The sequence below is a fragment of the Cavia porcellus genome, unplaced genomic scaffold, assembly GCF_034190915.1.
Source record: "Cavia porcellus strain 051 isolate PalLab524CR breed Dunkin Hartley unplaced genomic scaffold, mCavPor4.1 scaffold_13, whole genome shotgun sequence".
Classification (NCBI taxonomy): Eukaryota; Metazoa; Chordata; class Mammalia; order Rodentia; family Caviidae; genus Cavia; species Cavia porcellus.
This window is the reverse complement of record NW_026947496.1, coordinates 72,003,492-72,146,725: the sequence shown is the minus strand read 5'-3', so window position 1 is coordinate 72,146,725 and position 143,234 is coordinate 72,003,492. Positions and strand designations below refer to the sequence as shown.

At 42.4% G+C, this 143,234-nt stretch overlaps 2 protein-coding genes and 1 non-coding gene across 7 annotated transcripts; 2 read left to right on the top strand and 1 right to left on the bottom strand.

The window, feature by feature from the left end:
• Window positions 1-28,837: 28,837 nt before the first annotated feature.
• Window positions 28,838-97,774, top strand: Trim71 (tripartite motif containing 71). The gene is made up of 4 exons (XM_003473483.5): window positions 28,838-31,158; window positions 79,281-79,448; window positions 90,360-90,494; window positions 95,989-97,774. The coding sequence occupies exons 1-4, from the start codon at window positions 30,313-30,315 to the stop codon at window positions 97,438-97,440; spliced, it is 2,601 nt and encodes an 866-aa protein (XP_003473531.1). The 5' UTR covers window positions 28,838-30,312; the 3' UTR covers window positions 97,441-97,774.
• Window positions 97,775-122,313: 24,539 nt separating this feature from the next.
• On the top strand, window positions 122,314-136,009 carry Ccr4 (C-C motif chemokine receptor 4). Of its 5 annotated transcripts, none has more exons than XM_063259682.1 (2): window positions 122,314-122,946; window positions 133,103-136,009. In XM_063259682.1, the coding sequence occupies exon 2, from the start codon at window positions 133,132-133,134 to the stop codon at window positions 134,236-134,238; it is 1,107 nt and encodes a 368-aa protein (XP_063115752.1). In that variant the 5' UTR covers window positions 122,314-122,946; window positions 133,103-133,131; the 3' UTR covers window positions 134,239-136,009.
• On the bottom strand, window positions 131,994-132,100 carry LOC111757906 (U6 spliceosomal RNA). Its single transcript, XR_002792157.1, has one exon. It is a non-coding gene; the product is annotated as a U6 spliceosomal RNA (small nuclear RNA).
• Window positions 136,010-143,234: the final 7,225 nt, after the last annotated feature.

The following is a 143,234-nucleotide window of genomic DNA, read 5'->3' as shown; positions in this document are numbered from 1 at the left end:
CTGTAGTTTGAGGCCAGCCTAACCACATAGTGAAACCATGTCTCAAAATTAGCTGGGTGTGGTGGTTCATGCCTTAAACCCAGCATTCAGGAAGCTAAGGCAGGAGGATCATTGGGAGTTCAAGACCAGCCTGGGCTACAAAGTGAGCTTAGGGTCAGCCTGAACCACAGATTGAGACCCTATCTCAAAAAGACCAAAAAACCAGAAGTTGGTGCTGGGGATTTAGCTCAGCGGCATAAGCACCTGCCTTGCAAGCAGGCGGTCGTGAGTTCAATCCCCGGTACTGGGAAAAAAAAAAACAGAAGTTCCACGCAGACAAGGTGTGCTGCATTGGTCTGGTTCAGCTTATGTACCCCAAAGAGCACTGGCGTTAGAGTCTAGTAGTAGGCAGTTCTGGCTTCAGAGTTGACACTTTGAAAATCCAACCAACTTAAAAGATGCTTACCAGCATATGTGTATGGGAATGACATGGTCAAAACCTGCCACTCATGTGCTAATTTGAAATAGGAAAATGATACAGACTTGCTTTAGAAAAACAAAATGACACCCCCTCCCTACTGCAAGTTAAATGGCATCTGGGATATTCATCAGATCTCCCCATTGCAGAAGATCCTTTACTGTCCCACTCCACAAGCTCGAGACAGCTTCACTTGGGGATGTGCAATACACCAGAATCTACATTGGTGGCCAAAGATACAGTTTAGTGGCACAGTGCCTGGCAAGCGCAAGGTCCTGAGTTCAATTCCTGCTACCAAAAAAAAGGTAATCTACATTTTGTTCCTGCCTTACAAGAGAAGCAAGTTTGGATAGCATGTGATTCATTTGGAACTTCATCTGAACTATTCTGTTACTAACAGACAATTCAGGGAGCTGGGCATGGTGGCACATACTTGTGATCCCAGCTCTTGAGAGGCTGAGGCAAGAGGATCTCTTCAAATTTAAGACAGCTTAAACTACATTGTTGAGACCCTGTGTCAAAAATCAAAAAAAAGTAACGGTGAGTTCGATCCTCAGTACCAAAAAAAAACCCAAGGATACACTGAATATTTTACTTAACTAGGTATCATCCACAAAAAGAGGAATTTCTCCTTTTGGGGGGTGTAGGTATTGTTTTTTGTAGGTTTTGGGGGCTTACTGGTTTTTTGTTCTGAGATAACTGCCCATGCAGTTCAGGATGGCTTTGAACTGGCAGCAGTCCTGCCTCAGCCTCCTGATTATAGGTGGGCACCACGATGCCTGGTGAATTTGTCCTTTTAAACATGGGTGAAAAAAAGAAGAAACATGGATGAATGTACTTAGTGTCCATTGCTCTGTAATACAGTTGTGAGTATCCATTTTTGCAGTACTAGGGATTTTGTTTTTGTTTTTTGTTTTTTGTCTTTTTCGTTTTTATCGGTAGCAGAGATCGAACTCAGGACTGCCTGCTTGCAAGGCGGGCGCTTATGCCACTGAGCTAAATCCCCAGCCCCAGTACTAGGGATTTAACACAGGGCATTTGCACTGAACTATGTCCCTAGCCACTACCACCACCACCCCCTTTTTTTGAGGATCTTAACTCACTGAGCTGCCCAGGCTGAGTTCACAGTTTGTGCCTCAGCCTCTCAGAGTGTTGGAATTATAGGTGTTGGCCACCATGCCCAATACAAATGCTCTGTCCACAGGGCAGGTTCTTTCCAAGTGGATTAGGAAAGCAGAGATGGCGAGCATTCTTTCACCACAGTGAGATGAGGATCACAGACTTGCAGTGGTTTGATTACCTAGTGTTCCCCAGAGGTGAGGTGCTGTTGGGAGGTGCCTCTTGGGAGTCCTATAGAGGAGTTCTTTAGGTCATTGGTGGGCTGCCCTCCAAGAGGACTATGGCACTGATTGCTCTCGGCTCCTGTTTTTTGGGGGTTTTTTTTTGTTTTTTTTTTCCCCCGTTTTCGTTTTTATCGGTACCAGGGATCGAATTCATGACTGCCTGCTTGTAAGGCCAGCGCTTATGCTGCTGAGCTAAATCCCCAGCCCCTCGGCTCCTGTTTCTAACCTCGGGAGCTGTAAGCAGTTTACTCTGCTCTTTTTTTTTTTTTTTCCTAAAGCCATTTTCTTTCTTTTTCTTTTTTTTTTTTTTAATTGGTACCGGAGATTGAACTCACGACCGCCTGCTTGCAAGGCAGGTGCTTATGCCACTGAGCTAAATCCTCAGTCCCGCCATTTAATTTCAAAGAGAATAAATTTTTTTCAAAACTCACCAATCAGGGCAACAACAATACATACATTGTACATTGTTGTCCTCAAATCATTGACCCAGAGCACAAGATATCAGCATTCAATTGTCCAAAGAATATCAACACAAATCTTTTCAGTAGTGTAACTATCTTAACTATCTTTTTTATATACACATACACATCTGTTGTTTCTTTCAGCTTCTCACACTATTGAAACAATACAATGTTTGCCCATGTGCATGTGATTTATTTCATTTACAAGTATAGTCTTAAGTTGCATCCATTTACCTATAAAAGTCTCTAATTTGAGCTGATTGTGGTAGTGCATGCCTATAATCTCAGCTCTTGGAAGGCTGAGGCAAAAGAATCATTAGGAGTTCAAAACCAACTTGGGCTACCAAAGTGAGCTCAAGGCTAGCCTCAACTGCATAGTGAGACCCTGTCTCAAAAAAAAAAGTCTCCAGTTTATCCTTCTTTATGGCCAAGTAGTACACCACTGTATAAAAATACCACATCTTTTTTATCCATTTCTCAGTTAATGGGCATTTAGGTTTTCAGGATCTGGCTATTACAAATTGTGCTGCTGTAAATATGGGTGCACAACACATTGCTGTCTACCATGGGCTCTTGATACCTTTGCAGCCTTTTCCAGGGGCTGAAGCCATGAGCTGTCCAATCTTGGATAAGGACCTCCAAAACTGTAGGCCAAAATAAACCTCTCTTCAGATGCTAATTGCTCTGGGCATTTCATTATAAAAGCACAACGCTGCCAGGCTTTCTTTGGTTTTTGAGACAGGTTCTCACCATGTCAATCTCAAGATCATCCTCCTGCTTCAGCCTTGCAAGTGCTGGGTTTACAGATACGTACAACCATACCTGCCCACCCCCCTGCTTTTTTTTTTAGTACCAGAGATCAAACTCCCAACCTTGCCAAGCAAGTGCTTATGCTACTGAGCTAAAACCCAGACCCTCATTTTTTATTTACAAGGCCTTGCTGAGTTGCCCAGGAAGGGCTCAAACTTGGATTCTTCATGCCTCAGCCTCTCACAGTGTTAGAATTAGAGGCATTTATCACCACACCCAGCTTCTATAACATTTCTTTCCTCTCTTTCTCTCCTCCCTCTCCTCCTTTCTTTGTTTCTTCTTTTCTAGAAACTGGGTCTCATTGTGTTGTATAGGCTGCCCCTCTGAACTTCCTGCCTCAGCCTCCCAAGTAACTAAAACCACAAATGTGTACAACACCATACTAGCATATACACTTTTTTGTGGTATAGATATGCTGCCCAATACAATAGGATTATATCCAAATAAACATCAGAAATTAAAAATACCGGAAGTTAGCCAGGTGAGATGGCATATCCCTATAACCTCAGCACTTTGAGAGGCTAAAGCAAGAGGTTTGCAAGTTCAAGTGCAGAACAGCAACTGAGAAATTTAGTGAAACCCTGTCTCAAAGGTAAAAAGGGCTAGAGAAGTAGCTTAGTGCAAAGGCTGTAGGTTCAATCCCTAGTACCAGAAGAAAAAGAAGCATATAAATTTGAAGTATACCAGGCATTGTGGCTTAACTCCAGTGCTTGGGAGGCTGAAGCAGGAGGCTTGCCATGAGTTCAAGGCCAGCCTGAGTTATATAGTGAAACCCTGTCTTGAAAACCCAAACAACAAAGCTAAACTGACCATTTTAGAGATGAGCTGTATATGGTATTCTGTAACTAATAAATATGGTTGCTGTAAGTATCAGCCTTGTTTATGACGAGCCCTATTGGCTCTGACCACACCCCAGCTTTTTGGCTGTAGCCTCTCACAATGGGGACAGACATACCCCATGGGTCCCTTTATGGACCCAGTGAGGACATTCCTGCCAGCATCTCCAAACCTGTGGAACCCTCAGCATGGCTGGGTGTTTTTTTGTTTTTTTGTCTTTTTTTCGTTTTTATCGGTACCAGGGATCGAACTCACAACTGCCTGCTTGCAAGGCAGGCGCTTATGCCGCTGAACTAAATCCCCAGCCCCCTTATATCAAAGATTTTTTTTTTTTTTTCCTTTTTATGGGTACCGGGGATCGAACTCATGACTGCCTGCTTGCAAGGCAGGCGCTTATGCCACTGAGCTAAATCCCCAGCCTCTGGCTGGGTGGTCTTAACACTATGTTACCCATTCTTCACCTGGCGGGATACCACTTGCCATACCACTTCCTTTCGCGTGTGGAAGGATGCCACCTGGTTTGTTTCATAACATAGCAGACCCTGGTGTGGCTGCTACTGTGACTTTAGACCTTTCTCTGACCAGTTAGTTGGGAGATCTTACCCTTCTGAGAGCAAGGGACTTTCTCAAATTTTCTCACCAAGTCATAAGAGAGCCCCTTTCCTTGGGCCCAGTGTGAGCACCAGAACTCAATGAAGGATGCAGAATGATGCTCATAGAAACACGAGAGGAGGGGCTGGGGATTTAGCTCAGCGGCATAAGTACCTGCCTTGCATGCAGGTGGTCGTGAGTTCGATCCTCAGTACCGATAAAAATGAAAAAGACAAAAAAAAAAAGAAACACGAGAGGATCGTGGAAGCCTCCTGCTGTCCATAGGACCTGTCCAGCTCAGTCACCACACACATCCATCTCAACACCACTCACCTCAGTGTCTCATCCTTTCCTGTCTTTGGAAGCCATCAGGAGAAAAGTGACAGATGACACTTGGCACTTTTTTACTTTTTAAAACTTTTTTATTTTAACATGTTTTTTATTATAAAGAGGGTAAAATTAAATGAAACAGAACAAAACATCATAAGGAAACAATTTTAAGAAACATGGATTTCAAAGCAAGTCCACTGGAGATCTTCACTGTCTATCTTACTGTCCCTAGTTTTCTTCCAAATACTTGTCCCCATCTTCACACACACTGAATACATACCGAACATTATAGAGCTAATCTGATCATACAGGATGATGAAGGCTTTTTAGGTCTTCGAGACCTGATTTTGGGGAAGTCAATAAATGACTGCCATAATGTCTCTCATTCTCTTCGTACCTTTACGTATGCTGAAATTGAACATAAGGGACTAGACTAATATCACTCTGAACAGTGAATAATAGTATTGCTAGATTTTATGTCAAATGCTATAGAATTAGCACTGGGTTTCTTAGTATCTCTTCTTCAGAGTATCTGTTCATTACATCGTGCATTATATAATCTGTTCTTGTAAACTGTTTAGAAATTCTCCCCATGTGTGAATCTCTACATGTATATCTATCTTTTCTGTATTACAGAGAAAAACAGATTATAACAAGACAACAAATTCTTTTTTTTTTTTTTTTTTTTTTTATCAGTACCCGGGATCGAACTCACGACCTCCTACTTGCAAGACAGGTTCTTATGCCACTGAGCTAAATCCCCAGCCCCAAGACAACAAATTCTTAGAAAAGCATGAAATGAAAAAGACATAAAACCACAATATTAGGTGATTTACAGTAGTTACTATGCTTTCTCTTGTTATTTTCAATAGAATTGTCTACATCATCACACATAGTATAATTGAACAAAGTATTACATAGTTATTTTAATAAAAACACAACTTTAGAGACATTGTACGACTTCAAAAGCAGTTAATAATCAAACCGGAATGGGTATCTTATTACATCTTGTCATCTTCAGAGTAGTTGCCTCTACTCTTAGACTTGATACTATCAAGCACCAAATTCAAATAAAATCAGTCAAGGTAAAACAGCGGCCTAAAAAAAAAAAAAAAAACAACAGCGGTCTAACAAACCAGCTTCAGATAAGATCAGTCATAGTAAGACAATGTTAGTAACATAGAGCCTTGGGCTGGGGATTTAGCTCAGCATCATAAGCACCTGCCTTGCAAGTGCATGTTTGTGAGTTCGATCCCCGGTACCAAAAAAACAAAAATTTAAAAATTTAAAAAAAAAAAAAAAAGTAATACAGGGCTTAAGTTTAAGTTAATAGGAAATTAAGGATAGTTACCATGATATAGCCTGCCATTTTTGGGATAGCTGTCTGTGCCCTCAAATCTAGTATGAGTAGACAGACCAGAACAAAATAAAATCAAACTAAACAGAGCAATAAGACTACTGTGGCTTTTAAACCCTGATACACTAAAACAATGCCCTCTGCCTTCTATTTTTAGGCTATTCCTCACCTTTCCCTTTCTAAGGATGCTTTGTATATTTTGGGTCCCACTAGCTCCGTTAGTTTTTAGATTAGGGGGTCAATCCATTATCTATCTGAGTGGTGCTGAACCTTTTTACCTGAGCTTGATCTTGAGCTGTACTCCTTTACTTACTAAAGCCACGGGGGCTGGGGATTTAGTTCAGCGGCATAAGTGCCTGCCTTGCAAGCAGGCAGTTGTTAGTTCGATCCCTGGTACCGATAAAAAGGAAAAAGACAAAAAAAAAAAAATAAATAAAAATAAAAATAAAAAAAATAAAGCCACGAGGTTTTCCTTCCTTCTAGCTGTGTAGTTCTACACTGCACAAAAGTGTCATAACTTTGCAACCTATCTGCAGCTGCTGGACAAGTTGTCCCTATTTCTCTCTGGTTCCCTGTCACATACAGCATTATTTTCTCATCTTTGACTTTCAATTTATTAACTCTCTTTCAGGTTGAGTATATTTCCTATTCAGAGCATCTCGATGGATCCTGCCTCCTAATCTACTCTGCCTGTGTTTCTTTTTGTTAGTGTATCAGGGCTATTTATATTAGAGATTATAGTCTACCTTCTCTGCCTCATCTCTGCTATTCTGTTTTTCTGCTATTATTTGTCCACTTTTCTCCTGCATTCCAGTGTCTGCCCCGTTCAATGAGGCCTCTCTGCCACTGTTGCTGGAATCCTGGTATTTTTTCTCTCTCTCTGTCTAGAATGTCCTTCAGTATTTTTTGTAAGGTTGGATTGGCTATGAATTCCCACAGATCCTCCTTGCTTGGAAACATCTAATTTCTCCATTAATTTTTTTTTTTTTTTTTTTTTTTTTTTTTACTGAAGTGCTCAGATATTTAAATTTTTCTCCATTAATTTTGAGAGAGAGTTTTTCAGGGTACATCAATCTGGGTTGGAAGTTATTTTCTTTCAGGGCTTGGACTATTTCTCCCCAGGCTCTTCTCGATTTGAGAGTTTGTTCTGATAAGTCTGTTGTTATTTTGATGATTTTTTCTTTGTAGGTGATCTGCTTCTTTTCTCTGGCTACTTTTAATATTCTGTTCTTGTGATGGATTTCTGGGATCTTGATTATTATATGTCTAGGTGTAGATCTGTTTTGGTTGTAGTTGGTTGGAGTTCTGTATGCCTTCTTTATCTGGATGTCATTTCTTTTTTATCAGTACCGGGAATTGAACTCACAACTGCATGCTTGCAAGGCAGGTGCTTATGCCACTGAGCTAAATCACCAGGCCCTGGATGTCATTTCTTATTTCTATGCTTGGGAAGTTTTCCTTAATTATTTCATTTTTGGGATAGCTGTCTGTGCCCTCAGAGGGCACAGACAGCTATCCCAAAAATGAATTGTAATTCATTTGGGGTTACTCCTGCTTCTTCTGTCATATTTTTTATTCTTAAGTTATAGATCCTCTTGTCCTCTTCTAGCCTTTGAATTGTTACTTCCTGGTTCCTTGGGGGGGGTTTTTGTTTGTTTGTTTGTTTGTTTGTTTTTATCAGTACCAGGGATCGAACTCACAACTGCCTGCTTGCAAGGCAGGCACTTATGCCACTAAGCTAAATTCCCAGCCCCTTCCTTGTTATTTTTAATAGGTCTTTTCTTTCACGATCACACATTGTAAATTTCTCTTCAAGTTTTGAAAGGCTAGCTTTAGTTTCTGTCAAGGCATTTTGCCAGTTTTCAATGGAGTTTTTAGTATTCTTTTTTTTTTTTTTTTTGTCTTTTTCCTTTTTATCGGTAGCAGGAATCGAACTCACAACTGCCTGCTTGCAAGGCAGGCGCTTATGCCACTGAGCTAGATTCCCAGCCCTAGCATCTCTTTAATTAATTTTTTTATATCTTGCCTAACTTGTATTAGAATTTCAGTTTTAAGTTCGTCTCTGAGGTCACGAAGGTATTTCTTTATGTCTGCTGATGTTGTGGCCAATATTGCATGATTGCTGCACTGCTTCTTTTCTGTATGTACCTCTCCTGGGCTTATTTTCCCAGGGTCAGTGGCTGGAGGTTTTCTCTTATTTTTTCCTCTTGTCATGTTTCTGGTTTCTTTCAGACAGGTGTGTGGTGCCGGTCTCAGGCCCTTTCCATATTGCTTACAGTTTTTCCAAAGCGTGCTGGCTGGGGTTTTGCTGTTTGCTGTTATCTGAGGTGCATGAAGGGACTGAGGGCTAACGACTCTTCTCTGAGCCAGTCAGCCAACAAGTGCCTTCAGCAACTTAGACTGTGCTATGGCAGACATCACAGGGTCAAGACAGTTTCATCCCTGGCTACTGGGTCCCGAGCAGAGGCGTGACTCAGCCCAAGCTGATCCCACCAGTCCTTTCTGGCCAGGGGTGGCTGACTGATGCCACCTGGGCGCCGGGCTCTGCCCCACTCCAAGATGTCTTCCAGCCAACCACACCTGCCATGGGACCCAATTTCCAACACTCACTAAGAATTAATGCAGCTCCCCACCTTGGCTCCACTCCACGCTGTGCCACGTTCTCCCACGAAAGGCCCAGGACTCACCAACTCCCGTTATCAGCAGCTGCAGCTTCACCATGACTGTGGATCATGCTACTCCATGGGGTTCCCATTACAATGCAGGATGGGGCGCAGTGAGCATGTCTGGCTCTAGCCCTCCACCCTCATTTTTCCTTCCTCTTCCTCTTTTTCTTTTCCCTTCAGTTTCCTCCTGGGGTCGTGAGAATCTCTCTCCACTCGTCCGTCCAGCCCCCTCCATGTTGTTAAATTGCAGCATCTTGAGTTGTTTTTCCCAGAGAGGCTCTCTACCCAGCTACCTAGCAAGCCGCCATCTTCAGGATCCCCATCAAAATTTTTTATTTTAAAGACAGGCTGACCTCAAAGTTCTGGACTTAAGCCATCCTCCTGCCTCAGCCTCTCAAGTAGCTGGGACAATAGGCATTTGCCTGGCGGCATGGTGGCAAACATCTGCAATCCCAGGACTCACGAGGGTGAAGCAGGAGGATCAATGCCAATTGGAGGCCAGCCTGGGCTACAAAATAGGTTCAAGGCTAACCTGAGCTGCATTGCGAAACTGTCTCAAAAAGGCAAAAAGTCATTTGCCATTATATCCAGGCAGCTTATCTTCAGATCTTGATGCTCTCATTGAGGCAAGTTTGATCTAGAGCAGTTGTTTTGCTTTTCTGTGCTTGTTGTATTTCTTCACCTGAAAGATGAGGATACTAAGAGCACCTACCTCATAGGTTTGGACTGAGGTCTAAAGGCTTGGCCATTGAAATGTGCGTGGTGATAAAATTTTGGCACAGCTGAAAAGATAAGAAATATGAAATGTAAATGACATTTATTTTAAGAATGTGGGGAGAGACCCCCTGGCCCTCCAGGGTCTGGCATTGTCTCTGGGAGCTGGCATTCTCTCCAGCAGACACATGGTGTGGGGGCATACATGTAGCTTAGGTTTGGGGTGGTGCCTAAGGGGCATTAGTGTTGCACAGGTAGCCTATTGGTATTCATTTCGTGCCACAGGTGAATTCCTAGGGGCTGGGAAGATAGACCTCAAGACAGAGCCTCTTGGTTCTGTCTCCAAGGCTTTACCAGCTACAGTGTCCGGCCTAGGGCAAGATTCTTTCAGCTGGAACCTCAAATCTTGAAAGAGGACTCCAGCTGGTCATCATGACCACACCTATAAGCCTAAGTATTCTGGGAAGTTGAGGCAGGAAGATCCCAAGCACAAACCCAACCTGGTGAGATTCTGTTTCAGATTTTAAAGCGGGGGATGGGAGTATGAGGATGTCTGTTCTCGTCCACTCTTGCCCTCTTTGCCCAGTTGCCAGATTGGCTGCCTCTCCACCCATCTGTTGCTTGTACAGCACAGCTGCCTGGACTCCTGCAGGGAGACATTCTGATTCTTTTCCTGGTAACTGCTCTGCTCCACTCTCCCTGCTCAGCTTCTGTTCACCCCTCTGATACTTACACCCACGTGTTTACCAAACTGGGTTCTCTGCCACTTCCAAAGGGAGTTTCCCACCATCAGGATTTTCCCTCAGTCTGCCCTGCTGCCTACAAGTTTCTCCCTCAAAAGTCTCAATGTGTCAGTATCTGGCATCTAGCCCTACATTCCAAGGAGTCCCCTTTTGCCCCAACTCCACCTTTCACAGGGCTCACTGAGGGCAGATTCTGGGCTAGTAAGGATGTCTCAAGCCCTGTAGTAAGTGGTCAAATCTGCAAGCCAGGCCACATTCTGTCTCCATGGTGTTCTTTGTCAACTGTTTTCTTTCCCCTCCTGCATCCTGAGTGCCTTTGAAGACGGCCTCGTTTTACACAGGCTGTGGATTGTTCTGGAGGAACACACAGTCTGCTGACTGGATGCTGGGGTTTCCTCCCTAGTCCTGGTTGTATTAGTTCCCCAGGGCCTACGGTGGAGATGCCCCAGGACTCCTGGGGCTCTGCATCCTTGACCCTCGGAGCCTTTACTGGCCCTGGCCTGCAGTATCCCGGTCACTATGGTGCTGGACGCTGAGCTGAACCCCTCCCCACATCCTGCTCAGATTCTTTACTTACTATGTAACATTCTACTGCAGGAATTGTTATACTAGATGTCTTTTTGGCTGTAGAGTGAGAGTTCGTGGCTCGGGATGAGTGGGTTGCTTACTGGTTAAACTCAATCATCCAAGTTAGCTGGCCGGGCTGAAAGTAAACAAACGCTTGCACAAAGCCGCGATTTACACATTCATCTCCCCCTGCTCCCTGGGAAGGCCAGGGTAGAAACGCAGGCTGAGGTGGGGGTGGGGTGGCCCTGGGAGGAGGCCGCGAGTTCATTAGCCCCCCTCATTTGGGCAAAAGGAATCCGTGTGGTGACAAACAATTGTCCTAGAGGATTTAGGGGGATTTGGCCAAGTGTCCCTGTGCGCCCCCAGCCTCCTCCTAATCCCGTCCACATTTCAGACTACTTAGGATCGCATTAAATGTCAAAGCCGGCGTTTAGGGAAATATCTACATTTCGTATGCATCGCCCGGGTCAAAAGAAAAGCTGAATCTAAGCTTCGAGCATTTGGCGCGAGAGGCGCTCTGTGTGGTCGGAGCGTGAAAGGGAAGAGGGGGGCGGCGGCCTCGGGGCCTCCAAGCCTAGGAATGCGGCCCTTTCACATGGAGAAAATGCGCAGGCTTTGTTCAGGCCTCGGCCTCCCGGAGGCGCAGGGGCGCCCGGCCCGATCGGCACAGCTGCATTTGCAGCGAGCCGCGCGTCCACTTCCCGCCCCCTCGCGGACTGCAGAGCCGGGACTCCGGGGAGGCCGCCGCGCGTGTCCCTGGCCCCGTCTGACCCTGGGGCTCCTCCGGACGCCGCCTCGCTCGCGGCGCAGCACACGGGGATCCTTGCTCCGCGCTTCACGCGTTGACAGCCGTATCTGAGACAGCTCGGGGCTGTCCCCCGAGGAGAGAGTCGGGTGTGAGACGAGCCACCTCCCGCCCCCGTCCCCTCCGTCAGCTGCGACACCAGCACTTCCAACTAACCAGCACCCGGCTGGGCCTCTGCGCGGGCCTGGGGCGGCACAGGCGGCGGACAGAGGCAAAGGTGTTCCCCGGCTGGTTCCGGCCTGGCCCCGGGACCCCGGACCTTTGCGCTCAGCATTTTTTGTTGTTACTCTTTTTGGTAGACATGCCCCCACCAATGGCTAAATCGTCTAGGCTGGGCACTCCTGGGTCAGCCTCGCAGAACGCTGGCATCACAGGCGTCACCACCATGCCCAGCTTCGCGCACATTTTTATCGACTCCCCGAGGATTAAGAAGCCGCGCCGGTTCCTCCGCCCCGACTTAGGAGCGCCAAAGCCCGGGGGCGCACGGCGCCACCTACCGACGGCACAGGCAGCGCGGCGGCGGGCCCGCCGTACTCGCCGCGAACGCGCCTTCTCCGCGCCCGCCCGGCCTGCAGCTCAGTCTGCTGCGCGCGCGGGCGCGAGACGCGGGGCTCAGAAGCGGAGCCGTGCCAGCAGAGACACTGAGCTTCCGGGATTCCGGTGCTTGTCTTATTACTTTGATAGCATTCATTTTCTTCTATTTTTTTCGCTTTTTTACTTTTTGTTTGTATTGATTTCATCTCTTTGCTTATTTTAGTTGGTTTATTATTTCACTTTATTAGGTTTAGTTTCATTTATTTTTCAGTTACTTCTTAATTTTATACTACCATTTAATTTCATTTGGTAGTTTTTGTATTTATTTGTTGTCTTTTTCGAGACAGTGTTTCACTATGAATCCCTGTTTTTTTTTTTTTTTTTTTTTAATGCGAGACTGGCCTTGAATTCATTTGGTAGCCCAACCTATGATCATCCTGTCTCCAGAAAGCTGAGATTACAGGCTGTGCCACTATCCTCAGCTTATTTGTTTAAAGTAATGTACCTTACTTTATTTATGGGTGAAGGTAAAATTGAGCAGTGCTTTCGTCTACTTTGGGGTTTGTATGTTTTTCTGCCCCAGGTGTTATTTTTTTCCCCTCTTATCGGGACTTGAACTCAGGACCTGTGGTCACTTGCCAAATAGGCACTGTGACACTAAGCTGTACATTCCCGGCCGTCCCTGGTTTTAAAGAATGGTACAAGCAAATACTGTCTTAGTCGTTGTCTCAGCTCCACAACTAGATATAAAGCGTTACAAAGGCACTGGGCCAGGAAAATGTGTTAGTTGACTGAATTATCATTAATACATTTTCTCCGGTTGACACAGTGTAGAAAAAAATGCTGCAGGTAAAGATTACTAGGTGAGGTCAAATTTTGTAAACTGTAGGAGGAGGCAGGGTCAGGGTCTCCCTAAATTGCCCAGGCTAATCTTGAACTCCTGATCATCCTCCCTCAGCTGGAGGCTGGCATTTGTGTGCCTCACATGAACGGATTTTTAAAATGTATCAGCACATGCCCTGAGCAAATCTGCAGGACACAGAGTCCTCGCCCCCAGAGCGCCAGGCTAATGAATGTTGACTGCAGGATCTGAGCAAAACTCCTTGGAGGAGGTGCCCCTTCAGGGCAGCTAGAGGGATGACAGGCGCCTGTGTGTGACTTGCCGGTAGGTGGCGTGTTCCCTACTCAAAACCAGGAAGGCTTTGTTCTCACACCGTGACCTCGACTGCTTGGAGGGGTCCACAATTTGAGGTAGACAAGGGAGTCAACTCAGGACTTCATGTATGCCAAGAAAGTGCTCTTTATTTTATCTTTTTTTGGGTACTGGGGATTGAGCTGTACCCCAACACTTTTTTTTTTTTACTTTTTAGAATAAGTTTAGGACACCAAGACTTGCACTAAATGCTTCAGCCTGTATCCCTAAAAAGCAAGACCATTTTCTATCTTAACCATAGCGAAATTAAAATTTAACTAATAATATACAGTCTGCATTTCAAATTTCCCCAACAATTCTCAACATATCTCTATTGTTATGGTATTAGAGTCCATTTCAAAATCTCATAATGGGCCCAGGATATAACTCAGTGGTACAGAGCCAAATAAATAAATAAATTAATTAATTAATTTAAAAATTCCCATATTAGTTTTTTTTGTTGTTGTTTTTTTGTCTTTTTCTTTTTTATCGGTACCGGGGATTGAACTCACTATTGCCTGCTTGCAAGGCAGGTGCTTATGCTGCTGAGCTAAATCTCCAACCCTTAGTTTTAGTTATTTTAAGGGTTTATTTCTGTATCTTCTTCTTTCTTTCTTCTTTTTTTTTTTTTTTTTTTTTTTGACACAGTGTCTCTCTCTCTCTCTCTATGCAGTTCAGGCTAGCCTTGAGCTCACATTGTAGTCCAGACTGATCTCAAACTCACAAGATCCTCTTGCCTCATCCTCCTGAGTGCTGGGATTACAGGCATGCACCACCACCATGTCTGGCTAAGGGGGCTTATTTCATCTTTAAAGAAAAACACTTTCCTCAGGGGCTGGGGATTTAGCTCAGTGGCATAAGTGCCTGCCTTGCAAGCAGGCAGTCGTGAGTTCAATCCCTGGTATGGATAAAAAAGGAAAAGACAAAAAAAAAAATTTTTTTCCTCAGCCTTTCAGGTCTCTCAGTTTTGCAATGTTTAGGGCTGTGGTTTGCTGAGCTAAATCCTCAGCTCCAACACAGATATTTTATTTTATTTTATCTTTTTTTGGGTACTGGGGATTGAACTCACGACCTCGCGCTTGCAAGGCAAGCGCTTATGCTGCTGGGCTAAATCCTCAACCTCCAACATAGATATTTTAAAACACTTGTTTAGCTGAGACTGGTGATGCATGCCTATAATCTAGCATTTGGGAGGCTGAGGCAGGAAGACACCAACCTAGGCTGCATGGAGTTCAAGGACAATCTGAACTACATAGGGAGGCCCTGTGCCAAAAAAAAAAAAAGCAGTGTGAAAAGCCTGGAAGTTAAGTGCAGTCCTGCAGTCCCTCTTTGCCCTCCCAACCCCTCTTGGGCCACAAAAGTGGAGAGGCCTATATGAACCAGTATTTCTAGAATAACTTCCCTTTCATTGAAGTCTGATGCCTTTGTCCTTCCTTTTTTCTTTTCTTGTTTTTTTGAGACAGTCTCATTATATCACCTAGACTGGCCTCAAACACGGCAATCCTCCTGCCTCAGCCTCCCAAGTGTTGGAATTACAGATGTACGTCACTAGGCCCATCTTTTTTTTTTTATTTATTTAAAGGAAAAAAAAAAAACAGTATAAGGCACAAGTAATATAGAATTACAAAAAAAGGTAAGAAATCACTAGTTAATAGATTACATATTGTCATCTTAGAAATAGTTGTTCAAGTTACAGAATTAAAGCATATAAAGTGGACATTAAAACAGTGAGACTGCAAACAGTTGTGTTCAATGATCCAACAAAAACTTTAGTAATATGGTCATCTATCTTAACACCCCTAAACACAGTTGGCAGTTATATCCTTTAGAGAACTTTTTTTTCCTCTCTTTTTTACAAGAAAATTTACACATTTTGCGTTTATTACTCCCATAGTTCTTATTACTTTTTTTTGGAAGAGAATAAAACCAAATATGACAAAACAAAAGATAGACATAGCGCATGATGTAAAAACAGAATACAAGGTTATCAATAATGGTTACCATAATGCTTCTTGCTTCCTTAAAAAGAATTAACCAGGCCTATCTTAGGTGATGCTATCTATGACTCTTGAGTATGAGTTGGTTTTTTCTGGTTGTTTTTGTCTTTTTCATTTTTTATCGGTACTAGGGATCGAACTCACGACTTCCTGCTTGCAAGGAAGGTGCTTATGCTGCTAAGCTAAATCCCCAGCCCCAAGTATGAGTTGTTTTACAGGAATATATTTTTTCTTTTTTGGAAGTGGAGATGGAACCCAGAGATTGGCTACTACCGATTGATGCACATAGATTCCACCCTGCCTCTCTCTCTTTTTTTTTTTTTTTTCTGTTATTGGTACATTTAGAAATACATAGTGATCACTGTCATCAAAGCAAATCTGTGCCTGAACATGGTATATCATAATTCTTCTTTTTCTCCCTTCTCCTTCCCTCCCTTCATTCCCTCTTCCTCTCTTTATTTATAATCTTCCTTTTTTTAGACAGGATCTTGCTAAATTAATCAACTTGGCTTCCAATTTAATATCCTCTTGCCTCAACCTCCTGAGTGCTAGATTACAGACAGGTGACATTATGCTAGGCTAGAAATTTTTCAGTCCGAGAGGTAAGCCAATCATCCAGGGGAAGCGGAAGTGGTGAGTTCTTGGGCCACCAAGCCAAGGGGCTGTTTGGGTTTGCTACAAAACCCAGGTGAGCGGAGGATGTGCAACTTCATTTGGACAGGCCTCAGGGAGCTCCAGCCCCAGTGCTATTAGTGGGGCCAGTGGCCCTGTTTCAGAGAGTGAGCCTGCTGAATTAAACTCCAATGAGTCACACTTTAAGGGTAAGAAAAACTATTTGTGAAAAATCATTAAACAGCACATAAACCCCTTTAAGGAAGAGCATCCACTAGCAGGACAGTCCGCTGTCCTTTTGTTAAGGTACTTTGGGCCTAGTGAGTTAACTTTTTGAGGAATTTTAACAAGATAGTGTTCAAGGTGGAATTTGTTAGTGTCATTTACTTAAGGTTTTACAAGAGTTCCTCCCCTAAGTCTGGAGAAGCCAGGTCAGGTTCGCAACCATGTAGTGAAAAGTCGCATAATTGGGGTCATTTTTAACCCTGTGAGGAAGCAAAACAGTTGGTCTGGAGGCTGCACAAATAGCAGGGTCCTGAGACAAAGGAGGGCCAAGGATGGAGGGACAGGAGGCCTGGCAGCTGAAGGCGTGCGGCCCTGGGCTGGATCCCCAGCAGGAGGATCAAATCAAATCAGCCCAAGAAGGACATGATTGGGACAGCTATTGAAATGTGCAGGCAATGTGCTGATTAGATAGCAGCTCTGAATCAACAGTAAAGTTCCTCATTCTGATACCCTGCTTGGGTTGTATAAGATAATGCTCCTGGCCTTAAAAAACACACAAGAACCTGGTTAGAAACAAAGGGGCATCGGATCCACAGTTTTACTCCCAATTGGTTCAGAAAAACGATAAGGGGGTGTGTATGTGTGCATCTATATATCTAATGCATAATACTGTGGACAGGTGACATAAGTATATAACATTTATGTACATATAATAATAAGTACATAAATAAGTGAAGGAAGGAGCTGCACACGGTGACCTACACTTATAATTACAGCACTCAGGAGGCTGAGGCAGGATCGCAAGTTTGAGGTTAGGCTGGGTCACATAACCAGCTTCTGTCTTAATAAAACACACACACATGCAAAGGCTAGGGACTGGAGTACTCTGGTTGAGTACAATATTTGATTAAAATAGGTGAGCCCTTGGGTTCAATCAGAGGCACCAAGCAAATAAATAGGACAAGGAGAGAGTAATAATGTAAATTGGACAAAACGTTAATGTTTGCATATTATAGCTGAAAGTTACATGGAAGTTTTTGTACTATTATTGCAAATATTCTCTCAGTTTGAAGTTGTTTCTTTTCTTTTTCTTTCTTTTTTTTTTTTTTAATCGGTATCGGGGATGGAACACACAACCGCACGCTTGCAAGGTGCTTATGCCGCTGAGCTAAATCCCCAGCCCCAAAGTTTGAAGTTATTTCAAAATACAAAGTGAACAAAAACCAAATAAATTTAAGGAGCAATAGAAGCTTAAAAAAAAAAAAAAAAAGCTGTGGTGGCACAGGCCTGTGATCCAGCACTTGGGAGACTGAGATGGGAGGGAGGATTCCTGTAATTTTTTTTTTTTTGATTCCTGTAATCTGAGGCTAGCCTTGCTATATAATGAATTCAAGTCCAGGCTGAATTAGATAGCAAGACCCTTTCTCAAAAATAAATAAAATAAAAATAAAAAATAAATAAATAGAATAAAAAGGAATGATAGGAAGGAAGTAAAGGAGAGAGTGAGAAAGCTAGAGAAAGAAAGAAGGCTGGGAATCTGAGTATAGTGGTACACACCTATAATCCTAGCATTCAGGGAGGCTGGAGGCAGGAAAATCCAAAATGCAAGTCCAGGCTAGGTAATTTTATTGTTTTTGTTTTTTGAGGGTCTCACTATATAGTGGCAGGCTGTCCTTAAAGTCACTACAGAACCCTGGAATTTATGGCAATATTCCAGCCTCAGCCTTCCAAATTCTGGGGTTACAAGTGTGCAGCACCATACCCAGCTCAGGCTAGAAAATTTAGTGACACAGTGAAATCCTGTCTTAAACTATGAAAGGATTTAAAAATGAATAAATAAATAAACAAACAAAAGGGCTTGTAGTGTGGCTGAGTGTAAAGGCCCTGAGTTCAAGCGCCAACTCTGTGAAACAACCAAAAAATAAATAGGTACATAAATAAGATTAAAAATAAAAGCTTTGGGAGTGTAGCTTAGTGGTAGAGTCCATTCCTGGTTTGATCCCTAGCGTTGGAAAAATAATTTTCTTGTAAAAGAAAGGAAGGAAGGAAAGAATCGCAAAGTATGGTAAGTGGGGACGTGGACAAAGCACCTCTGTCTGATGGCAGCACACGCTGCCTTCCTGCTGCCCGGTGACACATGAAGAGAGGAGCCAGTAGCCATACAGGGTCAGGCCTGACCAGGAGAGGCTGGGAACCAAAAGAGGGGACCCAAGAGATTTCCCCGCAAGACCTGGAAACCTCGGTCCATCCATGCATCTGGGGGCAGCAGTCTTATTCCTGCAGGCCTCTGGCAGCCAAAGTATTTAATATAGACCCTGCCTCCAAGAAGCTAGAGTTTTATATGGACAAAGTGACTCCAGAGAAGTGGCTACAGGCCACGTAGTGAGTTCATGGCTAGCCCTGACTGCTTAGTGAGGCCCTGTTTTAAACGAACAGTAAATAAATAGGGCTGAGGGTGAAGTTTCATGCAAAGACCCCAGGGAATCTCAAGTGCGGCCCTCAACCCTGCTCCAGTTCCCAGAAGATATGAAGATGTGACAGCTGAAATGAGGTTTGATGTTCTGTTTTCTCCGGTGCTGAGGACTGAACCCAGGCCTTTCAATATGCTAGGCAGCTGCTCGCCCAGTGAGCAGTGATCCCAGCCTTGAGGTAGGTTGGGAAGCTGAGTAGAAGTCAGCATAGGATGTTGAATTAAAGAGGCTGGGGATTTAGCTCAGTGGCATAAGTGCCTGCCTTGAATGCAGGCAGTGGTGAGTTCGATTCCCGGTGCCGATAAAAAGGAAAAAGACAAAAAAAAAAAAAAAAAAAAGGAAGACTGCATTCAGTAAATACAAAATAAAATATCTAAAGAATATTTTAAAAAATAAAAAGAAGGGGGGCTGGGGATTTAGCTCAGCTGCATAAGCAGCAAGGTGGTCGTGAGTTCGATCCCCAGTACCGGAAAAAAGAAAAAATAAATAAAATAAAATAAAAAATAAAAAGAAGGGAGTTGTGAGCAGTGGTGGAGGAGATGGTATGGAATCACTGTGGGAGGAGTGAGTGGTGCCAGCAGTGGGATCGGCCAGGGTGGTGGTGAACAGGTGAGCCTGGGAGGACGAGGTTCCGGAGCTGGGCTTTGCAGATGAGGCCTGCGAAGGATGGAATCATGGATAGAAAGAGGAAAACGGAGCACAAAGGTCAGGAATGAGCAAAGCTCAAGGTGAGGGGCCAGTAAACATCCTGAAGCCCAAGAGTACATGAGGTGAAATTGTGTAAAGTGTTTGTCTCTCACTTGAGCCCACCAGCATTCACGTAAGGATCTAGAGTCCCATGGTCAGGGTCAGCCCTGGAAAACATCCCAGGATGTACAGAGCAGGGACCCTTCTACACTGTTGGAGGGGAGAATAGAAATCGGTGTAGTCATTATGGAAAGAAAACATCACAGCTCCTTGAAAAATAAGAGCTAGCATATGGTCTAGCAGTTCTACTTGGTAGACATCTAAAGGGTATAAAATCAGTATACTAAACAGATTGCTACATTTCTGCGTTCATTACAGCACTACTTATACTAGTCAAAATACAGAACTGACCCAAGTATTTACTGACAGATGAATGGCTAAAGAAAATATAATATATATAAATATATAATATATAATAAAATATTATTCAGCCCTCAAAAGGAAGGACACACAGTAATTTGTGACAATGTGGATGAAACTAAGGACTTTTTTTTTAGAACTTTCTTTTTTTGTTTTGTTTTGGTATCAGGGATTGAACTCAGGACCCAGTGCTTGCCAGATAGGCATTTATGTGCCTTATCTGCAAGTCCCTTTTAGGACTTTCTGATAAGTGAAATAAGCCAGGGACAGCAAGACAAGTATTACACTGTCTCATTATGTGCAATCTAAAAAAGTTGAATTCAGAAGCAGAGTGTAGAATTATTTGCCAGGGACTGTGGGACAGAGAAACATGACAGTTATTACTGCATAGCTGTTTCAGTGCTGCATAGTAAGTTCTGGTGATGTATAACTCTGTGATAATAGGCAAGTGCTCTACACCCCCCCCAATTAATTAGTACTGTATACTCAAAATGTGCCCAGCTTTTATTAAATGGTCTCATTTTTTTTTTTTTTTTTTTTTTTTTTTTTTGTCTTTTTCCTTTTTATCGGTACCAGGGATCGAACTCACGACTGCCTGCTTGCAAGGCAGGCGCTTATGCCGCTGAGCTAAATCCCCAGCCGCTAAATGGTCTCATTTTTTAAAAGTAGCTCTGGCTGGGAATTTAGCTCAGCAGCATAAGCACCTGCCTGGCAAGAGCTAGGTCCTGAGTTCAATCCCTGGTCCCTAAAAATAAATAAATAAATAAATAAAGTAAATAAAAAGTAACTCTGGGATGTGTCCGTGATTATTTAGCTTGATTTAGTAATCACTTCACAATGTAAAGATATATCAAAATGCCAAATTGTAGCCAGGGGTGGTGGTATATGTGTGTAGAACCAGCTGAGGCAGGAGAATCTCATGTTTGAGCCCAATCTGGGTGATTTAAATCTCTCAGTGAGATCCTGTCTCTAAAATAAAAATAGAAAAGAAAAAAAACATAAAATAAAATAAAATAAAAATTGAGGGCTGGGCATTTAGCTCAGTGCCTGCCTGGCAAGCATGAGGTCATGAGTTCAATCCTCAGTACCAAAAACAAAACAAAAAAAAAATTGAAAAAAGGGGCCATAGCTTAGTGCAGAGGTCCTGGGTTCATTCTCAGTTGAATTTATTTGCATAAGTAAATAAAAAAGATAAAAACAGGATTAGACTAAAATAAAGACGAGTAAATGAACATATGGAACAAAAGAATTTTTTTTTTTTTTTTTTTTTTTTTTGGCAGTATTGAGGAACAAACCCAGAGCTTTCACACTGAGCCACGTTCTCAGCCCTTTCTTCATTATTTATTTATTTATGTGACAGGGTCTCATTAGGTACTTCAGGCTGGACTTTAACTGATCATGTAGCCCAGGCTGGCCTCAAACTCACAGTGATCCTCCAACCTCAGCCTCCTGAGTACTGGTTTTACAGGTATTGGCTACCATGTCCAGCCCAAGGCCTTTTTAAAAAAAACTGAAAAAAAATTTTTTTTGTGTTTTTGTGAAAATTTTGACACAGGGTCTTTTTTTTTTTTTTTTTGTACCAGAGATTGAACTCACAACCACACACTTGCAAGGCAGGTACTTATGCCACTGAGCTATATCCCCACTCTGACACAGGGTCTTGTTAAGTCACTAAATAGATCAAGCTCAAACTGGGCTCAAATTTGCTATTCTCTCTCTCTTTTTTTTTTTTTTTTTTTTTTGTCTATTTCCTTTTTATCGGTACCAGGGATCGAGCTCACGATTGCCTGCTTGCAAGGCAGGCGCTTATGCCTGCTGAGCTAAATCCCCAGCCCCTACTACATTTATTTTTTAAAACAACTTTTAAGTTTCAGGTCCTCCATTTTACGAAGGAACAATAGTCATGCCAAAAAGTGCTGTGGTCACGTGCATCCTATTTGCTGCATGAATTATGCCCAGTGCGTACCAAAGAATAAGGATAGTGGGCCAGAGATTTAGCTCAGTGGCTCAAGCACTTGTCTGAAGGTCTTAAGTACCCCAGTACAAAAAAAAAAAGAAATTCGTCATTTGAAACATTGTAGAGGCTGCCGCCCTCAGGGACATTTCTGAAGCAAGTGTCTTCTACAATTATATGCTTCCCAAACTCTATGTAAAGCTGCTTTACAGCAGTTGGGTCATTCACAGCGAAGTGTTCAGGAATCCATCTCGTGAAGCCAGGAAGGACCGAACACTGCCACCCTGATTTAAACCTGCTGGTGCTGCCTCAATGACCTGCATCAAAGCCCATGGAAGGAACTGCGTCTTTGTTTTTTTGTTTTTTTTTGTATTGGTACCGGGAATCGAACTCACAACCACCTGCTTGCAAGGCAGGTACTTATGCCGCTGAGCTAAATCCCCAGCCAAGGAACTGGGTCTTAATGGATTGAAGAGAGCCAGCTTCAGCAGCACATATGTTAATGGACTGAAGAAAACTGTGTCTTAGGAAAAAAATAATAAAGTGGATGTTATACTCTAAAATTTTTTTATAGTTTTATCTTATTGTTTTTTTCTGTTTTGTTTTGTTTTGTTTTTTGAGACAGGATAGCCTTGAACTATGTAGGCCAAGCTGCCCTTGAACTTGCACCAATCCTCCTTCCTCAGCTTCCTGAGTGCTGAGATTGCAGGTATATGCCACCACCCGTAGCCTCTATTTTTAATTGTTGTTATTACTGGTATTTTTCTCCTGAGACAGGGTCTCCCATATACCCCAGGCTGGCTTGAATTCACAATGCTCCTGCTTAGTCACCTGAATGCTGGGAGTACAGCTGCGCACCACTTATTTATTTATTTAGTCTCTTTGAGACAGGGTCTCGCTAGCTATGCAGTTCAGGCTGGCCTTGGGCTCACTTGTAGCCCAAGCTGGTCCCAAACTTGTAAAGATCCTTCTACCTCAGCCTCCTGAGTGAGGGATTACAGAAGTGCACCACCATTCCCGGCTTTTTTGTCTTTTTGAGACAGTCTCGGTATGCAGTTCAGGCTGGCCTTGAACTCTGTCGCCAAGGCTGGTCTGGCATTTGCAACAATCCTCCTGCCTCAGCCTCCAGAGCACTGGAATTACAGGCATGTGCATCATGCCCAGCTTGATTCTCTCTTCATTTTTTGGTGCTTTTTGTGTGTTTGTTTCTTTTTTTGTCTTTTTGAGATAGGATTTCACTATGCAGTTTATACTGGTCTTTTTTAAAAATACTGGTCTTTTTTTTTTAATATTGCTTTTAGCTGGGCATGGTAGTTTACCCCTGAAATCCCAGCATTTGGGAGGCTGAGGCAGGAGAATCATTGCAAATTGGAGATCAGCCTGGGTTACAAAGTGATCTCAAGGCCAGCCGGAAAGGCACAGTGATATCCTGTCTCAAAAAGACCAAAGGGAAAAAAAAAAAAAAAAAAAAGAACTGGTATTGAATTCATTTGTAGCCCAGACTGGCCTCTATCTCACAGATCTTCCTGCCTCAGTCTTTCTAAGTGCTGGGATCATAGGCATGGGATACCATACCTCTTCCTCTTCCTCCTCCTCCTCCTCCTCCTTTTTTTTTTTTTTTTTTGGTACCAGGGATCAAACTCACAACCTTGCACTTGCCAAGCAGGTGCTTACGCCACTGAGCTAAATCCCTGCCATTCTTATTCTTCCTCTTCCTCTTTTTCTTCCTCTTCTTCCTCTTCCTTTTCTCCTCCTTCTCCTTCTCCTCCTTGTCTTCTTGAGAAAGGTTCTCATTATGCAGTTCAGGCAGGCATTATGCTTGCTTTGTAGCCCAGGCTGGTCTCAAATTTGTAATGATCCCCCTGCCTCAGCCTCCAAAGTGTCAGGATTGCAGGCATGCGTCCTCTTCTTATGGAAGATACAAATTATATTTTTAAAAATCCTTACTGAGAGTTGATCTTCAGTAAATTGAGCAACAGATCTTGGGGTCTTGGGGCCAGGATTGACAGGAGGTAGGAGGTGAGATTAATTTGTTGAAGAAAAGGAGGATGGGATTGGTGATATAAGCTACAGAGGGAGACAGAGATCCATTGAGCACAGTGATTAGGCAACAACAGATTTAAGTATAGGCACAACAGTTTACAAGTTCCTCCATTGTATCCAGATGATCCTGTGTGTGTGTATTTTGAACCCAGGCTCCACACTGAGCTATATTTCCAGCTCCTTCTTTATTTTGAGACGGGATCCTTGGCAAGCACGAGGTTGTGAGTCCGATCCCTGGTACCAAAGAGAGAGAGAGAGAGAGAGAGACAGCATGAGAGAGACAGCATCTTGTTAAATCACTAAACTACCCAGGCTAGGCTCAAACTTGGGACCCTTCTGCCTCAATCTCCCAAAGTACTGAGATTACAGGTATGTACCATCACATCAAGCTCTATATGATTCTTGTTTCTTTTTTGAGACAAGGTCTCACTGTGTAGTTGAATTTGATGTGTGTGGCACCACACCACATGATGATTCTTTTCTTGTACTGCAATCAAACCCATGACTTACCTTGTTTTGTTTTGTTTTTTTGTCTTTTTCCTTTTTATCGGTACCGGGGATCGAACTCACGACTACCTGTTTGCAAGGCAGGCGCTTATGCCGCTAAGCTAAATCCCCAGCCCCGACCTACCTTGTGCGTGTCAGGCAGGTGCTGTTCCACTGAGCTATCTCCCCAGCCCAATGATTCTTTTTTAAAAAGTGACTATTAAGCACTTACATGTATGTACATGGTACTATAATAGTAAGCATTATACATTTAGGAACTCAGTTCACTTGATAGGTTAGACACTTACTGATATTATGTGAATGGGAAAACTAAGGCATCCAGAGAGTCAATAAATTGCTCAAAATTACATAGTAAAGAGTAGTAGAAGGGTTAGGGATTTAGTTCAGCAGTATAAGCGCCTGCCTGGTAAGCACAAGATCGTAAGTTCGATCCCCGGTACCAAAAAAAAAAAAAAAGAGAGAGAGAGTAGTAAAGCTGGAGTTGGTGGTGTAGGCCTGTAATCCCAGCACTCTGGAGAGCTGAGGCAGGAGGATCACTAATTGGAGCTCAGCCTGGAGACTTTAGCAAGACGTTGTCTCAGTGTTAAAAATAAAGGCTGGGGGCTGGGGATTTAGCTCAGCAGCATAAGCGCCTTCTTTGCAAGCTCATAATTATGAGTTCAATCCCCGTGCAAAAAATAAAAAGGGCTGGGGATATGGTTCAGGGCAAATGTTCTAGATCCAGTCTTCAAAGTAGGGGAAAAAAAAGAGTAGTAGAGCTAGATGTCAGTTAACTTGATTTCTGGACAACTTTTAACTAGCAATGCTGGGTATTAACTTTTACCTTTGATAGGCACAATTCAAGTTTCCCTAGTGTAGTTTGTATAAAGTTCTAGGTAACTAGAGTTTTTGTTTTATCCTCTAGTATGTTGCTGTTATAAATTTAGGGTTGAAAGCAGCTGACACATTTCTCTCAAGGGCTCTGAGGCCAGTGTCTGAGTACAGTGCCGAGTTGACACAGACTGTGGCTGCTAGTGCTTTCCTTAATCTCTCCCTGTGGGAGGCTGAGACAGGATGACTGGAAGTTTGAGCCCAGTGTGGGCAATTTAGTGAGTTAGCAAGACCCTGTCCCAAAATTTTAAGAAACAAAAGAAAAGAAACAAGAAAGAAAAAGAAAAGAAAAGAAAGATGGGTTAGTAATATATGCTTTTAGTGGAAAAGTCCTGGATTACTGAATTCTCAGTCTTGGAAAAGAAAAAGTGGATGCAGTATGCAGAGCTGTGTCTCCCCTCAATTGGCAGGATACTGGTCAGGATTCAGTAGATGTCCGTTAAGCTAATACACCAACCTCCAAGCTTCTAAATAGCAATTATGATATGTTTGTTTAATGTTTTTCTAAAAAGCATGTATGTTAGTGATTTATGTACTTAAAAATTATGTGAATTCACCTCGAGAATGATGGTGAAAGATGCAATTTTGACATTAAAACAAGTGAATGCATCAAATATTTAATTACAGGATCAGATGGAAAAAGCAGATTCAAAGCATCTCAGATGGAAATGTGGCCAAACTCCCAAACCAAGGTTGGAGAGAGTGGCAGGGCTGGCGTCGTCTTGGAAAACAAAACATGGTGCTAGGTGCACTGGAGAAAGAATGCAAATTTACTGCCCACATAATTTCAGGGCTGGTTTCCTTTAAAAGTGGTTACTTATTAGAAGACAAATGATTTATCTTCAGAATTCAGGAAGGCACACACACACTCCGAATCTAACATGAACTAGTGAAGGAAAAGCTGGAGGCTGCAGGCTCTCTTGCTAAGAAAGGATGTTTACTCCCTAGGATGGCAATGAAAATTTTAACACAACACAGTTTACAGCAGGGGACTGTGACTTTTGCCCTTCATCTGGGGAACAGACCTGCCTTGTCTCATTATTAGGCCCCAATTTTCTAATTTATTATTTATTCATCACTCTATCACAAAAAACACAATAACCGCATCTCTAAACAAATAGGATTCACTTGGACCCTTGAAAGATTTCCCTCTTTCTAATCTGTGGTAAAGTCTTAATTGAATTTAGGAATGTGCTAATTTAACAATTTACATTGCATGCTGGCTTTCTGGAAAAGTGCTGTCAATTCAAGAGGCAAGAAGTGAAGCTACATTACCTCCCCCATTTTCTTTTTGGTTTGTTCTGAGCAATTGTCCCCAGAAAACCAACCCACCAACTGCTGTCAGGTCCGATTCCTCTTTCTGGACTTACAGCCTTCCTGCTCCTCCACGATGGCTCTGTTGACTCTTTACCTCACCGATCAAGATGTACTGAGTGTTAGTGTCAGGAGGACTGCTGGGTTTGTTTCTGTTGCTTTTCTCTCTTTTTCAGTGGTGATGGATGCAGTCAAACCAAGAGGGAGGCATCAGGTCAGAACCTTCTTCTGGGGCTGTCTTCCTTCTGGCGATTTTTTTTCCTCCCATTTGTTTTCCTTTTTAACAAGAAATTAAAAACCACCAAGGAAAAGGAAAAAATACCAAAACTAAAGGTACACGAAATATCTCCAGAATAGGGCTGGTGTGGCAGAAAGTTATAGGCATGCAAAGAGTTGCGTGTAGCTGTTCATATGCAGGTCACAAATTATGGAAATAATGTGTCTTGGGAATAAATGCTGGTACAAGAAGCTTCTGGTTTTTATTTATTTATAAATTTTTGTGCTAGGGAATTGAACCTAGAGCCTCATGGAGGCACACACTTTACCACTAGCTAAACCTCCATCCTGGTTTCATGTTTGGAGACAAGGTCTTCCTATGTATTCCAGGTTGGCCTTGAGCTTGTAATACTCCTGCCTCAGCCGCCCAAGTGCTAGTACTACTACATGAGGACGAACACTACAGCTTACAGCCCCTGATTATTATTTTTTTTTTGTCTTTTTCCTTTTTATCGGTACAGGGGATTGAACTCACGACTGCCTGCTTGCAAGGCATGCGCTTATGCTGCTGAGCTGAATCCCCAGCCCCCAGCCCCTGATTTTTAAATTATAAAAAGTTCATTTGGCGGAAGAGGAAGAGCTTTGTTTTGCTTTTATTGATTCCCTAGTCTTTACATACTTCAGATGATGCCTGATAGTTAACTTTGTATGGGTGGTGAAGAGAGGGCTCTGGAAGGGAGCTGAGGTGCAGACCTTTTTTCTGGGACCCCATGCTGTCATGGGCCTGAGCAGCTCTTGTGCTCTTAGGAGGCACCTGGCCCGAAGGCAGCACTGTCTCTTTAGCACATTGGTCCATTTGGATTGATTTAAGAGCTCTTTCCAGGTTGGTCCTGTCCTGGAATTGTTTTTTTTTTTTTGTACTGGAGATGGAACTCACGACCTCACACCTACACCGCTGAGCTAAACCCCCGGGGCTCCTGTCCTGGATTCTGATGAGCAAAATCAGAGGTGCATATGCACTCTTTCCCCATCACTGTGATCCAAGTATCTTTACACGGGCTAGTAACCAAGCTTTTACATTATTTCTTCTTCACTGATGTAATCTACAGTGAACCTCCGCACAGATCTTAAGTGGCAATTATAAATTTTGACAAATGCATACACAAATGTATTATTTCATTAACTCTCATACCCTTTCCCGTCAATATTCCTTTTCCCCAAGGGTACTTTTCTTATCCCAACAGTAGTTTTGCCTGTTAAAATTTTCTTTATGAAACTGGAATCCTGCAGCAGGAACTTTTGTATTTGGTTTCTTTCGGGGTGAGGTTTTGAGAATTTATACAGGTTGTTGCCTGTATCCGTTTTAAATAGGACCAAGATATGCCTGTAGCTAAAAAGTGTTAAGTCCAGGACAGCTGTTCTGCCTGTTAGCCTCCAGGCCAGATTCTCCCTAAATCCTGGTAAGTGGCCCTATTGGCCCTTCAGGGTCAGCTTCTTTCTGAGGTCACGCAAGTTCCTCTCCCAGAACTGTCCAACAGCCTCAGGCACCACCCAGATGTCTGTGGGGCCTTCGCCCAGTCGTCTCCTTTGAACAGCTGTCTCTTGCCCCCTCCTCCCGCGTTAAAACTCAAAAAGGAACTGGCCCCTCCATCGAGCAGAATTCAGATTCGTTTAATTCTAGGATTCCGAATTCGTCAAGTGTGTGTTTTGGTATTGAGCACACACATATTCAGAGCCTTAACAAAACGTAGAAAAGATAGGAAAAAATAAATTGAAAGGTGGGGAGAAAACTCAAAGTGCAGGGCAGCGGATGTCAGCCTCCGTGGAGACAGGGGTTGAAAACGAAGTCTTTTCTTTTTTAAATAAACGGAAGAGTCGCTCTCCCCTCCTAGCTGTAAGGTTTCAAAGGTCGTCACACTGAAGCCCGGGGGCGTTCATCTCCCCAGTGGCCAGGAGAAGGGAGGAGGTTGGTGGGAGGAGGGAGGGAGCACACAAAAGCAGGCCGAGCAGAGAGGGCTAATGTTTCCTGTTTGCCTGGAACCCCCTCCCCTGCCTCCCCTCCCCTCCCCCAGCCCCCTCCCAACACTCCGGCGGAAGTGAGTTTGCTCCTTTGGAGATTAAAAGGATTCCGAATTCCGATCAGTCCCAATAACCGGCGTACTGCGAGGAGGAGCAGGAGGAAGAGGCGGCAAGGCAGAGAAAGGGGTCGTGCGCGCGCACGCACGCATCCTGAGCTGGGGGAGTTGTGCGACGCCCCAGGAGGCCAGGGCACCGCGAGAGCAAAGCCCGGCAGGCGCAGCGCACCCTGGGCCACCCGCGTCCCGCCCGGCGACTGGTTTTAGAAAGAAGATGACGCAGGCAGGAGCCGGCAGCATTAGCTACGCGGCTCTAAAACGCGCCGCGCGGGGCCGTTGCCGGTTCCACTGATTCCAGCACGCCTGGGAGGAGGCTCGTCCCGAGGCTCGGGATCGGAGTGGGGGGGACCAACGCGAGGGCGAAATGGCCCGATGACAAAGGAAATGTGATCCCCCTCCGCTGCCAAGGTTTCAGAGAGGACGGACGTGAGGAGGAGGAGGGGCGCAGAGCGCGCGCGGAGCTCGGATAGCATTGCACGACGGCCCGCGTGTAACGGACAGCGAGTACATCTAATATCTTCCTGCCGATAAATAATTAACGGCGGCCAGCGGAGACCTGCGGCCCCGTGCTGTTTGGCGGCTAAGCGGGAGACTAAGCAGTGCGCGGGAGGCTCCCAGGCCCGGCCAGGCCGGGGCACGAGGGCCCCGGGCGCCGCGTGGGGCGCGCGTGCGTGTTAGCGCGGGCAGCCGCAGTCCGGCTGGGCGGGCGCGCGGGAGACTCGAAGCGCGTGGAACGCGCGTGCGTATTGCACGCGTGCGGCTGCTGCTCGGCCCGCACGAGGTACAGCTGCGTCGGCCCCACCGCCTTGCAGGAGAGGCAGCGCCTGACCGTGCGCAAGCCCCGAGCGCTGCAGGCCGGGCCACCCAGGAGCCCTTGGCTGCCGCGTCATGCTTTGGGGCGGCCGGCGTCGCGCGGGGGGTCACGGGCTTGGCAACTTACTGCTCCCGCCTTTAACGAGTTTGGGGATCCTTCCCTTCTCAAGAGACTAAATTTATTTAAAGGAAAGCAACACACCAAATACTCGTTGAACCAAATTCTGTTCTCGCCAGGACTGGGGCTTCACAGCGGACTCTCCATTTGGGGACTCCTCGGTTAGCGCGAAGCGAAGCCCTAGCTGCTCCAGGGTGCACGCTGACCTCCCAAGCCCCAGCTTGCCCCTCGCTTGTCGGGGCTTGTTCCGCGTTCCGCTTCGAAAAGTACTCGGTCCCCCGTGTCCTCCGGGAGGAATCTTGTCACCCCTGGAGGGTGGCATTTAGTTCCCGTAGTGTTGGGGCTGGCAACACGCAGCCCAGACGTTGTGAGGCCCGAGGCTGCGTCGGTCTGATGTCGGCTCCCGGATTGCAGGCCTAATCGATGCATTTTTCTGAGTGAGTCGGTGGCTCCCCCCACCCACCTCGTCCGCTCTTTCTCCTCCTCCTCTCTGGTCTCCTCCCTCCTCTGGTCCTGGTTGCAAATGGCTTCTTTTCCCGAGACTGACTTCCAGATCTGCCTGCTCTGCAAGGAGATGTGCGGCTCGCCGGCGCCGCTCACCTCCAACTCGTCCGCGTCATCCTCGTCCTCGCAGACGTCCACGTCTTCCGGGGGCGGTGGCGGGGGCCCCGGGGCGGCGGCGCGTCGTCTGCACGTCCTGCCCTGTTTGCACGCCTTCTGTCGGCCCTGTCTCGAGGCGCACCGGCTGCCGGCGGCTGGCGGCAGCGCTCCGGGAGAGCCGTTCAAGCTGCGCTGCCCGGTGTGCGACCAGAAAGTGGTGCTGGCCGAGGCGGCGGGCATGGATGCGCTGCCTTCGTCTGCCTTCCTACTCAGCAACCTGCTTGACGCTGTGGTGGCTACGGGAGACGAGCCGCCTCCCAAGAACGGACGCGCCGGCGCCCCAGCGAGCACAGGCGGCCACAGCAACCACCGGCACCACGCGCACCCGCGTGCGTCCGCTTCCGCGCCGCCACTGACGCCCGCGCCCCAGCCACCCGCGCCCACGCGACCCTCGCAGGGAGGCCCGGCCACCTCGCCGTCGGCGCTGCTGTTGCGCAGACCCCACGGCTGCAGCTCGTGCGATGAGGGTAACGCGGCTTCGTCACGCTGCCTCGACTGCCAGGAGCACCTGTGCGACAATTGCGTTCGGGCGCACCAGCGTGTGCGCCTTACCAAAGACCACTACATCGAGCGTGGCCCTCCGGGGCCCGCGGCCGCGGCTGCGGCGGCGCAGCAGCTCGGACTCGGGCCGCCCTTCCCTGGCGCGCCCTTTTCCATACTCTCGGTGTTTCCCGAGCGCCTTGGCTTCTGCCAGAACCACGACGACGAGGTGAGTGTGAGCTGTGCCTGTAGGTTATGTACTCGTGTGTGTGTGTGTGTGTGTGTGTGTGTGTGTGTGTATGCGTGCGTGCTGGAGGGGATTATCCTGACCCGTCTCAAAGCACAGGGAGGGGGCCTTCTCCATTCAGGGTTGATTGTTTTTATTTTGGTGATGTGGCAGTTTTCGGTACCTGGTAGATAAAGATCTAGAAAGTGTGTCAAGACTTGGTTTCTCTGTGCGTGCCACGGGGGAGCCCCGCCATCGTATTTAACACTTTCTGGGTGGCAAAAATGAGGTAGTCATTTCAGGCGTGAGCCAGCGAGAGACGGGTGTTAAATAGTTGTGGATACCTTGTGCGGACCCGCCAGAGGCCTCTCACTATCTTTCATTTGCTCGTTTTATTTATGAACGTCGTAGATTGGTGCTCTTGAGCGAGTCAGGAGAAGGTGGTTGGGTGAGTGGATGATGTTAGTTGTATATTGCATGCGCTTGGGTAGACGCTTTCCACGTGCGCACTGGTTAAGAAGAGTCTTTTTTTTTTTTTTTTCTTGTCGCTTAGACAGCTTGGCAGTCGTGGCTGCCACCTCCTGTTTGGTAAGGGGACCTGGATCTTTTCAAGTCTAAGGCACCTTCACCTTTAAGTTTTGGTCTGTATCTGCCCTGAAGATGATCAAGTACTGTGTAAAAAGCATGTTCTAGTCTTCGAGCGATCATGGTGAATTACGGTTTGGGCTTGCGGGCCCATGGTAGCACCCCGAGGTGGAGGCTGAATCAAGACGATTTTACCCATTGCTTTTATTTTGTTGGGACTCCCTCGCTGCTCCCGCCTCCTTCAGCTTATATCTACGGAAACCGGTTTCTCTGGTTAGATATCCCACCTTGTTCACACACGGGTTCAACTCCTTGGGAAAAACTAGAGCAACTACATGCTTCTTGAACGTGGATGCGCACAATCTGGGGGCTGTAACTCAGTCTTTCGTCTTGATTTTGCTGAACTATCGAATAAAACGAGTTTTTTTAAAACACCACGTGATCCTTTTTATCCTCTTTACTTTGGTATTGGGCCAGTACCTTGCACTTAGGCGAATTCATTGGAGGCCCGAGGGCAAGAATCTGGAAATCTCAGGACGTTAAGGGACGTTAAATCTGTCGATTTGTGAGATTTGCTGTGTGTTCGTTGTATCTTTGCCTAGAAGGTGAGGAGACTGCAGCGACTTTAAAAATCCGAGTGGTAGTGGATGAGTGAGGAGCACCCAGCAGAGTGCTGTAGCTTTTTTCTCCCATTCCTAACCTGGTGTTTGAGGGAGGAGGCAGAATTAAGAGTTTAACTTCTATTGGAAAAAAGAAATTTTTTAGTGGATGCCTTCTTTGTAAAGTTTCCTTCTAAGTATGAACCTGGGCTAGATGCTGCATTTTAAATCATTTGAGTTGGCTCACATTTATGCCTAAGTTCTTAGTGCGTTCTTCCACTACTTCTGGGAAATCCCGGGAACTGAAAAGATGGAGCCAATTGACTTGTAGATTAGGATCAAATGGAGGGTGGGGGAGGTGAGTGGGCGCACTGTGTGCTAGCGAATTTATTTACCTCGTGGGAGAGGCCTTGAATTTCAGTGGTAGAATTTATATTCCTGTATAAAAATCTACCTCCGTTTCCCTTGGGCCAAAACTGTAGGTGCTCAGCATTGCTAGACTTTTGAAAGTTTTAGTCACCAAATTTTAAGCTTTTTTGGTAGAACCTAGAACCGGGAGAGGATGCAGTACCAGGTTGCTGTTGAAAAATCACTTTTTAACATGTGCAGTGCTGGGTTGAAGTTGCTTTATTAAGATGTTAGGTCTTTAAAGGTAAATGTCTCTTAAAAGCAGTTTGCTCAGTTTTGAGCAGCCTATTTCCTCTCTAGCTTTTCAATAAACAAGATTGTTAGATCTTTGTTGGACATTAAAGGTGACATCAATGCTCGGTTGCTATGTTCTGTTTTTCTCTTCGGTGGCAATGATCATACAGTTTCGGAATAATGGTAAGGGAGAGCACTTTGGAGGATGATAGACCCACCCCTTCATTGTGACTGAATACTTAATCCTGGCATTTCACTGTGTGTACAAACTTAATCAAATTTTTTTTTTTTGTCTTTTTCCTTTTTATCGGTACCAGGGATCGAACTCTTGACTGCCTACTTTCAAGGCAGGCGCTTATTCCGCTGAGCTAAACCCCCAGCCCTAACTTAATCAATTTTTACCATATGCTTGTTGCTTCCCATGTCAACTCTACTCCACTAAATAATTAAGAGTGCCTTTTCTTTTTCATGCCTGATGCCCCCCTGAGCTTGGACAGGAGGCCTGGGTGCTTCTCTTCAGCTGCCCTTGGGAAGTGGGTCCTTGGAATTGACAAACCAGGTATGATGAACAGAAACCATCATCATAATCTGAAAATCTAAACGGAGGGGCAGTTCACCTACAAAACCTAGGTTGGCGTTTTAATAGTTATTTGCATCACAGTTCAGCTGCCTGAGCTAGTTTCTCTGCTGGGGAGGAGAGGCACAGTGAAGCAGAGCCAGCTGCAGGCTGGCTGTGCCCCATAAGGTCACCCCGAGCCTGCCTTCCTCTGTTCTAGGGATGGGGGCAGGCACTCTTGGCTGCTCTGGTTGCTCAGGTCTTGTCACAGGAAGGGGTCTTCTTTCCTTTTTTTTTTTTTTTTTTTAGTGGTACTGGGGATTGAACTCATGACCTCAAGCTTGCCAGGCAGGTGCTCATGCCGTTGAGCTAAATCCCCAGCCCCTTCTGTCTTATTTTCAAGGAAGACTTGTAGGGAGTTAAGTGTAGGACTTTGAACACATTGCTTGCTCCTGGCTTCCCCTTTGTGTTATCGTTATCATTATTTTATTTATTTATTTGTCTTTTTCCTTTTTATTGGTACCAGGGATCAAACTCACGACTCCCTGCTTGCAAGGCAGGCGCTTATGCCGCTGAGCTAAATCCCCAGCCCCTATCCTTATCATTATTAACAGCTTTTTATTTAGCCATGTAGAATGACAGTCTTGCTACCTTGGAGATGACACTGGGAGTGAACTTTTAGTTGAGATTGGGCCAGTTATGCAGTTCAGGCTGGCCTTGAACTCACTGTGTAACCTAGGCTGACCTCAAACTAACTCTTGGCAATCCTTCTGCCTCAGCCTCCAGAGTGTGGGACTACAGGTGTGCACTACCATCCCTGGTTTGGGAGTGAACTCATGCAAGTGTGTTGTGTGTGGAAGTGAGAATTTTGTATGTAAATGGCAGGTAGTCTAGCAGAATTTGAACTTTCCTGGTCCCCAGGAAAGACTTCGGCATTGGTTGTGTGGTGACATCTTAGATTTCATGAGTCAGGGGAAAACTTGTGGTCTTCCCTGTTGGGAGTATAGTGATGATGTTTCTAGTTCCAGGGCCTGGGATTTTGTTGAGTCTCTTTGGAGTGAAAAGGGGTGTATTTGGTCTGTGCAGTTGGACTTTAAAAATGCTTCCTGATCTGTTCTAGAAATCCAATTCGATTTGACCCTGCATATTAAGTCCTCTCTTCTCCCAGGAAACCCAATCCCAGATGGCCCCAAACAGCTTTGAGCAAGGTGGTTTGTTGTCTAAAAATAATTGTTGTATACATTCGTATCCTGTCTTAAATTGAATTACTCACTAAACAGGAGGTCATAATACATCACCAATGTATTTTATTCTGCATTTTCAGAATTTCAGCTTTTCCAGGTATGCATATACCCAGTGTGTGCATGATTAATTTTAGATTATGTGTTCGCATGTAAGTTACAAAATCTGTACCAAAATTTTTATTTACACAATAGTACAATATTCTCACTTTTATACTACATGTTAAAGTTTTCTTTTTGAAGGAATGAGATTATAAAACTCATTTAGATAAAATCCACTTTGCTACCCCTTTTCCATTTCTAGAGGTGGACAGCTAATGTTGATGAAATTTAGGGTCAACTTTGATTCCATAAAAATGGTATTTAAATAGGATTCTTTTAATAAATTTTGCTAGCCTGGCATGGTGGTGCATGCCTGAAATCCCAGCACTCCAGAGGCAGGGGCTGGAGGATTGCTGTAAGATTCCAGCCTGGACTACATAGCAAGAGGCCATCTCAAAAAAATCAAAAAAAGAAAAAAGTTTATGTCAAAGATTTTTACTTTGATTTTGATTAAGGACTGGGTTAAAAATGAATAAATGGGTATTGTAGTATAATCTCTTAGTGCATACATCTCACCAATTTGCCAGAAAACAACTTATATCTTGGAAATAATTACATTAGGTGGCTGCTGCTTTGATTGAGTATAAGTCTGTTAGAAAATGCCTGATGAAAGCCTGGTGTAGTGGCATATATCTGTAGTCCCAGCACTTGGGAGGCTGAGGCCGGAGAATTGTGAGTTTCAGGCCATCCTGGGCTACATAATGGATTCAAGGACAGTCTGAACTCTGCATAGTGAGACCTCTTAACAAAACAACAAAACACAACCTGATGGAAATGTATGAGAGAGAAATGTTCAATTCCTTTTTAAATATACTGTAGTAGTAGGGCCATGTCCTGGCCACTGCTGTTGAAAAAAAGAAAAAATACTGTTGTCTTTGGTTTTTTAAAAAATTACACTTTGTTTACTTGTGGCAAGGTTCCCTCAAAGGCATAATCTATCATAAACTGTAGTGATAAAGAGGTTGTGTACGTCATTCCTACCTGTCTTTTTGGGACAGAGTCTTGCAGTGCAGTTCAGGCTGGCCTTGAATTCACTTTGTAGCCCAGGCTAGTCTCCAACTCACACTGATCCTTTTGCCTCAGCCTCCCCAGTGCTTTGATTGCAGGCATTTGTCACCACGCCTGGCTTTAGACTTGGTTTTGAGATTGTATATAGACTTGATATTTGTCTACGAGATTTTAGTTTCCAGTTATGGAAGTGCGTATTTTGAGAAACAATGACATTTTTTTAGAAGAAAATGGACACTTTCTTCTACATGTGCAGTCTTTATTCAGCTACAATAAATTCTTTATCATCGACTTGTTTTCCAAGTTAAACATTAGTTGTATTCAGGATAAAGAAATCTTGAAAGTATGTGGCGATTGAGTAAAATTGACTTTCCCCATCCCATTTCTGTCTTCCATTTGTTACTTATGAATACTATTTTTGATTGCTTTTTGTGATACTAGGGCTTGAACACAGATGTTTGCCCTCACTAAGCAAATACTTTTACCACTGAACCACACACCCAGCCCTATAAATTCTATTTCTAGAGTCCTTTTCAGATTTCAGGAGGGTAATGGATATATAACTTTCATTGCTTGTTTTTTGAGATAGGATCTTGCTATGATAATGTAGGCTGGCCTTGAACTTGCTTATATAGTTAAGGCTGGCCTTGAACTCACAGGGATTCTCCTGTGTCAGCCTTCTCCAGAATGCTGGGATTACAGGTGTACACCACCACGTCGTGCTTGTAACTTTTCTTCTGATACACAAAATTTTGAGTAAGGCTGTTTAGATTTCTGAGTTGTTTGAGGTAGCATCCAAGTGGCAGTCTTGCCTCAGTCTCCCAAGTGCTGAGTTTATTGTTACCTGGAATTGAACTCAGGACCTTGTACTTGGCAGGCAAGTTCTGTACCGCTGAGCTACATCCCTGGCTGTTCAATTTTATTTATTTTTTGATATGGGTCATCCCTGACCTGTTGTTTCATTTTAATACATTTTTTGTTTATTTCTTTTTTTTTTTTCTTTTTCTTTTTTATCGATACCGGGGATCAAATTTACAACTGCCTGCTAGCAAGGCAGGCGCTTATGCTGCTGAGCTAAATCCCCAGCCCTGTCGTTTCATTTTAAACTTTAATTGTGAATGTGCAGGAGAGAAAGAAGTTGGGTTTTGTGGAAGTTAAAAGTGATTGAAATGAAATGGTCAAAATGCCTTTGGCTTGCTAGGATAGAGAAGTTTCTACTTTTCCTTTATATGATGCTTCTGTAGCTCTAAGATTTAAACCCCTTGTCATGCTAAAGTTTACATGATTTGTTTAATCTTGGTGTTTCTCCATCTAATTCTCATACAAAGTAAAGTTTATTTTAGTTTTATTCATCTCAGTGAATACAGGACCATTTTAGTGTCATTCTTTGTGATAATTCAGCAAAAACTTGAGGTAAGTTCTATCATGGAGGCAAGTTCAATCTAGCACTCCTCCCCTCAGTCCCTACAAACTAGCAAAAGATTTAAAGGCCTAGCTCACAAAGCTTTGCCCTGTGTTTTGTTTTTTGAGACAGGGTTGTACTCTGTAGTTCAGGGTGGTCCAGGCTGACTCTTGTTTTGAAAGAGCAAGAGAAACATATTTGGCAAAGAATTACAGTTGCTTAGAGGAACAGAGATGCCATCTATGGCAGCCAACCCTGGTTCCTGGCCCTCTTTCTTCTTGACCTTTCAAGCATTTGATTCCCCCCCCCCCCCCCCGTTTTGTTTTTGAGATAGGGTCTCTAATCTAACCTGGTCTTGAACTCACTATGTACCCAAGGCTAGGTTCAAACTCCCAGAGATTCTCATGCCTCAGCCTGTTGAGTGTTGGGACTACAGGTAGTCACCACCACTCAGGTTTTTCTGTACTTCACCTTTCGAGAGTTGTGACTTGAAAGAGAAAGCCTGATCCAGCTTATGTGACCCCCTACTTGTTCAATACTAAATTATTTTTCTCAACAACAGAGTTGACTAAAGCCAAATGGACTGTTTTGATTGACAAGACTGATGTGTTAACAGCAAATTTGGAAAGGGTGAGGGATGATCCCTTGGTGCGCTTTATTTACAGCTGATGCTGTTTTACTTAAATCCTATTCTGAAATAACCATTTACCCCTTGGGTCTCATCTCTGGTTTACTTTCCTTCTGCTGTAAACCCCTGTAGTTGGTTTACAGTCCTCACTGGAATAGAGGAGGAGGAAGAAATGATTGAAGATTCCTGTCTCCTGGGTTTTTGAGAGATCCATATAAGACTAATTCTAAGATAATGTTTTCTCATCCTTAGCATAGATTTTCTTTTTGTCTTTCTGAGCCAGGGTCTCACTATGCAGTTCAGGCTGGCTTTGGGCTCACTTTGTATCCCAGAGTGGTCTCAAACTTGCAAACAGTTCTCTTGCCTCAGCCTGCCAAGTGCTGGGATTACAGGGGCGCGTCACTGTGCCTGGCATACAGGAGATTTTCTCCAAGTCCCAGATAGTTCTACTTTGAACTCAGTTACAACCAGTGAGTTTTCTCCTTCCTCCTTTCTGCAGTTGTGGGGAGAGAACCAGAGTCTCTTGTATGCTAGACAAGAACTGTGGCTGTGGGCTACATCCCTAGTCCTGGTTTTGTCATTTCTTTTTGGTGTTTTGAGAGAGAGTCTTCCTGTGTAGTCCAGACTGGCCTTGCACCCATTGTGTGACCCAGTTGCTGTCCCTTCAGTCTCCCTAGTGCTGGAATTCCAGGCAGGCATAGGCCCCCTACCCAGCCAGTCCTTCACTCTCACTTTCTGTATTTTTCTCTTTGCTTCTTGCTCCTTTCCTTCCTTTCTCTTTCTCTCTGTCTCTCCCTCTGTCCCTGTCCCTTCTCTTTCTCTGGTATTGAGCCCAGCACGTTGAGCTGCTTTATTTAAAATTTTGAGACAGGGTCTCACTAAATCACTAGTTGCCCGCAGGGCTCATATTTAACATCCTCCTACCTAACTGTAACCCTAAAATACTGAGATTACAAACACGTGATTTTTACTGTTCTGATTTAATCATCTCTCCATCTGTCTTCCTTTTTCCCTTCCCTTCTTCTCTTCTTCCCTTGCCAGGGTCTCACTGTGCTTGTAGATCAGGCTGGCCTCATATTCTTAGCAATCCTCCTGCCTCCGCCCCTGGAGTACTGGGATTACAGGTGTGTGCCCCCATGCCTAGTTTAAATGGTCCCAGTTTAATGATCACTGGGCACAAAAATTTAGCAATCGTAATTTGTCCAAAGCCAATTTTCCATATAGATGCTTTATGGAAGTAGTACTGGTTTTTTTTTTTTTTTTTTTTTTTTTTTTTTTTTTAATTTTTTTACCGGTACCAGGGATCAAACTCATGACCACGTGCTTGCAAGGCAGGCGCTTATGCTGCTGAGCTAAACCCCCAGCCCCAGTAGTACTGGTTTTACTGGTTTTAGTAATTATATGTTAAAGTTTGATTATTGGAGCTTTGTTCTGTAGGGGATAATTCTGTAAGGGCTTCTGCAGAACAGCATGTTTTGTCAACATTAATGGTCTTTGAATGGACAGAGAAGTGTATATAGAAGCCAGTGAAAATCATGGGGCATGGTGGCACACGCCTATAGTCTCGGAGCTCAGGAAACTGAGGCAGGAGGATGCCTGTGAGCTCAAGGCCAGTCTGAACTACATTGCTGAGACCTTGTCTCAAGAAGATGACAAGAAGGGAGTGAAACAGACTGAGGACACATTTTTACTGCTCTGCTACCTGGTGAATTTTTCGAGTTTCTACTTGAATTTTGGAGCTTGAGCAGGTGAGGATCCCCTGGGAATCAAAGCTCTGTGCTTTTTAGGTGAATCCTTCATTTCTCAAATTTGCCTCACCTTCCCTTATAGACCTAACCTTTTACACAGTGGAAGTTAATTTCTTTTAGAATATTAATTGTTGAGTTTCCTTAGAAGCCCTTGCATATTCTTTAGGAACTGGTTGGGTAATTATAAAAATGAGGCTCCCTTCTCTCTCTCTCTGCATGTGTGTGTGTGTGTGTGTGTGAGTGTATACACCAGAAATTGAACTCAGGACCTTGTGCTTGCTAGGCAGGCACTTGAATATCCCTGGTCTGGGACTATGTTTTTAAAAAATCGACATATTTCCCTGCTAAAATGTGGGTTTGCTGACTACACAGGTGCTTTTTTTTTTTTTTTTTTTTGGTCTTTTTCCTTTTTACCGGTACCGGGGATCCAACTCACGATTGCCTGCTCTCAAGGCAGGCGCTTATGCCACTGAGCTAAACCCCCAGCCCCTACACAGGTGCTTTTAAAAGCTGTAAATGAAGTGGCGGCAGCAATCATTGTGTGTTAAGCATTTAAATGAGACCAGCAGTAGAGACACCATCTGCAGATTTTGTTCAGTGTCTTCTAGGATGAATACCAAGATTTATTCCTAGAATCAGCCATAGACTTGTACTGAATGCCCACAGGTGGTGTAGGTAGGCATTGAGCAATAAAAGTGAATATAGGGGCCAGGAATTTAGCTCAGTGGCCTGAGTGCCTGCCTAGCAAGTGTGAGGTTGTGAGTTTGATTGCTGGTACTTCCCCTCACTCCCCAAAAAAGAAAAGTGGTTATAGTAAGGAAAATTTTAGTGACAGCTTGAAAAGTGTAAGACTTCAGATAAAAGAAATTTTTTTTTTTTGATGCAGGAGCTCAGTGTGTAGCCTGTAACTCTAGATCCTTGTGTCTCAGCTTCCTTAGTACTGGGAATGCAGGTATATACCATCATACCTGTTTTGGTTTTTTTTTTTTTTTTTTTGAGATAGGGTTTCACTATGTAGTTCAGGCTGACCTTGAACTTGCTTATAAAACCCAAGCTGGCCTTAAACTCACATCCATCCTCCTGCCTCAGCCTCCCAGGTGTTGGGATTACAGATGTGTGCCACCATTCCCACCTAGGTAGGTTAGTTAATGACTTTTATTTTAGCACTCTTAACAGTTCTAGGTTTGGATTCTGTTCTGCCATAGTTTTCTCATTTGTGAAGTGAGGGAATGTCTGTTAGAATTGTAAAGATTAGAGCTAAAGATCATAGAACAGTGCTATAGTTGTAAACATTCTCAATAAGTTTTATTTGTAAAGTTTCAGTACTGAAGCATATCTATCTACCCTTACTAGAGGGGGATGCAAGGTCAACTAGGGGCAAAATGCATGACCTTTGTTTATTTTTAGGAAAACCAGAACCCAGTTTAGATTTCTGGAGGGCAGTGGTGGAGACTGAATGCCAGAATGTTCTGTACTAAGCTGTACCCATAGCCAAATTTTATTTGTGTATTTGACTCACTGTTAAGTAGAGGTAATTCCGTGTAAAGAACTTAAGACTGATGGTATCAAGTTAACTAGGTAGCTGAATGGCAAGAAGAGAACACAGGGGTGTCTGAGAAGAAATACCTGTGGAAGCAGCTACCATACTAGAGCTGGACAATAAGAAGGATGAGGCTGAAATTTGTAATACGTATAGATAGAAAGGTTCTTGGGGGTCTGCACTTGACACAGAAGCTGTTGATGTTTAACTTGTGCTAAGTTGGTGCTGCTGCTGACAGGCAGCTATTGGGGTGAGTGTTGGGGGAAGCAGATAGAAAAGGCCAGCTCTTTCATTTATCATACTGCTGGGGATTTAGCTCAGTGGCATAAGCACCTGCCTTGCAAGCAGGCGGTCGTGAGTTCAATCCCTGGTACTGATTAAAAGTTAAAAGTTAAAAAAAAAAAAAAAGCAAACATTTATCATACTGCCAATGGTACAGAGCCCTTATAGGACCAGCTGACAAAGCAGAGAAGTGGTTTGGTTGGTCTCAGCTGCCCTCACATGAGAGGACCAGAGAAGAGAGGATGGGTTTGGAACTGAGAGAAATTAACTGAGCAGCATAGCTGAGAAGAGGGCATACGTACCACTGGACAGGCCATTGCTTGTGGCAGTACCCCCTGATTTGAGCCATTTGAAATGTTTCAAGAAAACCTGGAAAAGAAAAAAAACCCCTGGAAAATCCCTCAGCAAGGAGAACTAGAACCTGGCTGAAGTTTGCATGTCCTTACTAAACCAGTTCACCCCAGCCTAACTCCTGCTTGCAGGCTGCTTTGGCCATGGGGCCATCTGCTCTGAGTCTCACTAGCTGAGTTGTGCATGCACCCACAGTCCACAGTCCTAGTTCCCAAACCTGCTTATGACATTTTACTTATTGATTGTTAATCGAACAGTTGAAGAAAAGATGAAATAGCAATGAATCATTGTATTTATGGCCTAAGAACTGATTTGGTAAAGTGGAAGGTTCCTGCTGAGAGAAATAGCACAGAGAAGAATAACGAGATTCCTGCCCTGATCTGATTCTGGCCTCTGAGCCAGTACCTGAAAGTGGACACTGCTGCTGCTGGGCAGAGGGAGTAACTGTTGTGGCTGTTCTCGGAGAATGGGGCATCTACCTGGTGTGCAGTGTGAGATTTTCCAGCACTTAATGGTTGCAGGCTGGAGAGATGAGATGGGAGGCTCAGCAGGCTGCAGAAAACAGGGAGAGGGTTCACTCCCTTGTTAGGGTTTTGTTTCATTTTGTTTTGTTTTTAGGTAACAGGGATCAAACTCAGGATTGCCAGGCAGGTACTGTGTTGCTGAACTACATTCCCGGCCTTCTCTTGTTAGTTTGGTCCTAGTCTTCAAGGGTTTAGGGAGATGGTCTAAAGTGAAAATTGTTTTTCCAATTTTAGTTTAAATTTTCAATTTAGTTAAAAGCCCACATGATGCCAGGTGTTGTGGGTGCAATCAGATCACTGACACAGGAGGATCACTGAGAATTGCAGGCTACCCTGGGCTACATAATGACTTTATGGCCAGTCTAAACTGTATAGGGATACCCTGTCTCAAGAAAACAAACAAAACCTTGCATAAAACCACCTGAGTGCAAAGCGCATAAGAAAAACTGCAACTCTGATTAGCTATGGAATGGTCCATGTATTTTGGATCTTTGTAAGGAATCTTGGGAAAGAATCCCCTTTTAGTGTGGATGAAGTGAAGTTTCATTCTGGCTGTCTGTATCTGCCCACTGTTTCTTTGAGGCAAGGTTAGGGATTTTACTCTGAGAACAAGCGCAATCCCCTGAGTTCTTTCCTCACTCACTGTATGACTCTGGTAGGCCTGGAACTCACAAACACCTTGACTCAGCCTTCCTAGGGCTAGAATTGCAGGCATGAGCTACCACACTCAGCTTTCTTTGTGTCTGTTTTTAAGCTGGTTTGGTAAATGAGAAGGGTGATTCTGCTTATATGCTAATAAATGGAAACTCAGTTTCACAGCAGTAGCAAGCCCTCTGCTGGGGGGACATAGTGGTTAATTTAGGTAATGTTTGGAACTTGGAACAGCTGTAAATTTTCTAACCTTGGTCCTTTCAGCTATTGTGTATTTAATGAAGACTTACCTGCCCTGAATTGCAGCTGTTTACTTCTTTTGCTGTAGCATCTTTCCTGTTGGTTATTTGCTAACTGACTTGTGTGTTACCTTTTTTTTTTTTTTTTTTTTTTTTGTATGTTACCTTTTTAGTTGCATGTACAGATGTCAATAACACAAAGATAAATAGTAAAAGGGACTTATTACATTTGGGTGCCTCAGACCTATGGGATTGTTACTTTTCGTACAGCTGGTTTTATAAACATCAGTCTCTCTTAAAGGGTAGGGATGGTGCTTGCACTTCTTTGTTTTGAGCATTAGTATTAGTGGTTTTTTTTTTTTATTGTCTAGTGTCTAGGGTAGGGTCTGCTGTACAGTTTGAGCACAGAAGACTTTTTGTGCTAGCCTCAGTTTATTTTCACATTACTTGAAATCACTGTCCTGTCTGCCAGACCCTCTCATTTTAGTTCTTAGATTTTACATTTAAAGGTGGTAGCCATGTGAAAATCCTCTAACCATTTGGAGGGTGAACTCAGAGAAATTTGCTGAAAGTCAACAGAAAAGAGGAAACCAACCAAATATGAGTGAATAGATAGCAAAACAATTTTTGTAGGGTTAAGGATGGGGTTCAGTGGCAGAGCTCTTTCTTGTTAAGGCCCTGGGTTCCATCTCTAGTGCCACAAAGCAACAAACAGACTAAAACGAACAAAAAATCCAGAGCTGCTTTTGTACTTGGCCAGGCGCAGACTCTTACACTACTGAGCTAAATTCCTGACCTAGAGCTGCTTTTGTTGTAGATTGGGGTTGAATCTCAGTGTAGGAAGCTGGCCTTCATGGCTCTGGGTTAGATACCTGCATTGTCACAAAACATTCCAAAGCAGTGGTTAGTCAAGCCAAAATAAACTTTTGGCACTTGGGGGTGGAGCATGGGTAGGGTGATGATGGTGTGGTAAGGACAAAAGGAACATTTTTGTAAATATTTAATGGGGATTAAAACAGCTGGGGTACCAGTTTTGTATATTAAAATTTGTTTAGTAACAGTTTATTTAATAACATTTAATTCTGTTCTAGAAACTCCTATTGTTTAGAATTCTCAGCACATGTGCAGTGTGTCTATGCCTGTGACTGTAGTATTTACCTTTTCCATTCCTAACTTGCTATCCTTATTCAGCTGGTAATTGCTGGCTGGCTAGGAGACTGACATTTTTCTCAGAGCTCCCTCATTCCCAGGAATCAATATGAACTTGTTAATTGTAATCCTCATTCAATTATGCAAGTAATACATAAATACATTCTTTGGATTACTCCATTTAAAAATTTTTGTATTTTATTAGTGTCTTTGCAGTACATGATTTACATTCATCCTGGGGAGTTGGCACATGCATGTAGCACATTTTAAGCTTCTTTGGGTTATCTGTAAATTTTAAAATGTTGTACTCCCACTTCTCAACAAGTATTTATTTATATTGATAAATTGATGGAGATACATTATTTCTTTGTCTTTTTTTTGAGACAAGGTCTGGCTTCCAACTCAGGGCAATTCTGCCTTAGCCTCCCCAGTGCTGGGACTATAGGCATGTGTGACCACACCAGGCCTTGGAGATACATTCTTTTTTAAACATTTTTTTTTTTTTCTGCATGTTATTGATACTATACTAAAGACATTCATGATGGAATTGGTACGTAGATACAGTGAATCTCGATCGTTTTTTTACTTTTTTCCTTCTGGGAGATATTTTTGAAAAGATCTGTAGATGCTATCCTTTATGGACTTCTGGTCTAAACTGCTCCGGAGTTGGTGTTCAATGCTGTGAAATTAATTTTCCTCTCACTTGCTGGAGCTGCCTGTACATTTGGCCAGGGTCAGCAGTACACCACTGTTGTATTCCTCTCTATACCCCTCACATAGAGGGGATGATTGTCACTGCCCTCTCCTCCCACAAGGGAGTTTCTAGAACACTAGCGAGGTACATTTAAACATTTAAAGTATTAATAAAGTAAATTCCTGCACTATGCTTCTGGGAGTCCCTGCCACCGCCTACACTTTCTCTCACCTGATGTGCCCATGCTGCCATCAGTCTAAAAAGGGAGAGAAACGGCTCATCCTGTTTTGTTAACCTCACACTTGCGTGACTATATTATGGTGAGGGGCCTGCAGCTTTTCTCTCTCTCTCTCTCTCTCTCTCTCTCTCTCTCTCTCTCACACACATAGACACACACACACACACACACACACACACACACAATTTTTAGTATTTATCCCCCCACACATTCAAGGTTTATTGACAAAAATACGAAGTTACATTATCATGAATGGACAATAATTGTGGTTAATGACATCTAAAGCTTAAAATTTTTTTTAAAAAACTTAATTATTTTTGTTTTTTTTGAGACAGAGTTCACTATGCAGTTCAGGCTATCCTTGAACTTACTTTATAGCCCAGGCTGGCCTCCAGCTCACAGCATTCCTCTTGCCTCAGCCTCCTGAGTACTGAGATTATCGGCATGTGTTGCTGTGCCCAGCTATGCTAAAAAAACTGTCAAATATTGCACACATCACAAAATGCAGAAATAAAAATCAAAGTATTTTGATTAATAAACTAAGGACTCCTAAGAAACTCACACTCCCTTTTAATTGCTTTTATTTTGCTCTTTATTTATATTTTGGTATTCCTATAAGAGAAACCATGCAGTGTTTGAGCTCCATGCCTGATTTATTTCATATAGCGTGATCTCAAGGTGTATCCATTTTCTTACAAAGTTTATGGTAGAGTAGTACTCTATTGTGTACAAATGTCACATTTTCTTTATGTACCCATCTGTTGATGGGCATATAGACTGCTTCCAGGATTTAGCTATTGTGAATTGTACCAGTGTAGTGTATCACAGTAATGTGATGTTGTGAACTTTTGGGAAAATACCTCGAAGGGGAATTGGCTGGGTCAAATGGAATTTCCAGGTTTAGTTTTTTTGAGGAATCTCCATACTGATTTCCACAGCGGTGGTATTAGTTTGCCTTCCCAACCATGTAGAGGGGTCACTCCCCTACCCACAGTACTTCCCCCCCACATTTGTTATTATTTGATTCTGGATGATAGCCATTTTTTCTGGAGTAAGGTGGAGTTACTATTTTCTGTGTTTTCATTTCCATTTGTGTAATAGACAGTGATGCCAAATGTTTTTCCCTATATTTGTTGGTCTTTTGACAAGTGTACATTTTTTTTACTGCTTTTTTTTTTTTTTTTTTTTTTCCTAATGAAGACAAGCTCTCACTGTGTAGTGCAAACTGGTCTTGAATTTGCTTATGTAGCCCAGACTGGTCTTAAACTTATGGCAGTCCTGTTTCAAACTCCTGAGTGCTGGGATTACGGGCATCCGCCACTACACCTTGCCAGTGATGTGTTCATTTTAGTTGATCTTACACTTGTCAGGCAGGCGCTTGTGCCGCGGAGCTAAACCTTTGTTCCCTGTTTTTTTTCTTTTTATCAGTACCAGGGATCGAACTCATGACCACCTGCTTGCAAGGGAGCTAAATCCCCAGCCCCTTTTTTTGGTCTTTTTGACACAATGTCCCTCTCTATGCAGTTCAGGCTGGCCTTGAGTTCACTTTGTAGCCCAGGCAGGTCTGGAACTCATAGTGATCTATCTTCCTGCCTCAGCCTCCCGAGTTGAGGTCTTTATATATTCTATATGTTAGTCCTGTGTTCAAGGAATATTTTTCAGATTCTGTAGTTCAGTGGTAGTGAACCTCTGGCATATGTGCACTTGTTGGCTCTTACCTTCAAAGGCTCTAAAACATTCACCATTACTGCTATAGGTTGTTTCTTCTTGTGGTTGTTTCCTTTGCTGCACAGAAATTTTTCAATTTGATATCCCATGTTTTTTTTTGGTATTACTTCTGTAGTTGGGACTCTGTTCAGAAAGTCCTTGCCTATGTCTTCAAGAGCTTTACTTGGTATTCTGGTATTTATTTATTTTTGTTCTTTTTTTGGAGGGGGGCTCAAACTCATGACCTTGTGCTTGCCAGTATTTTTGTCTTTTTGAGACCTTGCATTTCAGGTTGTCCTTGAGTTCACGATGCAGTCTAGGCTCAGTGATTCTGCCTCAGTCTTCTGAGTGCTGCTGGGATTAAAGTTAAGCCACCAGCATGGCTGACTTTTGGTTTGTTTTTTTTGTAATATCGAACTCAGGACTTGCGCTTGCCAAGCAGGCACTTATGCTGCTGAACTGTGTCTCCAGCCCTTAGTTCTGTGTTTGAGACAGGGTGTTGCTATGCAGTTCAGGCTGGCCGTGAGCTCACTTTGTGGCCCAGGCTGTTCTCAAACTTGCAACAATCTTCCTGCCTTAGCCTGCCACGTGCTGTGATTACAGGCATGTGCTACCACACCCAGCTTGGCCTTAAATTTATACATGTAACACAGGTTGGCCTAGAACTGAAGTGATTTTCCTATCTCAGGGTCTCAAATACTTGGATTACAGGCATGTGCCGCCATGCTCAGCGAAGTGCTTACATTTTTAAAAAATTAAGCATTAAGGCATACAATGGTGTGTTCTTCCCAGAGATGGCCCAAATAAGGCTATAACAATCTTGTCCTTGGAGAAAGCTGGTTATTTTCTGTAGAAGGTTAATGAGCATTTCTGAGAAAATCAATAGCTTTCCAAGTTTTTAGATAGTCAATTAAACATGAAATGTTGGTGGTTTCCATTCCTGAAGAGAGTTTCTTTTAGGAAAGTGTTGGGGTTCCAGCTTCTTAATAAGAACTTTAAATTTGCAGAGGACATTTCACATGGGGATGTGGGATGTTGCTTGCCTTGGATTAGCTATAGTGGTTCCTTAACATTCAGAACTGCTTTTCACTGGATGGTAAGGTCCTTTCTGGGAGTAGCATGATATTACCAAGGAGAGGCATACAGCTCAGATCTTTACAACAATGAGCTTTGGAGTTCTTTTGTCAGAATTGTGGAATCCTCCAAAAAGTCTTTGGTAATTGAGGTGGGGAAGTCTTATTGCCTGATTCAGAGGTTTCTCCACTTTCATGTGTGACGTTTTCCTCATGTGTGATCTCTGGATACCACCAAGAACTGTGTATACTAGGAAATAGGTTACTGGACTGGAACGGATATTACTGGTACTGATGGTTGACTTGCAGGCAGCAGGACAGGAAGACACTAGTGGTTGCTGAAGAAAGACCTCCGGGAGCCCTTGTAGAGCTGGGCCTTTGAAAACCTGGAAAGCATTTTGCTGAAATTCTACTGGCTATGAGAGCTGGGTCTGTCAAACAGTTTTTACCAAGTTAATTCAAATTGGCTCTAGGGAGCTAGCTGTTGGCTCCATCTAAAACCTGCAACCTGTGTTCTCACATGTGCCAGGTGTGTGAATCTGTCCTAGACCTCTTTCTTGAGGGCTCTGAAACTGTCTGAACATCTACCTTTTTTTTTTTTTTTTTTTTTTTTTTGGACAAAGGTGCAGCAGCAGGGAGTGGGGAGGGGAGAAAAGGTTGCATTCATTAGGCTTTATTTCCCACCCCTTCTAAAGACCCTTTTGCTGACTATCTCAGATTGGAATCTTCTTCAATTCATCTCCTGTGGTGATATGTAGGAGCTGTTGTTTAAAGATAATGAGCCAGCAAACCGCACATTCTGTGCTTTGAAGGATAGCAAATGTTTGCATTGGTTACTGTAAAAGCCAGTACATAGCATGGACACAGAGACCCTCGAGATAAAGTTAATGATTAAATTCAGAGGTTTGGGCCTGTTTCCTATAGAGATTATCCTCTTGGACTTTGCTCCTTTATGTTTTGAGACTCAGTCCCCAAAGTGTGTTCTGTGTTAGGTCCAGCTATAGTATCTGCTCTGGATTCTTTCCTTGGGTCTTTTCTGCCTTTCTTTGCCCAGGCCTTGATGGCAGTGAGCTCCTAGGGAGGGCCTCCTGTTGGGGGGGGGGTAGTGGTGGTGGTAGCTTTTTCCTGCCCAGTTTTGTTTAGATACCACCCCCAATTCACATACTTGGGGCAGCAGGAATTCCTTCCTAGGCTCTTTGTTCCCCCTGAAGGCGGGAATGACTGCCTCCTGGAATGTTGATCCGGCTGGGCCTGAATGGCTAGCACCATTGAAGTCTATCTCTGTGCTCCTGGGGAGCACTTTGGAGCACCCATGGAGTGAGAGGGCATATGTTCCTTGATGTGTTTGGTGGCCCCCTTTCTCTGCCACCAAGGCTGGACTTAATTCAGCTAGCTTTTGTTTAAACCACAGTCAAACTAAAGACAACCCCTTTCCCAGATTTTTTTTTTTTTTTTAAAGAAATGTTTAGTGTTATACTCATTCTATGGCATAATGTGCCTTAACTGCCAGTGAGGATTTCTCTTACTGCCTGCAATCTTTCTTTTCAAGATTTGTGGCATGCACTTCTCTGGTTTTGATTACCAGAATTTATAAGTCACCTGACCGGGATGCTCAGATTTAGCCCCTTCCCTACAAAAGGAAAATTTGAATTTCAGATAAATACAATTTTTCATACAATTTTTTTCCATACAATTTTTTGTATGAGTATGAATCATGCAATATTTTGGCTATAGTTAGAGTAAAAAGTTGTCTTTCTGAAATTTGGAATTTACTGGGCATCTTGCATTTTTACAAGACAATTCTATTTTTGTTTTGTTTTGTTTTGCTTTGTTTTGTCTTTGAGAATAGGGTTGCATTATGTATGCCATTCAGGCTGGCCTCAAACTCCCAGCCCAGCGATCCTCTTGCTTCAGCCTCCCCAGTGCGGGGATTATAGATGTGTGCCTCCGTGTCCAGCCAAGGCAACTCTGTTCTTTTTTTGTGGGGGGGGGGAATTGAACTTAGGACGTTGTGCCTGCCAGGCAGATGCTGAGGCCACTGAGCTATATCCTCAACCCTGACAACTCTATTCTTGTTGTAGTAGTACCTCGTTGTGGTTTACCGCTGACTGGTTCTATATTTGAGGCTGGCCTGGAACTCCCTATGCTAGCTGGAACTCTTGAGTGCTGAATTACTGAATGCCACACCACATGTGATTTCACACTCCAAAGCCATTGAAAGGGCCTGAGCATTTTCTCCCACAAGATTGTTTATTCCTCTCTACTTTTGGGTCGTTTACTGTATTGTCTTTGTGGGTGGTAGGAATTTGTTACAAGATATAAATACTTGGGACCTGGATATGTCTACCTGTATCCCTTTAGATCTGGCAAAGAAGGGATTCCCTCACCAAGGGAAGGGGAAAATGCTCCCATTGTTGCCAGCCATATCTCCTAGTGCCCTGGTGGGCTTTGTTTCTGAGGCTAGTGTCACAGTAACAATAAGAAGACTTCCCTGTGGCCACTGTCCCTGTCTCTGGGTACAGGCCGTAGAATGCACAGTACAGGTCTGGAGTTTTGAGATTTTTTTTTTAGACTCAGGTCTTGATACCTAAATTGTAACCCTACTAAATTTTTGGGTGCCTGTTTCTACTTGCTTTTCTTCTACAGCTCAGCTCCCAAGAGTGATTTCCATAGGGACCTGCTTGGCCAGTCAGGAGAGTAACAGACAGATTGTGCTACTCTTTGTGTATGGATTTGTTCCCAGGAAAAGTTTTGACCCTCTTGAGAAGTGATGGCTTGATGGTGGACATAATGGGTTATTGTTTCTCATTTTACTCTTAACAGAAAGCTCAGACCCAAACTCAGGCTCTCAATCCAGGAAGTTTCATCTGCACACTTCTTTTCTGCTTTCTTGACTCACACTTGCTTCTACTTGTATATAGTTGTTTTTCTTTGTAAGCTACTTTTCTTAGATTTGTGAAATACTGTTAAATTTCAGTTAGATTGAGTGAAATTTTGAGAGAGGTTGTACATTGCCTAGAAGGGACAGTTTTGATCCAGCAAATCACACTGATGGGAATATAAAAGAGTTAAGCCATTGTACCACTGCAGCACTTCGCAAACAAACACATAATCCTCAGATGTACTCTGCTCCCTTTCTGGACAGAATCCAGACCCGTGCCAAAAGGCAGGTGTGGAGACTCCTAGAATATGCCTCGCAGAGATGCTGGGGTCCTGAGCACTACAAAACCCTCATGTGTACAAATCAAAGCAATTTGAGAAAGCTCAGAGTTAGTCATGTCCCCTTGTGGATGCCTTAGCCAGGTGTAGGCTCTCTGATCCATGTCCCCGTCCCCACCCCCACCCCCAGAACCCTGTGTTCTGCAATTTGGTACAACTTGAAACCCCTTTTGGAGAGGTGGGAGGAAGTAGTTAATCCCCACTTCCCTTCCCTGAGAGTTTTATGGGCCTCTGGGAGCCTGCCTTATTCTGGCCTTAATGGTCATAAATGGCCCTCTCCCAGGTCAGGACCAGGCACTGTGAATCTTTGCCTGGACTCTTATCTGGCAGTTAGGTAGCTTAATAAATTTTGGTGGCAATACCTTCAGTCTTCAGTAACTGGGAGGTGGATGGGGTGAGGGGGAAGCTTCGTAGGGTTATCAGGATGGTGGCTAACCAGGACCCTTGTGACCAGAAAGGGGCTGCCTGGCTGGGTGTTGAGTAAGTAAGGTCATGTCTTTGTTGTTTGGGGATTTCAGGAGGAGCAAGTCTTCAACCCTTAAAGGAAGCCTCTGCTTGCTGCTGCTGTAGTTCCCTGTACAGTAGCACAGATGAAAGACATTACAGAAACTGTAATTGTTACTTTGTAACTCTGGAGCTCCTCCCATCTCCATCTCCTTTATGTGAATTACCAGAGTGTTAGGACATAGGAGCAACTCCAGTATATATACACTTAATCTGTAAAATGTGTGTCGTGTTGGGTAAGCACCTCAAGTAAAGGGGCCCTGGGATCTGTTAGCATGGCATGGATGGCCTGGTTGTTCCCAGGTAATTGTGATGACTGCCAAAGGTGCTCCAGGATGAAAATCTTGTAAGGAGACCATCAGCTTTCCTGCTAGCAGGTTCCTACATTCCCTTTTAACTGATTCCTTGCGTCTAGTTTTAACTGTGTTTAATCTTCCTGGGAAGCAGGCTTACTGCCCCTCTATGTGCTTTATCTCCTTGGCTAGGTTTTCCATTTTCAGTCCTGCGGAGGATAAGTAACTTTCTGAAGGAGCCATTGTCCCAAGGGACACTAGTTGAGGGAACCTCACAGCACCTTTTCCTGGATAGCCTGATATAGTAACATAAAGCTGCAGTCCCAGCACTCACTCTTGGGAAGCTGAAGCATGTAAGCAGCCTTGGGAATTTTAGAAACTCTGTGAAACCCTGTCTCAATGAAAAAGAGAAGCAAGCAGCCAGCATCATGTGATATGCCTCTCCACCCAGTGGAGGCGCTTCATAAGTCCGGCTGGACTTGATGTCTTGCAACTCCACGTAATGCACTTTTTCTGGCTAACGGCCAAAGATGCCAGATTGTAAAATAAAGGAATAGAAAGCAAGTGTTCTAAATGAGGCTGGAGATTTAGCTCAGCCAGCCCAAGTGCTTGCCCAGCAAGTTGATGTCCTGGGTTCGATTCCTGGTACCTCCCCACCAAAGAAAAAGTATTATACTCTCTACATGCTTATCCTTGCCTTCTCATTTCATTCTTAGTTGTTCAGTGTAATCCTTTAATCTGTCTTCCTTTGTTTAGCTAATGACTGGGGAGTTTTTTTTTAATTTTTTTTTGTCTTTTTCATTTTTATCGGTACCGGGAATCGAACTCACAACCGCCTGCTTGCAAGGCAGGTGCTTATGCCGCTGAGCTAAATCCCCAGCCCCTGACTGGGGAGTTGTTTAACCCTGAGGCCGGACACTCCAGAGAGTTTGAGATTCTCCAAAACTGGAGTGAGGCTCCAATTTGCATTTTTAACAAGCCTCTCAGGGGATTCTGGTGCTGGTGGCCCAGTAGAAACCATTCAGATGTTACCCAGGTGAGGGATTTCTGGTCACAACACAATCTTAGCTTTCCAGTTGTCAGTCAGAAACTCTCTATTTAAGTGATTTTACTTAAGTTGTGAGATGGTAGTAACCTGTTTACCATCACATTCTTTGACTTCAGCAACCCTTTATAATAATGAAGGTTTAAGTTCTTTTTTTAAAGCCATAACATTTCTAAAATCCCAAATCACGTTATAGCCTGCCACCTTTGAAAAAACAGTATTACTGAGGACATTAAAATTCTTTTTGTTGAGACTGGGTCACGCTATGCAGTTCAGGCTGGCCTTCAATTCATGATGGCCTCAAATTCATGATGCCTCAGCCTCCCAAGTGCTGGGATTATAAGGATGCACTGCCATTTCCAATTGGGACATTATAGTTCTAAGAAGTCATTTTATTGCCAAAGTTACCCAGTTATAATGATTTTGAGATAAAAATTGAATATAACCAGTAAGTTTTTTTTTTTTTTTTTTCTTTTTCTTTTTTGGTCCAAGTTTGAATGAAATCCCCTAAAGCCTTTTCATGCCGGAGTGGAACTAGATTAGCTGCTTTGGGATCAGGATCACTCTGCTGAGGGCAAGGATGTGCGCTTTTGGAGCTTTCCAGGTCTCTGCTTCTAGTTTCACTTCTAGTTGGCATCTCTTAATAGCCCTGAAGGGAGGGGGGCACCTGATGTCCAAGGTACCTGTCTGGGGCATTGCTGAAGAAGGCTGCTCAAGTGGCTACGAAGATGGCAGAAGGGTTGAGCACAGACAAACAGCTTCCTGGAGAGAGGAAGGTTGCCTATCCCTCTGTTAGGGTAGAGGGATGCCTCAAGGCAGCCCAGACCTCCCCAAGTGATCTTTTATTTGAACATACAAAAACAAGTGATGTTCAGGGGAGAGGAGCATAGTAGTTTAAGCCAAGGCTGAAATGTTGAGCTTGTAGCTGTAATTCACAGACCAAACCTGGGCTGCCATTCACACTTGGGTTACTTGGGACAGAATATGGGAGATGTGATCAAAGCCTGCTTCTGACACAGGACCAGACCCATAAACATCTTGCAAAGACTTGGGAATCCTTAGGAGCCTGGGCAAGAGAAGGTGGGAGTGAATGCACCTGCTCCTTTGCAGCATGTCCCCTGCCAGTGCCACTGATACATTTGAGTGGCAGCCTTCCTTCCTTCCTTTTCCTTCCACACTGTATCACATTTGCAGGTTTTTTTGTTTTTGTTTTTTTTTTTTTTTTTTTTTTTTTTGAGACAGGGTCTTACTCTGTAGTTCAGGATGGCCTTAAACTCACTATGTAATCCAAGCTGAGCTCCAGCTCACAGCGAATTCACCTGCCTCAGTCTCCTGAGTGCTGGGATTACAGGCATGAGCCACCATGCCTGGCAGGTACAATACTAGGTAACTAGTGAGAATTGTATGGAATTATATACCAGTTGTATATGTGGTATATTTATAGTATTAATTACATGTTGTATGTTTATAGTACGAATGTGCCCAGCCTTGAAAGAATAAAAGGCCTTGATATCTTTCTTGAGGTTTCTGAGTCAAATTGCACAAATTTTAAAAGGAGATGGACACTGGTTTATTAGACTGTGCGTTATATTTACTGTTGTTTCTGAGTGGGAAACCAAATGAATAAGGCCTATTAAATTTTCTGCCTAAGAAGAGAGCTTCATGCATGCTAGGCAAATACCATAGTTACATCTGCAGCCCTTCTAATTCACTTTGGAAAAGGGTCTTCCCAAATTGCCCAGGCTGGGCTTGAATTTGCAACCCTCCTATGAGACCTTCTGGAGTAGTTGGGGTTACAGGTGTGGGCGATCATGTCTGGATTAAAATTTTTATTTTCAGTTGATAGTAACTATTTATGGATATGTTTTTGAGTGTGTACATTTCTAAATGGTCTGTCACATTAACATACTTATCACCTTATGTATTTAATGTTTTTGCAGGGAGAACTTTTTTTTTTTTTGTGGTACTGAGGGTTGAATCTAGGACTTCTATTCTAAGTTATGTCTCTAGCCTTGTTTTACTTTCATTATTTTAAAATTTTGAGGTCAGGGTCTCCCCAAGTTGTTAAATAGCCCAGGGTAGACAGCTGAACTGCATATTCCTCTCTTTTTAGTCTCTCAAGAGTGTTGGAATTTCAGGCTTGTGCCATCCTGCCCATTTTATTTTATTTTATTTTATTTTATTTTTTGTCTTTTTTAGACAGGGTCTTGCTATGCAGTTCAGGCAGGCCTTGGGCTCATTTTGTAGTCCAGGCTGGTCTTGAACTTGCAACAATTCTCCTGCCTCAGCCTGCTCCTGAGTGCTGGAATTACAGGCGTACACCACCACATCCACCTCTGCCCATTTTTTGTTTTTCGAGGGATTTCTATACTGTTCTCCATAATAATGGCTTTACTAACTGCAGCTTGTTTTAAATATGATGATACAGAGAAGTGCCTAGCCCCGACCAGCCTGCTACTACTGTACCTTTGACTCGCACCTGTCTGTTATGGGCCAGACTGCTCAGTTCCGTGCGGTCCCTCATTGGACAGATGAATGAGATGACAGTTGAAGAGACTGATTTCCTGGGAGTTGCAGCCTCCTATCTTCTCATTTGAGTTTGGTTCCACTCAGTGTGGAACTCCTTTGTTTTTCTCTTCCTTTTGAATAGTTATTATAAAAGACTACTTAGAAATAACATGTTTGAACTGGGTGTGGTGGCATCCTTGTATTGAGGCTGAAGCAGGCTGATCACTGGGAGTTTTGAGGCCAGCCACATAGTGAGCTTAAAGCTAGCCTAAAATGTGTGTGTGTGTACACATTATACATATACATATGTATATATAATATACATATACTCCTTTATTCAAGGAGTAGCAAAGAACTGCTTAATGACTACTTGGCCTCCTGTGAGTTAATTTCTTCATCTTGGATTCCTTACGGAATCAGGATAGTGACAGGCACAGGGCTACCTATCATACACTATACACACACTGAAGGGAGACTCAGGGTGTCCTGACAGCTGTGCATCCCAGGGTGGGGTGGTTTTCTTTTTGCAGGTCCAGGAATCCTGTCAAAGGAGTTCTACAAGGTCTCATCCATATGCTCTTTCTTGTCACCACAGCTGTTCTCTTCTGTCCAAGGGCATAAGACTCACCTACCAGGACATGGTTTTTGGCAAGGATTCTTACAAATAAAAAGGAAACAGTTTTTGCTGATTCTCTGCCTGTCCGGTCACTATTTCATATAACTACTGTTTCTTTTCCTTTTTTGTACAGGGGATCAAACTCAGTGACCACATGCTTGCCAAGCAGGTGCTTGTGCCTGCTAAGCTAAATCCCCAGCCCCTTTTTCCTCTTTCTGTGAAGGAGGGTGAAGCTTAGCAATACACCTAGCATTGCAAAGCTCCCTTTGCCCCCACATTTTTTTAAATGGAGCCACCTCTTCATTTATGCTTCTGTTTGTATCTGGTTTAAATGAGAGAGACCTGGGGAGTGACCAGGCTGAAGAAAATGTGTGAGGTGGACCCAGTGGAGTTTGAGGAGCTGTGTGGTTTTGTCATTTATCCCTGCAGCAACTGGAACTGAAAGTGACAGAAACTTGAGATTGCTTCCTGTCTCTGAGCAGTGGAAACCACATCCCTGCTCCTCCAGTTTGTAGCTAGCTCAGAGTCTAGGGTTGGGGAGAAGTGAGGACGCTATTTAGTGGTTAATGCTTATAATCCTAGCTATTTGGGGAGTGAGGTGGAAAAATTGAAATCAGGGCCACCAGTCTAGGCAGTTTAGTGAGAAACTTATTGCCAAAAAGAAAAAACATAGTATTTAAATATTTTGAAGCATTCAGCCTAGTGTAAGAAATGGGAGAATGGGCATCTGGCTCTAGGCTGTCAGGTGGTAGCTAAGCTGGGGGAACAGGAGAGACTGAAGGGGAGGATAAACAAGAAAGCTTGTGTGGATCTCAGTTTGAACAGATGAGTCCTTTGGGGTTTGGAGTAAAATGTGCCAGCCTTTCCAGCACTGGGAGTTTGAATTAAAGACTTGTACTGAGCCACATCCCCAGCCTTTTTCATTTTGAGATGACATCTTACTCTCACAGTGGATTGAAACTTGCCTTGACCTCCCAGGTGCTGAGCTAGTCTCATAAGCTGTGAAGTCCTCCAGATGGTTAAACACCCATGTCTAATGAACTTGGTATTGAGTGGGTCTTCCCTGACTTATACTGTAATCCCTGGCATTGCAATTTGTCACTAGGATTTATTTTTATGTTCTGGAATAATGGATAGAACTCACTCTACCTCTGAGTTTAACATGTGCATGGCCAGCTAGAACTGATGTTTAAGCAGAGGTTAGAGGAAGGAGCCTGATTAGGGTGTGGACTTCTAAAAAATCTTTACTTCTAAATACATTTGGGACTCTTGTCTAGTTCACTGTGTCGCCTTCTGCACTGTTTTTTGTTTAGTAGGCTAAGATAGATGTGTCGGGTGCTGTGTATAATGGACTCAACTCTTGGCCTCAAACCATTCTAATTACTAGGAGTAATCTAGGAGTATAGGCAGGGGGCCACTGCTTGACTTGGCTTGGCTTTCATTGTTTTTTATTTTTATTTATTTGAGACATATTTGAGACAGGATCTTGTAATGCAGGCTGGTCTTGAACTCATTATGTGGCCCAAGATGGCCTCCAACTTGTAGTGGTCCTCCTGCCTCACCTCTCTAAGCGCTAGGGTTACAAGTGTGTTTTACCATGACCCACCACTCCTGAATTCTTGGGTAAATTTTTGGGTGGATGGGGGTGTTAAAAGACATTGTCTTCCTGGCTTGTCTAGATTGGCCTCAACTCCTGTGTTGAAGCAATCTGCTTACCTCAGCCTGCGGAGTAGCTGAGTGAAACTCTGGTGTCTGTGCACTTCCACAGTTATGCACAGGAACTGAGGGTTCGCCAGTCCTGGAATTGTTCTAAATTGTGCACACAGATTGAACTTGGTTTCTACCTAGCTCTCAAGCCTTGTGGCCCAGAGTGTTTTGGCGATACGTCTTTGGCACATCTTTCATGCCTTTTGAAATGACGCAGTCATCTGTATGTGGAACCGAATCCTGCTGCATTCATTTGTTTAGTTTTTTTTGAGACAGGGTCTTACTCTGTAGTTTGGGGCCAGCTTTGAATTCCCGGTGTAGCTCAGATGGGTCTGGAACTCCACAGTTCTCCTGCCTCAACTTCACTGCACTACATTTGGATGTTTTCTGAATTTTGCATTCTGCTCTTGTGGCTCTTTGGCAGGTGTTAACAACTTTCAGCCTTAATGCCACTATTTCTTTTGGTCAGAAAGCTATTAAGGCAGCTCAAGTTTTATGTAGGAGATGTAATTTAGGGGAAATTTGTGTGTGTGTGTGTGTGTGTATCTCTAATAGCAAGTATTAGGGAGGGCAAAAGACTAAAGAGGAAAATTGTTTCCCAAAGGATTTTTGTAAGGCATTTCCCTTCCCCCTACCTAGCGTTTAATCTATTTATTATGTACTTTAAAGTATTGATGTCATAGTGTCTCAAATTGTATGTTCGACTGGTAACTTGGTTTAAATAGGTCCCAAATATTCCGTCCTTCATTAATGATTAGCATGGCTCCTGCCAGAAATGGAAATTGTCATCAAATGTCTTAGTCATCCTGATGACTAGAGTCATTCTGCTTACTTCTGGAGTCTGTTTTCCAACTGGAAAGTAATTGTCAAATCAAAATAACCTCTAAGAAGAACTAGCTTGTGTAGACTAGTTGTTTGGATTTTAGAAAATGTGTCTTAAGATGATGATGAAAATGTGTCTTAAGATGATGGTTTCAGAAGAAAACCCTACTAAATAGTTGTTTGGCCTACTTATTAATGAGTGTTTCGTAAGGGAGACCATTCCCTGCCTCATCTGCCCAGTTCTCTTGTGGGGTTAATCATTTCCTTTTGACCTTGTGCTTTGCCCCGGCATGTTGTATTGATCAGATCTCAAAATCTCAAGTCATTTTTCCACCCCAGTCACCCACCCCATTCTAATTAACAGTCCTGCGGTTTGGGTGGGGGAGGGGTAACGAGAAATCTTATTCTTTATGTGAATATTCAAAATGGAGAAATAGTATTTTTCAAACAGGCCCCCACCCACCTTTTTCTTTTTCTGTTCTTTTTCCTTCCTTCTCTTCTTTCTGCTCCCTTCCTTTCTCTTTCCTTCTCTGTGAACAGGTCTTTTAGAAAATTCATTTTCCTAAAATGTGACCGCAGAAATGTTACTAGTTCAACTTGTACATGTTAAAACCCTGTATGACACTATTTCTCAGAGGGCAACAGGATAAAGTTTGTTCTTTTGAGAAGTATTAGGTCTCTGGGCTCCATTTACCAAGATAACTAAAAATCAGTTGTGTTCAACTCTTGCCAATTGTGACTGAATTAACATATATACCACATTGACTTTGCCTTCAGTTTCAATCCCTACACCCCTTCTTCCCTGTTTGGATCCTCTTGGCTAAATATCCCATTGTAAGAGGTCTCTGTTGGTTATACCTTTTCTTTTTACCAGCAATGAAGGTAAAGGGGAGCTGGTAGCCGAGAGAGGGGCAAAGGAGAAGGGTATATTCTAAGTAAATTACTGCTGTGTGACATTAGTCGTAGAAACTTAATTATCTGGAACTTCAGAGTAGCAAAATAGGGATGAAAGAGTGTATCAAAATTACAAGAAAGGAAAAGAAAGCCAGCCAGATTTTACCATATAGGATAGAAAGAGTTTCTTGGGTGAGGGGCTGGGAAGGAATTTTCAGTCATTCCCAGCTTGCAAGAAACTGAAATGAGAGAGAAAAATGCCTGGATAGAATGTTCTTGCTGGTGCCCCAGGGAACCAGAAGAAACAAAGGCTCTGTATGAACCAGCTGCCATCTTGGACCCAGTTCTTTTATGATTGGCCAACCACAATCATGGGCTAAACTGATCAGACTCCCTTGGGGTAGCCTTTTGGATTGTGGGTCCATGAGTGAAATTGGGGATGGGCATGGTGTCACGGGCCTGAGCTGGAGCCCCTGGAGGCACATCCTGAGAAGGACATTGACAGTGGTGTTCTCTCTGGCCAGAGGGAGGAGGTGGGGTATTGGGAGACAGATAAATAAGGTTTTTCAAACTTCTCTACATTTCCACTCCTTGGTTCATGCCTGGGGGTATGGTGTAGAAATTTGAGGCCTTAGGAGACAAGTTGAGTGAGTGGTTCATAAATGTGTTAAGAGTGTGGGGCCCTCAGAGATGAGGACTTTAAATAGAAGGCCCCAGAGTAAGACATTTGACTAGAAATTTCACTGTACTAGACTCACAGTATTCTGTGTCAGGCCTATTAATATTGCAGAGGAATTTACTTGTGACATATAGGCAATGGGGGAGCCATTGAGGAGAAACCATCTGGATGTGGTAGTGGTTGATGACACAGACATGAATTGAAATGCCCCTGCCAGAGAATCACAAAAATTCTGACTTGATAGATGAGGATTTATACAAGTGAATTTCAAAGCATCTGGGTGTGGAGTTGGGCTGTTAACTAGTAGAGACAGCAAAACCTAGTGACTCCTACACTGATCCTGAGGCCACTTTCTGGTTGTGTCCTTGAGTAGGTTAAATTCTTTATGCCTAGTTTCTGACTCTGGAAAATGAGGGTGATAGCAGTTGCTGTCCCATAGGGTAGTGGTTAAGAGTAAACAATTTAATACCTCTAAAGAACCTGGCACAGGGCTTGACCCTGCTAAGTACTTACAGAAATGTTTGCCATTGTCAAATTCTTTCTACAACTGATAACACTTGGGTAAATGAACCTCAGAGGAAAGCCCTGTGCTTTATTTAAATTCCCAAAATATGTCCTATGTGTCAAATATAAAGAAACACTGGTGGTTACCCTCATGTAGCTATTAATGAAGTGGTATGTGTATCATCTAGATCTTAAATTTTTTTTAATGTTAGTATGAGTTTTCAGTACATAATCATTACTTTCATCGTGCGGAGTTGTTGGTACATGTATGCATTACATCATTTTATGTCCTTTTCATTCTTTTTTGGTCTTTTTGGTGGTTTAGGCTGGCCTTGGGCTCACTTTGTGGCCCAGACTGGTCTCATTTGCAAGGATCCACCTGCCTGAGCCTCCCAGGTGCTGGGATTACAGGAGTGCGCCGCCATCACACCTGTCTGTCATTCACATTTTTAGAAAAGGTTTTCTGTGACAAATCTTCATAAGCAGATACCAGAATAACATTATTACACCTGTATATTATTAATCTTCAAATTAGTTACCCAGTACAAGACAAACGATTCTTACAAAAAAGAAACAATTCTTCGTTTTAATTTTTATAGTTAAAAAAGACATCCCTCATTAACATTGTTAAGATAATGTGAACACTCACTATTATTATTATTTTGTCTTTTTCCTTTTTATCGGTACCGGGGATCGAACTCAAGACTGCCTGCTTGCACGGCAGGCGCTTATGCCGCTGTTCTCCAAGTTCTGTTTGGTAAATTGGCTTAAATCTCCAGCCCCAAGACTTGAATTTTTCTTCCTTTTCATAAGTAGCAGTATAGTTATACTCTGTTTCTGATTTTTTTTTTCCTATAGTAACATTTTGGAGAGCATTCCAAAGTCAGCTCCAGATTTTTTTTTAAAGATTGCAGTCACCAAATTAACAATTATTTAGTCCTCTATTGATGTATATTTGGTTTACTTTGATCTCCAACATGGTGCCACAGATAATCTATATTTTAAAGGAAGTCCACTGTTCCTGGCTAGATGGCTTGAACATATAAGGGTACATCTTGAAGTTTGTAAGGAATGTATTTCTTTCTTTCTTTCATCTTTTTGAGACAGGGTCTCACTATACAGTTTAGGTTGGCTTTCGGCTCACTTTATAGCCCAGGCTGCTCTTGAACTTGGCAGTGGTCCTCCTGTCTCAGCTTCCTTAGTAGTGGGATTACGGTAGTGTGCCCACCATATCCAGCAAGGAATCTTGTTTACTCTAGAACAGATGCACTTTTTTTCCTGAGAAGAATGAAGATTAAAAGTTCATATTAAGCCAGAGTGAGAAATAAGATCATACTTCTGGGCACTGGGGGGCAGTAGCAGAATGGTTGCTTGGCTCTGCATGAGAGGTTGTGGGTTCAATTCCCAGCCTGAGGAGTAGCAGTGGAGATAACAGGTTTGTCACATCTGGAGTTTGGTTCTGTTAAGAACATAGATGAGGGTGGTATAGGGGAGACTCAAGGTAAGAAGTCTTGGTGGTGGTCTCTTGGGGAGCTTGCCCTGGGTATTGACAGTCGAATTTTAACAGCTTCACCAAAAAGTATTTCGACCTGTTGCTCAGGCTCTTGACTAAGAAAGTGTGACCAAATTTTTGGGTTTTGAAAACTTGAATTTTCTGTGTAGCTTCTGCCTGAGGCTTTGGAATGGAATCTGTGGATGGAATTAGCTACAGGCAGAGCCTGAAGAACTTTGAGTACCTTAAGCATTTCCTAGGTCTTTATCAAAAGGAAGTAAGGCCTGACATTCTTTAGGACCTTAGCAAGGAGGACATAGGGCATGATCTGCCTGAAGATAATCTAGTCCTGAACTCCAGCTTTGCCAGAAGCTATATATGTTCTTTACTAATTAAATGGTTTTCTTGTAATTTTTATAGGCTGACTCTTGGCCCTACATACACATTATAGGTTTGGGGTGCCGTCACCTAAGCAAAAAAGGTCTCACTCAACTGGCAGGTGGGTTTGTGGGTAGATCCAGAGTACATGGGTTTGTTTCTTCAGTGGGTCTGTAGCTTCTCAGGGGCTGCTAGGCTCAGAGAGTTTTCCTGCTTGGCCATTTACACAGCTTCCTCCACATTCAGCTGAGAAAGGCAGGTTGCAAGGACAGCACAGATTCAAGGGGAAGGAAAATAGAATCTTTGTTTTGACGGAAGGGAAAAAAGTTCAGGCATCTTAAGTTTTCTTCACATTTACCTAGATAGATATACCTCCCATGAGGTATATCTTAGTTCTAACTAAGTAAGTCACTGTAACTATGCCTGAATTTTTTTTATTTTTGGTACCAGGGATCGAACTCATGGTCTTGTATTTGCCAGGCAGGTGCATATACCACTGAGCCCCAATGCCTGAATTTTTATTCATAATTTTAGTATTGCCAATTGTGGTCCTCAGTTCTGTATCAAATTCACCTCTCCTTATCCTTGCTGTGTTCTTGTATATTTGCTGTATTTAGATGGGGGTATCTTTTTCATCAACAGGTAGAGAGGCTGCAAAACAGGATGAAAGAGGGACGCAGCACTTCCAAAGTTACAACTTTGGACAGAGCTACTGGGTAGAGTAGTAGAGCGTTACCCTTTACCTGCCATGGTGGGATGCAGTGTTTATCATCTACCTGTTTTGAGTCATTGTGTAAACCACTGGTTCCTGTATTTTGTTGGTTCAAATAGTTACTGATGCTTTTAGATACAACAAACGAAGAAATGAGTAAGACAGAAAGTCCAGGCCTTTGTAGAATTTAAATCCTAGCAAGCAGATAGACAATAAACAAACTTTCTGGAGTGAAAAGTTTGTGAAAAGGAAGTGAACTATATGTGGTGGCATACACTCATAGTCCCTACAAGTTGACACCAGCCTTGAAACTTGTCTCAATAACAAATCCTGTAAAAAGAGAAAGAAAAGCAGGGGGCAGTGGTAGTGACTCATATCTATAACCCTGAAACCGATGAGGCTGGAGTAGGAGGATCACAAATTCCAGCTCAACCAGGGCTACATACATAGTGAGTTCAAACCTAGCTTAGAATACAGAATGAGACCTTTTTGCAAGATATATTACTTCTGCGGGTTAGGGTAGAATGAAGTAAGAATCAGCCCACTGTGGCAGAGATGGCCTCCAGAGTGACCTCAGGCACCAAAGGGGAGAGGATATTAAGGAGAGTAGTGGTGCCAGTCTTGAGCCTTTTTTTTTTTGGTGCTGGTTTTTTGGCTTTGGGGGTGGGGTTGCGTTTTTGTTTTTTGAGTACTAGGAAATCAAACTCATGACCTTGCACTTGCCAGGCAGGCACTGTGCTACTAAGCTATATCCCTGAGCCTTTGAACAGGCATATGTGTGAGGTAACACAGTAGGGCACAAGAGGATCCCAAGACACCGAATCCCAGGCTTTCTAGTGGTCTGGAAAGTGTGATGTGCTTAGGAATGTCTGTGGGAGAAAGAATTCTCAGCAGGCAGAGTTAGCTGTATCAGAAAGCTCCAGTCCAGAGATGGTTTTGAGATGTAGCGCAGGGAGCCAGGACTGAGGAGGAAAGAGGAAGAATGAGTTCAACGTTGAAGCATGATTTTGGGGTGGGGGGTGGGGTTGGGAGAAGGGGTACACCATTTGCAGTACAGTGATAACTAGTTGCTTCTGAAAGGTTCCTGAAACCATCTACAGCCCAGAGCCACGGTACACAGTATAACAGAAACCCAAAGGCAGAGCGTCTGAGTTCTCCTATGGCAAGTACCCCTTGAAAGGCTAGGTGAGCCTTGGTGCTGACTCTCTGGACAGACAGAGGAAGACAGTAACTTACTGTCCCCCAAAAGATGAGTGATTTTTCTGGAATCTTTATTCTACGCATTCCTACTTGCACCTTTAGACTAAAACCAGACTTCTCTTTCTCCAGGAAGTCTGCTGAAGTTACACCCCACCTATAATTGCTGGCTTGGCTCAGCCAGTCCTTCTACTGGATAGTGACCTCTGTGAAGGTACAGGCATAGTAGTCCCAAGAATGGCACAAAAAGGAAATGTGCATGCCTTGAAATTCATGTTTAAAATACAATTGCATGTGTTGTTGGGTTGAAAATTGGAGGAGTCACTGGCTTCATGGTGAGTTCTGTGGCTCACAGAGGAAGTTAGCCGTGTGTGGATCAGAGGTCATCATTCAGTGTACTTTCCCCCAGTCTTACTTACAGAATTTCTCAACATGTTTTCCCCTCCAGTGGGCAAGCAAAATAACTGTCCTGGACAATGCTGGCCAAAGGCCTTACAGATTACCTGCCTTGTCCTGCACAGTTTGACTTAACTTGCCACAACCAAGCTGGAACCCCTTAAAGGCTGTCCATAACCCCTCTTCTTCCTGTTTAGACCTACCAGTAACATGTGCTTTTAATGTATTCTCTAGGATGAATTTTTCCGTGGCACTTATTGCTATGAGCAGAAATGTGCGACATCCATTCTCTGGGAAGAAGCAGAGCCTGTAAGCCAATTTACCAAACAGAACTTGGAGAACAGTTATATTGGTGTTTGAACCCAGGTTTTCTAACTCAAGATAGCGCAAAGCATCTCTTGACTGAAACTGTCACTGTAATCTCTTTCCCCTCAAAAGTTGGCTGGCCCACGGATTCCCTGCCCCAGAACCTTCTTTTTTCTGGGTACCGGCGATTGAACCCACAACTTTGCGTTTGCCAAGCAGGCACTCATGTTGCTGAGCTAAACCCCTGGCCTTCCTGTGGATCCACAGTCCATCCATTTTACTCCAGTCTTCCCTACACTTTGACGAGGCCCTGTGTGCTGCTTTGTTTATACTGTTGTTTTTTTTTTGGAGTGGTCAATTTGTCCTGTCTGTACCTCAGGAGCCTGCAGTCACAGTGTCTCCTATGTGCGTTGGTTGAAGGGAGTCATTTTGCAATTTAATTGCTGGTGATTTAGGGGCAAGGTTTCTTATTTTGTGTAATGTTATTGTGACATGCAGTGTATTTTCCAGACTGGGCCATTTTTGCTTTGTTCATACCTCTGCCTACAGAATATGAGCACAGGACCTTCCTAGACTAAGCAAAGACAATGGAAGCTTGAGAGTGGGTGCTTGTGATGTGTTAGTCTTTGCTCTGTGTCTCTCCTCTCTGGCTTCACCATATGTAGTAAGTACTTAGGCAAGCACTCTACCACCAAGATAAAACCCCAGTCTACTGAGTTTAAAAAAAAAAAAAAAACCTTCCAGCCTTTCCATGTAAATAGGTTAACAGTAAACAGGAAATCAGGGCATCAGACATTGAGTGTTAGAAGTGCTTTGAGGGGCTGGGGATTTAGCTCAGTGGCATAAGCACCTGCCTTGCAAGCAGGCGGTCGTGAGTTCGATCCCCAGTACCGATTTAAAAAAAAAAAAAAGTGCTTTTGAAACAGGTGAAGTCAATGCTCAGGAGGGAGCAGCTAGGAGACCCAGAAGGCACTTGACAGCTATCTAGCATCTTAACCAGCACCCACCTCCCCAAAGACTTTATTTAAATGCAGTGAGATCATTATGGTAAAAATGGTAAGAATTAGCAGCTCAGGAGTTTGAGGGTCCACCAGAGATGATGAGTATGTGGCTTTTTTCTCTCTGCCAAGTTATATTTTCTTTTTCCCTGCTTCAAATGGCTAGCCAAAATAAGGGCAACTTTTTTGGTGGTGGCAGGGGCAGGGTTTTGAGACAAGGTCTTGCTTTGTAATCCAGGATGGCCTTGACCTCGATACGTAGCCCAGGCTGACCTCACTCAAGCCATGATCCTCCTGCCTCAGCCTCCCAAGTGTTACAGCCAGCTAAGGGAAACTTTTTAAACATAGAGCCTAATTGCAGGATTTTCAGGACCTACCTAGAGACCATTTTAAGGGCTACCGAAACTTTTTTTTTTTTTTTTTCTTTCTTTCTGAATCCTTCGATTACTTAACTGATACTACCTGGCATCAGTTTACTGATACTACCTGGTATTACTTTACTGATACTAGCTCAGAGTTTGTAACACCCCTCTCATTCTAACAGATGTGGGTTCTCCACATTTTTGAAATTTATCCTTGAGGCTTCCAGTGGGAGAGGTTCTGCCCTGTCACCACATTTGCAGGAGAGAAAGAAGCCTGATTCTCCTGATTCCATTACTAGAGGAGCTAGGGCCATGGTTTCTTTCCATCAGTTGACCACACACACACACACACACACACACACACACACACACACACACGTAGAAAAGGAGATGCCTCACTTACCACTGCTGCAGAAGCTTATTCGTTGCAATGAAGTCTGAGAAAGGTCCATATTTGAGATGTGAAATTACTCCTCTTTACCTTCATTTTTCTGAGTAAAAAAGGAAAGTAATACATAATTTTTTTCCCTGTTGGGAAAGGATCTCACTGTGTAGTGCACGCTGGCCTCAAAATTGCAGCAATCCTCCTGCCTCAGCCCCCCCAACTGCTAGGATTACCAGCAAGCACCACCATGCCCAGCCTGATACTTACAACACATACAAGAATATAGAGCTCTAAAGAGGAAATGCCCCCAAGTGTTTCGTTTGTGTGGCCCCCACTCCCCCTTATATCAGATAAACACAGTTGACATTTCCCTGTTTGGGATCCTGTTTGCTTGGGGGGGGGCTTACTTTTTTCTCTGGATATTTCCCTTGTTCCCTGCTACATCTTGTATAATTACTGCTTGTTCAGAGTGCATCTGTTGAAGTACCATACACACAATTAGGAAAAGAAAGGCGAGCTAACTGCAAGGACCAAGACTTAGCTTCCTTTCTGGTTTAACAGGGCCCAGCAACTATTCCTAGTTAGGCAGCTAAATCACTCCTTTGCAGTTAGTCAGTGGGGTTAACTGATGTCACAAGTTGGTCCCTTGCTCCCCAAGCTGCCTACCACTTAACAACTGGAATCCTTTTCTGTTGGGACACTTTCTACTAGCTTACTTGGGTTTCTTGTCCCATCCTTTGTTTCTTTTTACATACTACACTTTATTTTTTTTAAATCTTTAAAACATTTTTATACCAGGGATCTCCACTTGCCAGGCAGGCAATTATGCCACTGAATTAAACCTCAGGCCCCTACGTACTGCATGTTTTAAAAAAGGCCTTTAGGTCTTATGTTAGTGGTGCTTAATCCATGTTACCTGTTTTTTTTTTTTTTCCTGTTGTTGTTTGTTGTTGTTGTTGTTGGTATCGGGGATCAAACTCATGACCTCGCACTTGCCAGGCAAGCGCTTATGCAACTGAGCTAAATCCCTGGCATGTTGTCTGTTTTTAAAAATTACACGTTTGTAGTACATAGTGATTACATCCATCATGGGGGAGTTGGTGCAGTTAAACAGCATTCTTTAATTCTTCCTCCACCCCTCTTTTCTGTACTGGAGACAGGGTCCAGCCTGGCCTGCATAAGTGCTGAGACGTCAGGCTTGTAATATCAAGCTTGAGGAATCTTGCTTTTTTATGTCTGATTGCATTTGTCCTGTCTGTTCGGCCTACCCAGGACCCTCTAGTTTATTGATGGCTACCAGGAGGTCAGTGTTGCCCTTCACAGTCCTGGGCTTTTCTCTTGAGGGCGGTAGGAGAGAGGAAGGGGTTACTGGCCTGGTAACCACGAAAACCGTAGAACCAACCCTGGCCAGGGTTAGTCCAAGCATAGGAATAAGACCTAGACAAAATGGGGAGGGTAGCGCTTTCAAAGCAGGCCCTTTTGTGTGGTGGCTCTAGGTTGGATTAGAGTGGGGCACTTTGAACTTATTGCTTAACAAACTGCTTTTTGAAAATAAACTTTTTTTAAAAAGTAAACATCTTGACAAGACTAATACCTTTAAACTTGGTCTCTACTTAGTCCCTAGAGATTTGTCTCCTTTTTGCTCCTTTTGCCTTTTACTTAGAAGAAATGATTGGGAATGCGAGTGAATGCTCCGGGGACAGGGGGAAGATGCTGCAGAACCCATGTCTGGCTTTGTGTCGCACACACAGACAGGATCTTACTATGCAGTCCAGGCCCTTTTTGAACTAGCTGTGTAGCCCAGAATAGGCTTGAATTTACCACCTTCCTGCTTTAACATGCTGGGATTATAGTGTGAGTCACAGCCCAGCTGCTTCTGCCTTTAATGCAGAAGTAAGTGGAGTTTTGCAAAATGCTTTAGTCACCTGGTTCAGGGTGTGGTGACAGATCGATCCCCTTGCTTTACAGACATGCCAGTCCCTTATACCAGAGCCTGTAACCAAACCTCTTTGCCCATGCTGTACGTGCCATGCGCTGTTTCCTGACAGTAAGAATTGAAAGGCCTTCTTTCTGCGTCATTTGCTTCAAGGGACTGATCTCAATTTAAATAATTTCTTAACTGTGAAGAACTCTGAATTAAAACAGTATTCCTATAACAGTAATTAGTTGGTTAGCCTTTCAGTCCAGAGGGGTTGCTTGGAAGTTAACCAATTCTCTAAGCCTTGTGAACTGGTCTGGCGTGAGCCACCGGGAAGGCCAGTTGGATCCTCTCACTTCCTGGCCTATATTCAGCAACTTTAACCAGTCAGAAGACAGCTGAGTGATGTAAGGTCTAACTGCCAAAATGTAGACCTTTGTAGAATGGTGATAGAAAGCATGTTTCTTTCCCCATACTGGAGATGGAGCCCAACTCTGTTGTACTGGGCTATATTCTCAGACTCCCCACCCCCTTTCAAGGTGTGTCACTTAAGTCTAATTTCCCTAGGCTGTGCTTAAACTTTCATTCTACTGGCCAGTGTTACAAATATGTGCCACTCCTCGCAGTTGGAAAATTTTTTATTATATTAAAAGTAGAAAGCATGACTTGATAAAAAATTTTTCGTGTGTGTGTGTGTGTGTGTGTGTGTGTGTGTGTGTGTTTGTGTTTGAGGCAAGATCTCCCTGTGCAGTTCAGGCTGGCCCCAGACTTGCAGAAATTCTCCAGCCTCAGCTTCTCAAGAGGTGGGATTACAGGTGTGTACCACACCATACCTGGCTCTAAATATTTTTAAAGACTTTTGTTACTGGTTCATTTCTATCTGAGTATTTCTCTTCTTGCCAGGCGCGCGCTCTCATGCTTTAACAAAATCCACCTGTCTACATGATCCCTACCACACAGGCATTTGAAACCTACTCTGCTACTTTAGGGAGTGAAAGGGTTTCAGGTGTACAGTGTTACCCCCTGTGTAAGAGGTGAGGACCAAGTTACATGGCCACCTACAGAGGCTGATACTGTTTCCTCAGCTAGCCCCTCTACTAATTCCTTTCCTGAGCACAACAAAACTGTGTCCTGCTTTTACAGACTTGGAGGCAATGAGGAAAAAACTGTCTTCATCAAAATCTATTTCTTTTAATGTCTGGTTTAAAAATCTGTAATTTACATGGGCATCAATCTCTGTGTTGCGACAAATCTCTTATTTGCAGCTGGAAGCTGCATGGGCCACTCATTAGTGCATCAGAGGTCAGCTGCATGCTGGGTAGCAGCTGGGACACTAATGATTTTATAGGGCTTTGTATGACTGTGGGCGCCTGTGGTGCTGTGAATCGGACTCAGAGTTCTAATTTTTTCAGAAAACCTCCAGGGAGTTAGTCCATGCTTGGCACTTGTGAGATAGAATTTAAGATAATATTTGTAGTGGAGGGCAAAGGAAAATAATGTCTAATATTGTGGAAAGAGTAGTAACACCCTATTAGAAGCACTTATGCCAGGCCATTGGTGTTAACTTATTTATGAGCTCAGTGAATATTTAGTAAGTAGGTCTTTAGTGTTAGGGATAGTGCCACAGCTGAGCTGGGCTCTTAGCCACACCCTACCAACACTTAGGTTGTTGGTGAACCTGTTGGTGAACCCCCTGCTTCATCCCTACTTGAGGTTTTATTCACATTTTTGAGTGTAATGAACAAAATCATATACATTTTAAAGGTATAATATCGTGGTTTGAGATAAATATATATAGTGAAATTACTGTAATTGCACAGATGTAGCCATCACTGTACGTGCTCGTGGCTGGTTTGAGTTTGATCACATAACTGTGCAGCCCTCTTGACTCCTACCAGGATACTGAAATATTTCTGTTTCTCCAGCCTGCCTTCATAATGGCATTGTGCAACATATCTTCTCTGTACTAGCTTTCTTTTTCTCAACTAGGCATAATTCATGTCTTTAACATTCATATGCAGTTACTTGAATCAGTATAGTAGTTCACTTTCTTCCTGTTGCTGAGAAAATTCTTGGTGTGGAATTGTAGTACTCCAGCCTGTTTATTGATGTGGAGTTTTGTTTTTAAATATCAAAGTTTATTTAAGTAAACAAATTTAAGACTATGCTGTAATCCAAAGCACAATTTCTGTGTGTTCTAAAACTTTCCTCACGTAGTGTGACTTGAGTGTGCAGGAGGCTGCCCTATGCAGAGACGTGGCACCTGCTACCATTGGAAAATGCTCTTTGTAGGAATGAAAAGTGCATGAGAGCCTCATAGCCAGGAACCAAGGGGGAGGAAGGAAGACTCATGGTTTGAAGGGCACTTGCCTTGGGTCTGGCGTGGGATGGAGAGTCAGGGGAAAGGAGGCATAGTATAGTCTCCTTTATTTTCTCCACCACTGAAGTTAGCACATGAGGTTTCCCACACTTAGCATTTTGAGGCATTATGATTCACCTTTAGTTTTTTTTGGTATTTTGTTTCTTTTTTTGGTGTGTGTGTCAGGATCTTGCTGTGTGTTTCAGATGGGGCTTGAACACACTGTGCAGCCTACACTGCCTTGAACTCACAGCACTCCTGCTGCCTCAGTCTCCCGAGTGCTGGGATTACAGGAGTGTATCACTACACCTGGCTCTTAAATTTTTTTTTTTTTAAAAACAATTTTAATTTAAAATAAGATTGCCAGCCCAGGCATGGTGCCACATGCCTGTAATCCCAACACTTAGGGCACTGAGGCAGGAGAATCTCCATTAAGGTTTGAGGCCAGTTTGGGTTGCGTAGTGTATTTAAAGCCAACCTGAACTACATAGTGAGACCCTGGCTGAAAACAAAAAAGTAAACTGTCTTCATGTTAACAAGTCAGCATGCAGAAGTCCTGTCTTTGGCCTGCCATTCTTACTGCCTTGAATCCGCTTGCCTCTTTTTTCTGTTGGTCCTTTCATGTAGGGCATTTTCATGTAGAGCTGTAGCTCCTCAAACAGGGATACAATGTGAGAAGACTACCCTACCAGAGTTAGAGCACTCTGTCTTTTGGGGGGCAGAGTATGGGCATCAAACACGAGCTCACACCTGCCAGGCAGGCGCTTATGCCCCTGAGCTAAATCCCTGGCCCTGAGCACCACATCTTGAGCTGCAACTTCAGTGTATCAGCATTTAGGGTAAGGAATGTTCATGAAAACATTTCGTCTGTGACATTGGCAAAGATGGTTGATGGCCTTATGTACCCCTAGGATACTGTTTGTTTGTTTTTTGTCTTTTGTCTTTTTGAGACAAGGTTTCACTGTGCTGTTCAGGCTGGCCTTGAATTCACTTTGTAGCCCAGGCTAACCTGGAATTTGTCACAATCCTTCTTGTGTCTCAGCCTATTGAGTGTTGGGATTATAAGTGTGTACTACCGTGCCCAGCCTCTGGGATGGTGTTTTATCCGAGTTTTCATCTTAACCTCAAAGTCAGCACTGGTAGGGGACGATGGATGGTTTTAATTACAGGATGAATTAGTTTTCACACTTTTCAGTAATTCTAGTAGAACACAGAATGGAGGCATATAACTCTTAGAGGTTGAGGCGGGAGGACTGTATTGCAAATTTGAGCCTAGTCTGAGCAACAAGCTATTGGAGGAATGTAGCTCAGTTATAAGTTTCTGGGTTCAATCCCTAATACAGCAGAAAAAACAAAACAAGCACATCCATCCATCCCTCCTCTAGCAGGAGGTTCTGTGAACCAAAAAACATTCGCCCCTTGGGGGGTCGTTAAATCAAATTCTGCTAAGTTCAAGCATTCAGTTCTGGATTAGTCATTTTTGTGCCGTTTTGTTTGATTTTGACTATATGATGTCATGTTTCTATTTGGGGGGGCAGTTTTAAAAACTGCTCTGGAGAAAAACCTGATGTGTTACAGGGAGGAGGAACAGTAGGTACTGGGACTCTGAGACAGTGGAAGTGAGCCTGGTGGACAGGAGATTTGGGAGGGGCAGGGCTTTGCTAGCAGGTCCCGAACTTACTTGGCTGATGCTAGGGACACTCCCTGCAAACATCTTCTAAAAAAATAAAAGATTCTGCTGTGGCTTTTGGATGGCACAGTTAATCCTCAAATGAACAAGCACTACTAACAAATGGCATTTCAGTGGCCAGCAAAGTCTGCTTCTGAATTGTGTAAAGTCTGGAATCAGAGTTAAAATAGTAGTATTGCTTTGATCTTGAGTTTTTCATTTCAAAATTGTCTTTTGGGGGGGGGGCGGAACCAGGGATTGAACTCACGACCTTGCACTTGCCAAGTAGGCACTTACGCCGCTGATCTAAATCCCCAGCCCCAAAATTGCCTTTTTCATGGAACCAAAAATCTGGTCCAGAGTTGACTGGGTGACTGGGAACCCACTTTGCACTATTTTTGGGCAGGGACACCACCCCCCACCTTCAGGTCTTGCTGTTGCTTGTCTTTAAGTCTTTAACTCGTGGGGGTCAGACATGCCTCAGCATTGATGGCTTCCAGTTACAGAAAGTTAATATTGTGCATGTACAAAATGCACTCAAGGACACTCCAAAATAACAAACATTGACATTTCTGCAGTGAAATACATGAACATTCAGTAAGTGCAATCAGTAGAAACACACATCATTTTCATGCCAGCAGTGGTTTTAACTTTCCTCTGTCTGGTGTAGGCAAGCCAGGCCTACACAGATCTTAAAACTGCAGTTCCCCTTTGGCATTAGGTGTCCTTCGGCAACCACTTCCACTGTCTGTACTTTCTTGAGAATGGAGGATGAATTAACTTGTATTTGGGAATCCTTACTCAGACTTGTAAGGTTTTTTCCATTGGCTCTTATGTCACATAATTTACAAATTCAGCCTGGAGTACATTAACAGATTGTAAATTTTGGGTTATATAAATAAGGATACCCACTGCATGATTCTTCCCCTCCCCCAAATCAGGAAAGAGTTAAAATTTTATCAACAGGTCCTGAATAACTAAGCTGTGGTACATTCAGATGGTAATATATGTATCTTCAGGAAACCAGGCAGCCTTTCATGAAACAACTCAGAGCATCCTACAGATATTGAGTGACTTTGGGAGAGTTTTTGTTTAAAACAGGTCTCAGCATGTTTTCCTCTCTTTCTCCTTTCCCCTCCTTGTGGACTCCAGTGATCCTCTTGCTTCAGCTTTCTGAGTAGCTGGGATTATATACACCTGTGCCACCATGCCCAACTCTAGACTGAGGCAATTGTTAAATGATTTATATTTGTGTCTCTTTTTGTGTGTCACCCATCTAAGAATATTTGAAAGCTAATTGTTCTCAGTTGGACTCTGCAGAGAGTAGGTTTCTATTCCTGTATGTTCTCTTTCCCCGGCTTGCAGCTGTGGGGCACATATGTGTGGGAGTTGCAGAGGTGCCTCTGCTGAGGGCTGGACTTTGGGTTTTAGAGTACTGACTGACAGTTATCTACATCAAGTAAACCTCGGATTTGATGATTATTTATTAGCCTTTGCTTTGTGGTTAAATGTCACATGTTGAATTGGCTTACAATCTTTGTAGCCGGGATCGAACTTGTGACCTCGCACTTGCCACGCAGGCCGTTATGCCACTGAGCTAAAATCCCCAGCTGGCTTATGATTTTTATAATGAGTCTGTTTTGTGCGATCAGGCAGAGTGGTGCACAGGTAAAGGCTCATGTGTTCTGTGTTCCTCGTGGATTGAGTGCTCACCAGCCCCTTACTTTATTTGGTGGGAAATTCAGACCTGTGTAAGGGGTCTTCTGGGCAGACATCACTGTACGGCTTTAATTTTGGAGGAGGCCAAATAAATGTCTTCAGTCTTTTTTTTTGTGTGTGTACTGGGGATCAAACTCATGACCTCATGTTTGCCATGCAGGCACTTAGGCCACTTGAGCTAAGCCAGTGGCTCTGTCTTAAGTCATTTTAAGGGGCGTTGCTTTAACCTTAAAAAGCATAAATTTGCAGTGACAAATATTTCAGCTGACACATTTTACATACTTGGCATGTGGCAAGTAGGGGCTGCCCCTTTCGATTCACTATACCCTTTTGCACTAATGTGGGTGACTGTACTTTAAAGATGGCATCACATTTTTTTGAGATGTATGGGGCACTACCAGGAGTGATTGTATGTGTCCATTGTTGGGCCCCAGATAGCATAGACTTAGATTCTAGGAGTACAGATACAAACATACTTTATTCATGAACAAACCATTTTAACAGTGGCCTAAGCAAACCTGGCAACTTTTTTTCTCCTTTAACTTCCACCAACCCCCAGTTCCTTTCCTGCTGGGCCTCCATTCCTAGGTCTTTGTCTCTGGCTGGTATTTTAGAAATTTGGGAGAGGAAGGCAATGGGTGGGACGATGTGGAAGCTGGAGGCAGGGAAGGGGGTGGTCACTTGTGGTGTCAAAGGTCAAGCTTGCTCCATTTAGCTGGGGCAGCCAGATTGTCTCCAGGCCTAAGGGGGCATGGCCATCCATCTGTCCCAAAAGGCTTGGGAATTCCTGCTGCCAGAGGACCTCTTCTCTCCAGTCCCTCGCCCCCAACCCCATCCCCCTTTCCAGAAGACAGTTCCTAATTGCTGCCTGCTTTCTGTATATAGGTACTGCTGCACATTTCCAAGTTATTCCTTTAAAATCATCTTCCTGGTGTTTCAGATAATTGTACCCATGCACATGCTTGCCTACTGATTGTGTTACAGTGACCCTAAGATTGTGGGTTTTTACTTTTAGAAATTGCAAGCAAGTCGCCTGGCGTGTTGCTCACGCCTGTAGTCCCAGCACTAGGGAGGCTGAGGCAGGAGGATCGTTGCGAGTTCGAGACCAGCCTAGGCTGCAAAGTGAGCTCAAGGCCAGCCTGAACTGCACAGCGAGACCCTGTCTCAGAAAGACAACAACAACAACAAAATGCAAGCAAAGGGGAGCGAGGGGAGGCAATATCTTCCTATGGTCTTACTCTTTTTGTGTGTGTGTATATTTTTACCAATACCAGGGATCGAACTCATGACCACATGCTTGCAAGGCAGGCGCTTATGCCACTAAGTTAAATCCCCTGATCTTACTCTTTTAAAAAGCTAAAAGACTTTAACAGAAAACTAATTTTATGATTTTTTTGGACTATGCATTTCTTTAAAGATCACAGCTTATTATAAGCACTCTGGGGCATAGTTTTTTGGGGGCCCAGGATGTAGCTCAGTGGTGCAGTGCCAGTGCCTGTCTGGCAAGCATGAGATCCTGATCCTGAGTTTGATTTTTGGTACCCACAAACAAAACAAAATAATCATAGTTTTTTTTTTTTTTTTTTGATTAATTACTTACCCTACCTCTCACAGGGCAACTGTTTGTCTTCTGTAGCTAAGGTGTGTTTTGGATACTTAAGGACTGTTTAGAATGATACCAGTGTAGAATGATACCAGGGTGAACTGCATGCATAGTCTACTTTGGCCCATTTTGGGGGGCGTATTACTGCTCCCTTTCCTGCCATTGTCTGTGCTGAACAGGATTTCTTTTCTGGCAACTGTACATCATGGGAGACCTCCTTTGCTCTACGTTATATACACTTCACTTTAAGGTTAACAAACACAATTTCAGAATATTTCTTTTCTTTCTTTCTTTTTTTTTTTTTTTTTTTTTTTTTTTAATTTCAGAATATTTCTTGCAGTCTCCCAACTGCATCCTAGAGCCAAGCGTCCTGGCTCAGCTTCAGTTACTTGGAAGTGCTGGAAGTGCTTTGGGTCCTGTTGTCGGGGAGGTGGAGTTCCTGGTGTTTCACAATGGAAAGAGTCTCATGAGGTATATACCTTGTCAGACCCCATTCAGTTTCTTAGATGAGACTGAGAGTCTCGCAGGCCAAAGGAAATGACTGGACAGACAGTCCGACACCCAGGTAGCCCCATGCTCCCGGTTAAGAGCATGAAGTTCTTTTCTACTGTTTGGCTGCAGTGCTGTCTGTAAGCCATTCAGGAAGGAGGGGACTTTAACCAGCCACACAGCTGTCCTGTGAAGAAGAGATATAAATAAGGTAATGCCTTCTCAAGTTATTTAGCTTTTTGGTAGAAAGAGGAAGACCACAGAGTGCTTTTACTGGCCCCTTTTATTCTAATTTAAAAGGAAACTTCTGATGGAAGGTTTTCACACTTCTCAGTAGCAAGGGAGTGATCTCTTTATTCTTGTGACAAATGGAGCAGAGGGAAGGAATGTGGCTGAGGTGGCTGAAACTGGGAGAATTGCTTTAGAACTACATCATAAAAATAAACTGTCCAGGAATTTTCTCTGGATTTATCCAGTTTAGCATCTATATGGTTTCCATTTAGACTTTGCTCAAGAACTTCTAACCGATTAGGAAGAAATCATCTGTTAGGGGTGGGGCAGTTTAAAAAAGCAGTTGGCCTTGAAGAAAGCAAATTCTCCCCACCTGGTTTGAACCAGGTGGAAAACTATAGTGATCCGAAGTTAAGAGTGAAGCGCACCGAGGATTTAGCTATAGCTCAGTGGTGGAATGCTTACCTAGTCTTTAAAGCCTGCTATGTCAGATCTATTTCTTTTATAATGTCCTACCCAGGCACAGTGGCTCAAGCCAGAAATCCCAATAGTCAGAAGGCTAAGCAGAAGAATTACAAGTTTGAGGCCAGGCATGGGCTACTTGGTGAGATTCTGCCTCAGAATCAAAGGGGTGGGGGTATATATAGTTACAATAATTTGCAAGGCATCTGGTTCAGTCCTTAGTACTGCAAAGAAATTGGAGTAAAAAGCACACAAACCCCACCGTATGTGGAACCTTCCATTTTATTTCTGAATGCAAGAGTTTATAGAGCGGGGGCCTGACTAACCTCTGCTGCATTACTCATTTCCCTGTTAACCCAGCCTGAGTGGAGCAGCCTGTTCATTCACAGCCGTTTGTGAGCACATTCACTAGTAGTCATGTTTCATGCTAAGATTTTGGTTGGTTAATAAAGTAAACGTCGTAGAAGAGAAAAGCAGTAGCATCCTCACTCTGCCTACACCCTCAGCTCCTCTGCATGATTTCTGTGTGGTTTCTCTGTCGAATACTACTTTCTGGCTGGCTCTATGAACAATCCTCAGTGTGCCCTGCCTGCCTGCCTGCCTGTCATAGCAGTGACCTGCTTCCTGGCTAGGATCATCCTGGACCCCCCATTATACCTAGGAGATTGTTTTGTGCTCTGGATGAGATAGTCACTACCGTGTGTGTGCCCAAAGCCAGCTCTTCAGAAAGCTTAAATTGGTCTCCTGGTTGTATTTTTGCCAATTATGTGGCCTTGGGTTTATCACCACCTCTTCATCTTTTGGAGATTGTAAGTGAGCTGTAGATGGAAAAGAATCCTCCTCACTTCATTTCCCTGTCTGTTGTGAGCCACTTTCCTCTCACACCACCCAGATGTGTGTGCAGGCTGAAAGTGATCCAAGAAACACTGACTTACAGAGGATGGCACTAAGTGTCCTGTTGTTGAGAAATGTACAAGGGAACTTGGCCAGTTTCTGTGCCAGTTTTTCTTCCCTCTTGAGAGCGCCTTGTTTCTAGCAGGTACAAATTAAACCAGACTTTATCTCTGCCTGCCAGCCTGTGGGGCCCTAGAGAAGTCTCTAGTATCACAGGAAGCTGTACCTTCAGCTCTGGCAACTTCCCTGGTTCAACTCCTTAGAATACCTTGGCAGGCAGAAGGAAGGCAAGAAGCATGCTGACCACTAGCCATTTGCCTTCACATAAGCCTGTAGCTTGCTTGAGTGCCTGGGAAAACTTTGCACTGGCTTCAGGGATGTTTGCTGGTTCTTAACCTCGTCCTAAGCAAAGCTGGCAACTTTTTGTTGTATTTCATTCAGACCGCCAATCCTAGACCAGGGGACATAATCTTATAAGATGTACTGTTACAATTTTTTCTGGGTAATTAAGCTGAGATACAGGAAACTCATTTGAAGTGTCTCATTTTATCCCTGCTTTCCAAGTGTGGCAGTCTTTGTTCTCAGTGAAACTTGAGTAGGATGTGGCAGTCTGTTGGGTTTCCCTCCCTTAGTTTGTGGTGCAGAGAATGGGAAGGAAGGGCAGATGGATGTTAACTGTGTTGGCAGTTGTTCACCTGCCTGTCTGAGGATGTTTGCTTGTTGGAAGAGGGTTGTTTGTGCCTTGGTTGCTGCTGTTCACCAAGTCTGCACCTCTAATTTATGGCTGTTTCTCTCCCTTCCCTAGGTATTGCATCTATACTGTGACACATGCTCAGTGCCCATCTGTCGTGAGTGTACGATGGGCCGGCATGGTGGTCACAGCTTCATCTACCTCCAAGAGGCGCTACAGGACTCCAGGGCACTCACCATCCAGCTGCTGGCAGATGCACAGCAGGGTCGCCAGGCAATCCAGGTCAGCCCTTGCATCCTTCAGCAATGCCCACTATAAAACCTTTCCCTCTGTCGGTCCTGTGTATGGTTGGGCAGGCTGTAGGATTGAGGGTGGGGAAATTGGAATAGTTGCCAAGAGAGAGCTTGTGGCATCAGTGCAGCAGTGATTGCTGCATCAGGGCTCCTGACAGTCTCAGAAGATGATAAAGACATGGCTCCAGTTGTTAGTCAAACATCTGACACCCAGCTGAGGCTCATAGATCACACTTGAATTCGTACTATTTAGCCCCCTCCCCAAATCCAAATGCACATTGGCATTTTCCAGTCAGGATGGCAGAAAACCACATACTTAATGCTTTTATTTTTGGTAAGAAATAAGTGAACCCTGGGGATTTTGTGTTATAGGCTTACAGACTTTACTGTGCCCTGGATCATAAAGCCTTGGTAATTTACCCTTGTCTATGGATCCTCATCACTCAGAGTTAGAGGGTTAGTATCATTCTCTTCCATGGTTAAGTATAGTGTACTTAGCTGGATTGCTTGATACCCCAAGTGTAGACTATAGGAGTTGGTATTAGTAGATTACATGTGAATACTAGATCCTGAGCACTAGTGTGGAGGAGCCAAGGGACAGTGGTACTAGGTTGGGGTGGGAGGTCCATACTAGTCATGGTATACCCACTGCCATGGTGAGTGTGGTTCTCAGAAGGTCCTTGTGACCATAGCATGTATGTTGGCATCCTTTTTTTTGGCCTCTGGGTTCTAATTCTCTAAAACCTACATTGATCCAGTGGTTTGGAGATGAGAGCAATGAACATCTTTTTTTGTTTGAAAGTCTTTGAAGAATGAATGATATCCTCAACACATTGGACATTCCCAGATAATCTGCCAGCTGGCAACTTGGAAGCCTCTAGAAAGCAGAATGTTGGTTGCAGAGCCTGTACTGTGGTGTTGGGGGAAGAATTGTCTCAAGATGGCAGCACAATGGGAACTGAAGCAAGGATGACGACTGAGGCCAAGCTAATTTATTCACATCACTCCATTCACAGGTTGGGTGTGGTGGAATATCCCTGCAAATCCAGGTATTCCAGAAAATGAGATAGGATCACAAATTGGAGCCCAGCCTGGGCAACTTTGTGAGATCCTGTCTCAAAACCAAAGTAGGGCCAGGATTGTAGATACTAGGTTTAATTTTCAGTAAGACAGAAGACAGATACAAAAATATTTAGAATAAATATGACTCATAGAGCCATTTTTGTATAAAGAAATATTTAGGTTTGGTTAAGTATTTTTTCCTTTGATTATCAAGCAATGGAATGATTGGTCATCCACTCATATTTTCAGTGCTAATGAAATGGAAAGTCTACTTAACCTTTTGTTAACAATATAACAATACTTATTGTTTGGTGTCCCTAATGTAAACATTATGGGCGGGAATACATTCAAGTCACATGTATGAGGCCAGTGGTTTCTTGTATGATTTGGGCCTTTGTTTTCCGGTTGTGTTGTGTTTTGTTCTTTTGAGATAAGGTCTCTGCTATGTGGTTCAGGTTGGCCTTGAGCTTACTATGTAGTTCAGGCTGGCCTGGAACTCAGTGGCAATCCTCCTGCCTCAGCCTCCAGGGTTGGGATTACAGGTGTGTGCCACCACATCTGGCTTATTTTTTAATATTAAAATCACTTTATACAGAATAATTTTGGTTACACAAGGAGATTCTGGTTTCTTACAGAGATTCTTAATAACTAGTTTGACATAGAGGTCATTGGTTTAAAAATCTGTCCTTTGCTGGGTGTGTTGGCATACACCTGTAATCCCAGCACTGTGGGAGGCAACAGCAGGAAGAAGATGATAAGTATAAGCCCAGTTTGGGCAAATTGTGACCTAGTGACCCTCTATGTACAAAAAAGAAAGACAGAAAGGAAGAAAATGAGAGTATTCCTCAGTGCCCTAGGCTCAATCCCTTGTATTGTAGCAGCCCTTCTCCCCAACCTGTCCTTGATTTGTATATTTACTCTTTGTAGTATTACAGTATTCAGTGTGTCTGTCACGAACATTTAATTTTTACTTTGGTTAAGATGGTGAACCCAGGTCCTTGAGCCAGGTTAAGACCACTGAACTATACTGGGTGGTTGACTTGCTTCCTTCCTGTTTTGCTTTTTTCTTTTTTTAAATAAAGACAGACATTCACTATACAGTTCAGGCTGTGCTTAACTCACTTTGTAGCCCAGACTGGCCTCAAACTTGCAGTGATCTTCTGCCTCAGCCTCTTGAATGCTGAGATTACATACAGACATGCATTACCATGCCTAACCATCTTGGGTTATTTTTTTAAGCTGCTGCTTTGTACTAGCAAATTTATGGATCCAAGAAACAATTTTTTGGGAATGGGCTTTATTTCGCTAATTGACTATAGAGTTAAGTTGACATTAATCCAAATGACGCTTAGGGAAAAATAATACAATTAAATTAGTCATAGCAAACATTAAGAAAAATGGGGAATGCAAAAACAAAAAAAAAATACATTGGAAAATTAGAGATGAGGTAGAAGTAGAGGTAGAGGGGCTGGGGATTTAGCTCAGCGGCATAAGCACCTGCCTTGCAAGCAGGCAGTCGTGAGTTCGATCCCTGGTACCGATAAAAAAACGAAAAAGACAAAAAAAAAAAAAAAAAAAAAGTAGAAGTAGACCAAATACTATTAAGAGTTTTCTCATAAAAATCTGGCAGGATATATATATATATTTTATTTAAGGAGAAAAAGAAAAAAGCAGAAAAAGGGTACAAGTTATACAGAATTTCAGAAAAAAGATAAACAGTAGGAAATCACTAGTTAATGGATTACATATTGTCATCTCAGAAATATTTGTTCAAGTTACAAGATTAAAGCATATAAAGTGGACATTCAAACAGACTGCAAACAGTTCTGTTCAGTGGTCCAACAAAAATCAGTAATATCATTGTTTATCTTACGCACTTAAAGTTACATGCAGTTATATTGTTTAGAGCACTTCCTTTTCCTCTCTTTTGTACAATGACTATTACACATTTTGAGTTTTATTGCTCCCACAGTTCTTATTACTTTTTTTGGAAGAGACCAAAACCAAATGTGACATAACAGAACAGAGTCGGTCAAATCAAAAGGGTGGACATAATAGATAATGTAAAGACATAATCTAAGGTGATCAACTGGTTACCATAATGCCTCCCACTATTTCTAATAGAATTGCCTATATCATCAGTTATAATAAAATTGAACAAAACTGTAAAGAATGAAACCAACAAAACCAAAACATTGGATACATTACATGTCTTCAAAAGTAGATAATAGTCAACCAGAATGGGTGTCATAATGAATCCCACTATCTTCACAGCTGTTGCCTAAACTTTCAAGTCTGGTACTATCAAGCAAAACAGAATAGAGGAACATCAGTCAAAACAAGATGGTGAGAGCAATACAGGGCTTCAAATCAAGTTAATAGAAAATCAAAGTGGGTTACTATAATATATATTCCCTGCTATTTTTTATTTATTTTTCCCTTAACTAAAAGGATAAAAATAAAAAAATAATAAAATGAGATTAAGATAAAAGAGGGCATAACAGCAAATCACCGCAGATCAAAACATAACCATTTAAGCAAAATAGTGTTTCACCACAAGATAATCCCGACATAAAAGTAGTTACCATATTGTCTCTTTCCTTGAAATCTTTGAGTATAACTTCGTATACTGTAGCATCAAATATATCAAAACAATGTAAAACCATGCAAGAGAATGACAGTATTACAGGGTATTTAGAATCAACTAACAGAAAATGAATAATGGTTTCTGTATAACCTCCTTGTCTATAGAAGTTTTTGTTTATACTATCACATATAATAAAATCCAATAAGATACAACGTGTTAAGACCAATGGAGACAGAAGAACAAAAGCTTGATGAGACTTCAAAACAAGATGATACTAAATCAGCATTACCTATTATGATGTCATTTTCTCCAAACTAGCTGTTCCTATCATCCAATCTTCTCTGCCTCATTTCTGTTGAGCTCTTTTTCTGTCATTAGTTGTCAGTTTGTCTTCTTCATTTTGTTTTCTGCTCCATTCATTGTGGCCTCTCTGCCACTATTTCTGGATTCTTCGTGTTTTTCTTTTTTAGAATATCCTGCAGTATTCTCTGTAGAGTTGAATTGGTGATTGCATATTCCCTTAGTTCCTCTTTATCCTGGAAGCACCTTGTTTTTCCATCAATTTCCAGGGATAGTTGTGCAGGATATATCAATCTTGGCTGGAGGTTATTATCTTTCAAAGCTTGTATTATTTCCCCCCACGCTCTTCGTGATTTGATGGTTTGTGCCGAGAAGTCTGCTGTAATTCTGATGGGTGTTTCCGTGTAACAGATCTGTTTCTTGTCTCTGACGGCTTTTAGTATTCTGTTCTTATATTGGATTTCTGGTATTTTGATTATTATATGCCTGGGTGTAGCTCTGTTTGGGTTGTAGGTGTCTGGGGTCCTGTATGCTTCATACATCTGAGTATCTTTACATTTTGCTAAATTGGGAAAATTCTCCTGAATTATTTCTGCGAGTAGCTTTTGTAGTTCATTTGTTTATGTCCCTACCTCTTCTTTTATGTTCTTAATTCTTAAGTTGTAGATCCTCTTATCATCTTCTAGTCTTTGTATTATTGCTGTTTGTTTCTTTGTTATTTTTAAGAAGTTTTTCATTTCATGCTCCCATATTACAAACCTGCCCTCCAGTTCAGATAATTTATTCTTAGTTTCTTTCAAGCTGTTATGCCAGTTTTCGATAGTTTTTAGTTTCCTGGTAATCTCTTTGAACCTGTTTCACATATTCTATGTTTTCTCTATTTTCTCCATCAAACAATTCTCCCCTCTTTTTCTGTTCTTCCATTCCACCACCTGTTTTTTTCTTGGGTGGTGCTTAGCATTTCTCTAACTATTCTGCTTATGTCTAGCTTCAGGTCATTAATAACTTCATTCCTGAACTCATCTATGAGGCTCTGGAGATAGCGCTTTATGTCTATTGGTGCCATGTCTGCTATTGCCTGTTTCTCAGGATTGGGGGCCGAGGAGCCTTTCTTGTTGCTCCCTCTTCCCATATTCTTTGTTCCTTATATATGCAAGCCTATATAGGAGGCCCAGCTTCCTTCCCTGTTGGCCACAGTCTGATTGAATTGCGCCGGCTAGGTGTTCCTGCCCACTGCACGCACCAGGGAGTTAGGGACCGGCAGCCTATGCAGGGCCCGCCCCTCCTGGTCAACCTACCAAGGCTTCACCGCTAGGGTGCACCTCCAGGCACTGGGACCTGGGTTGTGCTAGCCTACTGGGTCTCAGCCAGCAGCATCATGTAAGCTAGGCACTGCTCACCAATCCCGCTGAGACGGGGATATGTGACTGAAGTCACTGCAGCACCCTGTTCCCGCAAGTTTGCCCGGTCCCAGAACGTCTTCTGTTGGAGCCTCCTAGACCGTGGAAGAGTCCCAGTTTCCCTCACTCACTGCAGGTCGATGCATTGCTCCGCGCCCGTCCACTCTCAACTCCATTCACTGATTCCCATTCTCAGAGCTTTTGCGTGTCTCTCTCCCTCAGTGGATTCAGACGCAGCAGCGGTGGTGGGAAACCCAAATCGCAGCTTCCAATGGTGCAGGCTCCAGCTTCCACGCTGAGACTTTATCTGTTCCTGTTATAGCACCAGGATTGCATTCCCAGTTGGTTTCTCTCAGCCCAGTTTGTTCTTGGGTCAGCAGGGCATATCTCCTCTTGCTTAGGATTCCTCACTCCGCACCATTCCTGGATTCTAACTTGGGTCTCTTAGAGAGCCTCCGTAGCTGCTGCTATCTGCCCACCATGTTCTCCCAGAAGTCCAGGAAATATATTTAATTATGAATAATAGGCCTCTTTTCTGCTCCTAAAAGGTAGTGGGTTAAAAACTCATAATTTCGGTCTTTCCTGCTTTAAAAAAAAAAAAAAAAAAAAAAAAAGCCTAGAGATGAAGGTAGTCTTGAGAAACTTTTTTATAGGTCTTCATCCCTAAGTGTCCCAGAATGATTCCTGGAGCTCTAGCTATCACTTTTTTTTGTTGTTGTTGTTCCAGGGATTGAATTTACAACCTTGCACTTGCCAGACAGGTACTGTCACACTGCTCACCTAAATCCCCAGCCCTAGCTATCACATTTATTGTATCTTTTTCTGTTTTTCTTCTGTCTCTCTCCCAGTGGTCAGTTCTCATCTAGGAGTCTGGGTGTGTGTGTATGTCAACACACACACACACACACACACACACTCTGTTGTCTTCTACCTCTCCCTAGTCTTAGAAGAAATCATATTTCAAGAACTTCAACACACGTGAGTGAATTAAATTTTTTTCACATGCCCTTTTTTAGAATTCTTTTTTTTTTTTTCTTCCTTTTTTCTTATTCTTTTTTAGAGTTTTTGATACAAAGGAAACAAGTAGCCTCAGGCCACCAAGTAGACTAGCAGTGGATCAGGCCTCAGGTATTTATCCCACCCTCCCTTGGTGGTGATACCACTCTAGTTACCAAACCTGGCTTTCATCTGTGGAGGACACAGATGGAGTTCTCTTCTGGCTGACCCTGAGCTGCCACAGGGTTAGCCCCTTCATACTCTGTTGGTGGGTAAGCTGGATAATCTTAGTGTACTCTAAGTAAATCCCAGTTGACAGATCTGCTCAGGCTTCCTTGGTTTCCCTTTTTGTTGGGTAGTTCTGAGGCCAGAGGCACTAAGCTTAGCAGTTCCCTGCTGACCAATTTCATGAGCCAAAACATATCCAAAAGTAAAAAGAATTGACCAAATCTGCCATTCGGTTTAAGTCCTTAGAAAATGAGTATCAGTGATATTGAACAGTATATTATTGCTTAGTATTACTTGAGGATTGGGTGCTTCAGTATCTGCTTACCAGTTTTGTCTGTGTGGACTGCCTTTGTTTTTGGCTTTTTCTTTTTCCTGTCAGTGGGGATTGAACCCAGGGCCTGCCCCACATGCTAGGCAAGTGCCTTACTACTGAGCTGTACCTTAGCCTGTTAACCTCTGCTAAGTTCTCCCTCCCTCCCTCCCTACCTCCCTCCTGTCCATCCATGCGTCCTCCCTTCCTTCCTTTTACCTTCTTTCCTTCCTTCCTTAAAGACAGGATTTTGCTATGCAGTTCTGGCTGGCCTTGAATTTGCAGCAGTTCTTCTGCCTCAGCCTTCTAAGTGTTGGGATTACAGGCATGCACCACCATGCCTGATTCTTCTGGACTGTTACTGACACCACTGATCATGTTTTTTTAATTTGCTGGAATCAGGAGGCTTGGTAGTCCATGTTATGGTCCTGTAACAATGCAGCAGCTCCATACTTCATACAGCCAGCACATTATTAACCTCAGCAGTGACATGCTGTTACATTAGACAGTTGTTTTCCTCTATCTTGACACCCTCGAGATTAGTTTGTGTGCTTGTCCAAAGCTGTAAAACCATTTTGGGATGCAAATGGTGTTATTTAAGGCTCATTTCCCATTGAATAGCTGGGTTTTTCTTAATAGGTATTAAATTACATGTGTCAGATGTACAATTGACTAAGAGTCAAGAGTTTGAGTTATAACAAAGGGACTTGGCTTGTCATGAGAATGTTAGTTGTGGAAAGAGATCCATATATAGGTCTTTGAATTAATTCTCAGTTGTCCTCTGAAGAGAATCTCATTGGGCTGGCGTTTCTCTCAGCAAAGAAATAATGGTAGACCTCTGCATTTTATCTTGTCAGTACTTTAGGTCATTTAAAAAGTAATTACTTGCTTTTATGGCCTTTTTTCTTTCTTGTTGTGTTTTGTTTTTTGGTACCAGGGATCAAACTTGCAACCTTGGGTTTGCTTACACAGCTGAGCTAAATCCCCCCCTGTCTTTTTCCTTTTTTGGGGAGTATTGCAAATGCAGCCCTTGAATGCTCTACTCCTGAGCTACATCCCCAGCCCCTTTCATTTGAATTTTGAGACAGTGTAGCATTGAATTTATATTTCTCCTGCATCAGCCTCTGGAGTGAGTAACTGATATTACAGCCAGATCCCACCAGGCCTCACTTTATTTTTATTGCTTTTAAAAACATTCCATTGCTTTCACACTGCCTGTTTTACTGAAGGTGTAACATTTAAGTCCAGTAAATAATTACAAAATTTTATAAGGTGCACTAATTCCCTGGAGACATTGATACATGGGACCAGAAATAATTGCTTTATGGAGGAAAGCTTTGATACTTTACATCTTACATCAGATTTAAGATGTCATTAATTTTTATCAATTTAAGTAGTCCAGTATCCAGTCCAAGTGTGTGGGTAATACCTTCATTCTCTTATTACCTTGTAACCTTGAAGGTCTTTAAGTAGCTATTGAAAAGCCACCACTGTAGCAGATGTCACTCATTAGTATCTGCATTCCTTCTCTTAATCCAGGTCTGGCCTAAGACTCCTCTGTTCTAACTAGCCACTGCTCAATAGTTGGCTGGCAGGCACCACTTCAGCCTCCCAGTTTTAGACCCCACCTTCATATGTTTGACTGGTTCTGTTAATGTTCTAAAGGGTGATAAAATATTCTCCTGAGTACATACTCTTTGGGCAATTTGTTCTACTTAAGAAATGTGCTTTTTATTTTAGAAATTTACTCTCTTTTTGCCTACTATTATCATTTCCCCACAACTTGTGTTCCTCACTTATTTTACAGTATTTCCCAGTGCTAGGCCTTAGAGATTGGGAACTAGTTTAACAAGTCTGGTCTGTATGTGTTAGTATGTTTTAGGAAAACCAATTTGCTTCTATATATAGTGCTTTATGACTTCCAGCCTAAATGATGATGAATTATCCTTGAGTGCTTGGTGGTTACTGAGATTGGCAATTAAAGTTTTGAATCCTTTGTACCTGTCTGAAAAATGAAAGAAACAGTCTTGCTGTATTTCTTGCTACAAATACCAAGCCCATCAGGAAGCTGATTGAAAATATAAAACGAGTCAAGAGATAGGCGGGATAGAGGTGGGTGGGGTGGTTAGCTGGTCCCTATGCAGAGGGAGCAGTTGTTACTGTCTTTCATCAGTCTTTACCCTGTAGGAGTATCAGCCTGCTAGGTTCTTTTTTGTGGGGGGAGTACTGGGAGTTGAACTCATGACCTTGTGCTTCCCAGGCAGGAGCTTACATTGCTGAGTTAAATCCTGGGCCCCCTGATAGGTTATTTCCACATTAGCTTTTTTTTTTTTTTTTTTTCCCTTCTTTAAATGAAAAAAAAAAAAAAATCAGTTTGGGAAATAGAACATGGGTACAAGAACAGGCAGTTTGGTATCTCTGCTTTTTATTGTTATGTTAAGGAATGTTACACTCATAAATTTGGTCAGATACTGAGTTGGTCATCCAGACTCAGAGGATTAGAGATGGTAAGTAGGACCCCAGTCATAAAACACAGAAGTTAAAACTACTGGAATAGAAGAGTGTTCATTTTTAAATGGACAAGTTTGTGTGTGGTTCCATTTATATAAAACATAACAGATATCTTTAATTATGGTGAATTAATTAGTAGTTTCCATGAGAGACAGAGGAGCTGAAGGTACCCATTCTTACTTTTTTTGTTATTGGCTTGGTACTGGGGATTGAACTGATGATCTTCCGCTTGCTATGTAGGTGCTTATACCACTGAGCTAAATTCCTTGTCGAAAATACCTATATAATGAATATGGAATTTCATTTTGGACTCGTGGAAATGTTCTGGAACTAGATAGTGATGATTAGTTGCACAACACAAAATGGATAAAATGGCAGTAGTAAATTTTCTGTATTTTACCACCATTCAGATTCAAAAGGAAGAAATATGAATTTGCCTAAGTACATGATCTGACTTCGTTGATGACACAGTGAAGTGTGTTGAGCAGAAATAGTGAGTTGAAGTATTTATCATCTGAGAATGATTAGTAATAATGTCTGACTGTGTTAGGTGCTTGATTTGTCCCACGTTTCACCTTGTATTTTCCCTCACACTGAGGACTAGAGACACATTCAAGGCCCAGGCCCTAAGCTTCAGTTATTTGAACTTTAGATACCTGCCGCCAAGGTTTTAACCCCCAGCCTGCTTTGTCCAGCAGGCTTATGTCACAGAGCCTTCCGTAATTGTTCCAAGTGACTCGGATTGTTTGTCATCACTACTTCTTCCTCTTGGGTCCTGGTTCCACGTGAACACCTTGTATTGTCCTGGGTACTTGGAGCTGAATCAGCTGCTGTAAAACCTGTTGCTCTCCTTGTTGCGTTTTAAGACATGCCGTATAACATTAATGAAAACACTGGCCTTCTGCCTGGATTAATCTTTTATGAACAACAATAATATGGCTGATTAAACTGGCTGATTTACTAGGGCTGTTGGTATAGGGTGTGAGTGTGGTAGTGTGTACATTGTCCCTGACCACAGGGAGGATGAGGCAGTTTTCCTGGTGTGTACTTGGTGTTAATTCAAGCTAGCATAAGCTGAATTACTGAGGGCTAAGCAAGAACATGATAGATTAGCTACTACTCTGAATGTGGATTTTTCTGAGGCAGGGAATAAGACCAGAGAGTCTGGAAAGTTTCTTTTTGCCAGAGTTGCACATCTGATCCTCTTTCTAGTTTTCGGCAGTCACCCAGCTACACTGGTTTCACTGTGTCAAAGTAGCTCTTAATGGTCTGACATTCACTGTGTAGGTGCTATTTCTTACACAAAGAAACCTAGTCCTTGCCAGCAGCTCCTTCAATTACATGTCAAACAGATGCCAAGCTTTCCCCAAGTGCTTGCTTTCTTTCCAAGGAATTGGATCAAGTGGTCTAGGGGTGGCCTGTTTGTAGGTCTCATAGAAGTAAATTTAACTGCGTAAGTGAGGCTAATGCTTTAAAAGTAGGATTTTGATTTTTTTCCCCCTTCAGCTGAGCATCGAGCAGGCCCAGACAGTGGCAGAGCAGGTGGAGATGAAGGCCAAGGTGGTGCAGTCGGAGGTGAAAGCTGTTACTGCAAGGCATAAGAAGGCCCTGGAGGAGCGTGAGTGCGAGCTGCTGTGGAAGGTAACGGAGCACTTGTGTACCCCTGCCCGAGCTGTCCTGCTAATTTACTGTGTACCTCAGCTGAACTTTGTCAGGATCCTGGTTTGAGATCCTGGACTCACACTCAAGAGTGCTAGGAAATTTTCCAGAAAGAAGCAGGAGGTCCTGGAACATTGTGGATACTCTGTGCAATAAGATAAGGAGCCTGTTTAGAAGTAATTGGGTATGCAAGACTCTGAAGAGTCTCAACCTTTATAGTGTACATGCTCAAAAGGCTGCAGATCAAGGGAAAACAATTAACTGTTGTTAGTAAAGGCAGGCTTGTAGGAAACATCCTTATTTTTGGGTCCTGGCTGGTTGCACTTCCTGGCTCTGTGTGGAAAGCCAGCTCAGGGCACTGTGTATGTGCCCTTTCTTCCTGTTGGAGCAGGAAAAAGTACGGAGCACACTGGTGTGCTGTTTAGATAAAATCAGCTGGGAAAATCATTCACCCCACAAAAGTCACATTTCAGTTTCTCCTCTGATTTTACATTCCCCTCAGGAAGGAGGAGATTAACATCTCCTCATGGGCTGCTCTCCCAGAACAATGCTTTAACTATAATTACATTATCTGAACACACAAATAAGACCATGTAGGTGATTTTAAAGAATTGTCCTCCATTTGTGGGCCTGTTTTCATCTTAGCATTATTAAGATGCCTATGATGGTTAATATCTCAGTTTCTTTAAGTGACCTTCACTAACCACCGTACCCCTGAATGCTCTGTAGGGTCACGTTGGACTTCACATTGCATTTTCTATTCAGTTAACTGCACAGCTCTCCTTTCTTCCTGCTCTTCTATTCTATTTTAAGGCCCATATTAAGGGCTATGGCTTACTTGCCTTTCAACAAAATAATGTGAGACAGTGTGTATTGGAGGTATTAGACCAGAGTTTGCTCTCAGCGTGTTTTGAGTACCTTTGTGGCATGACAGTTTTCAGACACTCATGTCCCCATGGGCCTGCCAGTCTCATGCCACCCACGAATGTTAATTATAACTGGAGGGGCCTGCTTCTTGCAACCTGAGAACTTTGTAGTGAACTCTGCCACAAACTCGCTCTTCTGCATTTCCTGATGAAAAAGGCCTTTGTGTGTGAGGGTTTCTGTGACTCACCTTAGCTGCACTCCTGTGAGGCTGACCTACCGTCTGTTTAAGGCGTTTCTCTTCAGGGGAAATGGAAATCAGGTTTGCAGTAGATACACATTTGGATGAAAAACCAACCTTTTGTGAATATAGGAAATGGTTTCTACTTGCCAAAAACTCAGTCTCAAGAGATAATACCAAAATAAGCTTATTTATTCTAGACCTGTGTATCCCTATTATCTTTACTTTTTGCTGTGGATTCTTATCCGTAACCTGTGAGAATCCCCCTCTCGATTAATTACACATTTTCTGTTCTTTGCCTGAAAATCCTTTCTACTTATATTTGTCTGGGTATTTCTTTGTTATATTTCATTTTCTTGAATCTCTGAATTGAACCCTAAGAGATGTGTATGTAAGGATTAAGCCTTAAATTGCTGGGCAATTCAGCTTTCTCTGGACATTCTTTTTCCTTCCTATCTTTTGTAACTTTTTAGTGGAGTCTGCTACTTTATATGTATTTCATGGCTCAGATCTAAAGGTAGAAGTTAGACCAAAGGACAAACAAAACCTCTCTTTCACTGAACCCGTGTGGCCCTCTTTCTGCACACATGTCGTGGTTCCATAGTGAACAGATGAAAAGCATGAATGGGTCAAAAATCACGTCATCATGCCTCAAGGGAAATTCAGATTGAAATCCAGCCTCAAAACAGTGGGCCCTTATTCTGACTCCATGGCTTTTAGATCATTAGAGCACACACAACTAGGGGTCCTCTGCAAACAGTCAAAACTAGTTGATAACTTCATTCTCTTCACAGAGTGAATCATTTTACAATTAGGAGACTTCTGAGTATTTCAATTTTTTAAGAATGGAAAAATTGTTGTATTTTATTGATTTGACAATCCACACACACACATACCCACATTATCTGTGAACTAGGATTTGGCTTTTTTGTTTTTGGAGAACTGCAGAAATAAGTATTTGAACAAATCAGAATACATGTCATCTATTAGGACATTGTAGGTACAGATGACTCCTTTGGAAACACGCAGGTTGAACATTGTGCCATCTCAGTATAGGGATACAAGGACTTTCTGGTCACCAGATGAGTTTCTGCTGTTTTTTTTTTTTTTTTTTTTTTTTTGGTACCAGGGATCGAACTCACAACCGCCTGCTTGCAAGGCAGGCGCTTATGCCGCTGAGCTAAATCCCCAGCCCCTCCAGATGAGTTTCTAAAACCTGGGTTTTTTTTATTGGTGTTTGTTTGTTTGTTTTTGTGTGGGGAATCAAACTAACAACCTTGTCACTCACCAGGCAGGCGCTTACACCACTGAGCTAAATCTCCAGCCCTAAAACCCTGTTCTTAAAATAAGTTAATGCTAGGGATGAAACTTAGTGGTAGAGCACTTGCCTAACATGTGTGAGGTCCCTGGATTTGATCCCTAGCACCACATGAAAACTAAAATAACGGACATGAAGAGAAGTTGGTTGTGGGAGATTTTTGTGATCTTGAATTGTTTCTCCCACTAAGTTCTATCACATCCTTCATGGAAAACATTTTGTTTGTTTTTGTTATTATTGGGAATCAAACTCAGGGCCTTGCCAGGCAAGCTCTGTGCCCGTTCAAGCAAAATCTTTCATTGTGTGTGTGCGTGTGTATATGAATGAGAGAGACAAATAATAACAGGTTACTCAAGAGATCTGTCTCCCAGAGTGTAGTGTTTTCATGGACACAGTCTTTCTATCTTGTTGGTTCTACCTGTGGTATCTTTTCTGTTTTCTCTGTACCCCATACAGTCACCTCTGTTGCCTGAGCTACATTCATTCCTTATATTCACTCCCACTGGTTTCCGTTTACTCCATTTTCTTATTTTTGTTTCTCTCCAACACGCTGTCCAGAAAGCCAGTCATTTGACAATGTAAATCTATTCATATCACTTCATTGTCTAAAACTGGGCTTAACTTGGACGCTAAGGCAGAGTGAAATAATTCAAGCTACCCTGGGCAGTTTAGTAAGACTGTCTCAAAATTTAAAAAAAAAACAAGCCGGGTGTGGTGGTGCACTCCTGTAATTCCAGCATTTGGGAGGCTGAGGCAGGTGGATTGTGGCAAGTTTGAGACCAGCCTGAACTGTGTAGTTATCTCAGAAAGACAAAAATACAAAATAAAAACAAATTTAAAGAAACAAAAATCTGCTGGGTGTGGTGGCTCACACCTGTAATCCCAGCACTAGGGAAGCTGAGGCAGGAGGATCTTTGTGAGTTCCAGACCAGCCTAGTCTATAAAGTAAGCTCAAGGCCAGCCTCAACTGTATAGTGAGACCGTGTCTCAAAAAGACCCCAAAAAACCAAACCAAAACAAAACAAAAAAAACCTGTGATATAGATGGCATCATGAAGTATTTATTTTGTGTGTGGAAGGCCCCCTGGCTTCTGTTTTTAGGACCACAAAACAAAAAGGAACTGCTTTTTTGAAATGCCAAACAAACCTATATCTATGTCTTGGGTTTGAACTTGTGAAGGAGACTGTACTACCAAAGTCAGGCTCCCTAGCCATGGCCTGTCTTATGTTTGTTCTTTTTAACTGCCAAGTGATACCTTAAGTGACTTTTCCTTGCTTCATAACTTGAGAAATGTGAGGACAGACATTATATTTTCAGCTGGCCACTGTATTATCTCAAGAGCCTGGCACAAAATAAATTCTTGGTTTGCATTTGTTAGATGACAGTCGTGTCCCCCCCCCCCCCCCCCGTTTCTGTTTAATTTCTAAGTTAGGAATAATTACAGTAATGAGAATTCCCTATATCCTTTACCCAGATTCATTGATTATTTCACTTCATGCTTCTAAATATATAAATATAGTCTTCCCTTAGTATTTGTGGGATTGGTTACAGGTCTTCCCCCACAGATAGATACCAAGATCTGTGGCTGTGCAAATCTTTCATATAAAATATCCTTGTATTTGCATACAACCTTTGCAAATCTTCTAATATACTTACATAATCTCTAGATTACTTGCAATACTAAGCAGAATTTTTTATTTCTTTTCTTTTTGGAGGTACTAGAGATTGGAGTGGGTCTTAGCACTGAGGTGTATTTTTTTTTTTTTTTTTAACTTCTTATCGGTACCAGGGATCCAACTCACTACCGCCTGCTTGGATGGCAGGTGCTCATGGTGCTGAGCTAAATCCCCAGCCCCCACTGAGGTGTATTCTTTTTTGTTTTTTTTCAAATTTTTTTTTGTCTTTTTCATTTTTATTGGTACCAGGGATCGAACTCACGACCGCCTGCTTGCAAGGCAGGTACTTATGTCGCTGAGCTAAATCCCCAGCCCTCTGAGGTGTATTCTTGATCAATGTTTCTAATTTTGATTTTCAGTCTTGCCAAGTGCCCAGGCTGGGTGCATGTTTGTGATTTTCCTGTCTTAGCTTTCCAGAGTACAGTAATCGTTACATTAATTTATGAATTATGATCTGGAACAGTCTTTATGTGTTTTGCACAGGCATAGGTTTTTTCCCAACGTATTCTTGATCTATTATTGAATCTATGGATGTAAATCCTGCAGATACTGAGACCTAAGTATCTGTGATTTGAGGATAAATTAGAATTTTAGGAGGCATAGCCTCTTTGCCCCTAAAGAGATCACGTTTATTTCCTGTAGACAAGAACATTGTCTTCCAAGGTTGCAGTATGATTGTCAAAATCAAGAAGTTCATCTTGACACAATACCATTATACAATGTCAGTCCATAGTTAAAGCTACAGTGTTTGTGTATTTATTCTTTTTCAGTTCTCCATATTGATAACTAACACCTGCTGGGCACAAGCTTTTCTACTGAGTTGTGTCTGACAGTGTACCTCCAACAGTGTTCTTAATCCCTGCCATCCTGTGTTGTGTCCTGTCGCACACAAACCCACATAAACACCCACACCCATTTATTTCAGGGTTACTTATTGCACTTAGTCATTAGGTCATCTCTTGTAACCTTTTTGAAACAGCATCTTGCTCAGTAGTCCAGGTTGGCCTTGGACTTTCTGTGTTGCCCTGGTTGGCCATGACTTGTGATCTTTCTGCGTCAGACTTCTTAGTGCACCATGATGCCTGCCCTTTTGGGCTGTTTTTTTTGTTTGTTTGTTTGTGTGTTTGTTTATTTTTAAATTCCGCTGTTTTCAAGAGTACAGATCCCAGTTACCTTTTTGATTCCGGGGATCAAACTCATGACCTTGCACTTGCCAGGTAGGTGCTTATGCTGCTGAGCTAAACCCCCAGCCACTCCAGTTGTCTTTTGTAGATTAGCTCTCAGTATGAGTTTCTCTGTTTTTGTTTGTTTGTTTATTTGTTTGTTTTTTCCCTCGTGTTGGGTTCTAAGGCTTTGCTGTATCTCCTTTTCCTCTAGGTAGAGAAGATCCGCCAAGTGAAAGCCAAGTCTCTATATCTGCAGGTAGAAAAGCTACGGCAAAACCTCAACAAGCTGGAGAGCACCATCAGTGCTGTCCAGCAGGTCCTAGAGGAGGGTAGGGCACTAGACATACTGCTTGCCCGAGACCGGATGCTGGCCCAGGTTCAGGAGTTAAAGACTGTGAGGAGCCTCCTGCAGCCCCAGGAAGATGATCGGGTTATGTTCACACCTCCTGACCAGGCACTGTACCTTGCCATCAAGTCCTTTGGCTTTGTTAGCAGTGGGGCTTTTGCACCTCTCACTAAGGCCACAGGTGATGGCCTCAAGCGGGCCCTCCAGGGTAAGGTGGCCTCATTCACTGTCATTGGCTATGACCATGATGGTGAGCCCCGCCTCTCAGGAGGTGACCTAATGTCAGCTGTGGTGCTAGGCCCTGATGGCAACCTGTTTGGGGCAGACGTGAGTGATCAGCAGAATGGAACTTACGTGGTGAGCTACCGGCCCCAGCTTGAGGGTGAGCATCTGGTATCAGTGACCATGTGCAACCAGCATATTGAGAACAGCCCCTTCAAGGTGGTGGTCAAGTCAGGCCGCAGTTATGTGGGCATTGGGCTCCCGGGACTGAGCTTTGGCAGTGAGGGTGACAGTGATGGCAAGCTCTGTCGCCCTTGGGGTGTGAGTGTAGACAAAGAGGGCTACATCATTGTCGCTGACCGTAGCAATAACCGCATCCAGGTGTTTAAGCCCTGTGGCTCCTTTCACCACAAATTTGGCACCCTGGGATCCCGGCCTGGGCAGTTTGACCGACCTGCTGGAGTGGCCTGTGACACCTCCCGGAGGATTGTAGTGGCTGACAAGGACAATCATCGTATCCAGATCTTCACCTTTGAGGGCCAGTTCCTCCTCAAGTTTGGTGAGAAAGGAACCAAAAATGGGCAGTTCAACTATCCTTGGGACGTAGCAGTGAATTCTGAGGGCAAGATCCTGGTCTCTGACACCCGTAACCATCGGATTCAGCTGTTTGGGCCTGATGGGGTCTTCTTAAATAAGTACGGCTTCGAGGGGGCCCTCTGGAAGCACTTTGACTCCCCAAGGGGTGTGGCCTTCAACCAGGAGGGTCACTTGGTGGTCACTGACTTCAACAACCACCGGCTGCTGGTTATTCACCCTGACTGTCAATCAGCTCGCTTCCTGGGCTCTGAGGGCACTGGCAATGGGCAGTTCTTGCGTCCACAAGGCGTGGCGGTGGATCAGGAAGGACGCATCATCGTGGCTGATTCCAGGAACCACCGGGTACAGATGTTCGAGGCCAATGGCAGCTTCCTGTGCAAGTTTGGTACTCAGGGCAGCGGCTTTGGGCAAATGGACCGTCCTTCTGGCATTGCTATTACCCCTGAAGGAATGATCGTTGTGGTGGACTTTGGCAACAATCGAATCCTCATCTTCTAATTGCATCTACTAGGTTTCTATGTCTGGGTTGTGCGTGTGTGTGTCTCTCATTGAATTTCAAAGAAGAAGCAGCAGTCTCAGGGAAATTTTTTTCTTTCTTTATTTTAAAGAGAACAAGAAAGTACAACATTGCTTAATTCCTACCTCATCTTTATTTTTTTACAGATGAATGTACTTATCTTTTGTGCAGGGATTGAGCCTGTGAAGTGATAATTTCTATCTACCTCATATGTCTTCACATTTCCTTCTCCAACAGGCTGTCTTCCCTTACCCAGTGGAGTCTTCATTTCCCTCTTCCCTGGTATGGGGCGTGAAATGCACAAGCCTAGCATCTCTGCGGGGGGGGGGTTGACGGGGGACAGGATGACACTGCATGTATGTGGTGGGGGTGGATTCTGTAGCTTTTGTGGCAAGGAAACAGTAGGAGAAAAACAAAAACTATATTAAATCTGGGGGAAGAATAGGATTTAAAATTCATAATGGTAGAGTATTTGTGTTCTTAATAATGTTGTGGTGTTAGAGTTAGATTGTGTTGTGGTTTGATCTTTTTTGGAAAAAAATTTTTTTTAATGCTGCAACAGAGGAGTTTTCCTTTGTTCTATTTTATTACCTCAGTGTGTCTCACATCTTCAACATCTTTTCTTATTCCTAGGAGATATGGCTGTGGCTTGCTAGCCAAGAAAAGCAGACCATTCATGTTTTAGGGTATCTAGTCTTTATCTTTTAAGGTAGGATGTATGTGTGTATTTTAAAGTCATCTTGTACCCAAATAATAAAGCTGAAAATGACACACTACATCCTAGGAAACATATTGTGTTAGCATGTTGATTTCTAAAAAATAGATTATAGCTCAGGATTCTTAATTAAAAGTATTCTCAAAAATTGAGTATTCTTATTTTGTTGGTGGTTAAACATTAAATGTAAGCAGAGAATGAACCTCGTTCTCAGAGGGTTTTCAGACATGGACTGCCATGCTGAGAGAAGTAGAAGGCACTAGGGAAGCAAGGCACCCCCTAACTAAGGTTGTTCTGCGGGGGTGGGGCTGACCCCTGACCACAAAGTGAATGTTCTGTAATGCTAGGAGTTTATTTTCCTAAGAAATTTAGGCAGAAGAATAAACTTTTATTTTAAAAGCACAATTTTTTCCAACTTTGGAAATTCAGGGAAATACAATGTTTGAACCTCAAATTAATGGAAACAGTCCATTTACGAACTCTGGCAGGTCACTTTTTACAGGATTGTTGCTCCTGAGGCATCCTGCAAGAAGGACCTCCTGGCTAAGGTGAATTTTCTCCCAATGCCTTTGAATGTAAAGGATTTGTAAACCAAATCACTCCAACCTGAAAAGTAAGATGGAATAACTTTTTTGAAACCTATATAACTTAGTACCAAAGAATGAGTATGTGTAAGCCAGCCTCATTCTGTGGGATAGGGCTGGGGGAGGTGGTGGCATATGTGTTACTCTACAGAATTGGGTTTTCGTGAGTTGGACTTAGGTACAAAACTTTATGCTTCTAGGTATTTTTTGCCTTTCCTTTGGAAAGCAAGTATAACTAAATTCCTGCTTTCTAGAACTCAAGTGGGTCCATTTATTCAGTCCCCCAGATACTGAAGAAAGAACCAAATTCTGGGGTAGCTATCCTTAGGAAAAATAGATGCTCTCAGATGTTCAGTGGCTTGGAAGGGCAACCTTTATTTGAAACAGGCAGTGTAATGTGTCAATTTTGATTCCTGTGTGTTTGAGAGATTTCTGTCACAAAAGTAGTTGGTTGTTTTTTTTTTTTTTTTTTTTTTTTTTTGTTTTGTTTTTTGTTTTTGGTACTGGGGATCGAACTCACAACCTCATGCTTGCCAGGCAGGTGCTTGTGCTGCTGAGCTAAATCCCTGGCTAAAAGTAGATTTTTTTTTTTTTTTAAAATGGCAGAAAGATTCACAAATGGCGCAATTTACTTTTTCTAGTCCAAAAGAGATGAATTAATGTGACAAGTCAATAATATTACTTTCCCCACCCATTTCTTTTAGACAGTTTATCACTTTGAGAGACCTTCTTTCATTGCTTTATTTCTGGGGTTTCTGAGTTACCAAAATGAGGGTGCGGGGTGCTAATACGTCTAGATCTGCACACAATCAGAGATGCACAAATTGGAAAGATCTTCCACTGTTCTTCCAGCTGCTGAGTTCCTAATGAGGGAGGCATTAAGAAATCTTGTTTGGTACATGGGCTTTTTCTTTTGAATTTTTTAAGTGAATCTTTTCCTAATTCCTGTTCAGTTACCTTTAATTTTGCCAGAGAACACTGCCTTTTTACTAGTTCTGTTTGTTGGACTAATTTGGAGATGGTCTTCCTGCCTCCTCAACTCTCCACCAGATGATTGTTTAAACACCAAAGACAACTGGTTTTTAATGCTTAAAATTTATTTTATTGAAGAAAAGCATCTTGATAAAAATATTCTCAGTTCTAATTGTGACTGGGGAAAGTCATTTCAGTTAGTCACTTTTTTTTTTTTTTTTTTTTAAATTCTTTTTCATTTCCAACATTGTCTTCATTCTGTTTCCTTCCTAGCTTTCTCACATATGGGGAGATATTGGTGGTGAATGAAAAATTGAGTTGGTGAATAGTAGATAGAACTACTTAACATTTCATTTCACTTGGATTTGGATGTAAAGCCAGGCTTTCTGCCTCATGGCTGAAATTGTCAGATCTTAATACAGCAAGCAGGTTGCAGTCTTAGAGCAAGCAAGGTCCTCTTCTGAGGTGAGTTTGCAGAGTAGGGCCTTCCTGCCCATGGCTCCTGTGTGTGTTAGTTTGGCCCTTTACCTTTCTGAACTCAAAAAGCGGCATCTGCAACACATGGTCACATTTGGGAAACTTTTGTTTATAAAACAGTTGGTCATTTGTGGCTGCTGGAGATTGATTCCTGACCCTTAGGGATTGGTGCTAAGCACTTTGGAGAGAGTGTGTTTTGTATAATGTGGATTATTCCAAATCAATGAAAAATGATAAAAGCCAACATTTGGTACTCCCCTAGTAAGACACTGTCTAAAATGTATGTGTTCTAATGCTTATCTCCCGTTCATAATAAGGCGATGCCTTAGAAGTTAAGAGTTGGGTCAAAGAGGAGAGTCTTCAGTGGGTTAAAAAGTTAAGGCTTGGGAGAATAAAATGTCTCTAAGGAATAAATGGATAGATGATGGTCCCCATGTAGGTCTGATGTGGTCAGGTGGCAGGAGTGGGCAAGGGGGGGGGATGTAAAGTTCAATATATTTGGAGGAACCCATTGGCATTCTGTTGTGGCTGGTAGGTTGCACTCAGCTGGAGCCCAGTGGCCTCAGCTGTACTCCAAGTGCACTAAGTCCTTAATCAGTTAGGGAAACACAGAAGAGTACCAGGAACAGAACCTAAATCATTTTTTGGGCCAAAGAAGTTGCCAGAAACAAGGCACTTTGTTACCACATTGGAAGAGAATAGCTTGAAGTCATCTCAGCCTATTTTTGCCCTAGTTAAGCCAAAGCTTATTTCAGGTGGGATGTCTTTTAGGCTTGAAGCAGGAGAGTACTGTTTATATTATGTGTTGTCTTCTTATTTGGAAAATTCTACGATTGCTGTATTCTGGTAGATAGTGAAAGATATGCCAAAGTTTTAGGCTTGTTTTTTCTGTTGTTTAAAAAATTCAGTGGTGCCAAAAAGTATTTACGGTGTTTATTTAGAACATCTCTCACTGAGTTTCCAACAGTCTGGGGCTGTATAAAAGTCAAACTGTGCTTGCACATGATGATTGTCTGGGGCTAGAGCCTCCCCAGGCCCTGCAGCTTTCTCATGCTTCCTGTGGGCTCCAGGATACAGGACACAGTCCACAGGACATCTCATATGTGCTGGAGTACAGGACATCCCATACTGACTGAATGTTCTGGTTCTACCTCACTTTTAGTGCAAGTTTCATCTACCTCATGTTAGCATCCAAAGGGTCTTGAAGAGAACAGTATTAATCCAGTGGGAAGTAGGTGGAAGTGAGAAGCTACTTGTAGAGCAACTATTTTCATAAATCTGGAACTGTTTCTCTAAGAAACCATCGAACCTTTAAAAAGATGTCAGGTATATGCAGTCATAAATTTAAGTAGTTCTTAACCAACCTCTCCTGACCCCTAAAGGGTCAGGAGACACATGCTTTTCCTTGTTGTTCAGTGTTATGAAACTACTGGATGATCTCACCAATTAGAGGAACTTCCTGACAAAGACCTTTAGGTCTCTTTCTCTTCAAGAGGAAAATGTTTTATAACTCTTTTTGAATATCTTCAAATAGATCCTTTTAGGGGGGATTCTGAAATCCTGATTGGAAACACCAAGTATTTGAAGGGAATGAGAATACTTCTGACTTTGTGATTGTATTTGTAGCTTTTTGGACCCAGCAAAAGAATGTTCATCACCATGATGTTGCAGCACTCACTGTTCCTATTGAGCAGTGCCTGGTGCAGTGTGTTTTAGTGTTTTGTTACATGTTTTACTTTTTTTTCTACCAAAGGTAACATTTTGACGGGTTGCTTTTTTTTTTTTTTTTTTCTTTCTTTTCTGTGTTGTTTTCTTTCTTTCCTTGTTTGTTAAATACTTGATAAATTTGAGAAGCACATTATCAGGATGTATACTGTATTGACCCTCTACCTCTCTCCTTCTGTGGTTAATATTTGGTTTGACTGGAAGAGAGGATCCTAAGACCACTCTAGTAAATTGTGAGCTGGGTTTATAAATGTCACAGTGAAGAAATACCTCAACAATGTCTATTTTTAAAACTGATCTTACGGGTTAACAAGCCAGCCTGGTGGGATGTTTTCCGTCATCATTTAACCAGTAATGGTTCTAAAAGTTTTTTGTATCCACATGGTCTTAGACCTCATTTTAATGATTGTATTAACTTTCGAGCTCAGGTAGTATTTTTCCTAAGGCTATCTCAGAGCACACTGGCTGAATGTTGGCGTGTGTAGTAAATTGTTTACTTTCTTTATATAAACAGCTCTAATAGTTCTTTATGTTTCTAGTAGTCTGTGTAGTTGTTTCAGAGGAAGATTTTTCACATTTGTGGGGTTTTCTTGTTTTTCGGGTAGTAAGTTGTTTCTTTTTTCCTTTTCCCCTACTGTCAATGCAGGTGAGGGTGGGTGGGTAAAGGGATGTCTTTAACTAGCATGTTAAGAATAGCTGGTGGGTGGGAGGGTTGTTAGTATTGTTTTATATGACTCTTGCTTAATAATGTTCATTAGCTCTCATGCCTGGTCATAAAAACGCTTTAATTTTTACGTGTAGAATACATGACTCGGTTGAGTCTTCTTTTTTTTTTTTTTTAAGCAATTTAAATGGCAGAATTGGGGGAAAGTAGCAAAAAGGCATGTTGCCTGATATTAGAATGATTAAGTTAAACCTCTAATTTTTATTGTTTGTCCAGGGCAGAATGATAGAAGCAGTACGCACCCCTTGAATATCTCTCCCTGTTTGCAGAAGCCATGCAGCAAGGGTATCTGGGCGCGTCTGCCTTGTGCCACATTTTACATGGGCACTGCCTTGGTTGTAGTGCCTGTCCCATCCCATCATTTCAGTGAATGGATGGGGGAATAGATTTTCCTCCAAACCTTTTGGCAAAAGTGCATTTTTGTTTATGTTTTACCCCTCTTGGTTATTGCTTTTAAATCTTAAATGTTAATAGTGCAGGGCACAGGCATGACAGGCGATGAGCAGGTGAAAGAACCAATGGAAAAGTTCAAAAACTCCTGTGTTTGCTAACAGGCTTCTGAATGTATCACTGTGGTCCATAGAGAAGGCTGGAGAAGGTAGCAAGGAGATGCTATATCAGCTACTACAGCCTTAAAACAAAGTTGGTGTCTCTTTGGACTTTAAAATTGTTCCTATGCAGCTTATTTTATTTTTGTTGAATCAAATAAACAAGAGGGTTTTTCCATGGATATGTGTCTGTGTGATCCTTTCGTCCAGAATAAATACACATTGGTGAAATGCCCTCAAGTAAAAATGAGTCAATGAGATAAATGGTGCAGGGGTTGTGCTTTAGCTTGAGGGCTTTGATCAAACTCCTATAGTGAATTGAAAGAATGTAGATGCCAGCATTTTAAAATGGGGGATTGTTGAACAGTTTTAAGTTTTAAAATCTAGACTTCCCTGGGCCTGTGTTCTATCAAAGGGTTTAAGAAGCACCTGGCACTTAAGAAGTAGTACTGTGTAAGGTCTCTTATTCCCCCATTCTCCTCAAAGGGTTCTGGCCTTGTAACATCTGTTGTGTAGGGAGGGGTCCCAAGAAACCACTTGGGGGCAGAAACTGACCCCAGGGCAAGTGAGCAACTCAGAACTGTCTTTTCCCTTTGGGGTTTGTAGGAGTACCATATAAATGCTAGATGGGTAGACATGACTTGAACTTCGTATGTACAGTGCTTAATTTGGTACTTATTTTTCCCATGAAACTAAATTTTACCAAACATAGCTCATCTCTTTAATCATGGAGCCTCAAGTTTGAAGCACGTGCATCTACTGCTGGAACCCAGGACCTCATTCACACGTTTAGACATTGAACTAACTACACATGTGCTCAGAACTGACCATTTTATAGAGATTTTGAGAAACTGGCAGTTTGCAGAACACTGAGATCCACTATTTTCTCTGAAATTTTCTCCTGTCCCATTTCCTTTTCCTAATGATACTAAAGAAAATAATCACAGAAGTTCCAGTTGGGTGTAGTGGGAGTGCATCTGTAATCCCAGTATTAAGGGAGTCTGAGTCACGAAGATTGCTGTGAGGCCATCCTGGCTTACACAGTAAAAGGTTAGCCTGGACCACATAGACCTTGTCTCAACAAAGCAAAACAAAAGTCACAAGTTCTAAAGGTGGCAGGAACTGTCCGTTAACACTGCAGAGCATCTGGCCTAGGGTACCACTGTGCTTTTCTTTACTTAAATGTTCGGTGCCATAGGGGATTAATGTACTATTTTTCTTACTGATAGTTTCAAAATTGTCCTGACAGTTACCTAGAAGATGTAAGGAGAACACAACTCAACAGACTGTCTGTATGCCTGTTCTCATTCATCCTTCTAACCCAGTCTGTTTTCCTTACATGTTTAATTTCCCCATGTTCCTGCTGGGACATGGTGCGAGGCTTTGTGTTGAACATGAAGGTGTTTTTTTGTTTGTTTGTTTTGGTTGGTTTAAGGAAAGGAATCTAATAATTCTAAGCCCCAGGGGAAGGAGATTGTAGGAGAGGACCCAGTTTGGAACAAAAACATTTTAGATCAATGCCTGATTCCTGCAGTTACTCCAGTTGTGAGTTTGGGAGAAGTCAAACTTCTGAGCAGTGACTGTGTCCTTTGTAGCAGGCCACTGGGCTACTCTTCTTACAAGTTTATAGGCAATACTTTTGTTTATTTTTTTGGTACTGGAAATGAAACTCAAGACCTCATCCTTGCCAGGCAGGTGCTGCGCCAGTGAGCTAAGTCTTGGACCCTGCCAGTACTTTTTTTTTTTTTTTTTTTTTTTTTGTCTTTTTCATTTTTATCGGTACCAGGGATCGAACTCATGACCGCCTGCTAGCAGGGCAGGTGCTTATGCCGCTGAGCTAAATCCCCAGCCCCATTGCCAGTACTTTTAAAAAAATCATTATAGCACGGTAATGAAATCAAGATGGGAACTCACTCCCTGATGATAGGATTATAGCTGTCCATCCTGTCAGTGCCACTCTGAGGTGTACATCGTAGAAGAACTGATTCCTGCACAAAATCTAGTACATGAATGTTGGTAGCAACATCATCCATGATAGCAAGAAAGTATGAACAACCCAAATGTCCTTCAGTGAATGCCTGGATAAACTGATGCATATGTATCTGTATGTAGCCATATCTAGCCATATGTAGGTTCTATAAAGGGTATATATATATATATGGGTTTTTTTGAGGCAAGTCTGTTTCCTAGTGTCTTGAACTTGGTGGGCTCTAGTGATCCTTCTGCTTCAACTTTCTCTAGCTGGGACTGCAGGTGTACACGATCAACACTTGACTCAGGTGATAATGTTCCTGCAATGTAATATAAAGCCATTGAAAATGAAGTTGGTTTGCATTGCAACACTGACCCTCAGAATCTGTTAAGATGTAGATGCCTGACTTTACCTACATGAAACAAATACACAAGACAGACAAATGCAGAGAATCTGAAGATCTGTGGCTGCGTGGGATTGGTATGTTGGGATAAAATAGTGATTACCATGAATGTGTAAGATTATAAAAATGTTCTGGTGCTTAGTTTATAACACAATGGATATTGTGAGAATTACTGTACCTTCTACACATTTAAAAAATTGAATTTTATAGTGTGAATTGTTTAAATATGAAAAGACATAGGTAATAAATAGGTAAATCTGACTACATTAAAATAAAAGTATAGCTCCGTGGCAAGCACAAGCCTAGTAAGGTTGCCCTTACCTCCTGAGTTCGATTTCCAGTACAAAAAACAAAACTAACACCTTAATTCTTTTTTTTTTTCATCTGTTGTTGGCAGGGCCTGGCACTAGCATGGCCAGTAGGTAGGGGACAGTAGTATTGCCAGGCTGATGCCTTCCATATCTTTTGTCACCTCTTCCACAACAACAGACAAGGCTGTATTCTGTGGTAGGAAGTCAGATGCTTGAACCTGGCGAGGCTGTGATAACAGTATATACAAACAGCCAACTAGCAATTCACATGGGATCAAAGTCTTTACTGGTGATTTTAAGAAGACAGACCAACGATAGGGGTGTAATTCGGTGGTAGAACACTTGCCTAGCATTTGTGAGGACTTGAGTCCAATCCTCAGTACTGGAAAGGAAAAAAGTAGAGGAAGATACGCCACAACAAGGGGAAAAGGAGTTAAACATGCATAAAGGCCAGCTGGATGAAACTGAAGAGAAATGAACACGTATCAAGGATTTATCAGCTAGGCGTGGTGGTACATCCTAGCAGTCCTGAGGTTGAGGCAGGAGGGTTGCCACAAGTTAAAGGCCAGCATGAACCACATAGCAAGACCCTGTGCCTCTTTGAGCTCCCTTTGCTGCAATTTAAAGGATTTGTTTTTATTGACCATTATTTTAAAAAATATATCCACATACACATGTATGTGCAGTTAAAATATATTGCCTGTATTTTCTATGTGTTTTTAATGCTTCTAAACACTTATCAGGAGTACTGCCAGATCCATGGTGGGTTTTTTTTTGTTTTTTTTTTTTTTGAGACTGTCTTGCTGTGCAGTTTAAGCTGGCCTTGAGCTCACATTGTAGCCTAAGCTAGTCTTGAATCCAGTGATCCTCCTGCCTCAGCCTCCCAAGTGCTGGGATTAGGAGGAATGCACCACCACCCCTAGCTCCATCCATGCTTCATAAATATTTTTAAGAAGAGGTGAAATCATTTGCCTATTTTTCCCCAATAGTTTAAGAGGAATTATGGGCAGTTTAAACTGTCTTGTTTCAGTTTTCCATCAAGCTGTGAGGAATTTTTTGGTATCCTACTGGGTGAAGCTTCTGACAAATGGGGATTTCTAGGCAACCATGTATTTAATGTGTTTTAAACAATAAAGCCTAACTTGTTTTACTTATCTTCCTTTCTTGTTTTTCCATTTGCAGAACAATTCCCAAGGTACTGCAGAGTTCCTCTATAGTTTATTGGTTTTTTCTGTTTGTTTGTTTCTTCTATGCTATCCTTGCATTCATGATCCTCCAGCTTCACCGGACAGGATGCTAGAATCACTGGCCTGAGCCCCTCACCTGCATCTGTGTGCCTTTCTCATTGCTTCCTCATATGTCAGTGTCCTACATAATCCTGGTATATTTGTCAAAACTAAGATTAGTGTGTACCTATAATAGTAACTGAACTGCTTAGATGTTTGTGTGGATCTCACCAGTTTTTCCATTTCTATCCTTTTCTATTGCAGGATTAGTTCTATGATCATGTTCATCTCCTTACTATGCTGCTGTACATGGCAGTCTAGTAGCGTTCTTCATGACTGGCACTTTGGAGGACTAAAGGTCAATTATATCTTCAGTTGAGATTATCTGCATGTTCACCTGTTGTATATGTTGTGCTGTTTCAGGGAAGAATATCCCTGAGACAATATGCTTTTGTCATTACTGTTGCTGTTCACTTATGTGCTATAGAAATGACTTGTAGCCAGTGAAGTGCCTGTATACTGTTTTATCCCAGTGTATGATGTATGTATTACAGTCTTCTCAAGTGTTGCTATCCTTAAGTGTAACTAAGTTGGTCTTGGCATTATCTGCATCAGAGTTGTGTACTGCCTAGAATGCTGTCTGGTTCTATTTTCCTGAATAACTATTACTGCTTGTGTCTTTAAGTCCTATAATTGTTCATAAAAGGCCCAGTATACTTAGCAACATTTTAATGCAATGATACTTCCCATGCTTTAAAAGGACAAAGGACAATTACATTAAGCATTATAAAAAATTTAATGTGTCATGCTTCTCTCCAAGCAAATCACAGTAAAATCTTGAGTATATGTGAAGGATGACATACTGGCCCAAAATAAACAAGGACATCATGTGGTAAGGTGGTGGTGTCTGTGTAGCCAGGCCTCAGACGTGGCTGTGTTTGTTGGGAACTGGCTTTCTTCTCACTTTACTCTGCAGCCATTTGTTCCACTTAAGACTCAAGATGCCATATGATCATCGTTCACAGCTTTTTTTTTTATGGAAGATAATTCTAATTTTTCGCAATTTAATGAAACCATTAAATTATCTTTCCACAACTGAATTTTATATGGTCATTCTTTTTTTTTTTTGTCTTTTACTTTTTTATCGGTACCGGGGACCGAACTCATGACTGCCTGCTTACAAGGCAGGCGCTTATGCCGCTGAGCTAAATACCAAGCCCCTTTATATGGTCATTCAAGTATTGTTTCTGGTTGCTCCCATAGAGGTGCCTCCTCAGTGTCTGCCTTTGATGCTGTTGTACTTCTATTGTATAAATGTATGACCTTAGTTTTTTCATTATATGCTTTCTATATATTTATTTATTGTGTCTTTTCCCCAACACAAACACCTGTTGTAGTTAGGTGAGAGGGCAGTGTTAGTGTGGGAAGTGAAAAATCTCATGCATATTAAAGCCAGATGCTCTCTTTGGAGACTAAGCCTGTGGCACTTCTACTGTATTCCCTTTTGCAAAACTATTTGAAGTGTGTTGGCTCGTTGTAATCTAAATATTTAGTGAGTGGAAGTTCAGTTTGGAAGTCACCTGGAATATCCTGATGATGAGCATTTCCAGTTAAGGAATTGTGGGGGAAAATAAACTGGGACATATTTTGATTAAAATCTTTTCCTGACAATTTAAAATTGTGCAACATTGGGGATTGAACCCAGGGCCTTTACCCAGCCCTCTTGCTGTATTCTGAGGTGCTGTGCAGTTCCCAAATTTAATCATGTGTAGAATTTACAGTTCTGTTTCTGCTAATACCCATTATTCTTGCTTCAAAAAACTAAGGAAAGGAATTCCCAAGGTACTACTCTGGAGTGAGGTGACTTGTATTAATCTGAAATTTTTACCTTTTTTTTTTTTTTTGTCTTTTTGAGATGGGGTCTCCCTATGCAGTTCATGCTGGTCTTGGGCTCACTTTGTAGCCCAGGATGGTCTCGAGTTTGCAATGATCCTCCTGCCTCAGCCTCCAAGTGTTGAGATTACAGGGGAGTGCCACCATGAATGGCTCAAGTTCTTAACGTTTTTTACTGAGTGTGTACTGCTAGAGCATATGACTAGCATAGATAACACCTTGAGTTCAAGTCTTTCTCTTTTCTTTTTTTGAAACAGGGTGTCACTGTGCAGTTCAGGCTGGTCTCGAGCTTACTTTGAACCTAGGCTAGTCTCAAAATTGCAACAATCCTCCTGCCTCAGCCTCCTAAGTGCTGGGATTACAGGTGTGTATCACCATACACGGTTTCAATTCTTAATATTTAAAAGAAGTTGTAAAGAACAGAGCCATAATTCACACTACCACATTACATTTCCATTATAAAATTGAAAATACACCCTTGGGCGTGGCACATACTTGTAATCTCAGCGCCTGGGATAGGCAGAAGGATCACTGGAAGGTAAGTCTAATAACCTGTACTACATAGTGAGACCCTGTCTCAAAAACCTAAACTAAAAATAACCCCCAAAATTAAAATTGGATTTGTATAATATAGAAAACAAGTCTAAGTTTGATATAATCAGAAATATACAAGATTAGAACAATTTAAAATTAGGATTAAATTTGTATGTGGATTATGCAAATATGTACTTCATTCCCTTTATCAAATAGAGGAAAATCTTACCCTTTTAAGCCTACTGATTCATCTGTTTAAAGTCTATATAATCTGTGTTGTGGTTGTGCCATAATTGACTTAGATTATTTGGTCTCTCCTTTTTTCCTTCCTTTCTTCCTATTCCCTTCTCCCCTCTCCCCTCCCCTCTCCTCCCCCCCACCCTTCTTTTCTTTCTTCCTTTCCTTTTCTCTTCTCTTCTCTTCTCTTTTCTTTTTGAGAGGGTTTCATTATGCAGTTCGGGCTGGCCTCAAACTAGCAGTGAGCCTCTGCCCCCTGTGCTGCGCTGACCCTGCCCCCACCGTGTGCAGGGATTACAGGCCCGGCCCACACCCACACTCTGTATCTTTAGATTAAGTTTTTCACTTTTGAATATTGCTGCAATGATTTTCCCTGTGCATTAAAACCTAAAATTAGGGGCTGGGGATTTAGCTCAGCGGCATAAGCGCCTGCCTTGCAAGCAGGCAGTCGTGAGTTCGATCCCTGGTACCGATAAAAAGGAAAAAGACAAAAAAAAAAAAACCTATAATTAGCTTTGATTCTTCTCAAAGGTAAATTACCTTGAAGGAGAGTGCTTGGGACAGAAGATTGTATATATTTTGATCTTTTAGCACATAACATTTAATATCCCTATAAATAGGATATCCTTATAAATAGATAGGTCTCAGAAGTACATAAGTTCTTGTTATACTCTCTTTGTCAATGAGAATTTTCCTGTTTTAATTATATACTTGTTTGTTAGGCAGATATTAATGTTACATAATTTTGGTGGAGGTTTTATTTGGTAGGGGGCGGTTTGTCTGTCTGTGTAGCCCATGCTTATGCGAACTCATGTTGCTTCTCCTGCCTTAGTCTCCCAGGTGAAGCATTACAGGCATGCACCACCACGCCCAGATATTTTGGTTTATTTTGTGCACATTCTTCATAAAACACTGTCATTCTTTGCCCTTTTCCCACAAGGTAAGATTTAACTGTTTTTCCATTTTGCCTTTTTATTTAGTTAAAACTTACTTTGATTTGGAGAGAACAGTGTTCGTTGGAGTTGGACAAAAGTAACTCCTTGGAGTTGATTATAGAGACAGGGAAGCTGTGGGTCTTGAAGGGAAGATGCTTCTCAGCCATAGGCTCTACATCAGGGATACGGTCAGAGGTCTGTCCAGCTATGTCTGGAACTGTCCTGGGATGAGATCTCACCGCCCCCCCCCCCCCATCTAAGGCACTTAGGACTATTTGGTATGGTCCATTCTGCCAGGTGCATTTATGCCCATAACTCCTGGAGCTGCCATCAGTAGATAATAGAGGTGATGCTGTTCCAGAGGATAGCAAAAGACAAGACACTGCAGAGTTTACCTCTTCGGTCTTCTTTTGCACTGTAACTCAGAGGGAGGTGTCCCCACCTTTCCCTTTCCTGATGCGCAAGCTGATTGCAGAGGGGTTAAATGCCTTCTTTACTTGGGCTGCACAGCCTGGAGATTGTGGAACCTGTCTGTGAGTGAAGCTTGAGTCTGACCCTCCAAGCCCTTGTAATTCCTTGGGTAACCCTGCTTCCTTTTTCTAGGTGTTGTAGCAGTCCAGTGGGCAGGAACCAAAGCCAAGGAGTCACCTGCAGGAATGCCTAAACCTCAACAGCATGAGATCAGATTCTCTTGTGTATGTAAGAGGAAACTCGGAGTGGATGACAGTGAGTTGGCCTTCAGAGGAAGGTTTAGGGTCACCTGAGAAAGGAAGCAATAGGGCTTTTTTTTAGAGTTGAGGGAATGACATGAGTTTGCATTCTGCAGTTCTAAGTGTAGAGCTCTGACCAGGAAAGGATGAGATATGCAGATGCCCGCATGGCTCTTTGCATGAAGCCCACTATCTGGATAAATTCACAGGGCCAGCACAGGCTCATGGGTCTGTTTTTGCCTCAAATGGCAGTGAGGTGCGCTTCCTACTCACCTTGTGGTGGCAACTGACTTAAATAGCTCCTCTGGCTCTTTGCTTCCAGGAAGCCATTCTAAGGTCCTGTCTTACTTAGCCTTTGCCTCTCATTGGCTATAAGAAACACAAGCTTCCCCCTGCTTGAAACACCAGCTTAACGCCTCGTTAACCCTGCACTGCTCTGTTCTTTTCAGTCTAATTGCATACTGGCAGGCATGTGGATTATGTGCTGGTTATGGTTTGGTGCCAGTATGCTGGGAAAGGTGAGGAAATGGGTTGTCATTTCCTCGCCTTGAGAAAGTGTGCTGCAGGGCACAAATCCTACCTGGCTTGTCACCCTGGTCTGGTCCATAAGCTGTTCTGCCTTTATTGAGTGAACATTACTTCTCTTCTCCTTTCACCTAGGGATTGAACCCATGACCTTCATGCTGATTTGGGGATTACTTAATAGGTGAGAACTGTGTGGTAGGGTCAAGATCTCTCCTGAGATCAGAGTTTTGGATGAGTCCAGAACACCAAGATGATTAATCAGCTATAAATTCCATTGTACTGAGTGGATTTACACTTTGATAAACACCGATACCTTTGTTCAAAATTATAAAATGGGTATAGTTCAGTGGCACAGTCTTTACCTAGGGGGCATGAGGCCCTGAGTTCAATCACCAACACTACAATTAAAAATAAATGAAAATTATAAAAGTACTTTTAGGCCTGGTCTATACGGTAGAGTTTAAAGCAGCCTGAATTACAGCCTGAGACAGGCAGACCTTGTCTGAAAAAAATTTTTTTTAAACCATTAAATAAAAATTTAAAAAAATAATAAAAATAAAAATTTAAAGCAAATTATGCATGCTTCATTTTTGGAGTTTGTGAAAAAATTGTGATTAGTTCTTTGGATGTAAAGGAAGAAATTAACATGTGTCTCCTCTTCTTGTCTGAGAGGAAGAATTGTGAGCTAAATCTCTGGAAGGAGGGGCTGAGGATTTAGCTCAGGGGCATAAGCGCCTGCCTTGCAAGCAGGCAGTCGTGAGTTCGATCCCTGGTGCCGATAAAAACGAAAAAGACAAAAAAAAAAAAAAAAAAAAAAATCTCTGGAAGGAATCCTGACTGCTGGCTAAGCTAGCCATTGGTAAGCTGGAAGGGAAAGGACTACCCTCAGTGTAGAGGTACATCTTTTTTTTTTTTTTAAATTTTATTTAAGGAGAAAAGAAAAAAAAAGCAGAGAAAGGGTACAAGTTATACAGATTTGCAGAAAAAAAAATGAACAGTAGGAAATCACTAGTTAATGGATTACATATTGTCATCTTAGAAATAATTGTTCAAGTCACAAAATTAAAGCTTGTAAAGTGGACATTCCATCAATGATACTGCAAACAGTTCTGTTCATTGATCCAATAAAACTCTGTGATATCATTTTCTATCTTATACACTTAAATATACATGCAGTTATATAGTTTAGAGCACTTTCTTTTCGTAGAGGTACATCTTTAGAAACCAGAAAGTCACACACAGATGTGGACTGTCCCATTATATTCCTCATGCGGTATTGTACTAATGCCTGGGAACCTGTAAGTTGTTGTTGTTGTTGTTGTTTGTACCAGAGATTGAATTTGCAGGCACTTATGCCACTGAACTAAACTCCCAGTCCTTGTAATCTGTATTGTAGTAGGTGGGGCTTTTTTTTTTTTTTTTTTTTGTCATTTTGAAATAGGGTCTCATTATGCAGTTTAAGCTGGTTTTGAACTCACTTTACAGCCCTCACTGACCCCTAACTCACAGCAATCTTCCTCTCTACTGGGATTAAGGTATGTGCCACCATGCCTTACCTCATAAGCTGTTTTTAGTCTATAAAATTCTGTCATTTCAAGAATGGTATATAAATAGAACCATAAATACAACCAATGGCTTTTGTTATTCAACACAATTCTTTTTTTTTTGTCTTTTTGAGACAGGGTCTCGCTATGCAGTTCAGGCTGGCCTTGAGCTCACTTTGTAGCCCAGGCTGGTCTCGAACTCACAACGATCCTCCTGCCTCAGCCTCCCGAATGCTGGGATTACAGGCCACCACGCCCGGCTCAACACAATTCTTTTTGATCCAAAGATATTTTTGTTTCAAATACTTGTCCTAAAAAGGACTATTGGCATTCTTTTTACCTGTGCATCTTGAAATGATGTACCTTGACTTAAATGTAGTCAATGTGAAAAAAAGATAGGTTCAGAGCTCATTATCTGGATTTTGTCACTTCAGTTACTAACGATGTTAGTAGATACTGAGATGTTTCCACTGACAAATGGAAGGTAACCTAATTTATTGGATTATTGTGAATATTGAAACAGTATTTAGCAGAGTGTGTGTCACAACATACTTCACCTATCTCGTCGTATTATCAGTGTTGTTCATGTCAGCATAAGAGGATAGGACTGATTAGATTCTGTGATGCTCAGCAATAATTATTTCTAATTACAATTATCATGACTATCCTACTATGATGAATCATACTAGACTTAATTGTGTTGTTAGGGGCCCAATAGTTTATGTTTTCATTTGGGCATCTTGTATAAATGGAGTAAGAACTATTCTTGTTATTGGCTTCTTAATATTTTGAAGATCCTCTTATGATATAACATGCAGCAGTATTTTATTCCTTTTTATAGCTAGGTAATGTTCCATCAGAGATACATCATTTGCATTCCATTCAAAATCTTGAGTTGGCGATCATTTCTGTCATTGCTGGCATGATACTGGATACTTGGGGATACTTGATTTTAGAAGTTGCTTCATTACTTGTGTATCTATGCATTTTTATCTGGGGTCTAATTTTATTTAGTGAATTGTGTCTAGGTTGGGAACATTAATTATTCTGTAAGCCAAAAAGAAGAAATGAAAGTTTCTCTCCTGAAAGAGAAGTTAAAATGATTTAAATATGAGAATGGAATGCATACACCATTGATTTGAAAATTTTAAGAGTTTAGCCCTAGGGGCTAGAGGTTTAGCTCAGCGGCATAAGTGCCTGCCTTGCAAGCAGGCAGTCATTAGTTCGATCCCCGATACCGATAAAAAGGAAAAAGACAAAAAAAAGAGTTTAGCCCTAAGGAAAAAAATGATTAGGAAATCATATTTCAGATTTATCTATTTCAAAGTATGTTTGCAAGGCCTATCTCTTTTGTATTGTGTGTTACTGGGGAATTCTACTTTAGAACAGGTGAATCAAAAGCCAGTTTTTGGGTGGGCGAGGTGGAGCACACATGTAAGCCCAGCACTTGGGAGGCTGCGGCAGGATGATTGCTGTTGAGTTGAAGACCAGTGTGTCTCCCCTTTACCCCTCAATAGTTTAGGAAATTGCTCTGGAACTTTAGGTGAATTTCATGAGGGACAATAATTAAAGCATTGGCTTGTGTGCTGAGATAATTTTTAATTAATAAGTACATTTTAGGAACATGGCCTTTTTATATTAAAAACTTTCAAGAGAGCAGAAGGGCTGTTTCCCATAGAATAAACAAGGGCATTACGGTGGGCATTACCTTTGTAACAGAGTATCCACATTTACCTCTTACAGTGTGCTCTGCTAAAGTTAGGAAAATTAACAGAGGGAACAGTGGCCCTTTGAAGTTTCTTTCTCTTACTTACTGAGGATCCTAATCTCCTGAGACTTAATTTTGCAGTAAACTTTTATATAGCTTTTTCTTAAAGACCGATTAATGACTAAAAAGTGTTCTTAGATGTACAGTAACTATCTATGGATAAATCTATAAATTTATCTATGGATAAATAACATTGCAAAGTGAAAAAAATGTTTCTGTAGCTATGTGAGGACACACTGAGCAGGTTGCCATCGATGAACAAGGAACTTACCCCTTTTTAGGCACCAGCTCTACTAGTGCCTCCAGAACACAGCTTTTGATACTTACAAGCCACTTAAGTCATGGTATTGTTAAAGCAGCCTAAACAGAGGAAACAGTGAATTTTGTAATCTATATTGCTGATGTTTTACTTCGTTTTCATCATTTACCCTTAGTCACTGAGACACAATACTTGACATTCACAGTTTAAAGGAGGAGAGGTTTATTTTGGCTCATGTTTGTAGTGCATAGTTGGCTGGGCTGAAGACAGGAAGGCAGGGTGGACGGACAGACTGGAAGGCTGCTCAGTGCAAGGAGGCCCGGATGGGGAGGGGTGTGAAGGAGGAGCCATGAGGGTACACTTCCAGTTACTCCATGACCCTCCTCTCACCGTGCTCCACCTCCCGACGCACTGATATGGAGTGGGCGGGGCCACGGTCCGATCAGCTCCCCAAAAGCCTGCCTATCGCTGCACGAGGCTTTTGAGTGTCATCTTGATACAAACTATAATCTCCAAATTAGATAATACTATTTTTTATTGTACTATATTACAGATTGATCCATATTTTACTTCTTTGTTATTCAGGGCTCCTCCACGATATTCATCATGAAGCATTATTGTCTTATTAAATACAGACTTATTTTCTTGCAAAATAGAGACGTATTAACTAGAATCTTTAAGACAATTTAGGAATGCTGAATTTTAAAAATCACACCCCCCCCCATTATCCTGATCCTTGCACTAATAATTGCACACACACACAAAAACAACTGGGTAAAATTGCTGGCATATATATTGTGTACTTCTGGGAGATTTCATTGTACATGCATTAGTGAAGGAAAAAAAAGGTAAAAATCTATTTAACAGTAGTAGTAATGACGTTACCAAAATTGTTTTGATCTGTTCCACTCTTGGCAGCCCCTTAGAAGTCTTAGGCCACATTTTTTTTTTTAGGTCACATTTTAGTAGCCATTCAACTGCTATACTTTTTATTCTTTTGGTAGACAGTGCTGGAGATTGAACCCCGCACCTGATGTGGACTTGCAAGCCCACTACCACTGCCCTGTAGTATGTATATACTTTTTGAGAAAGGGTTCACTATGCAGTTCAGGCTGGCCTTGAGCCCACTTTGTAGCCCAGGCTAGTCTTGAACTTGTAAAGGTCCTCCTGCCTCAGCCTCTAGTGTTAGGATTACAGGCATGCACCACCATGCCTGGCTACAATAGATATTTTTAGCAAGTTACTTGAAATGTAGTTTGATTAATCATTACTTTCCTTCTAGTGAATCTTTGACCTAACCATAGATGAATGTTCAATGTAATTTTTTTTCATGTTTGTTTTTATATGTAAGAATTTGAACTCTTCTGGTTTCCACATATTGTGGTATGTGTCTTTGCTCCCATCCTGACCATGTCTTCTCACGGAGCTTTTTACAGTCAAGGGATTCCTTGTCAGGAAAGAACAATCATGAACACCTCCAAGGGTGACACTGGGGGTGGACGAAGTGTAACTGTTTTAAGGAAGTACACATGAGTTGGAGGGTATTTCCTCCAGGTGGCGTTCACTAGATAATATTCAATATCAATATCAAGGTAAAAAGGAGCCCACTGTATCAAGCTGTTTTACCACCGATGGCTGGATAGTTGGACATGTTATGGGGAATACTGATGTTGTATTTTCTTTTTCTGTGATCCATACTAGTGAGTTAACAGTAAATGAACTCTTTAATGATAGGAAACACAATTTTAAAAACATATTTTCAAATGTAAATGTTCCAAATTTTGGAAATTTTCTTAGTAATATTTAGATTCTCCAACATAGTTTTGAATTTTTCAGTTTAATATTTGATGTATTATTTGCTTCCCATGACTTGTGAGTGGTCCTGATGTGCAGCCAAGGATGTGACAGTAGGTTCAGAGTGGCATTAACTTTGTATGTAGCAGATGCTCCCAAATGGAAATCCAGAGAACATGAAGGAAGCTGCAGTGATAACAGATATATCTGGTGGATGAGTTTAAATTCTGTAGCTCTAATTTGTTTTTTTTTTAAAAACTTGGTTGACTTGTAGATTTTTTTACATGGGTAAGTGATACTTTACACTGAGAATGGAATGTGCATGTCTGTTATACTCTGGTGATTCTTTTTTCTTTTCCCACCCTTCGTGCTAGAGATTGAACTGAACCTAGAGCCTTCACACTGAATTACATCCCCACCCTTCTTTCATTTTATTTGTTTTGAGACAGGGTTTCATTAAATTGCCCAGGCTGGGTGTGAACTTGCAGGCCTCCTGGCTGGACCCCTGAGAATGCCGGGATCATGATGAGCACCACCACATCCAGCTCAGTCACTGAACTCTTCAGTTGTGGTTTAAAAAAAAAAAAAAAAAAATTGTGTTAGCCCAATCCGTTGTCATTTATTACTAATTTTTTTGTATTTAGTGATTTGTATTTTTATACCTTGCAGCCATTACTGATGCCTTAAGTATTGAGTGTGTCCTGTGTGGCATTATTTTAGGTAATAAAGATATAGAAGCAAAAATCTTTGCCATCAGGAAATGTGTGAAATACATAAAACAGAATAATCAGTATTACAGCAGTGATTATTACTTTTGCACTGATAAGTAGTTTTGTGATTTTTTTTTTTTTTCCTTTAAAAGTTACATTCGGGGCTGGAGATTTAGCTCAGTGACATAAGCGCCTGCCTTGCAAGCAGGCAGTCGTGAGTTCGATCCCTGGTACCAATAAAAAGGAAAAATAAATAAATAAATAAATAAATAAAAGTTACATTCTATTTCAGTGCTTTATTTTTGGGGTTTTGAGAATGGGTCTTGCTCTGTACTTAAGGCTGGATGTGAACTCACAATGTAGCCTAGACTAGCCTCAAATTTACAGACGTGTGCCCCACCACACTTAGGAAGGACATAAAATTCTGTAAACTGGAAATAGTGTATTAATCTAGAGCCCTTACAAGAATAATACAAAGGAAAAAACTGAACAATAGTATTTAGTGTATGTGCTGCCAAAGCAAGCACAACAATAACATTTGAAAGAAAAAAAAGATACGCTTTATTAAACCCTAAAATAGCCAGGACACTGATACATGTCTGTAATTTCTTCATAACAAATAAGGATTGTCAGTATAAATTGAAAAAAGCTGCTGTACTTGCTGCCCTCTGCTGGCAGATTTCTTTTCTCTAAGAAAGCAACTTTGAAATCGCACTCCCCTGGGTTCCTGGCCGGCGGGCTCTGCTGTTCAAGATCTTTCCCAGGTGCTCATGCTGTGAAAACTATATTCATAATGGCACTCACTGTAACTTTCTTTTTCAGTCTGTTGATACTTGCTCTGAATCCTGTGTAAAAGGACTGGCCGGAAAATCACTAGGATCCCGTCATTCTGTCCCACCTCAAACCTACCTTGCAAATCTTCATTTTTTTCCTCACGAGGGACCTGCTTCAGTTTGTGGTTTTGCTCCATAAAAGTCCCTAGAAAACACAGAATCTTTGGCAACGTGCTCTGGACCCTTTTTGTCTATCTGGGACAGAAGCTTGCTTTCTCTCAATAAATATCTTCTGCTCTTAACAAATAAAACAATTCTTAAAAATCACTAGAATCTTTGAACCTATCAAGGCAGTCCCATCATCTTGTATTAGAAAACATAATTGAGCTACTGTGAGCTCTCAGTGCTAGTTTTATAATTCCTTTAATATGGCCATAAAGTGAATATTTTTAATTTCTACCCTTGAATTCCTATATATTATTGGGACTGACATTTTATGATTCAAACAGTTGTGCATCAGGTATTTTATTGGAAGCCAATGAAGGAAACTTGCCATTTTAGGAAAAACAACTGACAATATTATTTGCCACTGGTAAATTTGAACTCTCAAGCAAAAAATTATGATCTTGAGCCAGGTGTGGTGGCATACACTCAGGAGGCAGAGGCAGGAGGATCACTGTGAATTTGAGGCAACACTAGGCTCTGTATTACCAAGAACATGACACCATCCCAGTAAGAGTGTTCTAATTAGGTCAGTAGTGGCAATACCGACTATGCTACTGAAGACACAACAGTGGCCCATAAATATATAGTTAATTCCCGATCTCCAGAACCTTGAGTGTATTGCGTTATATTCAAAAGGAACTCTGCAGAAGCTGTTAAAGTTTTGAGATAGATTATCCTGAGATCTGGATGGGCCCACTGTAATCACAAAAGCCCTTCTCAAATGTCAGAAAGGAGAAAAGGTGCCGCACTGTTGCTGTAAAGGCAGGAACTAAAGAATGCAGGTGGCCTCAGGGAGCTGCACAAGCCATAGATAAAGCCTCTAGAAGGAACAGTTCTCAAGATAGTAACTTCACAGTGTTAAATTCAGAGTTTCTGGTAATCAGTTACAGAAGTAACAGAAAATGATACATTTATGTTTTGATACTATATAAAATATAGGCAGCTTCACATTTTTTTGACTCATAATTCAGTTTGACTGACTTGACCAAATTGATCCTACTTCTCAGTTATTTGAGAGGGTCCATTTATCAGCAGTCAGTAATTAATGACCCCTATCCTTCCTTTTCCATTTTAGTAAACCAAAAGACTCAAGTCTCTTTGGAGTTGGTAAAAAACTGTACATGCCAGCTGGGCATGGTGGTGCACTCCCGGAATCCCAGCACCAGGGAGGCTGAGGCAGGTGGATCACCACAAATTTAAGACCAGCCTCTGCTACAAAGTGAGCCCAATGCCAGCCTGAACCACATAGTGAGACCCTGTCTCAAAAAGATAAAACAAGCCAACAAAAAAACCATAAACAACAACAACCAAAAAAAAACAAAGTGCACATCCCTTATAAAGGAAAATAAGCTTAGATCCTAACCAGATGGATGATGAGGGCTGTCTTAGTTACTTTTTACTCATCGCTGAGACAAAATACCTGAAGCCCAAAGTTGGGAAAGGAAAGGTTTATTTCTTACAGTTTTTGGAGGTTTCAGTCCACACTCAGTTGGCTCCAAGGCAGGTGGGCATGGCTGGACCGCAGTTCCTGGCAGCCGCCAACAGCAAGCAGGAACCAGCAAAGAGCAAGACACACCTTCTTCCTGCCATTACATCACATCCTGGCTCCACCCCTAAGTGGGTGGAGCACTGACACCATCAATCCAAGCACTAGACAATGAACTAATCACAAATACACAATGCAAACTCATGAGGCCTGGGGGACACAGACATAAACCATGACAAGGGCCTTTTATGATTGGGACCTAGTATTACAGCCATTTTATTCTATGAATTTGTCAACAGTCCTAGGATTGAATGTTGATGTGGAGCGTCAGAAGCGGCACAGGCTGATTGAGGAGAGGGAAGGGCTGGGGTGGTGGTGTCAGACTTCCGGGACACTGAGATGGGAGGAGCCCTGAGGGCTGGCCCAGTTTTCCCTGCTGCTTCTAAGCCAGAGGTTTTTTGTTGTTGCTTTTTGGCACTCGGGATCGAACTCATGACTGCGTGCTTGCAAGGCAGGCACTTATGCCACTGAGCTAAATCCGCAGCATCCCTGCTGCTTCTAAACAGACTTATTTCTCTCTGAAATCTCTGTGTTCTGCAGTGTCAGACCCCATTATTGTGTTCACTACATCATTTTTTCTCTTTTCACTTTAGATTTCCCTTCTCCAAAATATGGCAGTAGGATGTGTTACACCTCGTCTTGTTCCTTTGTCTTCAGGAGCGGAGTTTCTTGCCAACTGCCTTCCTCATGGGACTTCTCAGGTCACCTTGAGGGCAAGGCAAGTATTTGTAGTAAAAGTCCCTGTAGTAAACTCTTTCCTCCCTTGTCCCTTCATGTATAAGATGGCATTGTTACATGTTACAGTCATTTATATCCATTATGGCTTGTGTCTTGTGTGCCCCAAAGCCCTAAGCACTCATGGGGCTTCCAGGAGGTGACTGGATCATGGGTATGCAATCCTGGATTAGTCCATTGATTGATTTAGCACAGTTCTGGGTAAAGATGATGGGTTTACTGAAGAGGGAAGACCTGGACTGGGTTTGGGTGGTGCCAACTAATAGGCTTATAATCGTGGTGGAATTTAAAGGGAAACAAGAAGGAAGGCTCGAGGCTTCCTGCTTGTCCTGCCACGGACTGCTGCTCTCCGGCCTCAGAGCCTGCTGACTGCGGAACCTCTAAACCTGAGCTAAATAAACCTTACCTTTCACTTTTGAGCATTAGGTATTTTGTCCCAGCAATGAGAAATAACGAAGAATAACCTTTAAATACACAAGCCTGTGTTTAAATATTTTGTGTTTCCTAGTTTTTAACAGGAAAAGGATATAATCGTGGGTTTAGGAAGAGGAAGAATCTCAGCCAGGGCTGACTACAAGGTAGAAACAGGGAATTGGTTTTTCCAGAGGCAAGATTTGGTAGGTGGGTAGCTGGTGGTATAGATGTTACAGTCTAAAGAATTGTAATTGGGTCATGGAACATTTTGAGATTTGCATGTATGAAAGGGGCAGCTGTTCAAAAGAATTTAAATTCATTGATCTACTTCAGATTTGTAGGCCTCTCAAAGAAGAGTGAGCTTCACATAGGGTTCCAGTATGCGAAGCGGGATATCATTTGGGACTTTTCTTCCATAACATTAAAAGTGATAGTCTGTCTCTAGAACAGTTATTTGAGTTCATTCCATATACTTCATTTGGTTTCTATTCCATTGTGCACAATACTGATAAAATTGATTGTTTTTGTTGAGTTGTAAGACTTCTATATTTTGCATATCAGCCCCAGATCAATGATTTGCAGTTATTTTCTCCCATTTCATAGATTACATTTTCACTCTGCTGGTGTCCTTTTCATGCACAGGAGCTTATATTTTGATACAATTCAATTAATCTACCTTTTAACTTTTGTTACTTGTACTAGTGGTATGAGAAGTCGTTGCCAACTTCATTGCCCTGAAACTTTCCCCTTATATTTGCTTCCTAAGAGTTTTACAGTTTTGAGTCTTTCAGGTCTTTGTCCCTTTTGTAAAAATTCTCACATGTGGTGTAAGGTAAGGCTTAACTTTTGTTCTTTTGCTGCTGGGTATCCAATTTTTCCTGGTGCCATTTTGTGGTAGTCAGGGTTTACAGGGGAACAGATTTAATGTGGGACACCAATTTATAGGATTTTTTTTTTTTTTGTCTTTTTCCTTTTGCAAGGCAGGCGCTTATGCCGCTGAGCTAAATCCCCAGCCCCTATAGGATTATTTTATAGTACTCACATCTGTCCTTACCTTGGAGACCTACAGGATCCAGCTGAGAGCATGGAGCCCACAGTCAAGTCTCACACAAATCTCTGTCGTGGATCTGCTCTGGGAAGGCCCAAAGGTCAGTAGTGGAAGACAGAAAGAGGTCATCTGTGTCAGCAGGCTGAGAGCTCTGCACTGAGCTAAGAAGCAACACTCAAGGTAAGGACCAGAGCTCCCCTGAAAAGAACACATTTGTGACAGTGTGGACCCAGGCTCCTCAGATGATGAAGGGAGCTGAGTTTTCATATCAGAAAAGCTAGCATGACAAACAGCTTACCATCTTTCCTTCCAGTTCTCCTTTTATGCTGTTGACAGCAATCCTCAGGTGGGCTTTCCACATCCAGCACCACGCTGATTGAGTTCAGCTGAGTGTTTCGAGTTGACCGTTAGTTCACCACACATTCACTGAACAGCTTCTTTCTCTGTTCATTGTCTTACCTCTCAGCAAAAATATTTGATCTTGAAGTTCTCTCAGAAGGAAAAAAAAACAGAAAAAAAATATTTGATCATTTTCTCCAGCTGACATCATTAGTATACAGTGGGAATGGAGATAGAGTAAAGAAAATGCAGACACAGAAGTTATTTTGATCATGCGTGGAGAGTTCATTTCTGAGTACACTGGGTTTCACTGATCTATGTTTGTCTTTATGCCCCTTTCACAATATTTTAATCAATGTGGCTTTTTATGATTTTTGAATTCAGGGCATGTAAGACGTAGTTCTTTTTCCACATCATTTAGTTATGCATTATCCCTTGATTTTATGAATTTCAGGATATATTTTTGTAAAGAGTGCTCTTGAGATTGTGATAAAGATGGCTTTAAATCTGTGTTACTTTCAGTCTTACTGACATAGCATGGGATATTTTTCTGTTTATATCACCTTTAATTTCATTCAGCATTTTATAGTTTTCTGATTATAATTCTGTTACCTCCTTAATAAGTTTAATTTACTATTTCTTTAATTTTTATCCATTAGCTGTAATAGAACTGTTATTGGTAGACATTATAATTGAGTGTCCTAATGTAAAATGAATTGCTTTTAGCCGGCCATGGTGGGTCATGCCTTGTAATTCCAGCACTCGAGGCTGAAGCAAGAGGATCACCATGAGTTCAAGGTTGGCCTGGGCTACATAAGTGAGTTCAAAACCAGCATGCATAGGGGGCTGGGGTTTAGCTCAGTGGCATAAGTGCCTGCCTTGCAAGCAGACAGTCATGAGTTCAATCCCTGGTACTGATAAAAAAGAAAAAAAAAATTTAAAAAAACCCAGCATGCACTACATAGTGAGATGTGAGATCCTGTCTCCAAAAATAAATAAGAATTACTTTTACTATTTATAATTAAGTAATATGGTTGCTGGAGAGTTTTTTTTTCCCCCAAATAACTTGTTTCTTTTCTTTTCTTTTTTTTTAAAACCTTCTTTATAAAATAAAACGTAAATTGAAGCTGGGAATGTTGGCAGTGTGCCTGTTTGAGTTTGAGTCTAGGCTGGGCAACTAAGTTGCTTAGTGATATCCTGTTTCAAAATAGAGAGTGGGGAGGAAGGGGAGGAAAGAGCAGGTGAGACAAAGAGAAAGGAAGTAGGAAGGAGGAGATGAAAGATGTACAATTCCTCTGGGTTCATTCCCCAATCAATTCCTTAATAAAGTTTTTTTTAATTTGATTTTATCTTTTTTTTTTTTTTTTTGGTAGTATTGGGGTTGAGCCAGGATACTTGTCTCTTCCGGCCTTTTTAAATTTATTTGGAGACATGTGGTCTCAATGGTCTCACTAAGTTGCTAAGTTGCCCTGGCTGGGCTTGAACTCAAGATTCTTCTTTTTCAGCTTTACACTGTGCTGTGATTATAGGTGTTATACCTGTTCTTTCTGTGGCAATAAAGTTTCTCTTTTATTTTGTTAATGTGATTTTAATGAATATATTTACTAATATTAGGCCAGCTTTGAATTCTGAAAAGAACTGGTCATTGTATATATTTTTTCAAATATAGTGAATTTGGGTAGAGTAGTTTTTTTTGACATTTTTATCCAATGAGTTTGTACATTAACTTTTTATTTCTGGGGAAAACACGATACATGAGATTAGCATATATGTATCTTGGATATGTTACAGGATTTGTCTGTAAAGCCATCTTTTCTGAGTGTTTTGTGCAAAGCATTTATAGAACTGATAGAATTTTTTTACAAAAATGATTATAAGTCAGGTTTTATATTTCTTCTGGAACCAATTTTGGTAAGATGTGAAAGTTGTTTATATATTTTTAAAATTGCTTTAAATTTCTAGTCTTCATTTTTACCTCCCCTTTACATTTTAATGATATTTTCCTTTTTTCTTTATTTCTTACAAGTTTGTTGTCTTAGTTACTTTTTACTCGTTGCTGAGACAAAATACCTGAAGCCCAAGTTGGGAAAGGAATGGTTTATTTTTTACAGTTTTTGGAGGTTTCAGTCCACACTCAGTTGGCTCCAAGGCAGGCGGGCATGGCTGGGCCGCTGTTCATGGCAGCTTCAAACAGTAAGCAGGAACCAGCAAAGAGCAAGACACACCTTCTTCTTGCCATTACATCACATCCTGGCTCCACCCTTTTGTGGGTGGAGCACTGACACCATCAATCCAAGCACTAGACAATGAATGAATGACAGATGCACAATGCAAACTCCTGAGTCCTTAGGGCCACAGACATAAACCATGACATTCCACCCCTGGCCCCCAAGACTCATGTACATCCTTTATACCAAAGATATTTAGCCCACCTCCAAGAGTTGTCAAAGTCCTAACAGCTTCAGCATTGCTGAAAAGCCCAAATCCCAAGTCTCCTCCAAGATCTATGGCAAACTCTTGACTGTAACCCCCTGTACAAATGAAACAAGGTTAAACAAGGTTAAACATTTCTGAAATGCAAGGCACAACATAAACATTACCATTCCAAAAGTTACAAGCAGGGGCATATAAAACATTGGAAACAAAGCAAGTCCAGCATCCAGCAGGGCAAACATTAAGTCCCAGAGTTCCATGCTCAGCATCTAAAGCAGTCTGGTTGCAAGCTCCAAAAGGCTTGGGTGATTCCACCCCCAGGGCACTTCCAGTGATTTCAACTCCCACAGCTTTTCTCTTAAATCCTCTCTGCTTGCTTTTTACAGCTTTCCTTGGATCATCCATGTTCCTGGCTTTTCCAAAATTCTGGGGTCTCCACTGCATCTTTGGCTTCATCTTTACATCTTCACAAATTGTCCTCTCAGGGACACACTGCTTGGCCTGCCAGGCCCTTTGCAATCGAGGTGGAAGCTGTCTGACCCTCAGAATTTGTGCATTTTCCTTGTACCTAAAATCAGCACGTTGTGGATGCCGCCAAGGTCTGCTGCCAGCTGACCTCTCTATTTCCCACCAACAATCAAAATCTCAACTCTGTCTTTACAATCCACAGCCTTCCTGGAATTTTCCTTCTGGCCAAACTCACAGCATTGTAAATTATCCTCTGGGCTCTTTGCTCTTGATTTGAAACATAAAGCTGGCTGAAAGCCCCCAACAATAGCCATGCCATGGCCAATGTTCAATTGCTTTTTAATTTCTTTTTCAAGATTAATCAGTCCATTGCCCTTTGTCTCAGTCTCAGGCAAAGTCTCTAGGCAGGAGCAAAATGCAGACAAACTTTCTGCATTACACACACCATGTGGAGTCCAACAACCAATGCAGTCCTTCTTCCCAGCAGAAACCTCCCAAGCCTGGTCTTTACCATCAGGCTTTCTATCAGCCTTCTGATCTCTGGAGCTCTGACCAGAATCTCCTTTACAGAACAGCCTAAGCTGCTCCAGCTCTATGCATCCAGACAACATGTCCGAACCTTTCCAAACTCTGCCCACAAGCCATTTCCAAAGCCTCTTCAAAAACATGGTCAGCTATAGTTACAGCAAACGACCCCACTCTCGGTGCCAAATTCTGTCTTAGTTACTTTTTACTCGTTGCTGAGACAAAATACCTGAAGCCCAAGTTGGGAAAGGAAAGGTTTGTTTTTTACAGTTTTTGGAGGTTTCAGTCCACACTCAGTTGGCTCCGAGGCAGGCGCAGTTCATGGCGGCTGCAAACAGGGAGCAGGAACCAGCAAAGAGCAAGACACACCTTCTTCTTGCCATTACATCACATCCTGGCTCCACCCTTTTGTGGGTGGAGCACTGACACCATCAATCCAAGCACTAGACAATGAATGAATGACAGATGCACAATTCAAACTCCTGAGTCCTTAGGGCCACAGACATAAACCATGACATTTGTCAATTCTGTATTTTCAAATATTTTATTTGGCCTATTTGCTTGCATTCTTTTCTTTTCTTTTTTTGGGATGATCCCATTAGGTAGCATTGGCTGGTCTCAAATGCTGTTATGTAGCCAAGACTGGACTTGAGCTCATAGTGATCCTCTTGCTCAGCCTCCCAAATGCTGGCATTAGAGGTATGCACCACCATGCCAAGTGGTTTCAATGTTTAATTCCTGCTTTTAGTTTCTTTCATATATGCTTTTTGGGTTTATTCTGATGTTTGTTTTCTCTGCCTCCTTTTCCAGCAATTTGTGTCTTATTAACATCTAGCCCGTCTTCCTTTATAATTCAAACATTTAAGGTGTCAGTTACTCTCTGAGGGCCAATTGAGTTGCTGTTACTATACCACAAAGCTATAGTCACTATAACTTTGAAATGTAATATTTTATTATCCAATATTTTCTGTTTTTGAAAATATACTGTAACTTTGATATCCAGGTTATATGAAAATTTGTCTTATTTCCAAATGTGTTGGGATTTTTAGTGTTCTCTTTCAAAAAAAACTGATATGTGATTTAATTGTTTGCAAGGTTTATTTCCTTACCAAGCTTTTGTATATGTATTCAGACCTCCCCCATAACATAGTCATTGCTTTAAATGTTGTGTTGACCAGTTTTGAGGCCCCGGCTTGAGGCTGCTAATCTACGCCCCAATCTCTTACTTATGAGGTCTCATACTTAGGGCCAGCAGCTCTAAAAACAAGGCCAGATAGCATGTAATTAGGTGTACTCCTGTTCTCTGAGCCCTCCAAATCTATTCAAGGTATCACTGGCACTTGGAACTTACCATGCAGTGCAGCTACACTGTTTCCTTACCTTGTCCCTGTGTACAGACAACCCTTTGTGACCGTGCATATTTCCCAGGTTGAGCGTGGATGCGTAACCACTGCGGTGTGGCAGTGGAGTCCTGTGGGCCCCTCTTGAAGGCTGCAAGGCAGCAGGTATCTGTCCCGTTTTTGGAAATGCTGGTCCCTGTGGGCCACTTTAGTGCCTTTAGCCTGGAGAATTGACCTTCATGTCTCTCTTTGGTATTGAAATAAGGCTTTACATGTACACCAGGGGTCGCTGCAGTCCTGTGTTAAGACTCTAGGTCAGTGCTGTGCTCCTTACCAACGTTCTGGGCAGAGTTTGCACTGAGTCTTCTGAGGTGGGGGATGGGGTGAGGCTGTAGAGTTCAGTCCTCTCTGCTCATATTGCGAAGTGAAGTCCCGTGGCACCTTACATCTATGACCATGTCAGGAGTCTGGGGATTGGCCCCAGCTGAATCTCCACTAGTGATACTTTGGGCATAAAAATCTGGGTTCTTATTTTTTCATGTGTGAAATGTATGTTGCTATATAAACTGAACCTTTTTGGGGGATATGGGTTTTTGCTTTTTAATTTAGTTTTGAGATCTTCCCAGTAATGGGTGTTGAACTTAGTGCTTTTGCACTGAGTTATATCCTCAGGGCTTTTGAACCGAGCTATAGCCTCAACTGTTTAAAACTTTTTTTTTTTTTTTTTTTAATTGTGAGACAGGGTCTTCCTGAGTTGCCCAAGCTAGGCTTGAACTTTCAATTTTCCTGCCTCCGTCTGCCAAACTTCTGGAATTACAGGTGTGCACCACCATATATAGCTGACCCTTGCTTTTGGATTAAACACTGAGTAGGATGCTGAGTGTGTCTCATCCTGTATTTCTTGGAATCCCAGTGATGGCCAAGGGCTTAACTCTGAAGAAGCAGATTTCCCCTATTTATTATCTTATTCATCCTACTAATTCTCACTGCTGTTGCCACTGATGGACAGCTACATGTATCAGGCACTGTGCTAAGTGCTTTACAAACATTAGGTCATTTAATCAGATCTCATTCATTCAGAGAACATCAGACCTCTTCAGAGCCCTTGCCAACCTGATCCCAAACACAAGGGACATTTTTACTTGAAAAGAAATTCTTTTCTTCATTAAAAAGCCAACAAGTAATCTGTGTGTGTGCTGTGCTGGAGCTCGAACCCTGGGCCTCTCACATGCTCATCAAGTATAGTGCCGCTGAGCTACACCCCCAGATCCCAGTAAATACATTTTTAGGAAATAAAAAAGGGTTTAAAAAAAACATTTTCTTCCTTATGTTCTTCTTTTCTTCTGCCTCCACAAGAAAAAATCAAATGTTCTGTTTTGAGAAATGAGTCACTGTTTTTTTTGCTTCCTACTTTTTATCAAAAACCCCACTTGAGCTCAGCAGAGCCATGTGAGGGACCTCACTGTGCTCACAGGAAGCCGTGCTCCTTCAAAGGCACCTGTACTTCTCGAGTGAGTGTCACACTGCCTCTCAGATCCTCCTAGCACTACCTTAGTAAAGCCAGGTGAGTGGGGATAGGGCCGTGCATGGGGAGAGCAGTGTGGGCCGAAGGTGACTGTGGGGTACAGAGGCCGGGATGCCTGGGCATCTTGGTCACATTGCTGCGCGCAGGTGGCAGCTTGCTTGGAGCTCCCACGCCCTGCCTGACCCGCGCTGTGGAGCCCTCATCCGATGGGCACCTGGACATGTAGGGCTGGTTCTTCTCCTTCCTGCATGCACAGCTGTCATGAGTCCACACATCCTGGAGAAACAGGTAACTTCATCAAAGCTCAAATGTTTTTGTCTGTTGCTTCTCTCACAACTCTTGAGCCAAGAAACTACACACACACACACACACACACACACACACACACACACACAACTGCACACATTTGGCAAGGGTCTTCCTTGCGACTTCCCTCTTATTTTTGCCTTTAATTTTCACTGATAGCCGGGGGTTTAGCTCAGTGGTGTAAGTGCCTGATTGGCAAACACGAGGTCATGAGTTTGATCCCCGGTACCAAAAAAAAAAAAAAAAAATTAACTGATAAAATGATGAAGAAAGAATACACCTCTTTCTCATTTAATAAGCTTCATTGGAGACCTGCCATGTACCAGGTCTTTAGCATCCATTCTCAAGAATAAGCCAGAATCTCTCTCTTAGGAAGCACAACCTGGGCATTTAGGCTGTGTGGGAAGGATGGGGGAGGTGCTGGTGATGACTGGCACAGGTGAAAGGTTTTAACAAGGAATGTCACCATGCCATCAGAGGAGGCCTGGAGTCTGATGGCTCTTGCCCCCTGAATGGCTCTAGTACAAGGGTGAGCATGTGTGTAACTTTCAGGTTTTAATGTCTTTATCTGCCTCGTGTGTATGTGTTCTCCATAGTATGTATTGAATCCTGGGGTTAACACATACAGATAGGCAAGTTCTCTACCAGTGAACTACAGCCCCAGTGCTTCTCATTCTGTTTTACAGAGATTTCACTAAGTTGCTTGGGCTGATCCAGAATTTGTGATCCTTCTGCCTCAGCCTCCCAAATAGCTGGGATTATAGACATACCCCAGTGTTCCTGGCTTAGCCCCCAGTTTAGATAGAAAATGAATGCTGGGCATGGTGATGTACCCCTTAATCCCAGTACTCAAGAGGCTGAGGCAGGAGAGTTGCTGAGAGTTTGAAGCCAACTTGGCCCACATAGTTCATGCCAGCCTGAACTACATAGACCTCTCTCAAAAAACAACAACAACAAAAAAAACAAACAAGCAGAAAAATATGATTGGGGAGATGGAGATTTTCTTTTTTGGCCGTGTCTTTTCAAGATTTATCAGGATTTTTTTTTTTTTAAAAATCAGGATTTTTAAAAAAAAGTTTTATAACCAAAGAATTTTCTGGTTTGTACTATTACAGGGTTGGCTGCATTGGACTGTTTTTTTGTTTGTCTGTCTGGTTTAAATATGTTTTGAAGAAAAAACCAGGAAGTTCTCTCAAGACACCTGAGGACTGTAACCTCCTTGAAAGGCTTTATAACCCAGTGGCCATACCAGGATAATGTGGCTCAGGACTGGCCACACGTTCCCAGGAGCCTGCGAGTGTGGTCCCTCCCTAGATGTGCTCTGGAGTGAATGGAGACACAGCAGGAAGGTGACAGCGCTGGCTTACACCAGCTCCTAAGAGCAGATTATTACATGCAAACGGTATAAACCAGTGTTTCCCCACCATTATTCCTAGACCCTATTTACTAGCTCATAACTATGACTTGGGGTTCAACTTGGTTCAAGCAGCAAGTTCTTTTTTTTTTTTATCGGTACCAGGGATCGAACTCACGACTGTCTGCTTGCAAGGCAGGTGCTTTATGCTGCTGAGCTAAATCCCCAGCCCCCAAGTAGCAAGTTCTACATAAAAGTGTTTTAGTCTTTGGATGTCACTGAGCTCTCAGGGTCAGGAGTGAGATGGTAAACCCAGGACCTCTACACTGAGCTACATAGCTAATTGCTCCCCTCCCCACTTTTTTGAGACAGGGTCTCACTGTGGTTCTGGCTGACCTTGAACTCACTATGTAACTTAGGCTGGCCTCGAAATCTGCAGTCCTCCTGCTTCAGCCCCTGAGTGCTGGGATTGCAAGTGTGTACCACCATGCCTGGCACCAATGCCCCTTTCAAAAGAGAAAAAGTGAAGTGGTCTCTTTAAGTTGATCAGGTTGCATTTCATTTAACAGAGTTTTAAAAGTCTTCTTGAGCTCAGCGATGATCATGGTATCCTACTTTGTCAATTTTGAAGTACTGCTTTCTCCAGGAATCTAGACAAATTTTTATGTGCTCTGATTTGGTTATGCTTACTTAAGCTATAAGAATTCTGTAGGGGATGATATTTTAATGTACAATTGGTGAATGTGCTTTGAAATCTATATAAATCATGCAAAAGGAACTAGTTTTTATGTAAAGGCAGGTGACTAACCTGGTTTATTTATAGTAGAATAAGATTACCTAAAACCTGAGGTGGAATTTTTTTTTTCCAGTATAGGAGTTTTGTTTTTGTTTTGTGTTTGCCAGGCAGGCACTTCTACTGCTGAGCTAAATCCCTAGAAAAAATATGGACCACTTCACAAATTTGCATGTCATCCTTGTGAAGGGATCATGCTAATCTTCTCCGTATCATTCTAATTTTAGTATATGTGCTATGGAAGAGAGCACTGTTAAGTGCATATGTATGTCCTGGGACTTATTTTGCTTTATTTTATTTTATTTAGTTTTGGTACCACGAATCAAACTCATGACCTCATGCTTACCAGGCAGGCGCTTATGTTGCTGAGCTAAATCTCTGTCTTTTAAAAAAAATTTTTCCAAATACTGGAATCCAACTTATGACCTTGCATTCACCAGGGCAGGCACCATACTACTGAGCTGTATCTGTGGCCCAGTGCTAGGGACTGAACCCAGAGTCATGTGTGTGCTAAGCTCATGTTCTACCTCTAAGATATATCCCCAACCCCAAGTATATATTCAGCATGAGAAAGGACAGGATATGCATTGCTATTGGGAACATGCACTGATGTCATCCCTGAAACTGCGTTTATAACTCTAGACTATATAATGTTTTAGAAACACATTCTTAGCTATGTATGCATGTAATCCCAGCACTTGGTAAGGTGAGGCAGGAGGATCACTGTGAGTTTGAGGCCAACCCTGGTTACATAGTGAGTTTAAGGTTAACCTGAGTTACATAGACAAAACTTGTCTTAGAAAATGAAGTCCAAAAAACCCCAACATTCCAAAATGCTCCCCCCGAAAAAGGTGTATTTTTGCTATCCTCACCTACAAATAATTGAGAACTGAAATTCCAGCAGAAGGGTAAGAGGATAAGTGAGTGGCAGAGTTGAGATGCAAGCCCAGGCCAGCTGGCTGCAGGGTTCTTTCCTGTGGCTGCCTAGCCAACGTATATTACAGATGGTATCAGGGACTGAACTCACGACCTCACGCTTGCCAGGCAGGTGCTTATGAGCTGAACTCCTAGCCCTACACATTATATTTTTATGTGTATTATATATATTATTATATAGACTTCAGATATTATAAATAATATATAGCATACATAATAAATAAATGACCTAAGGCTAAACAGCCTGCAGCTGCCGTCTGCATCTCGTATGTTTTGATACTTGTTCCTAACGGAGTTTTGCTTGCTTTCCTCATTAGCCTCTTCTGCTCACACCTAAACCAGCCTCATGGAGCCTGTAGATTTAAAAATGAACCCCACTGACACAGCAGACACCACTATGGACGGAAGCATCTATAGCAATTACTACAACTATGAAAGCAGTGTGCCTGGGCCTTGCACCAAAACAGGCGTCAAGGCTTTTGGAGAGCTCTTCCTCCCCCCTCTTTACTCCTTGGTTTTTCTATTTGGTCTGCTTGGGAATTCTGTGGTGGTTCTGGTCCTCTTCAAGTACAAGCGGCTCAGATCCATGACCGACGTGTACCTGCTCAACCTGGCTATCTCGGATCTGCTCTTTGTGCTCTCTCTCCCGTTCTGGGGCTACTATGCTGCAGACCAGTGGGTCTTCGGGCTAGGTGTGTGCAAGATGATTTCATGGATATACCTGGTGGGCTTTTACAGCGGCATCTTCTTCATTGTGCTCATGAGCATCGACAGGTACCTGGCCATTGTGCATGGGGTGTTTTCGATGAGGGTGAGGACCTTTACGTATGGGGTCATCACCAGCTTGGCTACATGGGCAGTGGCAGTGTTTGCCTCTCTTCCTGGCCTACTGTTCAGCACTTGTTACACTGAGCGCAACCACACCTCCTGCAAAACCAGGTACTCTGCAAACTCCACCACATGGAAAGTTCTGAGCTCTCTGGAGATCAACATTCTAGGACTGGTGATCCCCTTGGGGATCATGCTGTTCTGCTACTCCATGATCATCAGGACTTTGCAGCACTGTAAAAGCAAGAAGAAAAACAAAGCAGTGAAGATGATCTTTGCTGTGGTGGTCCTTTTCCTGGGCTTCTGGACACCTTACAACATTGTGCTCTTCCTGTACACTCTGGTGGAGCTGGAAGTCCTTCAGGACTGCTCCTTGGAAAAATACCTAGACTTTGCTCTCCAGGCCACAGAAACCCTGGCTTTCATTCATTGCTGCCTTAATCCGATCATCTACTTTTTTCTGGGGGAGAAATTTCGCAAGTATATTGTGCAGCTCTTCAAAACCTGCAGGGGCCCATTTGCACCCTGCCAATACTGTGCACTCCTCCGGATTTACTCTGCTGACACGTCCAGCTCCTCTTACACGCAGTCTACCATGGATCATGATCTCCATGATGGTTTGTAAAACATGAAAATGCAAAGCACGAAGTTAATGAGCTTCCTATATTTAGAGCTTCCTTAAAATTGTGTTCTAGTAATATCCTGAGCAAGGCTGGCATTAACACCCAGTGTGGGCTTCTCAACCCGCAGTAATCTTTTCCTCTTCTGAGTTCAGTCCCATAAGGATTCATCTCACCCCAGGCCTGCCTTCAGGGAAACAAAACTCTGAAGAGAATGCTAAGTGGTTTCGATGAAGAGAAGGAAAACACTGAAAGAGAGACTCCTCCCTCTAACCCTAGCCAAAAGGGCTCTCCAGGAGGAAATGGACCCTGAAATTTCTAGCTTTTGTGAAACAATGTAGAGAACTTTGGCATGCTGTCCTAGAGTTTTTCTAATAGTATATCTGAAGCATGGCATATTCTGTGAAACCAGATACATATAAAAACCATTCATGAAATCATGAATCTGTATCTTGATCCTTTTATTGTGAAGGATCATTTATTAATTGAACTATATCTGCTGGTTACAAGTGTAAGGATACAGTAATATTACTGTGGACTGATTTCCAAGTGTAAATTTTAAGGCATTTAAGATCCAAACACATTGTTGAAACTCAAACATAATTCCATTTTCATGTGGACATGTTTTAGTTATCAAGGTGAATATTCAACCTTAAAAATAAATAAGGGGCCTAAGAGTATCGCTAAGTAACAGAGCACTTGAGGTCCATGGTTTTGTCTCCAGCACCACAAAAGAATACGTAGGCTTAGAATATATTTATCTAAGGCTTTTCTTCTTTACAAATATAGTCTTCAAAATTAAAGATAAGGCATACTAATACTAACAAAGTGAAATACCTCCCTAATCATTTTGAAGTAGAATCCATCAATTAAGGTAAGATTAAGAATAATCAACTAAAAGTTATTGCTGATGTGGCTTAAAAATGACTGCTCCAATCATGACATTATATATATTTCCTTGTCCCTCCAAAGCCAAAACTCTTCTTGCTAGCAAATGAGTAAAAATGCGTCTGTTAAACTTACATATTACTGCATGCTCTTTAATTACAAGGAATGCAGTTCCAGAAAATTTACTTTGAAAAAAGCAGGTTTGTTTTGTTTTGTTTTGTTTTCTGAGATAGGGTTTTAGTATGCAGTTCAGGATGGCCTTGAGCTCATTTTGTAGCCCAGGCTGTCCTTGAACTCTCAGTGATCTTTCTGCCTCAGCCTCCTGAGTGCTGGGATTACAGGCATGTGCCACCACACCTCACTTAAAAATCGGTTTTAAAAGAGAAAGTTACTATTACCTTCATAGAAAATAAAATGACCTTGTATATAGTCCCACAGAACTGCCTTTTCTTCTGATCATGTTTGTGTTTGAATTCATAACGTGGAAGAGTCAAAGCTGTTCATTTGTCCGCTGCTTTGTCACATGTTGTAGATGTGGTGGATTTACCCAAGGAGAGGAATCAAAGGATTTGCTCTAAATGGTTCACATGGTTAGTGTCACTAAAGTTGGTATACAACCCCCCCCACTGCTAAATTTGACTGGCTTAAAAAAAATAAAAATTTTAAAAAATGGTTCACATGGGGTAGAACAAGGACTCACTGTCATGCTAAGAGTCCATGGGCAGTGTTTCCTGAGAAAACCTCTGCATGATATCCTGTGATCTCCCAAATCCTAGCTGTGTTCTTTGTAAGCCGGAGTATGTTAACTTTGCTCTTATCCATGGTCTCATCATCTGTAAAAGGGAATATATAGCAGAGTGATTGAAATAAATAAATAAATAAATAATGCACAGTGTCTATGTTCTCAGGTCCAAGAGAAGATGGGCTCTAGAATTGCTCAGCTAGAGGCTGCCTTTCCTTTCCTGAGAGAGTTTGTCATTTTGTTCATTTAATCATGGTGACTAGTAACAGGGCACCAAGAGACAGAGCCTGGCCACGGGGTTTCCGTTCCCTCACTCTCTGGCACAGACAGCTCTAAGGTGTGATGAGGCGTGGGCGGCTGGCTCCCATTCCTCCACCCCAGGCCGAGGCCTTGTCATGGCCTCAGCTCCTCAGCCTTGCCCTTGTTCCAGAGTTGGGCAGTGTGCCCTCAGCGCAGGGATCAAGAACCTCTGGTAACATACAGATATCACCTTCTCAGAATGCAAAAAGATGTTTCTTCCCTTGTGGTGGCACAGCTGTAGAAAACAAGCCAGTAGGATTTCTGCACAAAGGTGGGTTTGATGATGCTGTCAGACATTAGAGCCATCTCTTCCTTGTCACCCTGCCAGCCTCTGGAGAACACAGAGCAGGTGTGATTTGCATAAAAGCAACAGAAATTCATTCGCTTGTAAATGATGAAAATGTTTTGGAACAGGATTGCTAAAAGTGATGGCTATAAGATATTGTGCACGAAATACTGCTGATTATGCATCACGATGATTACTTTTATGTGGTTTTAAAAACAACAGAAAGAGGTCAGGCATGGTAGCACAGGTCTTATAATCCTAGCACTTGGAAGGCTGAGGCAAGATGACTGATGAGTTCAAGACCAGCTTAGACAATGTAGTGAGTTTAAGGCCAGCCTGAACTACAGAGTGAGATCTTGTTTCAGAAAACAAAACAACAAAAAAGAACAATTAAAAATAACCCCACCAATAGGTGCTCATTATAGCTCTAATAGGGAATTGAGGGATATTCAGCTCCTTATGAAGACTTTTTTCCCAGAACAAACTATCAGCATTTTGGAACTACTTGATACAGTTAATTTTGACCTCTTGAATGCCTGTTTTGTTGAGATGATAGAATAAAAGGATAAAAGAGTAAGTTCTGGGCTGGCGATTTAGCTCAGTGGCATAAGCGCCTGCCTTTCAAGCACACAGTCATAGAGATCAATCCCTGGTACCAAAAAAGAGTAAGTTCTGCACTTTTTGAGTTGTGCAGTCTAGTAAAGGAAAACACAGATTAACCACAGTCCAGGCTAGACATATATAACAGTCACAATAAGAATCTGGGGGAAAGACTGCACTGCATGCTTTCCTAACAGCCTTCGCTTTAGAAGTAGACAGTAGTAGCAGCAGCAGGCTTTTCACAGAAGGAGCACTGGGGGGACTTTGGGCTGGTGCAGTAGTGTGTGGAGAGGTAGAGTAGTGCTGAGCAGCTGTGTGTTCAGGAAGAAGCAAGTACATTTTTCTGCATTTACCGTACATGTGTGGGAGTGGGGAACAGGGGCAAAGCAGGGAAGATGCAACCAAAGAAAACAACCATCAGCGGTTCTGATGACCTCTAGAGGAGAGGTGGCAGATGCTGTGCTGCACACCCCTCACCTAGTCAGGAATTGCTCTGCTCCCCATCAAGACTGACAACTGCCAGCGTCTCCTGAAGAAACTCCTTCCTGGGAGCAGTCCTGCCCAGAGATGGAGAGCAAAGGGAGACGGGGAAGGGCCCCCTCGCCTAGGTTTGGGACAACTGTGGGGCCACTGTGACTGGCTGGGGCCTCTGCTACAGTGACACCGCAGCTCCACTTTCCTTACTGCCTGCTCTGCTTCTTTTATACCCTCACGGGATCCCCAAAGGACTCTGCACTATGTCGTGCTCGTGTCACAGCCTGTACTTGGCCAGTGGCTGCCCCATTCCAGCCTTTCTCAGCTCACTCATTTTGTACTCATGATAGTTTATTCACAAGAAGGTTACGATGATTCCAAAATCTCCTTTTCAGAAAAGTGGAAATCCACTGAGTTGCCAGGCATGGTTGGCACATCCCTGTGATCCCAGAATTCTGGCAGACTGAGGCAGAAAGATTGTAAGTTCAAGGCAATTAGCAGCTTGAGACCCTGTCTCAAAAACTACAAAATGAGCTGAAGATTCAGCTCAGTATGAAGAATCAAAAAGCCACCAAGTAGTTTTGTATACTGAAACATTTTAGCCACTTTTTAAATAGATAGTGGTTGATTATGTCACTCCAAGCAATTGAGGTTCTGGGGAAGCAACATTCTAATAACGAATTGGGCTGAGGCTACCAACAGTAACTACCACCTAACTATAGAGAAAAATGCTGGACACAAAGCAGCTCAGTTAGTTTTTACTGAGTTTCTTATGAGTTTCAATTAGTTTTACTGAGTTTCTTTACACTGTGGCAAGTTTCTGTTTAACTATACAAAATTTACTAGTTCTAGTTCCAAAATCTCCAACTGTCTTACTGTCTTTCTAATAAAACTTGGTGACTTGGGGCTGGGAATTTAGCTCAGTGGCATAAGCACCTGCCTTGCAAGTGTGTAGTCGTGAGTTTGGTACCTGGTACCAAAAAAGACTAAAAAAAAAAAAAAAAACAAAAAAAACCTCGGTGACTGTAAGTTCAAAGTTGACTGAATTGTTCCAGACATAGTGGGTGGGTTCTGGGTCAAACATTACTTCATTTAGGCTTTTAGTATGAACGTAATTACAAAAGAAACTTTTCATTTTTTCCTAGGAAATTGTAACATAAAGAACAATGATTTTTAAAACCTAGTTTCCCTTTTCAATTAAAATGGGAAAAATATTTTCCAGATGCCATAATATTCATAAGGTTCTGCCCAAAGTAGCTTCTGTCAGGCAAGAGCCTCACTGAGGACATTTCCTGAAGGACGAGCTGGGCCGCAAAGGACCTGGGTCAAGACTAGTTCCGGTTTGGCCCTTAGTAGCAGAAAAAGCAGGTTTGCTGAATCCCAGGAGTGCATGAGGCAGCTGCCTGGCAGGCAGCAGACCAGCCAGCAGCAGGCTGTGAAGACAGCCTGGGGATCACCAGTGCAGCCCCGCCACCCCAAGCATCTGCACAGGGATGGGGAAGTGCTGTGGAGAGCAGCAGGACTGCCACCATCTGACAGGAATACACGGAGGATCTCAGATAGATGGAGGCCTGAACTGCATAGTGAGACTGTATCTAAAAAAACCCAAAAAGGTGGGTTGGTGCTGTATCTCAGCTCAACATGCTGGGTGGGCACCCCAGAGGCACTGCAGCTAGCAACCAGAAGGGAAGAATGCTTGCTGTTGCCACCTTGAGAATACCTCAAGGATGGTCTTAAAAAGACACCAGCTATTGTGCCTTAAACTAAAGCTGTCGAAAAACAAGGGTAGCCAGCGAAGCAGCCACAGCTGAGAGGAACTGAAGGAAAAGTAGCTGGTGTAATCTGTTCTGGAAAAGGATAGTAGCCAAAATCTAAGAAACTGAATAAAATAAGTAATACATATGTATTGGGTCAGTGAATACAAGAAATATACCATCCTAACTGGGCATGGTACCACAGGCCTCTAATCCCAGCACTCAGAAAGGCTGAGCAGGAGGACTGCCATGATTTGAAGGCCATTTTGGGCTACATAGTGGGACCCTGTCTCAAAGTGGCACCCTAGCCTGCAATGCTTCATAATGGGAGACTAGATGTGTGGGGTATTTGGGAATTCTGCCTTCATCACTTTTGTAAACTTAAAACTATTTCAAAATACAGGATTTATTTTACAAATCGGAGAGGAAAAGGTAAAATATTTTTAGTTGCAATTATAGTATTGAATATTCAGAAAAATCTAAGAGAATCATCTGAAAAATTATTAACAGAAAAGTAAGCAAGTTCATGGGCGAAATACTATGTAAAACTGTTACATTATAAACAATTGGAAGATACAGTGGAAACAGACCTACATTATGAAATTGAATAGAAATGAATTCTTAAACATTCTCTGTGTATGAAATAAGATGTGAAATATAGGCAAAGACTTCCTGTTAGACACAATTGTAGGACCAGGCCTTAGAAAAGGCCTCAGTGTTCTTGGACAAGAAGGTTTGAGCCTTGATTATAAAAGCATCCACTCTTAGCCTAAGGTACAGCTCTGGGTTAGGGAGCTTTCTTAGCAGGCGCAAAGCCCAAGGTTGAATCCCTGACACACATGTATACACACAACTCAAAGATAAATGAAAATATACAAGTGAACCTTGCTCCACATCCTCATATTAAGTGAGGACTGGCCCCAGAGCCTTGCCCATATCAGGTGATCACCTTACCACTGAGCTGACACCCCAGACCTTTTTTGAATTTTGAGACGGGTTCCCTAAAGTGCCCAGGCTGGACTGGAACTTGTGATTCTTATGCTCAGCCTCCCACCTAGCTAGGATTACAGTAATGTAACAACATACCTGGTTGTGATCAGACTTTTTCTAAAAACAAGTGACACGTGTATTTGTTACATTAGCCTTGATTCTTTTTTTTTTTTTTTTTTTTTTTTTTTGTCTTTTTGAGACAGGGTCTCACTATGCAGTTCAGGCTGGCCTTGAGCTCACTTTGTAGCCCAGGCTGGTCTCGTACTCGCAATGATCTTCCTACCTGAGCTTCCCGAGTGCTGGGATTACAGGCGTGAGCCACCATGCCACATTAGCCTTGATTCTTCTTAATATATAACAATTTATATCCATACTATAGAAGATGGCAACATACAAAACAGCAGCTATATACTGCTGTGCACACATGTCCACGATATGATTAGTGCATTTAAAAATCCTGGAAGGATAAACCACAAACATCCATTTTATTTATTTAGTTACTTATCTGAAACAAGATCTTAGTATAGCCCAGGCTGGCTTTGAACTCAGTAATCCCCCTAACTCAGCCTCTGGAGTGTTGGGATTACAGGTATGTGCCAATTTGCCCAACTCAAACTACTTGATAGGTGTTTCTGCTTCATAGGTGTTTTGTTTAAGACAAGGGGTCTTGCTGAGTTACTCAGGATTGCCGCAAATCCCTGGTCTCAAGCTGTCCTTCCCACTTCAGCTTTTTGAATAGCTGGAACCACAAGTGTGAGCCACTGTGCGACTGCTTCTTTGTTTCTTTAAACAAATATGGTTCCCTGTGTGTGTGTGTGTGTGTGTGTGTGTGTGTGTGTGTGTGTGTGTTTTGGTACCAGGGATCGAACTCATGACCTTGTGTTTGCCCAGCAGGCACTTATGCCGCTGACCTAAATCCCAGACTCCCAAATACATTACTATCATAGACACCAGAGGAATAAAGATATTTCCATTTCAGGGGAAAAAAAGGAGACCTTTGTATTACTGACAAATGAAGCTCTAATAAACAAGGCTTCCAGGGGAGCTGGGTGTGTGTTTCAGTCACACATGAGATAAGCAGACCACATTGGAGGTCAGCAGGCAGGAAGAAGCTAGACAAGGCACTTTGCTGACACTGCCTTGGTTGCAGGGATTCCTCCTGACTCCACTGACGTCATAATAAGGTCATAATAAAGATCAGGTGAACAATGTTTCAGCTGTGGTCTGGCTGAGATCCTCTTGAGGGGGAAGACTGCAGAATTTCAGTTTGCAAAATAGAGGGTGAACTTGTGAAGGAATATATTTGAGTAGTAAAAAAAGCAATTGCCATCATCTGGTTCCTGAAGAGCTTCATGTACACAGCAGACTTGTGGAGTCTGTCATCAGGGAGATTTCCAATAAAGTGCAGTGAGAGTCAAAGTTCGATCATCTTCCTGTTTTCCCAACTCATTAAAATATGACAAGAGAAGCCTAAAAAATGGCTGGGCACAAAAAGTCACTGTGAAAAACTGATAATTCTTTGTAAAGTTGAACATACACCCACTGTATGTTCCATGAATTGTACACATAGGTATTTACCAAAGAGAAATAAGAAATGAGTTGTTCAAGAATGTGCAGGGCTGGGGATATAGCTCAGTGGCATAAGCGCCTGCCTGGCAAGCACTAGGACCTGAGTTCAATTCTCAGTACCAAAAAAAAAAAAAAAAGAATGTGCCCTTTCATGTCTGTTCATATCGTACTGGAAGTTCACAGTAGCAAGAACAAAGGAATAAAATTTTCTTCTCATGTCTTAACGTGGTCTTGCATGTAGAAAATTCTAAGTAACACACACACACACACACACACACACACACACACAAGAACTATTTGAGCTAATAAATAGTAATCTGGCCATGGTGGTACACACCTCTAATCTTAGCACTTGGGAGGGTGAGACATGAGAATTGCTGAGTTCAAGGCCTGGACTACTTAATTAAATTAGCCTGGAATACATAGCAGGATCCTATCTCAAAAACAAACCTACACACCAAAACAAATAACAAAAAACAAATAAATGAGTTTGGCAGGTTACAGGATATGAAACCAACATACAAAGATTCATTTGGATTTGTTTAGTTTTTCAGTATTGAGGACTGAATTCAGAGTTTTTTTCCCTGAGCAATAGCCCTTTGCCTTGTTGGGTTTGAACTTCCAATCCTCCTGTCTTACTCCATGCATAAAAATTAACACAAGGTGAAATGCAGATTTAAAATTTAAAAGCAGAAAAATTCTTAGAATCCAAAAGCAAACTTTATGATCTTAGGGCAAGCAAAATTGTAGACTGAAAGATTTGTGGTTGCTTAGACTGGGCAAAGGAGATACCTAGTGACTGCTCAGAGGTACTGGGAGCTGGGGGCTGGTGTGGGGCTGATGAAAAGGTTCTAAACTCAGATTGTAGTGATGTTCATACATTCCAAATACAGTATAAAAATCACCAACTTATGCATGTTCAGGGAGTAAATTTTATGGTACATGAATATCAATAAAGTGCTTTAGCCAGATGTGGTGGTACACACCTGTAATACCAGCACTCAGGAGCTGAGGCAGGAGGATCAGTTCAAGTTTGAGACCAGCCTGAGCTAGAAAGTGAGCTTACAGTCAGCCTGAACTGCATAGTGAGACCCTGTCACAAAAAAAGACAAAAGAAATGTTTATTAAAAGATATTCATAACATCCTCAAATTGAAACTAAGCTGGCCATTTGCAGAAGACTAGATAAACTTGATAAATTCATACAGTGGAGTATTCATCAATACAAATGAGGGAATTCTCATATGCAACAACAGGGATATGCTTCAGAAACATGGTAAATCAAAGAAGCCAGACACAAAAGTGTATATACATTATATCATTTATATGCAGTTTTTTTATATGCAGTTTTAAAACAAGTAAAATTAATCTATGGAGACAGAAATGGTAGCAGCAGTTG

Coding starts and splice junctions, on each gene's coding strand:
- Ccr4 (XM_063259682.1), top strand. CDS start 133,132: ATGGAGCCTGTAGATTTAAAAATGAACCCCACTGACACAGCAGACACC.
- Trim71 (XM_003473483.5), top strand. CDS start 30,313: ATGGCTTCTTTTCCCGAGACTGACTTCCAGATCTGCCTGCTCTGCAAG. Junction 31,159..79,280: donor GCCAGAACCACGACGACGAG/GTGAGTGTGAGC, acceptor TCCCTTCCCTAG/GTATTGCATCTATACTGTGA. Junction 90,495..95,988: donor AGTGCGAGCTGCTGTGGAAG/GTAACGGAGCAC, acceptor CTTTTCCTCTAG/GTAGAGAAGATCCGCCAAGT.